General features: G+C 50.2%; 1 protein-coding gene across 1 annotated transcript; it reads left to right on the top strand.

The window, feature by feature from the left end:
• Nucleotides 1-32,753: 32,753 nt before the first annotated feature.
• On the top strand, nt 32,754-100,144 carry LOC138350611 (uncharacterized). Its single transcript, XM_069301641.1, has 4 exons — nt 32,754-32,802; nt 84,492-87,676; nt 89,763-90,068; nt 97,081-100,144. Exons 2-4 carry the CDS (start codon nt 84,985-84,987, stop codon nt 97,242-97,244), a joined length of 3,162 nt encoding a protein of 1,053 aa, XP_069157742.1. The 5' UTR covers nt 32,754-32,802; nt 84,492-84,984; the 3' UTR covers nt 97,245-100,144.
• Nucleotides 100,145-143,595: the final 43,451 nt, after the last annotated feature.

Here is a 143,595-nt window from a genome sequence, read left to right as displayed (position 1 = left end):
GAGGTGGTGATGGTTGGGATGAGAGTGGTACTGGAGGTGGTGATGGTTGGGATGAGAGTGGTACTGGAGGTGGTGTTAGCTGGGATGAGAGTGGTACTGGAGGTGGTGTTAGCTGGGATGAGAGTGGTACTGGAGGTGGTGATGGTTGGGATGAGAGTGGTACTGGAGGTGGTGTTAGCTGGGATGAGAGTGGTACTGGAGGTGGTGATGGTTGGGATGAGAGTGGTACTGGAGGTGGTGTTAGCTGGGGTGAGAGTGGTACTGGAGGTGGTGTTAGCTGGGATGAGAGTGGTACTGGAGGTGGTGATGGTTGGGATGAGAGTGGTACTGGAGGTGGTGTTAGCTGGGATGAGAGTGGTACTGGAGGTGGTGATGGTTGGGATGAGAGTGGTACTGGAGGTGGTGATGGTTGGGATGAGAGTGGTACTGGAGGTGGTGATGGTTGGGATCAGAGTGGTCCTGGAGGTGGTGATGGTTGGGATGAGAGTGGTACTTTAGGTGGTGATGGTTGGGGTGAGAGTGGTACTGGAGGTGGTGATGGTTGGGATGAGAGTGGTACTGGAGGTGGTGATAGTTGGGATGAGAGTGGTACTGGAGGTGGTGTTAGCTGGGATGAGAGTGGTACTGGAGGTGGTGATGGTTGGGATGAGAGTGGTACTGGAGGTGGTGTTAGCTGGGATGAGAGTGGTACTGGAGGTAGTGTTAGCTGGGATGAGAGTGGTACTGGAGGTGGTGATGGTTGGGATGAGAGTGGTACTGGAGGTGGTGTTAGCTGGGATGAGAGTGGTACTGGAGGTGGTGATGGTTGGGATGAGAGTGGTACTGGAGGTGGTGTTAGCTGGGGTGAGAGTGGTACTGGAGGTGGTGTTAGCTGGGATGAGAGTGGTACTGGAGGTGGTGATGGTTGGGATGAGAGTGGTACTGGAGGTGGTGATGGTTAGGATGATAATGGTACTGGAGGTGGTGTTAGCTGGGGTGAGAGTGGTACTGGAGGTGGTGTTAGCTGGGATGAGAGTGGTACTGGAGGTGGTGATGGTTGGGATGAGAGTGGTACTGGAGGTGGTGATGGTTGGGATGAGAGTGGTACTGGAGGTGGTGATGGCTAGGATGATAATGGTACTGGAGGTGGTGTTAGCTGGGGTGAGAGTGGTACTGGAGGTGGTGTTAGCTGGGATGAGAGTGGTACTGGAGGTGGTGATGGTTGGGATGAGAGTGGTACTGGAGGTGGTGATGGTTGGGATGAGAGTGGTACTGGAGGTGGTATTAGCTGGGGTGAGAGTGGTACTGGAGGTGGTGATGGTTGGGATGATAATGGTACTGGAGGTGGTGTTAGCTGGGATGATAATGGTACTGGAGGTGGTGATGGTTGGGTTGATAATGGTACTGGAGATGGTGTTATCTGGGGTGAGAGTGGTACTGGAGGTGGTGTTAGCTGGGATGAGAGTGGTACTGGAGGTGGTGTTAGCTGGGATGATAATGGTACTAGAGTTGGTGTTAGCTGGGATGAGAGTGGTACTGGAGGTGGTGTTAGCTGGGGTGAGAGTGGTACTGGAGGTGGTGTTAGCTGGGATGTGAGTGGTACTGGAGGTGGTGATGGGTGGGATGAGAGTGGTACTGGAGGTGGTGATGGTTGGGATGAGAGTGGTACTGGAGGTGGTGTTAGCTGGGGTGAGAGTGGTACTGGAGGTGGTGTTAGCTGGGATGTGAGTGGTACTGGAGGTGGTGATGGGTGGGATGAGAGTGGTACTGGAGGTGGTGATGGTTGGGATGAGAGTGGTACTGGAGGTGGTGTTAGCTGGGGTGAGAGTGGTACTGGAGGTGGTGGTAGCTGGGATGAGAGTGGTACTGGACGTGGCGATGAGTGGGATGAGAGTGGTACTGGAGGTGGAGATGGTTGAGATGATAATGGTACTGGAGGTGGTGTTAGCTGGGGGGAGAGTGGTACTGGAGGTGGTGTTAGCTGGGATGAGAGTGGTACTGGAGGTGGTGATGGTTGGGATGAGAGTGGTACTGGAGGTGGTGATGGTTGGGATGAGAGTGGTACTGGAGGTGGTGATGGTTGGGATCAGAGTGGTACTGGAGGTGGTGATGGTTGGGATGAGAGTGGTACTGGAGGTGGTGTTAGCTGGGATGAGAGTGGTACTGGAGGTGGTGATGGTTGGGATGAGAGTGGTACTGGAGGTGGTGATGGTTGGGATGAGAGTGGTACTGGAGGTGGTGATGGTTGGGATGAGAGTGGTACTGGAGGTGGTGATGGTTGGGATGAGAGTGGTACTGGAGGTGGTGATAGTTGGGATGAGACTGGTACTGGAGGTGGTGATGGTTGGCATGAGAGTGGTACTGGAAGTGGTGTTAGCTGGGATGATAATGGTACTGGAGGTGGTGATGGTTCGGATGAGAGTGGTACTGGAGGTGGTGTTAGCTGGGGTGAGAGTGGTACTGGAGGTGGTGTTAGCTGGGATGAGAGTGGTACTGGAGGTGGTGTTAGCTGGGATGATAATGGTACTGGAGGTGGTGATGGTTGGGATGATAATGGTACTGGAGGTGGTGTTAGCTGGGATGATAATGGTACTGGAGGTGGTGATGGTTGGGTTGATAATGGTACTGGAGATGGTGTTATCTGGGGTGAGAGTGGTACTGGAGGTGGTGTTAGCTGGGATGAGAGTGGTACTGGAGGTGGTGTTAGCTGGGGTGAGAGTGGTACTGGAGGTGGTGATGGTTGGGATGATAATGGTACTGGAGGTGGTGTTAGCTGGGGTGAGAGTGGTACTGGAGGTGGTGTTAGCTGGGATGTGAGTGGTACTGGAGGTGGTGATGGGTGGGATGAGAGTGGTACTGGAGGTGGTGATGGTTGGGATGAGAGTGGTACTGGAGGTGGTGTTAGCTGGGGTGAGAGTGGTACTGGAGGTGGTGGTAGCTGGGATGAGAGTGGTACTGGACGTGGTGATGGGTGGGATGAGAGTGGTACTGGAGGTGGAGATGGTTGAGATGATAATGGTACTGGAGGTGGTGTTAGCTGGGGGGAGAGTGGTACTGGAGGTGGTGTTAGCTGGGATGAGAGTGGTACTGGAGGTGGTGATGGTTGGGATGAGAGTGGTACTGGAGGTGGTGATGGTTGGGATGAGAGTGGTACTGGAGGTGGTGATGGTTGGGATCAGAGTGGTACTGGAGGTGGTGATGGTTGGGATGAGAGTGGTACTGGAGGTGGTGTTAGCTGGGATGAGAGTGGTACTGGAGGTGGTGATGGTTGGGATGAGAGTGGTACTGGAGGTGGTGATGGTTGGGATGAGAGTGGTACTGGAGGTGGTGATGGTTGGGATGAGAGTGGTACTGGAGGTGGTGATGGTTGGGATGAGAGTGGTACTGGAGGTGGTGATAGTTGGGATGAGACTGGTACTGGAGGTGGTGATGGTTGGCATGAGAGTGGTACTGGAAGTGGTGTTAGCTGGGATGATAATGGTACTGGAGGTGGTGATGGTTGGGATGAGAGTGGTACTGGAGGTGGTGTTAGCTGGGGTGAGAGTGGTACTGGAGGTGGTGTTAGCTGGGATGAGAGTGGTACTGGAGGTGGTATTAGCTGGGGTGAGAGTGGTACTGGAGGTGGTGATGGTTGGGATGAGAGTGGTACTGGAGGTGGTGATGGTTGGGATGAGAGTGGTACTGGAGGTGGTGATGGTTGGGATGAGAGTGGTACTGGAGGTGGTGATGGTTGGGATGAGAGTGGTACTGGAGGTGGTGATGGTTGGGATGAGAGTGGTACTGGAGGTGGTGATGGTTGGGATGAGAGTGGTACTGGAGGTGGTGTTAGCTGGGATGAGAGTGGTACTGGAGGTGGTGATGGTTGGGATGAGAGTGGTACTGGAGGTGGTGATGGTTGGGATGAGAGTGGTACTGGAGGTGGTGATGGTTGGGATGAGAGTGGTACTGGAGGTGGTGATGGTTGGGATGAGAGTGGTACTGGAGGTGGTGATGGTTGGGATGAGAGTGGTACTGGAGGTGGTGTTAGCTGGGATGAGAGTGGTACTGGAGGTGGTGATGGTTGGGATGAGAGTGGTACTGGAGGTGGTGATGGTTGGGATGAGAGTGGTACTGGAGGTGGTGATGGTTGGGATGAGAGTGGTACTGGAGGTGGTGATGGTTGGGATGAGAGTCGTACTGGAGGTGGAGATGGTTGGGAAGATAATGGTACTGGAGGTGGTGTTAGCTGGGGGGAGAGTGGTACTGGAGGTGGTGTTAGCTGGGATGAGAGTGGTACTGGAGGTGGTGATGGTTGGGATGAGAGTGGTACTGGAGGTGGTGATGGTTAGGATGAGAGTGGTACTGGAGGTGGTGATGGTTGGGATCAGAGTGGTACTGGAGGTGGTGATGGTTGGGATGAGAGTGGTACTGGAGGTGGTGTTAGCTGGGATGAGAGTGGTACTGGAGGTGGTGATGGTTGGGATGAGAGTGGTACTGGAGGTGGTGATAGCTGGGGTGAGAGTGGTACTGGAGGTGGTGATGGTTGGGATGAGAGTGGTACTGGAGGTGGTGATGGTTGGGATGAGAGTGGTACTGGAGGTGGTGATGGTTGGGATGAGAGTGGTACTGGAGGTGGTGTTAGCTGGGATGAGAGTGGTACTGGAGGTGGTGATGGTTGGGATGAGAGTGGTACTGGAGGTGGTGATGGTTGGGATGAGAGTGGTACTGGAGGTGGTGATGGTTGGGATGAGAGTGGTACTGGAGGTGGTGATGGTTGGGATGAGAGTCGTACTGGAGGTGGAGATGGTTGGGAAGATAATGGTACTGGAGGTGGTGTTAGCTGGGGGGAGAGTGGTACTGGAGGTGGTGTTAGCTGGGATGAGAGTGGTACTGGAGGTGGTGATGGTTGGGATGAGAGTGGTACTGGAGGTGGTGATGGTTAGGATGAGAGTGGTACTGGAGGTGGTGATGGTTGGGATCAGAGTGGTACTGGAGGTGGTGATGGTTGGGATGAGAGTGGTACTGGAGGTGGTGTTAGCTGGGATGAGAGTGGTACTGGAGGTGGTGATGGTTGGGATGAGAGTGGTACTGGAGGTGGTGATAGCTGGGGTGAGAGTGGTACTGGAGGTGGTGTTAGCTGGGATGAGAGTGGTACTGGAGGTGGTGATGGTTGGGATGAGAGTGGTACTGGAGGTGGTGATGGTTGGGATGAGAGTGGTACTGGAGGTGGTGTTAGCTGGGATGAGAGTGGTACTGGAGGTGGTGTTAGCTGGGATGAGAGTGGTACTGGAGGTGGTGATGGTTGGGATGAGAGTGGTACTGGAGGTGGTGTTAGCTGGGATGAGAGTGGTACTGGAGGTGGTGATGGTTGGGATGAGAGTGGTACTGGAGGTGGTGTTAGCTGGGGTGAGAGTGGTACTGGAGGTGGTGTTAGCTGGGATGAGAGTGGTACTGGAGGTGGTGATGGTTGGGATGAGAGTGGTACTGGAGGTGGTGTTAGCTGGGATGAGAGTGGTACTGGAGGTGGTGATGGTTGGGATGAGAGTGGTACTGGAGGTGGTGATGGTTGGGATGAGAGTGGTACTGGAGGTGGTGATGGTTGGGATCAGAGTGGTCCTGGAGGTGGTGATGGTTGGGATGAGAGTGGTACTTTAGGTGGTGATGGTTGGGGTGAGAGTGGTACTGGAGGTGGTGATGGTTGGGATGAGAGTGGTACTGGAGGTGGTGTTAGCTGGGATGAGAGTGGTACTGGAGGTAGTGTTAGCTGGGATGAGAGTGGTACTGGAGGTGGTGATGGTTGGGATGAGAGTGGTACTGGAGGTGGTGTTAGCTGGGATGAGAGTGGTACTGGAGGTGGTGATGGTTGGGATGAGAGTGGTACTGGAGGTGGTGTTAGCTGGGGTGAGAGTGGTACTGGAGGTGGTGTTAGCTGGGATGAGAGTGGTACTGGAGGTGGTGATGGTTGGGATGAGAGTGGTACTGGAGGTGGTGATGGTTAGGATGATAATGGTACTGGAGGTGGTGTTAGCTGGGGTGAGAGTGGTACTGGAGGTGGTGTTAGCTGGGATGAGAGTGGTACTGGAGGTGGTGATGGTTGGGATGAGAGTGGTACTGGAGGTGGTGATGGTTGGGATGAGAGTGGTACTGGAGGTGGTGATGGCTAGGATGATAATGGTACTGGAGGTGGTGTTAGCTGGGGTGAGAGTGGTACTGGAGGTGGTGTTAGCTGGGATGAGAGTGGTACTGGAGGTGGTGATGGTTGGGATGAGAGTGGTACTGGAGGTGGTGATGGTTGGGATGAGAGTGGTACTGGAGGTGGTATTAGCTGGGGTGAGAGTGGTACTGGAGGTGGTGATGGTTGGGATGATAATGGTACTGGAGGTGGTGTTAGCTGGGATGATAATGGTACTGGAGGTGGTGATGGTTGGGTTGATAATGGTACTGGAGATGGTGTTATCTGGGGTGAGAGTGGTACTGGAGGTGGTGTTAGCTGGGATGAGAGTGGTACTGGAGGTGGTGTTAGCTGGGATGATAATGGTACTAGAGTTGGTGTTAGCTGGGATGAGAGTGGTACTGGAGGTGGTGTTAGCTGGGGTGAGAGTGGTACTGGAGGTGGTGATGGTTGGGATGATAATGGTACTGGAGGTGGTGTTAGCTGGGGTGAGAGTGGTACTGGAGGTGGTGTTAGCTGGGATGTGAGTGGTACTGGAGGTGGTGATGGGTGGGATGAGAGTGGTACTGGAGGTGGTGATGGTTGGGATGAGAGTGGTACTGGAGGTGGTGTTAGCTGGGGTGAGAGTGGTACTGGAGGTGGTGGTAGCTGGGATGAGAGTGGTACTGGACGTGGTGATGGGTGGGATGAGAGTGGTACTGGAGGTGGAGATGGTTGAGATGATAATGGTACTGGAGGTGGTGTTAGCTGGGGGGAGAGTGGTACTGGAGGTGGTGTTAGCTGGGATGAGAGTGGTACTGGAGGTGGTGATGGTTGGGATGAGAGTGGTACTGGAGGTGGTGATGGTTGGGATGAGAGTGGTACTGGAGGTGGTGATGGTTGGGATCAGAGTGGTACTGGAGGTGGTGATGGTTGGGATGAGAGTGGTACTGGAGGTGGTGTTAGCTGGGATGAGAGTGGTACTGGAGGTGGTGATGGTTGGGATGAGAGTGGTACTGGAGGTGGTGATGGTTGGGATGAGAGTGGTACTGGAGGTGGTGATGGCTGGGATGAGAATGGTACTGGAGGTGGTGATGGTTGGGATGAGAGTGGTACTGGAGGTGGTGATGGTTGGGATCAGAGTGGTACTGGAGGTGGTGATGGTTGGGATGAGAGTGATACTGGAGGTGGTGATGGTTGGGGTGAGAGTGGTACTGGAGGTGGTGATGGTTGGGATGAGAGTGGTACTGGAGGTGGTGATGGTTGGGATGAGAGTGGTACTGGAGGTGGTGTTAGCTGGGATGAGAGTGGTACTGGAGGTGGTGATGGTTGGGATGAGAGTGGTACTGGAGGTGGTGATGGTTGGGATGAGAGTGATACTGGAGGTGGTGATGGTTGGGATGAGAGTGGTACTGGAGGTGGTGATAGTTGGGATGAGAGTGGTACTGGAGGTGGTGATGGTTGGGATGAGACTGGTACTGGAGGTGGTGATGGTTGGCATGAGAGTGGTACTGGAAGTGGTGTTAGCTGGGATGATAATGGTACTGGAGGTGGTGATGGTTGGGATGAGAGTGGTACTGGAGGTGGTGATAGCTGGGGTGAGAGTGGTACTGGAGGTGGTGTTAGCTGGGATGAGAGTGGTACTGGAGGTGGTGATGGTTGGGATGAGAGTGGTACTGGAGGTGGTGATGGTTGGGATGAGAGTGGTACTGGAGGTGGTGTTAGCTGGGATGAGAGTGGTACTGGAGGTGGTGTTAGCTGGGATGAGAGTGGTACTGGAGGTGGTGATGGTTGGGATGAGAGTGGTACTGGAGGTGGTGTTAGCTGGGATGAGAGTGGTACTGGAGGTGGTGATGGTTGGGATGAGAGTGGTACTGGAGGTGGTGTTAGCTGGGGTGAGAGTGGTACTGGAGGTGGTGTTAGCTGGGATGAGAGTGGTACTGGAGGTGGTGATGGTTGGGATGAGAGTGGTACTGGAGGTGGTGTTAGCTGGGATGAGAGTGGTACTGGAGGTGGTGATGGTTGGGATGAGAGTGGTACTGGAGGTGGTGATGGTTGGGATGAGAGTGGTACTGGAGGTGGTGATGGTTGGGATCAGAGTGGTACTGGAGGTGGTGATGGTTGGGATGAGAGTGGTACTTTAGGTGGTGATGGTTGGGGTGAGAGTGGTACTGGAGGTGGTGATGGTTGGGATGAGAGTGGTACTGGAGGTGGTGATAGTTGGGATGAGAGTGGTACTGGAGGTGGTGTTAGCTGGGATGAGAGTGGTACTGGAGGTGGTGATGGTTGGGATGAGAGTGGTACTGGAGGTGGTGTTAGCTGGGATGAGAGTGGTACTGGAGGTAGTGTTAGCTGGGATGAGAGTGGTACTGGAGGTGGTGATGGTTGGGATGAGAGTGGTACTGGAGGTGGTGTTAGCTGGGATGAGAGTGGTACTGGAGGTGGTGATGGTTGGGATGAGAGTGGTACTGGAGGTGGTGTTAGCTGGGGTGAGAGTGGTACTGGAGGTGGTGTTAGCTGGGATGAGAGTGGTACTGGAGGTGGTGATGGTTGGGATGAGAGTGGTACTGGAGGTGGTGATGGTTAGGATGATAATGGTACTGGAGGTGGTGTTAGCTGGGGTGAGAGTGGTACTGGAGGTGGTGTTAGCTGGGATGAGAGTGGTACTGGAGGTGGTGATGGTTGGGATGAGAGTGGTACTGGAGGTGGTGATGGTTGGGATGAGAGTGGTACTGGAGGTGGTGATGGCTAGGATGATAATGGTACTGGAGGTGGTGTTAGCTGGGGTGAGAGTGGTACTGGAGGTGGTGTTAGCTGGGATGAGAGTGGTACTGGAGGTGGTGATGGTTGGGATGAGAGTGGTACTGGAGGTGGTGATGGTTGGGATGAGAGTGGTACTGGAGGTGGTATTAGCTGGGGTGAGAGTGGTACTGGAGGTGGTGATGGTTGGGATGATAATGGTACTGGAGGTGGTGTTAGCTGGGATGATAATGGTACTGGAGGTGGTGATGGTTGGGTTGATAATGGTACTGGAGATGGTGTTATCTGGGGTGAGAGTGGTACTGGAGGTGGTGTTAGCTGGGATGAGAGTGGTACTGGAGGTGGTGTTAGCTGGGGTGAGAGTGGTACTGGAGGTGGTGATGGTTGGGATGATAATGGTACTGGAGGTGGTGTTAGCTGGGGTGAGAGTGGTACTGGAGGTGGTGTTAGCTGGGATGTGAGTGGTACTGGAGGTGGTGATGGGTGGGATGAGAGTGGTACTGGAGGTGGTGATGGTTGGGATGAGAGTGGTACTGGAGGTGGTGTTAGCTGGGGTGAGAGTGGTACTGGAGGTGGTGGTAGCTGGGATGAGAGTGGTACTGGACGTGGTGATGGGTGGGATGAGAGTGGTACTGGAGGTGGAGATGGTTGAGATGATAATGGTACTGGAGGTGGTGTTAGCTGGGGGGAGAGTGGTACTGGAGGTGGTGTTAGCTGGGATGAGAGTGGTACTGGAGGTGGTGATGGTTGGGATGAGAGTGGTACTGGAGGTGGTGATGGTTGGGATGAGAGTGGTACTGGAGGTGGTGATGGTTGGGATCAGAGTGGTACTGGAGGTGGTGATGGTTGGGATGAGAGTGGTACTGGAGGTGGTGTTAGCTGGGATGAGAGTGGTACTGGAGGTGGTGATGGTTGGGATGAGAGTGGTACTGGAGGTGGTGATGGTTGGGATGAGAGTGGTACTGGAGGTGGTGATGGTTGGGATGAGAGTGGTACTGGAGGTGGTGATGGTTGGGATGAGAGTGGTACTGGAGGTGGTGATAGTTGGGATGAGACTGGTACTGGAGGTGGTGATGGTTGGCATGAGAGTGGTACTGGAAGTGGTGTTAGCTGGGATGATAATGGTACTGGAGGTGGTGATGGTTGGGATGAGAGTGGTACTGGAGGTGGTGTTAGCTGGGGTGAGAGTGGTACTGGAGGTGGTGTTAGCTGGGATGAGAGTGGTACTGGAGGTGGTATTAGCTGGGGTGAGAGTGGTACTGGAGGTGGTGATGGTTGGGATGAGAGTGGTACTGGAGGTGGTGATGGTTGGGATGAGAGTGGTACTGGAGGTGGTGATGGTTGGGATGAGAGTGGTACTGGAGGTGGTGTTAGCTGGGATGAGAGTGGTACTGGAGGTGGTGATGGTTGGGATGAGAGTGGTACTGGAGGTGGTGATGGTTGGGATGAGAGTGGTACTGGAGGTGGTGATGGTTGGGATGAGAGTGGTACTGGAGGTGGTGATGGTTGGGATGAGAGTGGTACTGGAGGTGGTGATGGTTGGGATGAGAGTGGTACTGGAGGTGGTGTTAGCTGGGATGAGAGTGGTACTGGAGGTGGTGATGGTTGGGATGAGAGTGGTACTGGAGGTGGTGATGGTTGGGATGAGAGTGGTACTGGAGGTGGTGATGGTTGGGATGAGAGTGGTACTGGAGGTGGTGATGGTTGGGATGAGAGTCGTACTGGAGGTGGAGATGGTTGGGAAGATAATGGTACTGGAGGTGGTGTTAGCTGGGGGGAGAGTGGTACTGGAGGTGGTGTTAGCTGGGATGAGAGTGGTACTGGAGGTGGTGATGGTTGGGATGAGAGTGGTACTGGAGGTGGTGATGGTTAGGATGAGAGTGGTACTGGAGGTGGTGATGGTTGGGATCAGAGTGGTACTGGAGGTGGTGATGGTTGGGATGAGAGTGGTACTGGAGGTGGTGTTAGCTGGGATGAGAGTGGTACTGGAGGTGGTGATGGTTGGGATGAGAGTGGTACTGGAGGTGGTGATAGCTGGGGTGAGAGTGGTACTGGAGGTGGTGTTAGCTGGGATGAGAGTGGTACTGGAGGTGGTGATGGTTGGGATGAGAGTGGTACTGGAGGTGGTGATGGTTGGGATGAGAGTGGTACTGGAGGTGGTGTTAGCTGGGATGAGAGTGGTACTGGAGGTGGTGTTAGCTGGGATGAGAGTGGTACTGGAGGTGGTGATGGTTGGGATGAGAGTGGTACTGGAGGTGGTGTTAGCTGGGATGAGAGTGGTACTGGAGGTGGTGATGGTTGGGATGAGAGTGGTACTGGAGGTGGTGTTAGCTGGGGTGAGAGTGGTACTGGAGGTGGTGTTAGCTGGGATGAGAGTGGTACTGGAGGTGGTGATGGTTGGGATGAGAGTGGTACTGGAGGTGGTGTTAGCTGGGATGAGAGTGGTACTGGAGGTGGTGATGGTTGGGATGAGAGTGGTACTGGAGGTGGTGATGGTTGGGATGAGAGTGGTACTGGAGGTGGTGATGGTTGGGATCAGAGTGGTCCTGGAGGTGGTGATGGTTGGGATGAGAGTGGTACTTTAGGTGGTGATGGTTGGGGTGAGAGTGGTACTGGAGGTGGTGATGGTTGGGATGAGAGTGGTACTGGAGGTGGTGTTAGCTGGGGTGAGAGTGGTACTGGAGGTGGTGGTAGCTGGGATGAGAGTGGTACTGGACGTGGTGATGGGTGGGATGAGAGTGGTACTGGAGGTGGAGATGGTTGAGATGATAATGGTACTGGAGGTGGTGTTAGCTGGGGGGAGAGTGGTACTGGAGGTGGTGTTAGCTGGGATGAGAGTGGTACTGGAGGTGGTGATGGTTGGGATGAGAGTGGTACTGGAGGTGGTGATGGTTGGGATGAGAGTGGTACTGGAGGTGGTGATGGTTGGGATCAGAGTGGTACTGGAGGTGGTGATGGTTGGGATGAGAGTGGTACTGGAGGTGGTGTTAGCTGGGATGAGAGTGGTACTGGAGGTGGTGATGGTTGGGATGAGAGTGGTACTGGAGGTGGTGATGGTTGGGATGAGAGTGGTACTGGAGGTGGTGATGGTTGGGATGAGAGTGGTACTGGAGGTGGTGATGGTTGGGATGAGAGTGGTACTGGAGGTGGTGATAGTTGGGATGAGACTGGTACTGGAGGTGGTGATGGTTGGCATGAGAGTGGTACTGGAAGTGGTGTTAGCTGGGATGATAATGGTACTGGAGGTGGTGATGGTTGGGATGAGAGTGGTACTGGAGGTGGTGTTAGCTGGGGTGAGAGTGGTACTGGAGGTGGTGTTAGCTGGGATGAGAGTGGTACTGGAGGTGGTATTAGCTGGGGTGAGAGTGGTACTGGAGGTGGTGATGGTTGGGATGAGAGTGGTACTGGAGGTGGTGATGGTTGGGATGAGAGTGGTACTGGAGGTGGTGATGGTTGGGATGAGAGTGGTACTGGAGGTGGTGTTAGCTGGGATGAGAGTGGTACTGGAGGTGGTGATGGTTGGGATGAGAGTGGTACTGGAGGTGGTGATGGTTGGGATGAGAGTGGTACTGGAGGTGGTGATGGTTGGGATGAGAGTGGTACTGGAGGTGGTGATGGTTGGGATGAGAGTGGTACTGGAGGTGGTGATGGTTGGGATGAGAGTGGTACTGGAGGTGGTGTTAGCTGGGATGAGAGTGGTACTGGAGGTGGTGATGGTTGGGATGAGAGTGGTACTGGAGGTGGTGATGGTTGGGATGAGAGTGGTACTGGAGGTGGTGATGGTTGGGATGAGAGTGGTACTGGAGGTGGTGATGGTTGGGATGAGAGTCGTACTGGAGGTGGAGATGGTTGGGAAGATAATGGTACTGGAGGTGGTGTTAGCTGGGGGGAGAGTGGTACTGGAGGTGGTGTTAGCTGGGATGAGAGTGGTACTGGAGGTGGTGATGGTTGGGATGAGAGTGGTACTGGAGGTGGTGATGGTTAGGATGAGAGTGGTACTGGAGGTGGTGATGGTTGGGATCAGAGTGGTACTGGAGGTGGTGATGGTTGGGATGAGAGTGGTACTGGAGGTGGTGTTAGCTGGGATGAGAGTGGTACTGGAGGTGGTGATGGTTGGGATGAGAGTGGTACTGGAGGTGGTGATAGCTGGGGTGAGAGTGGTACTGGAGGTGGTGTTAGCTGGGATGAGAGTGGTACTGGAGGTGGTGATGGTTGGGATGAGAGTGGTACTGGAGGTGGTGATGGTTGGGATGAGAGTGGTACTGGAGGTGGTGTTAGCTGGGATGAGAGTGGTACTGGAGGTGGTGTTAGCTGGGATGAGAGTGGTACTGGAGGTGGTGATGGTTGGGATGAGAGTGGTACTGGAGGTGGTGTTAGCTGGGATGAGAGTGGTACTGGAGGTGGTGATGGTTGGGATGAGAGTGGTACTGGAGGTGGTGTTAGCTGGGGTGAGAGTGGTACTGGAGGTGGTGTTAGCTGGGATGAGAGTGGTACTGGAGGTGGTGATGGTTGGGATGAGAGTGGTACTGGAGGTGGTGTTAGCTGGGATGAGAGTGGTACTGGAGGTGGTGATGGTTGGGATGAGAGTGGTACTGGAGGTGGTGATGGTTGGGATGAGAGTGGTACTGGAGGTGGTGATGGTTGGGATCAGAGTGGTCCTGGAGGTGGTGATGGTTGGGATGAGAGTGGTACTTTAGGTGGTGATGGTTGGGGTGAGAGTGGTACTGGAGGTGGTGATGGTTGGGATGAGAGTGGTACTGGAGGTGGTGATAGTTGGGATGAGAGTGGTACTGGAGGTGGTGTTAGCTGGGATGAGAGTGGTACTGGAGGTGGTGATGGTTGGGATGAGAGTGGTACTGGAGGTGGTGTTAGCTGGGATGAGAGTGGTACTGGAGGTAGTGTTAGCTGGGATGAGAGTGGTACTGGAGGTGGTGATGGTTGGGATGAGAGTGGTACTGGAGGTGGTGTTAGCTGGGATGAGAGTGGTACTGGAGGTGGTGATGGTTGGGATGAGAGTGGTACTGGAGGTGGTGTTAGCTGGGGTGAGAGTGGTACTGGAGGTGGTGTTAGCTGGGATGAGAGTGGTACTGGAGGTGGTGATGGTTGGGATGAGAGTGGTACTGGAGGTGGTGATGGTTAGGATGATAATGGTACTGGAGGTGGTGTTAGCTGGGGTGAGAGTGGTACTGGAGGTGGTGTTAGCTGGGATGAGAGTGGTACTGGAGGTGGTGATGGTTGGGATGAGAGTGGTACTGGAGGTGGTGATGGTTGGGATGAGAGTGGTACTGGAGGTGGTGATGGCTAGGATGATAATGGTACTGGAGGTGGTGTTAGCTGGGGTGAGAGTGGTACTGGAGGTGGTGTTAGCTGGGATGAGAGTGGTACTGGAGGTGGTGATGGTTGGGATGAGAGTGGTACTGGAGGTGGTGATGGTTGGGATGAGAGTGGTACTGGAGGTGGTATTAGCTGGGGTGAGAGTGGTACTGGAGGTGGTGATGGTTGGGATGATAATGGTACTGGAGGTGGTGTTAGCTGGGATGATAATGGTACTGGAGGTGGTGATGGTTGGGTTGATAATGGTACTGGAGATGGTGTTATCTGGGGTGAGAGTGGTACTGGAGGTGGTGTTAGCTGGGATGAGAGTGGTACTGGAGGTGGTGTTAGCTGGGATGATAATGGTACTAGAGTTGGTGTTAGCTGGGATGAGAGTGGTACTGGAGGTGGTGTTAGCTGGGGTGAGAGTGGTACTGGAGGTGGTGATGGTTGGGATGATAATGGTACTGGAGGTGGTGTTAGCTGGGGTGAGAGTGGTACTGGAGGTGGTGTTAGCTGGGATGTGAGTGGTACTGGAGGTGGTGATGGGTGGGATGAGAGTGGTACTGGAGGTGGTGATGGTTGGGATGAGAGTGGTACTGGAGGTGGTGTTAGCTGGGGTGAGAGTGGTACTGGAGGTGGTGGTAGCTGGGATGAGAGTGGTACTGGACGTGGCGATGGGTGGGATGAGAGTGGTACTGGAGGTGGAGATGGTTGAGATGATAATGGTACTGGAGGTGGTGTTAGCTGGGGGTAGAGTGGTACTGGAGGTGGTGTTAGCTGGGATGAGAGTGGTACTGGAGGTGGTGATGGTTGGGATGAGAGTGGTACTGGAGGTGGTGATGGTTGGGATGAGAGTGGTACTGGAGGTGGTGATGGTTGGGATCAGAGTGGTACTGGAGGTGGTGATGGTTGGGATGAGAGTGGTACTGGAGGTGGTGTTAGCTGGGATGAGAGTGGTACTGGAGGTGGTGATGGTTGGGATGAGAGTGGTACTGGAGGTGGTGATGGTTGGGATGAGAGTGGTACTGGAGGTGGTGATGGTTGGGATGAGAGTGGTACTGGAGGTGGTGATGGTTGGGATGAGAGTGGTACTGGAGGTGGTGATAGTTGGGATGAGACTGGTACTGGAGGTGGTGATGGTTGGCATGAGAGTGGTACTGGAAGTGGTGTTAGCTGGGATGATAATGGTACTGGAGGTGGTGATGGTTCGGATGAGAGTGGTACTGGAGGTGGTGTTAGCTGGGGTGAGAGTGGTACTGGAGGTGGTGTTAGCTGGGATGAGAGTGGTACTGGAGGTGGTGTTAGCTGGGATGATAATGGTACTGGAGGTGGTGATGGTTGGGATGATAATGGTACTGGAGGTGGTGTTAGCTGGGATGATAATGGTACTGGAGGTGGTGATGGTTGGGTTGATAATGGTACTGGAGATGGTGTTATCTGGGGTGAGAGTGGTACTGGAGGTGGTGTTAGCTGGGATGAGAGTGGTACTGGAGGTGGTGTTAGCTGGGGTGAGAGTGGTACTGGAGGTGGTGGTGGTTGGGATGATAATGGTACTGGAGGTGGTGTTAGCTGGGGTGAGAGTGGTACTGGAGGTGGTGTTAGCTGGGATGTGAGTGGTACTGGAGGTGGTGATGGGTGGGATGAGAGTGGTACTGGAGGTGGTGATGGTTGGGATGAGAGTGGTACTGGAGGTGGTGTTAGCTGGGGTGAGAGTGGTACTGGAGGTGGTGGTAGCTGGGATGAGAGTGGTACTGGACGTGGTGATGGGTGGGATGAGAGTGGTACTGGAGGTGGAGATGGTTGAGATGATAATGGTACTGGAGGTGGTGTTAGCTGGGGGGAGAGTGGTACTGGAGGTGGTGTTAGCTGGGATGAGAGTGGTACTGGAGGTGGTGATGGTTGGGATGAGAGTGGTACTGGAGGTGGTGATGGTTGGGATGAGAGTGGTACTGGAGGTGGTGATGGTTGGGATCAGAGTGGTACTGGAGGTGGTGATGGTTGGGATGAGAGTGGTACTGGAGGTGGTGTTAGCTGGGATGAGAGTGGTACTGGAGGTGGTGATGGTTGGGATGAGAGTGGTACTGGAGGTGGTGATGGTTGGGATGAGAGTGGTACTGGAGGTGGTGATGGTTGGGATGAGAGTGGTACTGGAGGTGGTGATGGTTGGGATGAGAGTGGTACTGGAGGTGGTGATAGTTGGGATGAGACTGGTTCTGGAGGTGGTGATGGTTGGCATGAGAGTGGTACTGGAAGTGGTGTTAGCTGGGATGATAATGGTACTGGAGGTGGTGATGGTTGGGATGAGAGTGGTACTGGAGGTGGTGTTAGCTGGGGTGAGAGTGGTACTGGAGGTGGTGTTAGCTGGGATGAGAGTGGTACTGGAGGTGGTATTAGCTGGGGTGAGAGTGGTACTGGAGGTGGTGATGGTTGGGATGAGAGTGGTACTGGAGGTGGTGATGGTTGGGATGAGAGTGGTACTGGAGGTGGAGATGGTTGGGATGAGAGTGGTACTGGAGGTGGTGTTAGCTGGGATGAGAGTGGTACTGGAGGTGGTGATGGTTGGGATGAGAGTGGTACTGGAGGTGGTGATGGTTGGGATGAGAGTGGTACTGGAGGTGGTGATGGTTGGGATGAGAGTGGTACTGGAGGTGGTGATGGTTGGGATGAGAGTGGTACTGGAGGTGGTGATGGTTGGGATGAGAGTGGTACTGGAGGTGGTGTTAGCTGGGATGAGAGTGGTACTGGAGGTGGTGATGGTTGGGATGATAATGGTACTGGAGGTGGTGTTAGCTGGGATGATAATGGTACTGGAGGTGGTGATGGTTGGGTTGATAATGGTACTGGAGATGGTGTTATCTGGGGTGAGAGTGGTACTGGAGGTGGTGTTAGCTGGGATGAGAGTGGTACTGGAGGTGGTGTTAGCTGGGGTGAGAGTGGTACTGGAGGTGGTGGTGGTTGGGATGATAATGGTACTGGAGGTGGTGTTAGCTGGGGTGAGAGTGGTACTGGAGGTGGTGTTAGCTGGGATGTGAGTGGTACTGGAGGTGGTGATGGGTGGGATGAGAGTGGTACTGGAGGTGGTGATGGTTGGGATGAGAGTGGTACTGGAGGTGGTGTTAGCTGGGGTGAGAGTGGTACTGGAGGTGGTGGTAGCTGGGATGAGAGTGGTACTGGACGTGGTGATGGGTGGGATGAGAGTGGTACTGGAGGTGGAGATGGTTGAGATGATAATGGTACTGGAGGTGGTGTTAGCTGGGGGGAGAGTGGTACTGGAGGTGGTGTTAGCTGGGATGAGAGTGGTACTGGAGGTGGTGATGGTTGGGATGAGAGTGGTACTGGAGGTGGTGATGGTTGGGATGAGAGTGGTACTGGAGGTGGTGATGGTTGGGATCAGAGTGGTACTGGAGGTGGTGATGGTTGGGATGAGAGTGGTACTGGAGGTGGTGTTAGCTGGGATGAGAGTGGTACTGGAGGTGGTGATGGTTGGGATGAGAGTGGTACTGGAGGTGGTGATGGTTGGGATGAGAGTGGTACTGGAGGTGGTGATGGTTGGGATGAGAGTGGTACTGGAGGTGGTGATGGTTGGGATGAGAGTGGTACTGGAGGTGGTGATAGTTGGGATGAGACTGGTTCTGGAGGTGGTGATGGTTGGCATGAGAGTGGTACTGGAAGTGGTGTTAGCTGGGATGATAATGGTACTGGAGGTGGTGATGGTTGGGATGAGAGTGGTACTGGAGGTGGTGTTAGCTGGGGTGAGAGTGGTACTGGAGGTGGTGTTAGCTGGGATGAGAGTGGTACTGGAGGTGGTATTAGCTGGGGTGAGAGTGGTACTGGAGGTGGTGATGGTTGGGATGAGAGTGGTACTGGAGGTGGTGATGGTTGGGATGAGAGTGGTACTGGAGGTGGTGATGGTTGGGATGAGAGTGGTACTGGAGGTGGTGTTAGCTGGGATGAGAGTGGTACTGGAGGTGGTGATGGTTGGGATGAGAGTGGTACTGGAGGTGGTGATGGTTGGGATGAGAGTGGTACTGGAGGTGGTGATGGTTGGGATGAGAGTGGTACTGGAGGTGGTGATGGTTGGGATGAGAGTGGTACTGGAGGTGGTGATGGTTGGGATGAGAGTGGTACTGGAGGTGGTGTTAGCTGGGATGAGAGTGGTACTGGAGGTGGTGATGGTTGGGATGAGAGTGGTACTGGAGGTGGTGATGGTTGGGATGAGAGTGGTACTGGAGGTGGTGATGGTTGGGATGAGAGTGGTACTGGAGGTGGTGATGGTTGGGATGAGAGTCGTACTGGAGGTGGAGATGGTTGGGAAGATAATGGTACTGGAGGTGGTGTTAGCTGGGGGGAGAGTGGTACTGGAGGTGGTGTTAGCTGGGATGAGAGTGGTACTGGAGGTGGTGATGGTTGGGATGAGAGTGGTACTGGAGGTGGTGATGGTTAGGATGAGAGTGGTACTGGAGGTGGTGATGGTTGGGATCAGAGTGGTACTGGAGGTGGTGATGGTTGGGATGAGAGTGGTACTGGAGGTGGTGTTAGCTGGGATGAGAGTGGTACTGGAGGTGGTGATGGTTGGGATGAGAGTGGTACTGGAGGTGGTGATAGCTGGGGTGAGAGTGGTACTGGAGGTGGTGTTAGCTGGGATGAGAGTGGTACTGGAGGTGGTGATGGTTGGGATGAGAGTGGTACTGGAGGTGGTGATGGTTGGGATGAGAGTGGTACTGGAGGTGGTGTTAGCTGGGATGAGAGTGGTACTGGAGGTGGTGTTAGCTGGGATGAGAGTGGTACTGGAGGTGGTGATGGTTGGGATGAGAGTGGTACTGGAGGTGGTGTTAGCTGGGATGAGCGTGGTACTGGAGGTGGTGATGGTTGGGATGAGAGTGGTACTGGAGGTGGTGTTAGCTGGGGTGAGAGTGGTACTGGAGGTGGTGTTAGCTGGGATGAGAGTGGTACTGGAGGTGGTGATGGTTGGGATGAGAGTGGTACTGGAGGTGGTGTTAGCTGGGATGAGAGTGGTACTGGAGGTGGTGATGGTTGGGATGAGAGTGGTACTGGAGGTGGTGATGGTTGGGATGAGAGTGGTACTGGAGGTGGTGATGGTTGGGATCAGAGTGGTCCTGGAGGTGGTGATGGTTGGGATGAGAGTGGTACTTTAGGTGGTGATGGTTGGGGTGAGAGTGGTACTGGAGGTGGTGATGGTTGGGATGAGAGTGGTACTGGAGGTGGTGATAGTTGGGATGAGAGTGGTACTGGAGGTGGTGTTAGCTGGGATGAGAGTGGTACTGGAGGTGGTGATGGTTGGGATGAGAGTGGTACTGGAGGTGGTGTTAGCTGGGATGAGAGTGGTACTGGAGGTAGTGTTAGCTGGGATGAGAGTGGTACTGGAGGTGGTGATGGTTGGGATGAGAGTGGTACTGGAGGTGGTGTTATCTGGGATGAGAGTGGTACTGGAGGTGGTGATGGTTGGGATGAGAGTGGTACTGGAGGTGGTGTTAGCTGGGGTGAGAGTGGTACTGGAGGTGGTGTTAGCTGGGATGAGAGTGGTACTGGAGGTGGTGATGGTTGGGATGAGAGTGGTACTGGAGGTGGTGATGGTTAGGATGATAATGGTACTGGAGGTGGTGTTAGCTGGGGTGAGAGTGGTACTGGAGGTGGTGTTAGCTGGGATGAGAGTGGTACTGGAGGTGGTGATGGTTGGGATGAGAGTGGTACTGGAGGTGGTGATGGTTGGGATGAGAGTGGTACTGGAGGTGGTGATGGCTAGGATGATAATGGTACTGGAGGTGGTGTTAGCTGGGGTGAGAGTGGTACTGGAGGTGGTGATGGTTGGGATGAGAGTGGTACTGGAGGTGGTGTTAGCTGGGATGAGAGTGGTACTGGAGGTGGTGATGGTTGGGATGAGAGTGGTACTGGAGGTGGTGTTAGCTGGGATGAGAGTGGTACTGGAGGTGGTGATGGTTGGGATGAGAGTGGTACTGGAGGTGGTGTTAGCTGGGGTGAGAGTGGTACTGGAGGTGGTGTTAGCTGGGATGAGAGTGGTACTGGAGGTGGTGATGGTTGGGATGAGAGTGGTACTGGAGGTGGTGATGGTTAGGATGATAATGGTACTGGAGGTGGTGTTAGCTGGGGTGAGAGTGGTACTGGAGGTGGTGTTAGCTGGGATGAGAGTGGTACTGGAGGTGGTGATGGTTGGGATGAGAGTGGTACTGGAGGTGGTGATGGTTGGGATGAGAGTGGTACTGGAGGTGGTGATGGCTAGGATGATAATGGTACTGGAGGTAGTGTTAGCTGGGATGAGAGTGGTACTGGAGGTGGTGATGGTTGGGATGAGAGTGGTACTGGAGGTGGTGTTAGCTGGGATGAGAGTGGTACTGGAGGTGGTGATGGTTGGGATGAGAGTGGTACTGGAGGTGGTGTTAGCTGGGGTGAGAGTGGTACTGGAGGTGGTGTTAGCTGGGATGAGAGTGGTACTGGAGGTGGTGATGGTTGGGATGAGAGTGGTACTGGAGGTGGTGATGGTTAGGATGATAATGGTACTGGAGGTGGTGTTAGCTGGGGTGAGAGTGGTACTGGAGGTGGTGTTAGCTGGGATGAGAGTGGTACTGGAGGTGGTGATGGTTGGGATGAGAGTGGTACTGGAGGTGGTGATGGTTGGGATGAGAGTGGTACTGGAGGTGGTATTAGCTGGGGTGAGAGTGGTACTGGAGGTGGTGATGGTTGGGATGATAATGGTACTGGAGGTGGTGTTAGCTGGGATGATAATGGTACTGGAGGTGGTGATGGTTGGGTTGATAATGGTACTGGAGATGGTGTTATCTGGGGTGAGAGTGGTACTGGAGGTGGTGTTAGCTGGGATGAGAGTGGTACTGGAGGTGGTGTTAGCTGGGATGATAATGGTACTAGAGTTGGTGTTAGCTGTGATGAGAGTGGTACTGGAGGTGGTGTTAGCTGGGGTGAGAGTGGTACTGGAGGTGGTGATGGTTGGGATGATAATGGTACTGGAGTTGGTGTTAGCTGGGGTGAGAGTGGTACTGGAGGTGGTGTTAGCTGGGATGTGAGTGGTACTGGAGGTGGTGATGGGTGGGATGAGAGTGGTACTGGAGGTGGTGATGGTTGGGATGAGAGTGGTACTGGAGGTGGTGTTAGCTGGGGTGAGAGTGGTACTGGAGGTGGTGGTAGCTGGGATGAGAGTGGTACTGGACGTGGCGATGGGTGGGATGAGAGTGGTACTGGAGGTGGAGATGGTTGAGATGATAATGGTACTGGAGGTGGTGTTAGCTGGGGGGAGAGTGGTACTGGAGGTGGTGTTAGCTGGGATGAGAGTGGTACTGGAGGTGGTGATGGTTGGGATGAGAGTGGTACTGGAGGTGGTGATGGTTGGGATGAGAGTGGTACTGGAGGTGGTGATGGTTGGGATCAGAGTGGTACTGGAGGTGGTGATGGTTGGGATGAGAGTGGTACTGGAGGTGGTGTTAGCTGGGATGAGAGTGGTACTGGAGGTGGTGATGGTTGGGATGAGAGTGGTACTGGAGGTGGTGATGGTTGGGATGAGAGTGGTACTGGAGGTGGTGATGGTTGGGATGAGAGTGGTACTGGAGGTGGTGATGGTTGGGATGAGAGTGGTACTGGAGGTGGTGATAGTTGGGATGAGACTGGTACTGGAGGTGGTGATGGTTGGCATGAGAGTGGTACTGGAAGTGGTGTTAGCTGGGATGATAATGGTACTGGAGGTGGTGATGGTTCGGATGAGAGTGGTACTGGAGGTGGTGTTAGCTGGGGTGAGAGTGGTACTGGAGGTGGTGTTAGCTGGGATGAAAGTGGTACTGGAGGTGGTATTAGCTGGGGTGAGAGTGGTACTGGAGGTGGTGATGGTTGGGATGAGAGTGGTACTGGAGGTGGTGATGGTTGGGATGAGAGTGGTACTGGAGGTGGTGATGGTTGGGATGAGAGTGGTACTGGAGGTGGTGTTAGCTGGGATGAGAGTGGTACTGGAGGTGGTGATGGTTGGGATGAGAGTGGTACTGGAGGTGGTGATGGTTGGGATGAGAGTGGTACTGGAGGTGGTGATGGTTGGGATGAGAGTGGTACTGGAGGTGGTGATGGTTGGGATGAGAGTGGTACTGGAGGTGGTGATGGTTGGGATGAGAGTGGTACTGGAGGTGGTGTTAGCTGGGATGAGAGTGGTACTGGAGGTGGTGATGGTTGGGATGAGAGTGGTACTGGAGGTGGTGATGGTTGGGATGAGAGTGGTACTGGAGGTGGTGATGGTTGGGATGAGAGTGGTACTGGAGGTGGTGATGGTTGGGATGAGAGTCGTACTGGAGGTGGAGATGGTTGGGAAGATAATGGTACTGGAGGTGGTGTTAGCTGGGGGGAGAGTGGTACTGGAGGTGGTGTTAGCTGGGATGAGAGTGGTACTGGAGGTGGTGATGGTTGGGATGAGAGTGGTACTGGAGGTGGTGATGGTTAGGATGAGAGTGGTACTGGAGGTGGTGATGGTTGGGATCAGAGTGGTACTGGAGGTGGTGATGGTTGGGATGAGAGTGGTACTGGAGGTGGTGTTAGCTGGGATGAGAGTGGTACTGGAGGTGGTGATGGTTGGGATGAGAGTGGTACTGGAGGTGGTGATGGTTGGGATGAGAGTGGTACTGGAGGTGGTGATGGTTGGGATGAGAGTGGTACTGGAGGTGGTGTTAGCTGGGATGAGAGTGGTACTGGAGGTGGTGATGGTTGGGATGAGAGTGGTTATGGAGGTGGTGTTAGCTGGGATGAGAGTGGTACTGGAGGTGGTGATGGTTGGGATGAGAGTGGTACTGGAGGTGGTGATGGTTGGGATGAGAGTGGTACTGGAGGTGGTGATGGTTGGGATGAGAGTGGTACTGGAGGTGGTGATAGTTGGGATGAGACTGGTACTGGAGGTGGTGATGGTTGGCATGAGAGTGGTACTGGAAGTGGTGTTAGCTGGGATGATAATGGTACTGGAGGTGGTGATGGTTGGGATGAGAGTGGTACTGGAGGTGATGTTAGCTGGGGTGAGAGTGGTACTGGAGGTGGTGTTAGCTGGGATGAGAGTGGTACTGGAGGTGGTATTAGCTGGGGTGAGAGTGGTACTGGAGGTGGTGATGGTTGGGATGAGAGTGGTACTGGAGGTGGTGATGGTTGGGATGAGAGTGGTACTGGAGGTGGTGATGGTTGGGATGAGAGTGGTACTGGAGGTGGTGTTAGCTGGGATGAGAGTGGTACTGGAGGTGGTGATGGTTGGGATGAGAGTGGTACTGCAGGTGGTGATGGTTGGGATGAGAGTGGTACTGGAGGTGGTGATGGTTGGGGTGAGAGTAGTACTGGAGGTGGTGATGGTTGGGATGAGAGTGGTACTAGAGGTGGTGATGGTTGGGATGAGAGTGGTACTGGAGGTGGTGATGGTTGGGATGAGAGTGGTACTGGAGGTGGTGTTAGCTGGGGTGAGAGTGGTACTGGAGGTGGTGTTAGCTGGGATGAGAGTGGTACTGGAGGTGGTGATGGTTGGGATGAGAGTGGTACTGGAGGTGGTGAGGGTTGGGATGAGAGTGGTACTGGAGGTGGTGAGGGTTGGGATAAGAGTGGTACTGGAGGTGGTGAGGGTTGGGATGAGAGTGGTACTGGAGGTGGTGTTAGCTGGGGTGAGAGTGGTACTGGAGGTGGTGAAGGTTGGGGTGAGAGTGGTACTGGAGGTGGTGATGGTTGGGTTGAGAGTGGTACTGGAGGTGGTGAGGGTTGGGATGAGAGTGGTACTGGAGGTGGTGTTAGCTGGGATGAGAGTGGTACTGGAGGTGGTGTTAGCTGGGATGAGAGTGGTACTGGAGGTGGTGATGGTTGGGATGAGAGTGGTACTGGAGGTGGTGTTAGCTGGGGTGAGAGTGGTACTGGAGGTGGTGTTAGCTGGGATGAGAGTGGTACTGGAGGTGGTGATGGTTGGGATGAGAGTGGTACTGGAGGTGGTGAGGGTTGGGATGAGAGTGGTACTGGAGGTGGTGTTAGCTGGGGTGAGAGTGGTACTGGAGGTGGTGAGGGTTGGGGTGAGAGTGGTACTGGAGGTGGTGTTAGCTGGGGTGAGAGTGGTACTGGAGGTGGAGATGGTTGGGATGATAATGGTACTGGAGGTGGTGTTAGCTGGGGTGAGAGTGGTACTGGAGGTGGTGAGGGTTGGGGTGAGAGTGGTACTGGAGGTGGTGTTAGCTGGGATGAGAGTGGTACTGGAGGTGGTGTTAGCTGGGATGAGAGTTGTACTGGAGGTGGAGATGGTTGGCATGAGAGTGGTGTGAGGGGATGGTTCACCAGCTCACTTACAATAGTGCTCTTATGCCTGTGGAGGCCAGTTCACTTGCTAAGTGCACTTGTTAAGTGCGCGGACCTAAGTTTGGTAACCATTACCCGAAACATCTTGTGTTTGGGCTCATGGGAGAGCCCCAGTCATCAGCATTCCAGAAATGTTTCCCCTGGCCGGGGTAGCACGTCTGTGGACAGAGATATAACAATAGCATCTTTTCATTGTAAGCTTGGAGGGACTCAAAATTTGCGCGGGAATCTTGGGAGGCCTGGGACAGCGTGGGCGAGCGTGGGCCTCCCGCTAGCTCCAGCATTGTCGTCATGGCAACGGCAGGCGTCCATCTTGAGCCGCCATGTTGGTCGGCCATTTTGGAGTGCCCTAGGGCCATGGTACACCGTCTCTGATTGGTTGACAGGGGTAGGCCGCTGTGTGCCTCCCTCTGATTGGTTCTTTTGAGGCAGAGCCCGGGAAGCCGGTGTTCCTGCCCCAAGACATCATTCTGCTCCAGTCACCACCCCAGCCTGACGTCTCTCTCTTGCCCATTCGGCCAAATTGGGTAAGACGACGTCGTGGTGACAGTCGCCTCAGCTCCTCCACTCCCGCCCCCACCAAGACCGCCAGCTGCACAGACAGAATCCAGCTGGAATCCTCGTTGAGGGGTAGATAGATAGGGAACGAGTGAGAGAAATCTTGGATCGTGGGTAATTTGCATACGAGGAGCAACAGACTCGTGGGTCCCCACTCCAGTGATTATAGACGTTCTAATTCCTGCTAGTGCTTTGTAGCAGTCGAGGGGAACGGGGAAATTCGTGCCAAGTGTTCAGGGGGCAGTTTTCTCATAGAAATTCGTGGAAATCTCAAGTCAGTGTTTTGGCGCCAAAGTGATGGGAGTACTACGCTTGCTCGGGAGGGGGTAGGCTGCCACAGTCTACCATCCGCCACCTAGCGCGCCGCCACCTACACCACCTACTGCCACCTAGCGCGCCGCCACCTACACCACCTACTGCCACCTAGCGTGCCGCCACCTACACCACCTACCGCCACGTAGCGCGCCGCCACCTACACCACCTACCGCCACCTAGCGCGCCGCCACCTACACCACCTACCGCCACCTAGCGCGCCGCCACCTACACCACCTACCGCCACCTAGCGCGCCGCCACCTACACCACCTACCGCCACCTAGCGCGCCGCCACCTACACCACCTACCGCGCCGCCACCTACACCACCTAGCGCGCCGCCACCTACACCACCTACCGCCACCTAGCGCGCCGCCACCTACACCACCTACCGCGCCGCCACCTACACCACCTACCGCACCGCCACCTACACCACCTACCGCCACCTAGCGCGCCGCCACCTACACCACCTACCGCCACCTAGCGCGCCGCCACCTACACCACCTACCGCGCCGCCACCTACACCACCTACCGCACCGCCACCTACACCACCTACCGCCACCTAGCGCGCCGCCACCTACACCACCTACCGCCACCTAGCGCGCCGCCAACTACACCACCTACCGCCACCTACCGCGCCGCCACCTACACCACCTACCGCCACCTAGCGCGCCGCCACCTACACCACCTACCGCCACCTACCGCGCCGCCACCTACACCACCTACTGCCACCTAGCGCGCCGCCACCTACACCACCTACCGCCACCTAGCGCGCCGCCACCTACCACCACCTAGCGCGCCGCCACCTACACCACCTACCGCCACCTAGCGCGCCGCCACCTACACCACCTACTGCCACCTAGCGCGCCGCCACCTACACCACCTACCGCCACCTAGCGCGCCGCCACCAACACCACCTACCGCCACCTAGCGCGCCGCCACCTACACCACCTACTGCCACCTACCGCGCCGCCACCTACACCACCTACTGCCACCTACCGCGCCGCCACCAACACCACCTACCGCCACCTAGCGCGCCGCTACTTACACCACCTACCGCCACCTAGCTCGCCGCCACCTACACCACCTACCGCCACCTAGCGCGCCGCCACCTACCACCACCTAGCGCGCCGCCACCTACACTACCTACCGCGCCGCCACCTACACCACCTACCGCCACCTAGCGCGCCGCCTCCTACACCACCTACCGCCACCTAGCGCGCCGCCACCTACACCACCTAGCGCGCCGCCACCTACCGCCACCTAGCGCGCCGCCACCTACACCACCTACCGCCACCTAGCGCGCCGCCACCTACACCACCTAGCGCGCCGCCACCTACACCACCTACCGCCACCTAGCGCGCCGCCACCTACACCACCTACCGCCACCTAGCGCGCCGCCACCTACACCACCTACACCACCTAGCGCGCCGCCACCTACACCACCTACCGTGCCGTGAGCCAGCCACCCGCCAGCAGGGGGCGTGAAGTACCGGCACTTGATAGACTGTGGGAAGAGAACCGTCATTTTAGAATAACGTAAACGTGGTGATTAACGTTCTTAATCACCTGAATTGGTCTGAGTATGGAAGCCTCGGACGGAATTCAGACCTTAATGTAAATTGGTGAACCAGTGCGAAAGGTTGCGTATTTAATTGATTAATTATTGATCTTGAGGATAGTAATTAATGACTCTAAGGGTAATCACGAGTGATTACCGTTCTCTTATCACTTTGGACATTGTAAATCAAAATTTACCATCGTTGAGAGATAGTAACCGATAACGTAAAGTAACGTAAATTAACGTAGCTAGTAAAGAGATTAATCAGCTGTCTGGAAGTACAGGGATTAATGGGATTTACTCACTGATTGCTCGACGGGTAGAGTATTTATGTAATTTCCGCGTTACTAGGGACAGTTGTAAGAGTTAATAAATTAACGTAAATGTTACCTTGTTATTAACGTAAATGTTACTTTGTCATTAACGTAAATCAATTGTTATTGATTGTTGATCGTCCGTGGGACGGAGTGTTAACGTAATATAAAGATTAATTGGAGGAAGGGTTGATGGAGTTGCCAGTGAACCCATTAGTCATTGTTGTCATTGACAGGCTACTGATATGAGAGCATTACAACCGCTAGTGCAGGTGTGGACTGCACAGAGGTGTAGAACAGTTAGGAGGTTACTGGAGACGTGTCTCAGAACCAACTGTGTTATAGTTACAGGTGTGATTATAGATCTGTTATTGCCTGCTTGTTTGATTCCTCTGTGTTCACGCTCATGTTCGAGTTAGTTCATTATGCAGTCCTAGGGGCAGGGGCCAGATTCACGAAAGCACTTACGCCAGCACATACGAACCCGTACATCTTTTGTCAATCTTTCGGGGCTTTGTTTACAATTATTAAACAGTTAATGAGCTCCGAAGCACCAGGAGGCTGTTTATAACAATAACAACAGTTGATTGTGAAGTTTTCATGCTTGTAAACTGTTTAATAAATGTAACCAAAGCCGTCAAAGATTGAGGAAAGATGTACACGTTCGTAAGTACTTGCGTAACTGTTTCGTGAAATCTGGCCCTGGTGTCTAGCTGTCATTGATAGTGTCACAGGAAGGATCTCCAGTAACGTCATTGACATTTCCTTTGTTTTTGTTGTAGTAGTTAGTACTTTATTGAATAAACTAAGTTGTTATGTTGAACATTGTCTGCGTTACACCCACACATTTATATGGTTCTGTAAGTGTACTCTCACACTCCACTATTAAACTGAAACTGATTCTTGAGTTTTGGACCAAATATACGGCACCACACAATAATAAATTATTGTTGTGAGAGCCCAGGACCTACTAGTTAGATTCGCTTCGGGGAATGGCGAAGGTCGACGGCCGATAGTGGAGGGGATTTAAACTTTTTGGGGTCTCTGCGTTTGCCTAGTCAATTGTTCATAAATGGTCCCAGAGTGAGGAATGAGCTGCTTACTACACTGGTGTGTTAGCTAAGCAAGTCCTTCCTCAGGCGACCTAATTGAATATTACGACAGGAATAAAGGTTAAAAGAATTAAAGAATTTTTTTAGAAATTTTCAGAGCTCAATTCCTTACAATTCCATATTCCATATCCTCAAACTCTCACAATTGGTACTGGAGGTGGTGTTAGCTGGGATGAGAGTGGTACTGGAGGTGGTATTAGCTGGGATGAGAGTGGTACTGGAGGTGGTGTTAGCTGGGATGAGAGTGGTACTGGAGGTGGTGTTAGCTGGGATGAGAGTGGTACTGGAGGTGGTGTTAGCTGGGATGAGAGTGGTACTGGAGGTGGTGTTAGCTGGGATGAGAGTGGTACTGGAGGTGGTGTTAGCTGGGATGAGAGTGGTACTGGAGGTGGTGTTAGCTGGGGTGAGAATGGTGCTGGAGGTGGTGTTAACTGGGATGAGAGTGGTACTGGAGATGGTGTTAGCTGGGATGAGAGTGGTACTGGAGGTGGTGTTAGCTGGGATGAGAGTGGTACTGGAGGTGGTGTTAGCTGGGGTGAGAATGGTGCTGGAGGTGGTGTTAACTGGGATGAGAGTGGTACTGGAGGTGGTGATGGTTGGGATGAGAGTGGTACTGGAGGTAGTGATGGTTGGGATAGGAGTGGTACTGGAGGTGGTGTTAGCTGGGATGATAGTGGTACTGGAGGTGGTGATGTTTGGGAAGAGAGTGGTACTGGATGTGGTGGTAGCTGGGATGAGAGTGGTACTGGAGGTGGTGTTAGCTGGGATGAGAGTGGTACTGGAGGTGGTGATGGTTGGGATGAGAGTGGTACTGGAGGTGGTGATGGTTGGGATGAGAGTGGTACTGGAGGTGGTGATGGTTGGGATGAGAGTGGTACTGGAGGTGGTGATGGTTGGGATAGGAATGGTACTGGAGGTGGTGTTAGCTGGGGTGAGAGTGGTACTGGAGGTGGTGTTAGCTGGGATGAGAGTGGTACTGGAGGTGGTGATGGTTGGGATGAGAGTGGTACTGGAGGTGGTGATGGTTGGGATGAGAGTGGTACTGGAGGTGGTGATGGTTGGGATGAGAGTGGTATTGGAGGTGGTGATGGTTGGGATGAGAGTGGTACTGGAGGTGGTGATGGTTGGGATGAGAGTGGTACTGGAGGTGGTGTTAGCTGGGATGAGAGTGGTACTGGAGGTGGTGTTAGCTGGGGTGAGAGTGGTACTGGAGGTGGTGTTAGCTGGGGTGAGAGTGGTACTGGAGGTGGTGTTAGCTGGGATGAGAGTGGTACTGGAGGTAGTGATGGTTGGGGTGAGAGTTGTACTGGAGGTGGTGTTAGCTGGGATGAGAGTGGTACTGGAGGTGGTGTTAGCTGGGGTGAGAGTGGTACTGGAGGTGGTGATGGTTGCGATGAGAGTGGTACTGGAGGTGGTGATGGTTGGGATGAGAGTGGTACTTGAGGTGGTGATGGTTGGGATGAGAGTGGTACTGGAGGTGGTGTTAGCTGGGATGAGAGTGGTACTGGAGGTGGTGTTAGCTGGGGTGAGAGTGGTACTGGAGGTGGTGTTAGCTGGGGTGAGAATGGTACTGGAGGTGGTGTTAGCTGGGATGAGAGTGGTACTGGAGGTGGTGTTAGCTGGGATGAGAGTGGTACTGGAGGTGGTGTTAGCTGGGATGAGAGTGGTACTGGAGGTGGTGTTAGCTGGGGTGAGAGTGGTACTGGAGGTGTTGTTAGCTGGGATGAGAGTGGTACTGGAGGTGGTGATGGTTGGGATGAGAGTGGTACTGGAGGTAGTGATGGTTGGGATAGGAGTGGTACTGGAGGTGGTGTTAGCTGGGATGATAGTGGTACTGGAGGTGGTGATGTTTGGGAAGAGAGTGGTACTGGATGTGGTGGTAGCTGGGATGAGAGTGGTACTGGAGGTGGTGTTAGCTGGGATGAGAGTGGTACTGGAGGTGGTGATGGTTGGGATGAGAGTGGTACTGGAGGTGGTGATGGTTGGGATGAGAGTGGTACTGGAGGTGGTGATGGTTGGGATGAGAGTGGTACTGGAGGTGGTGATGGTTGGGATAGGAATGGTACTGGAGGTGGTGTTAGCTGGGGTGAGAGTGGTACTGGAGGTGGTGTTAGCTGGGATGAGAGTGGTACTGGAGGTGGTGATGGTTGGGATGAGAGTGGTACTGGAGGTGGTGATGGTTGGGATGAGAGTGGTACTGGAGGTGGTGATGGTTGGGATGAGAGTGGTATTGGAGGTGGTGATGGTTGGGATGAGAGTGGTACTGGAGGTGGTGATGGTTGGGATGAGAGTGGTACTGGAGGTGGTGTTAGCTGGGATGAGAGTGGTACTGGAGGTGGTGTTAGCTGGGGTGAGAGTGGTACTGGAGGTGGTGTTAGCTGGGGTGAGAGTGGTACTGGAGGTGGTGTTAGCTGGGATGAGAGTGGTACTGGAGGTAGTGATGGTTGGGGTGAGAGTTGTACTGGAGGTGGTGTTAGCTGGGATGAGAGTGGTACTGGAGGTGGTGTTAGCTGGGGTGAGAGTGGTACTGGAGGTGGTGATGGTTGCGATGAGAGTGGTACTGGAGGTGGTGATGGTTGGGATGAGAGTGGTACTTGAGGTGGTGATGGTTGGGATGAGAGTGGTACTGGAGGTGGTGTTAGCTGGGATGAGAGTGGTACTGGAGGTGGTGTTAGCTGGGGTGAGAGTGGTACTGGAGGTGGTGTTAGCTGGGGTGAGAATGGTACTGGAGGTGGTGTTAGCTGGGATGAGAGTGGTACTGGAGGTGGTGTTAGCTGGGATGAGAGTGGTACTGGAGGTGGTGTTAGCTGGGATGAGAGTGGTACTGGAGGTGGTGTTAGCTGGGGTGAGAGTGGTACTGGAGGTGTTGTTAGCTGGGATGAGAGTGGTACTGGAGGTGGTGTTAGCTGGGATGAGAGTGGTACTGGAGGTGGAGATGGTTGGGATGAGAGTGGTACTGGAGGTGGTGATGGTTGGGATGAGAGTGGTACTGGAGGTGGTGTTAGCTGGGGTGAGAGTGGTACTGGAGGTGGTGTTAGCTGGGATGAGAGTGGTACTGGAGGTAGTGATGGTTGGGATGAGAGTTGTACTGGAGGTGGTGATGGTTGGGATGAGAGTGGTACTGGAGGTAGTGATGGTTGGGATGAGAGTGGTACTGGAGGTGGTGTTAGCTGGGATGAGAGTGGTACTGGAGGTGGTGTTAGCTGGGGTGAGAGTGGTACTGGAGGTGGTGATAGCTGGGGTGAGAGTGGTACTGGAGGTGGTGTTAGCTGGGATGAGAGTGGTACTGGAGGTGGTGGTGGTTGGGATGAGAGTGGTACTGGAGGTAGTGATGGTTGGGATGAGAGTGGTACTGGAGGTAGTGATGGTTGGGATGAGAGTGGTACTGGAGGTGGTGTTAGCTGGGATGAGAGTGGTACTGGAGGTGGTGTTAGCTGGGATGAGAGTGGTACTGGAGGTGGTGATGGTTGGGATGAGAGTGGTACTGGAGGTGGTGTTAGCTGGGATGAGAGTGGTACTGGAGGTGGTGTTAGCTGGGATGAGAGTGGTACTGGAGGTGGTGTTAGCTGGGATAAGAGTGGTACTGGAGGTGGTGTTAGCTGGGATGAGAGTGGTACTGGAGGTGGTGGTGGTTGGGATGAGAGTGGTACTGAAGGTGGTGATGGTTGGGGTGAGAGTGGTACTGGAGGTGGTGTTAGCTGGGATGAGATTGGTACTGGAGGTGGTGTTAGCTGGGGTGAGAGTGGTACTGGAGGTGGTGTTAGCTGGGGTGAGAGTGGTACTGGAGGTGGTGTTAGCTGGGATGAGAGTGGTACTGGAGGTGGTGGTGGTTGGGATGAGAGTGGTACTGGAGGTGGTGTTAGCTGGGATGAGAGTGGTACTGGAGGTGGTGTTAGCTGGGGTGAGAGTGGTACTGGAGGTGGTGTTAGCTGGGATGAGAGTGGTACTGGAGGTGGTGTTAGCTGGGATAAGAGTGGTACTGGAGGTGGTGTTAGCTGGGATAAGAGTGGTACTGGAGGTGGTGTTAGCTGGGATAAGAGTGGTACTGGAGGTGGTGGTGGTTGGGATGAGAGTGGTACTGGAGGTGGTGTTAGCTGGGATGAGAGTGGTACTGGAGGTGGTGTTAGCTGGGGTGAGAGTGGTACTGGAGGTGGTGTTAGCTGGGATGAGAGTGGTACTGGAGGTGGTGTTAGCTGGGATAAGAGTGGTACTGGAGGTGGTGTTAGCTGGGATAAGAGTGGTACTGGAGGTGGTGTTAGCTGGGATAAGAGTGGTACTGGAGGTGCGGCGTTAACACTGTTATCAGTCTCTGGCGGATGTGTCCATATCTGTGTGTGTGGTGAGCTTCCACTCCTCTCAGTTGTCTTTTATGGCTCCACAGTGTGTTGAGGAACCTGAAGCTGGCCACTGTGTAGTGAACTACCAGGTTGTTGTGTTGAGGAACCTGAAGCTGGCCACTGTGTAGTGAACTACCAGGTTGTTGTGTTGAGGAACCTGAAGCTGGTCACTGTGTAGTGAACTACCAGGTTGTTGTGTTGAGGAACCTGAAGCTGGCCACTGTGTAGTGAACTACCAGGTTGTTGTGTTGAGGAACCTGAAGCTGGCCACTGTGTTGTGAACTACCAGGTTGTTGTGTTGAGGAACCTGAAGCTGGTCACTGTGTAGTGAACTACCAGGTTGTTGTGTTGAGGAACCTGAAGCTGGTCACTGTGTAGTGAACTACCAGGTTGTTGTGTTGAGGAACCTGAAGCTGGCCACTGTAGTGAACTACCAGGTTGTTGTGTTGTGTTGAGGAACCTGAAGCTGGCCACTGTGTAGTGAACTACCAGGTTGTTGTGTTGAGGAACCTGAAGCTGGCCACTGTGTAGTGAACTACCAGGTTGTTGTGTTGTGGAACCTGAAGCTGGCCACTGTGTAGTGAACTACCAGGTTGTTGTGTTGTGTTGAGGAACCTGAAGCTGGCCACTGTGTAGTGAACTACCAGGTTGTTGTGTTGAGGAACCTGAAGCTGGCCACTGTGTAGTGAACTACCAGGTTGTTGTGTTGAGGAACCTGAAGCTGGCCACTGTGTAGTGAACTACCAGGTTGTTGTGTTGAGGAACCTGAAGCTGGCCACTGTGTAGTGAACTACCAGGTTGTTGTGTTGTGTTGTGGAACCTGAAGCTGGCCACTGTGTAGTGAACTACCAGGTTGTTGTGTTGAGGAACCTGAAGCTGGCCACTGTGTAGTGAACTACCAGGTTGTTGTGTTGTGTTGAGGAACCTGAAGCTGGTCACTGTGTAGTGAACTACCAGGTTGTTGTGTTGAGGAACCTGAAGCTGGTCACTGTGTAGTGAACTACCAGGTTGTTGTGTTGAGGAACCTGAAGCTGGCCACTGTGTAGTGAACTACCAGGTTGTTGTGTTGAGGAACCTGAAGCTGGCCACTGTGTAGTGAACTACCAGGTTGTTGTGTTGAGGAACCTGAAGCTGGCCACTGTGTAGTGAACTACCAGGTTGTTGTGTTGTGTTGAGGAACCTGAAGCTGGCCACTGTGTAGTGAACTACCAGGTTGTTGTGTTGAGGAACCTGAAGCTGGCCACTGTGTAGTGAACTACCAGGTTGTTGTGTTGTGTTGAGGAACCTGAAGCTGGCCACTGTGTAGTGAACTACCAGGTTGTTGTGTTGTGTTGAGGAACCTGAAGCTGGCCACTGTGTAGTGAACTACCAGGTTGTTGTGTTGAGGAACCTGAAGCTGGCCACTGTGTAGTGAACTACCAGGTTGTTGTGTTGTGGAACCTGAAGCTGGCCACTGTGTAGTGAACTACCAGGTTGTTGTGTTGAGGAACCTGAAGCTGGCCACTGTGTAGTGAACTACCAGGTTGTTGTGTTGAGGAACCTGAAGCTGGCCACTGTGTAGTGAACTACCAGGTTGTTGTGTTGAGGAACCTGAAGCTGGCCACTGTGTAGTGAACTACCAGGTTGTTGTGTTGTGTTGAGGAACCTGAAGCTGGCCACTGTGTAGTGAACTACCAGGTTGTTGTGTTGAGGAACCTGAAGCTGGCCACTGTGTAGTGAACTACCAGGTTTTTGTGTTGAGGAACCTGAAGCTGGCCACTGTGTAGTGAACTACCAGGTTGTTGTGTTGAGGAACCTGAAGCTGGCCACTGTGTAGTGAACTACCAGGTTGTTGTGTTGTGTTGTGGAACCTGAAGCTGGCCACTGTGTAGTGAACTACCAGGTTGTTGTGTTGTGTTGTGGAACCTGAAGCTGGCCACTGTGTAGTGAACTACCAGGTTGTTGTGTTGTGTTGAGGAACCTGAAGCTGGCCACTGTGTAGTGAACTACCAGGTTGTTGTGTTGTGTTGAGGAACCTGAAGCTGGCCACTGTGTAGTGAACTACCAGGTTGTTGTGTTGAGGAACCTGAAGCTGGCTACTGTGTAGTGAACTACCAGGTTGTTGTGTTGAGGAACCTGAAGCTGGCCACTGTGTAGTGAACTACCAGGTTGTTGTGTTGAGGAACCTGAAGCTGTCCACTGTGTAGTGAACTACCAGGTTGTTGTGTTGAGGAACTTGAAGCTGTCCACTGTGTAGTGAACTACCAGGTTGTTGTGTTGAGGAACCTGAAGCTGGCCACTGTGTAGTGAACTACCAGGTTGTTGTGTTGAGGAACCTGAAGCTGGCCACTGTGTAGTGAACTACCAGGTTGTTGTGTTGTGGAACCTGAAGCTGGCCACTGTGTAGTGAACTACCAGGTTGTTGTGTTGAGGAACCTGAAGTTGGCCACTGTGTAGTGAACTACCAGGTTGTTGTGTTGAGGAACCTGAAGCTGGCCACTGTGTAGTGAACTACCAGGTTGTTGTGTTGAGGAACCTGAAGCTGGTCACTGTGTAGTGAACTACCAGGTTGTTGTGTTGAGGAACCTGAAGCTGGCCACTGTGTAGTGAACTACCAGGTTGTTGTGTTGAGGAACCTGAAGCTGGCTACTGTGTAGTGAACTACCAGGTTGTTGTGTTGAGGAACCTGAAGCTGGCTACTGTGTAGTGAACTACCAGGTTGTTGTGTTGAGGAACCTGAAGCTGGCCACTGTGTAGTGAACTACCAGGTTGTTGTGTTGTGTTGAGGAACCTGAAGCTGGTCACTGTGTAGTGAACTACCAGGTTGTTGTGTTGAGGAACCTGAAGCTGGCTACTGTGTAGTGAACTACCAGGTTGTTGTGTTGAGGAACCTGAAGCTGGCCACTGTGTAGTGAACTACCAGGTTGTTGTGTTGTGGAACCTGAAGCTGGTCACTGTGTAGTGAACTACCAGGTTGTTGTGTTGAGGAACCTGAAGCTGGCCACTGTGTAGTGAACTACCAGGTTGTTGTGTTGAGGAACCTGAAGCTGGCCACTGTGTAGTGAACTACCAGGTTGTTGTGTTGAGGAACCTGAAGCTGGCCACTGTGTAGTGAACTACCAGGTTGTTGTGTTGAGGAACCTGAAGCTGGCCACTGTGTAGTGAACTACCAGGTTGTTGTGTTGTGTTGAGGAACCTGAAGCTGGCCACTGTGTAGTGAACTACCAGGTTGTTGTGTTGTGGAACCTGAAGCTGGCCACTGTGTAGTGAACTACCAGGTTGTTGTGTTGTGTTGAGGAACCTGAAGCTGGCCACTGTGTAGTGAACTACCAGGTTGTTGTGTTGAGGAACCTGAAGCTGGCCACTGTGTAGTGAACTACCAGGTTGTTGTGTTGAGGAACCTGAAGCTGGCCACTGTGTAGTGAACTACCAGGTTGTTGTGTTGAGGAACCTGAAGCTGGCCACTGTGTAGTGAACTACCAGGTTGTTGTGTTGAGGAACCTGAAGCTGGTCACTGTGTAGTGAACTACCAGGTTGTTGTGTTGTGTTGTGGAACCTGAAGCTGGCCACTGTGTAGTGAACTACCAGGTTGTTGTGTTGAGGAACCTGAAGCTGGCTACTGTGTAGTGAACTACCAGGTTGTTGTGTTAAGGAACCTGAAGCTGGCCACTGTGTAGTGAACTACCAGGTTGTTGTGTTGAGGAACCTGAAGCTGGCCACTGTGTAGTGAACTACCAGGTTGTTGTGTTGAGGAACCTGAAGCTGGCTACTGTGTAGTGAACTACCAGGTTGTTGTGTTGAGGAACCTGAAGCTGGCCACTGTGTAGTGAACTACCAGGTTGTTGTGTTGTGGAACCTGAAGCTGGCCACTGTGTAGTGAACTACCAGGTTGTTGTGTTGTGGAACCTGAAGCTGGCCACTGTGTAGTGAACTACCAGGTTGTTGTGTTGTGTTGTGGAACCTGAAGCTGGCCACTGTGTAGTGAACTACCAGGTTGTTGTGTTGTGTTGTGGAACCTGAAGCTGGCCACTGTGTAGTGAACTACCAGGTTGTTGTGTTGAGGAACCTGAAGCTGGCCACTGTGTAGTGAACTACCTGGTTGTTGTGTTGAGGAACCTGAAGCTGGCCACTGTGTAGTGAACTACCAGGTTGTTGTGTTGAGGAACCTGAAGCTGGCCACTGTGTAGTGAACTACCAGGTTGTTGTGTTGAGGAACCTGAAGCTGGTCACTGTGTAGTGAACTACCAGGTTGTTGTGTTGAGGAACCTGAAGCTGGCCACTGTGTAGTGAACTACCAGGTTGTTGTGTTGTGGAACCTGAAGCTGGCCACTGTGTAGTGAACTACCAGGTTGTTGTGTTGAGGAACCTGAAGCTGGCCACTGTGTAGTGAACTACCAGGTTGTTGTGTTAAGGAACCTGAAGCTGGTCACTGTGTAGTGAACTACCAGGTTGTTGTGTTGTGTTGAGGAACCTGAAGCTGGCCACTGTGTAGTGAACTACCAGGTTGTTGTGTTGTGTTGAGGAACCTGAAGCTGGCCACTGTGTAGTGAACTACCAGGTTGTTGTGTTGTGTTGTGGAACCTGAAGCTGGCCACTGTGTAGTGAACTACCAGGTTGTTGTGTTGAGGAACCTGAAGCTGGCCACTGTGTAGTGAACTACCAGGTTGTTGTGTTGTGGAACCTGAAGCTGGCCACTGTGTAGTGAACTACCAGGTTGTTGTGTTGTGGAACCTGAAGCTGGCCACTGTGTAGTGAACTACCAGGTTGTTGTGTTGTGTTGAGGAACCTGAAGCTGGCCACTGTGTAGTGAACTACCAGGTTGTTGTGTTGTGTTGAGGAACCTGAAGCTGGCCACTGTGTAGTGAACTACCAGGTTGTTGTGTTGAGGAACCTGAAGCTGGCCACTGTGTAGTGAACTACCAGGTTGTTGTGTTGTGTTGAGGAACCTGAAGCTGGCCACTGTGTAGTGAACTACCAGGTTGTTGTGTTGTGGAACCTGAAGCTGGCCACTGTGTAGTGAACTACCAGGTTGTTGTGTTGAGGAACCTGAAGCTGGCCACTGTGTAGTGAACTACCAGGTTGTTGTGTTGAGGAACCTGAAGCTGGTCACTGTGTAGTGAACTACCAGGTTGTTGTGTTGTGGAACCTGAAGCTGGCCACTGTGTAGTGAACTACCAGGTTGTTGTGTTGAGGAACCTGAAGCTGGCCACTGTGTAGTGAACTACCAGGTTGTTGTGTTGTGTTGAGGAACCTGAAGCTGGCCACTGTGTAGTGAACTACCAGGTTGTTGTGTTGAGGAACCTGAAGCTGGTCACTGTGTAGTGAACTACCAGGTTGTTGTGTTACGTTAACCTTTCCCTGCTGTATGGTGGACTGGCAGGTGTGTGGACAGTGTTGCAGTGAAGTTATCAGTGAAGATAGTGTTAAGTGTAACTTTCCCTGCTGTATGGTGGACTGGCAGGTGTGTGGACAGTGTTGTAGTGAAGTTATCAGTGAAGATAGTGTTAAGTGTAACTTTCCCTGCTGTATGGTGGACTGGCAGGTGTGTGGACAGTGTTGTAGTGAAGTTATCAGTGAAGATAGTGTTAAGTGTAACTTTCCCTGCTGTATGGTGGACTGGCAGGTGTGTGGACAGTGTTGTAGTGAAGTTATCAGTGAAGATAGTGTTAAGTGTAACTTTCCCTGCTGTATGGTGGACTGACAGGTGTGTGGACAGTGTTGTAGTGAAGTTATCAGTGAAGACAGTGTTAAGTGTAACTTTCCCTGCTATATGGTGGACTGGCAGGTGTGTGGACAGTGTTGTAGTGAAGTTATCAGTGAAGATAGTGTTAAGTGTAACTTTCCCTGCTATATGGTGGACTGGCAGGTGTGTGGACAGTGTTGTAGTGAAGTTATGGAGGAAAATATTGTTAAGTGACTCACATATTTATATTTATCGTCATTGTTTAAGTTACTGGCAGTAAATTTATTCGAAATGTTTTTATAATTTACTAGTAGGGACACCCGGTGGAGCCCGGGTCTCTCTGTCTATCTCTCTCACAATTAACTGTCTCTCCCTTCTCCCCGTTTCTCTCTCTTTCTCTCCCCCTCTCTCCCTCTACCTACACCTCTCTCTTTCTCTCTCTCTCTCTCTCTCTCTCTCTCTCTCTCTCTCTCTCTCTCTCTCTCTCTCTCTCTCTCTCTCTCTCTCTCTCTCTCTCTTTCTCTCTCTCTCTTTCTCCCTCCCTCTCTCTCTCTCTCTCTCTCTCTCTCTCTCTCTCTCTCTCTCTCTCTCTCTCTCTCTCTCTCTCTCTCTCTCTCTCTCTCTCTCTCTCTCTCTCTCTCTCTCTCTTTCTCCCTCTCCCTCTCTCTCTCTCTCTCTCTCTCTCTCTCTCTCTCTCTCTCTCTCTCTCTCTCTCTCTCTCTCTCTCTCTCTCTCTCTCTCTCTCTCTCTCTTCTCTCTCTCTCTCTCTCTCTCTCTCTCTCTCTCTCTCTCTCTCTCTCTCTCTCTCTCTCTCTCTCTCTCTCTCTCTCTCTCTCTCTCTCTCTCTCTCTCTCTCTCTCTCTCTCTCTCTCTCTCTCTCTCTCTCTCTCTCTCTTTCTCTCTCTCTCTTTCTCCCTCCCTCTCTCTCTCTCTCTCTCTCTCTCTCTCTCTCTCTCTCTCTCTCTCTCTCTCTCTCTCTCTCTCTCTCTCTCTCTCTCTCTCTCTCTCTCTCTCTCTCTCTCCCCTCTATCTCTCTCCCTCTCTCTCCCTCCCTCTCCTTCCCTCTCTCTCTCTCTCTCTCTCTCTCTCTCTCTCTCTCTCTCTCTCTCTCTCTCTCTCTCTCTCTCTCTCTCTCTCTCTCTCTCTCCCCTCTATCTCTCTCCCTCTCTCTCCCTCCCTCTCCTTCCCTCTCTCTCTCTCTCTCTCTCTCTCTCTCTCTCTCTCTCTCTCTCTCTCTCTCTCTCTCTCTCTCTCTCTCTCTCTCTCCTTCACTCTTCACATTTCTCCCTACCTGCCTCTGTCTCCATCTTCCTCTGTCTTTTGACAACTGTAAAAGTCACATGTTCTCGCAGCTGCGGGCTCGGGATGATGGGAAGAAAATATATGTTAATATTCCTGTGATCAGTCCGTAATAACTGCTTTCAAATTGTTGTTTACCAAGTATTTGTCCGGAGGCCGGAACCCTAATGTTGTGGGGCTGACTGTGTGACTGTGGCGGGCTGTTCTCTCCTGAACTGTGTTGCTGGTTCACAAGGAACACTGTTGCTGGTTCACAAGGAACACTGTTGCTGGTTCACAAGGAACACTGTTGCTGGTTCACAAGGAACACTGTTGCTGGTTCACAAGGAACACTGTTACTGGTTCACAAGGAACACTGTTGCTGGTTCACAAGGAACACTGTTGCTGGTTCACAAGGAACACTGTTGCTGGTTCACAAGGAACTCTGTTGCTGGTTCACAAGGAACACTGTTGCTGGTTCACAAGGAACACTGTTGCTGGTTCACAAGGAACACTGTTGCTGGTTCACAAGGAACACTCTTGCTGGTTCACAAGGAACACTGTTGCTGGTTCACAAGGAACACTGTTGCTGGTTCACAAGGAACACTGTTACTGGTTCACAAGGAACACTGTTGCTGGTTCACAAGGAACACTGTTGCTGGTTCACAAGGAACACTGTTGCTGGTTCACAAGGAACACTGTTGCTGGTTCACAAGGAACACTGTTGCTGGTTCACAAGGAACACTGTTGCTGGTTCACAAGGAACACTGTTGCTGGTTCACAAGGAACATTGTTGCTGGTTCACAAGGAACACTGTTGCTGGTTCACAAGGAAGACTGTTGCTAGTTCAGAAGGAAGACTGTTGTTAGTTCAGAAGGAAGACTGTTGCTAGTTCAGAAGGAAGACTGTTGTTAGTTCAGAAGGAAGACTGTTGCTAGTTCAGAAGGAAGACTGTTGTTAGTTCAGAAGGAAGACTGTTGCTAGTTCAGAAGGAAGACTGTTGTTAGTTCAGAAGGAAGACTGTTGCTAGTTCAGAAGGAAGACTGTTGCTAGTTCAGAAGGAAGACTGTTGTTAGTTCAGAAGGAAGACTGTTGCTAGTTCAGAAGGAAGACTGTTGTTAGTTCAGAAGGAAGACTGTTGCTAGTTCAGAAGGAAGACTGTTGCTAGTTCAGAAGGAAGACTGTTGCTAGTTCAGAAGGAAGACTGTTGCTAGTTCAGAAGGAAGACTGTTGCTAGTTCAGAAGGAAGACTGTTGCTAGTTCAGAAGGAAGACTGGTGCTAGTTCAGAAGGAAGACTGTTGCTAGTTCAGAAGGAAGACTGTTGCTAGTTCAGAAGGAAGACTGTTGCTAGTTCAGAAGGAAGACTGTTGCTAGTTCAGAAGGAAGACTGTTGCTAGTTCAGAAGGAAGACAGGTTATTCAAGTTACTTGAAAGACTGGAAGTTTCAGTTTAGTACATAAATATATTGAATAAAGGTAAGAGTATTCTGGGATATATTTCTAGATGTTGTAGCACCAATATATCTAATAGAATTGTTCACCTTGCTCCTGCCCTTGTTGAGCCCCAGTTGGATTATACTGTTCATTGTTGGTCTCTGTATTACAGAATGAACATAAGTTCACTTGGTCTTGTTCAGAGAATAATAACAATCAATAACAGGAATTAGAAACCTCCTTTATGAAGAGAGATTAAGAAAAACTAAATTCACATTCTCTTATTCGTCCTTTATGTGCCTCTAGGCGTCCCTTTATGTGCCTGTAGGCGCCCCTTTATGTGCCTCTAGGCGGCCCCTTTATGTGCCTCTAGGCGGCCCTTTATGTGCCTCTAGGCGACCCTTTATGTGCCTCCAGGCGGCCCTTTATGTGCCTCTAGGCGGCCCTTTATGTGCCTCTAGGCGACCCATTATGTGCCTCTAGGTGGCCCTTTATGTGCCTCTAGGCGGCCCTTTATGTGCCTCTAGGCGGCCCTTTATGTGCCTCTAGGTGGCCCTTTATGTGCCTCTAGGCGGCCCTTTATGTGCCTCTAGGCGGCCCTTTATGTGCCTCTAGGCGGCCCTTTATGTGCCTCTAGGTGCCCCTTTATGTGCCTCTAGGTGGCCCTTTATGTGCCTCTAGGCGGCCCTTTATGTGCCTCTAGGCGGCCCTTTATGTGCCTCTAGGCGGCCCTTTATGTGCCTCTAGGCGGCCCCTATATGTACCTCTAGGCGGCCCTTTATGTGCCTCTAGGTGGCCCTTTATGTGCCTCTAGGCGGCCCTTTATGTACCTCTAGGCGGCCCTTTATGTGCCTCTAGGCGGCCCTTTATGTGCCTCTAGGCGGCCCTTTATGTACCTCTAGGCTGCCCTTTATGTGCCTCTAGGCGGCCCTTTATGTTCTTCTAGGCGGCCCTTTATGTGCCTCTAGGCGGCCCTTTATGTACCTCTAGGCGGCCCTTCATGTGCCTCTAGGTGGCTCCTTTATGTACCTCTAGGCGGCCCATTATGTGCCTCTAGGCGACCTTTTATGTGCCTCCGGGAGACATCTCCCGTCACGCAGGGTGCAGTCGCACCTCCACAGATCTCCAGTATCATCTATTGATACTGGATATGGCTCAAAAGGGCCACCACTTATGGGCTATTCATGCCCAAGCCACCTATTGGGTGGCTTAATCTTCTCTCTCTCTATGTGCCTCTAGGCGGCCCCTTTATGTGCCTCTAGGCGGCCCTTTATGTACCTCTAGGCGGCCCTTTATGTGCCTCTAGGCGGCCCTTTATGTTCCTCTAGGCGGCCCTTTATGTGCTTCTAGGCTGCCCTTTATGTGCCTCTAGGCGGCCCTTTATGTACCTCTAGGCGGCCCTTTATGTGCCTCTAGGCGGCCCTTTATGTACCTCTAGGCGGCCCTTCATGTGCCTCTAGGTGGCTCCTTTATGTACCTCTAGGCGGCCCTTTATGTGCCTCTAGGCGACCTTTTATGTGCCTCTAGGCGGCCCTTTATGTGCCTCTAGGCGGCCCTTTATGTGCCTCTAGGCGGCCCTTTATGTGCCTCTAGGCGGCCCTTTATGTGCCTCTAGGCGGCACTTTATGTGCTTCTAGGCGGCCCTTTATGTACCTCTAGGCGGCCCTTTATGTACCTCTAGGCGGCCCTTTACGTGCCTCTAGGCGGCCCTTTATGTACCTCTTGGCGGCCCTTTATGTACCTCTAGGCGGCCCCTCTATGTACCTCTAGGCGGCCCTTTATGTGCCTCTAGGCGACCTTTTATGTGCCTCTAGGCGGCACTTTATGTGCTTCTAGGCGGCCCTTTATGTACCTCTAGGCGGCCCCTTTATGTGCCTCTAGGCGGCCCTTTATGTACCTCTAGGCGGCCCTTTATGTGCCTCTAGGCGGCCCTTTATGTACTTCTAGGCGGCCCTTTATGTGCCTCTAGGCGGCCATTTATGTACCTCTAGGCGGCCCATTTATGTGCCTCTAGGCGGCCCTTTATGTACCTTCTAGGCGACCTTTTATGTGTCTCTAGGCGAACCATTTTTGTACCTCTAGGCAGCCACTTTATGCACCTCTTGGTGGCCCTTTTTGTACCTCTAGGTTGTTCTCTATGTACTTCTAGGCGGTCCTTTATGTACCTGTAGGTGGCCCCATTATGTACCACTAGGCGCCTCTTTATATTCCTCTAGGCGGCTCTTTATGTACCTCTAGGCGGCCATATATGTACCTCTAGGCGGCCCATTATGTACCTCTAGGCAGTCTCTTTATGTACCTCTAGGCTGCGCTCTATTTACCTCTAGGCGGCCCCTTTATGTGCCTTTAGGCGAACCCTTTACGTGCCTCTAGGCGGCCCTTTATGTACCTCTTGGCGGCCCTTTATGTACCTCTAGGCGGCCCCTCTATGTACCTCTACGCGGCCCTTTATGTACCTCAAGGTGGCCCTTTATGTACCTATAGGCGGCCTTTTATGTCCCTCCATGCACCTCTAGGCGGCCCCTTATGTTCCACTAGGCGGCTCTTTATGTGCCTTTAGACGGCCCATTTCTGTGACTCAAGGTGGCCCTTTAAGTACCTCCAGGCGGCCCCTTTAAGTGCCTCTAGGCGTCCCCTTTATGTGTCTCCATACGGCCCTTTATGCACCTCTAGGCGGCCATTTATGTTCCTCTAGGCGAACCCTTTATGTACTTCTAGGCGGCCCTTCAACCGTGAAATCCAGCCCATCAACCGTGAAGAGCTCAGTCCCCCAGGGTACTGTGCCTGCTCCAGTACTTTTTCTCATCCTCATATCGGACACAGACAGGAACACAACCTATAGCACTGTATCATTCTTTGCAGATGACACTAGGATCTTCATGAGAGTAGGCAACATAGAGGACACGGCAAACCTCCAGTCAGATGTAGATCAGGTCTTTCTATGGGCTACGGAAAATAATATGGTGTTTAACGAAGATAAGTTCCAGCTCATGCGCTATGGAAAAAATGAAAATATGAAAACGGAAACCACGTACAAAACTCAGGCAAATCATAACATAGAACGAAAAGGCATTGTAAAGGATCTGGGTGTACTCATGTCGGAAGACCTTACCTCTAAAGAACACAATAAAGTAGCCGTCACAACTGCAAGAAAAATGACAGGTTGGATAACAAGAACTTTTCACACTAGAGATGCTATACCGATGATGATACTTTTCAAAACGCTTGTGCTCTCTAGAGTGGAGTACTGCTGCACAATGACAGCACCTTTCAAAGCTGGAGAAATTGCTGACCTGGAGAGCGTGCAGAGATCCTTTACTGCTAGAATTCACTCAGTAAAACATCTAAACTATTGGGACCGACTAAAGAGCCTAAAACTGTACTCCCTTGAGCGCAGGCGGGAGAGGTACATAATAATTTACACGTGGAAAATATTAGAGGGGCTGGTCCCAAACCTGCACACAGAAATAACATCACATGAGACCAGAAGACATGGCAGGATGTGCAGAATACCCCCGTTGAAAAGCAGAGGTGCAACAGGTACTCTGAGAGAGAACTCTATCAACATCAGAGGCCCGAGACTGTTCAACACGCTTCCACTACACATAAGGGGCATAACTGGCCGACCCCTCACAGTGTTCAGGAGAGAACTGAATAAGCACCTCCAAAGGATACCTGATCAACCAGGCTGTGACTCATACGTCAGGCTGCGAGCAGCCGCGTCCAACAGCCTGGTTGATCAGTCCGGCAACCAGGAGGCCTGGTCGACGACCGGGCAGCGGGGACGCTAAGCCCCGGAAGCACCTCAAGGTAACCTCAAGGTAAGGTAGGCCCTTTATGCACCTCTAAGCGGCCCTTTATGTACCTCTAGGCGGCCCTCTATGTACCTTTAGGCTACGCTCTATTTACATCTAGGCGGCACTTTATGTACCTCTAGACGGCCCTTTATGTGCCTTTAGGCGGCCCTTTATGTACCTCTAGGCAACTCTGTATGTGCCTCTAGGTGGCCTTTTATGTGCTTCTAGGCGGCCCTTTATGTACCTCTAGGCGGCCCCTTTATGTCCCTCTTGGCGGCCCTTTATGTACCTCTAGGCGGCCCCTTTATGTGCCTCTAGGCGGCCCCCTGTATGTGCCTCTAGGCGGCCCATTTATGTGCCTCTAGACAACCCTTTATGGGCCTCTAGGTGGCCCCCTTTATGTGCCTCTAGGCGTTCCCTTTATGTACCTCTAGGTGGCCCCTTTATGTGTCTCTAGGTGGCCCCCTGTATGTGCCTCTAGGCGGCCCATTTATGTGCCTCTAGACGGCCCTTTATGGGCCTCTAGGTGGCCCCTTTATGTGTCTCTAGGTGGCCCCTTTATGTGCCTCTAGGCGGCACTTTATGTGCCTCTAGGCGGCCCCTTTATATGCCTCTAAACGGCCCCCTTATGTGCTTCTAGGCGGCCCTTTATGTACCTCTAGGCGGCCCTTAATGTGCCTCTAGGCGACCCTTTATGTACCTCTAGGCGGCCCTTTATGTACCTCTAGGCGGCCCTTTTATGTACCTCTAGGCGGCCCTTTATGTACCTCTAGGCGGCCCTTTATGTATCTCCAGGCGGCCCTTTATGTACCTCTAGGCGGCACTTTATGTACCTCTAGGCGGCCCTTTATGTGCCTCTAGGCGGCCCTTTATGTACCTCGAGGTGACCCTTTATGTACCTCTTGGCGGCCCTTTATGTACCTCGAGGCGACCCTTTATGTGCCTCTAGGCGGCCCTTTATGTGCCTCTAGGCGGGCCTTTATGTACCTCGAGGTGACCCTTTATGTACCTCTAGGCGGCCCTTTATGTACCTCGAGGCGACCCTTTATGTGCCTTTAGGCGGCCCCTTTATGTGCCTCTTGGCGGCTCTTTATATACCTCTAGGCGGCTCTTTATTTGCCTCTAGGCGGCCCATTATATGCCTCTTGGCGGCTCTTTATATACCTCTAGGCGGCCCTTTATGTGCCTTTAGGCGGCCCTTTATGTGCCTCTAGGCGGCTCTTTATGTGCCTCTAGGCGGCCCTTTATGTGCCTTTAGGCGGCCCTTTATGTGCCTTTAGGCGGCCCTTTATGTGCCTCTAGGCGGCCCTTTATGTGCCTCTAGGCGGCTCTTTATGTACCTCTAGGCGGCCCTTTATGTATCTCTAGGCGGCCCATTATGCACCTCTAGGGGGCCCTTTATGTGCCTCTAGGCGGCCCTTTATGTGCCTCTAGGCGGCCCTTTATGTGCCTCCAGGCGGCCCTTTTATGTACCTCTAGGCGGCCCTTTATGTGCCTCCAGGCGGCCCTTTATATATCTCGAGGCGGCCGTTTATGCACCTCTAGGCGGCCCTTTTATGTGCCTCTAGGCGGCCTTTTTTGCACCTCTAGGCGTCCCTTTATGTGCCTCTAGGCGGCCCTTTATGTGCCTTTAGGCGGCCCCCTTTATGTGCCTCTAGGCGGCCTTTATGTGCCTCTAGGCGGCCTATTTGCACCTCTAGGCGGCCTTTTTTGCACCTCTAGGTGGCCCTTTATGTGCCTCTAGGCGGCCCCTTTATGTGCCTCTAGGCGGCCCCTTTATGTGCCTCTAGGCGGCCTCTTTATGTGCCTCTAGGCGGCCCCTTTATGTGCCTCTTGGTGGCCCCTATATGCGCCTGTAGGTGGCCCTTTATGTGCCTCTAGGCGGCCCCTTTATGCGCCTCTAGGCGGCCCCTTTATGCACCTCTAGGCGGCCCTTTTATGTGCCTCTAGGCGGCCTTTTTTGCACCTCTAAGCGTCCCTTTATGTGCCTCTAGGCGGCTCTTTATGTGCCTTTAGGCGGCCCCCTTTATGTGCCTCTAGGCGGCCTTTATGTGCCTCTAGGCGGCCTATTTGCACCTCTAGGCGGCCTTTTTTGCACCTCTAGGTGGCCCTTTATGTGCCTCTAGGCGGCCCCTTTATGTGCCTCTAGGCGGCCCCTTTATGTGCCTCTAGGCGGCCTCTTTATGTGCCTCTAGGCGGCCCCTTTATGTGCCTCTTGGTGGCCCCTATATGCACCTCTAGGTAGCCCTTTATATACCTCTAGGCGGCCCCTTTATGTGCCTCTAGGCGGCCCCTTTATGTGCCTCCTGGCGGCCCTTTATGTGCCTCCTGGCGGCCCTTTATGTGCCTCTAGGCGGCCCCTTTATGCGCCTCTAGGTGGACCTTTATATACCTCAAGGCGGCCCCTTTATGTGTCTCTAGGCGGCCCCTTTATGAGCCTCCTGGCGGCCCTTTATGTGCCTCTAGGCGGCCCCTTTATGCGCCTCTAGGTGGATCTTTATATACCTCTAGGCGGCTCCTTTATGTGCCTCTAGGCTGCCCCTTTATGCGGCTCTAGACGGCTCCTTTATGTGCCTCTAGGCGGCTCCTTTATGTGCCTCTAGGCGGCTCCTTTATGTGCCTCTAGGCGGCCCCTTTATGTACCTCTGGGCGGCTCCTTTATGTGCCTCTAGGCGGACCCTTTATGTGCCTCTAGGCGGCCCTTTATGTGCCTCTAGGCGGCCCTTTATGTGCCTCTAGGCGGCTCCTTTATGCGCCTCTAGGCGGCTCCTTTATGTGCCTCTAGGCGGCCCCTTTATGTACCTCTAGGCGGCCCCTTTATGTACCACTAGGCGGCCCCTTTATGTACCTCTAGGCGGCCCCTTTATGAACCTCTAGGCGGCCCCTTTATGTACCACTAGGCGGCCCCTTTATGTACCTCCAGGCGGCCCCTTTATGTGCCTCTAGGCGGCCCCTTTATGTGCCTCTAGGCGAACCCTTTATGTACCTCTAGGCGGCCCCTTTATGTGCCTCTAGGCGGCTCCTTTATGAACCTCTAGGCGGCCCCTTTATGTACCTCGAGGCGGCCCCTTTATGTGCCTCTAGGCGGCCCTTTATGTACCTCTAGGCGGCCCCTTTATGTACCTCTAGGCGGCCCCTTTATGTACCTCTGGGCGGCCCCTTTATGTACCTCTAGGCGGCACCTTTATGTGCCTCTAGGCGGCTCCTTTATGTGCCTCTAGCTGGGTCCTTTATGTGCCTCTAGGTGGCTCCTTTATATGCCTCTGGGCGGCCCCTTTATGTACCTCAAGGCGGCTCCTTTATGTGCATCTAGGCGGCTCTTTATGTACCTCTAGGCGGCTCCTTTATGTGCCTCTAGGCGGCTCCTTTATGTGCCTCTAGGCGGCTCTTTTATGTGCCTCTAGGCGGCTTCTTTATGCGCCTCTAGGCGGCTCTTTTATGCGCCTCTAGGCGGCTTCTTTATGTGCCTCTAGGCAACAATTTATGTGCCTCTAGGCGGCCCTTTATGTGCCTCTAGGCGGCTCTATTATGTACCTCTAAGCGGCCCTTTATGTACCTCTAGGCGGCTCCTTTATGTGCTTCTGGGCGGCCCTTTATTTACCTCTAGGTGACCTCTTTATGTGCCTCTAAGCGGCCCTTTATGTACCTCTAGGTGACCTCTTTATGTGCCTCTAGGCGGCCCTTTATGTATCTCTAGGCGGCACTTTATGTACCTCTAGGCGGCTTCTTTATGCGCCTCTTGTCGGAAAATCCGACACCATTTAATATATCATACAGACAGATAATAATTGCTGCTGTATTACCAACAAGTTACCCATAGAAAACGTAACTTGTAGTGGAATTACCGTCTAAAGAAAACGGGATATCATCACCACATACTATCATAATTCTTCACCTATTATGGTGGGAATTATTCTTAAATACATTAGTCTTTGGACTTTACCATCATAAAAACATCTCATATAAATTATCTTAATTATCAATATTAAAATAGAGTAAATGTGACCCTTCTATCACTTTCTGTCATGTGGACAATGTAGGCCAGGCGTCAGGGTGAGGAAGCGGCAGCCATTGTTGTGTCACCTCCGAGACGTGTGGAGCAAATTCGGCTCCTATTATATCTGGACAATGTCGGCCTGTAGCGTCAATAGTATGGAGTGTTAGACATTGCCATTGTTGATACTAGACCAGAGGCTCACAGGGAGCAAATTCGGCTCCTGTTAATTTTACTTGGACGTAGTGTTATGGAAACCAAAGGTGTACCATTTTCAACACGCTGTCAACAAATCAAGTTAAGTGTTCTTTCCGAAACCCGTATATCTATCATTAGTGGCCATTAATGTCATTGGGTAGGGTGTTTCGGTTAGATCACGAAATCGCCTCAAACTAAAGGTAATTAAGCCAGGTCTTCATGTTCCATGTATAGTGTTTTCTCTGATATAGCTTGTCATATATAGAATCTGGCTTTACAGTTAGCGCCCTTTTGACAGGTCAAGACGAGGAAGCATATGCTTTCTGCATCAGTTACTGGGTGATGGTAGCTACCTCAAAGAGGATAATTTGGTGTCTACACCCTAGTTATACCTGGTGGACTAAAGCTTGCTGTACAAATAAGATAAGGAACCTTTTCAATGTATGTAGTTAATACTGTAGTTTGATTGGCTGCATATATATTCAATTAATATAAACCCCCCCCCCTAATGTGTAGAGGATCGATTTGTGAGATTAAGAGATTATTGCAGAAATACAGTCCACTTATCATTATACAAATTGCTATCGAAGTATATAAATTAACGTAAATATAAATTCATATAAATTAAATAAATATAAATCTCACAGGTCGGTTCCCACACCTCTAGGCGGCCCCTTTATGTACCTCTAGGCGGCTCCTTTATGTACCTCTAGGCGGCTCCTTTATGTACCTCTAGGCGGCTCCTTTATGTGCCTCTAAGCGGCCCTTTATGTATCTCTAGGCGACCCCTTTATGTGCCTCTAGGCGGCCCCTTTATGTGCCTCTAGGCGGCCCATTTATGTGCCTCTTGGCCGCCCCTTGATGCACCTCTAGGCAGCCCTTTATGTACCTCTAGGTGGCCCCTTCATGCACCTCTAGGCGGCCCTTTATGTGCCTCTAGGTAGCCCCTTATGTAACTCTAGGCGGCCCCTTTATGTACCACTAGGTGGCCCCTTTATGTACCTCTAGGCGGCCCCTTTATGAACCTCTAGGCGGCCCCATTATGTACCACTAGGCGGCCTCTTTATGTACCTCCAGGCGGCCTCTTTATGTGCCTTTAGGCGGCCCCTTTATGTGCCTCTAGGCGAACCCTTTATGTACCTCTAGGCGGCCCCTTTATGTGCCTCTAGGCGGCTCCTTTATGAACCTCTAGGCGGCCCCTTTATGTACCTCTAGGCGGCCCCTTTATATGCCTCTAGGCGGCCCTTTATGTACCTCTAGGCGGCCCCTTTATGTACCTCTAGGCGGCCCCTTTCTGTACCTCAGGCCGCCCCTTTATGTACCTCTAGGCGGCACCTTTATGTGCCTCAAGGCGGCTCCTTTATGTGCCTCTAGCTGGCTCCTTTATGTGCCTCTAGGTGGCTCCTTTATATGCCTCTGGGCGGCCCCTTTATGTACTTCTAGGCGGCTCCTTTATGTGCCTCTAGGCGGCTCTTTATGTACCTCTAGGCGCTCCTTTATGTGCCTCTAGGCGGCTCCTTTACGTGCCTCTATTCGGCTCCTTTATGTGCCTCTAGGCGGCTCCTTTATGTGCCTCTAAGCGGCCCTTTATGTATCTCTAGGCGACCCCTTTATGTGCCTCTAGGCGGCCCCTTTATGTGCCTCTAGGCGGCCCATTTATGTACTCTTGGCCGCCCCTTGGTGCACCTCTAGGCAGCCCTTTATGTACCTCTAGGTGGCCCCTTCATGCACCTCTAGGCGGCCCTTTATGTGCCTCTAGGTGGCCCCTTTATGTACCTCTAGGCGGCCCCTTTATGTACCACTAGGCGGCCCCTTTATGTACCTCTAGGCGGCCCCTTCCTGAACCTCTAGGCGGCCCCTTTATGTACCACTAGGCGGCCCCTTTATGTACCTCCAGGCGGCCCCTTTATGTGCCTCTAGGCGGCCCCTTTATGTGCCTCAAGGCGAACCCTTTATGTACCTCTAGGCGGCTCCTTTATGTGCCTCTAGGCGGCTCTTTATGTACCTCTAGGCGGCCCTTTATGTACCTCTAGGCGGCCCTTTATGTACCTCTAGGCGGCCCTTTTTGTACCTCTAGGCGGCCCTTTATGTAACTCTAGGCGGCCCTTTATGTACCTCTAGGCGGCCCTTTATGTACCTCTAGGTGACCCTTTATGTACCTCTAGGCGGCCCTTTATGTGCCTCTAGGCGGCTCTTTCTGTACCTCTAGGCGGCCCTTTATGTACCTCTAGGCGGCCCTTTATGCACCTCTAGGCGACCCTTTATGTGCCTCTAGGCGGCCCTTTATGTGCCTCTAGGCGGCCCTTTCTGTACCTCTAGGCGGCCCTTTATGTACCTCTAGGCGGAGCTTTATGCACCTCTAGGCGGCCTTTTTTGCACCTCTAGGCGGCACTTTATGTGCCTCTAGGCGGCCCTTTATGTGCCTCTTGGCGGCCCTTTCTGTACCTCTAGACGGCCCTTTATGTACCTCTAGGCGGCCCTTTATGCACCTCTAGGCGGCCTTTTTTGCACCTCTAGGCGGCATTTTTTGCACCTCTAGGCGGCCCTTTATATACCTCTAGGCGGCCCTTTATGTACCTCTAGGCGGCCCCTTTATGTACCTCTAGGCGGCCCCTTTTACGTGCCTCTAGGCGGCCCTTTATGTGCCTCTAGGCGGCCCTTTATGTGCCTTTAGGCGGCCCCTTTATGTGCCTCTTGGCGGCCCTTTATGTGCCTCTTGGCGGCTCTTTATGTGCCTCTTGGCGGCTCTTTATATACCTCTAGGCGGCTCTTTATTTGCCTCTAGGCGGCCCTTTATGTGCCTCTTGGCGGCTCTTTATATACCTCTAGGCGGCTCTTTATTTGCCTCTAGGCGGCCCTTTCTGTACCTCTAGGCGGCCCTTTATGTGCCTTTAGGCGGCCCTTTTATGTACCTCTAGGCGACCTTTATGTGCCTCTAGGCGGCCCTTTATGTGCCTCTTGGCGGCTCTTTATATACCTCTAGGCGGCTCTTTATTTGCCTCTAGGCGGCCCTTTCTGTACCTCTAGGCGGCCCTTTATGTGCCTTTAGGCGGCCCTTTTATGTACCTCTAGGCGACCTTTATGTGCCTCTAGGCGGCTCCTTTATGTGCCTCTAGGCGGCTCTTTATGTACCTCTAGGCGGCCCTTTATGTGCCTTAAGGCGGCCCTTTATGTGCCTCTAGGCGGCCCTTTATATATCTCGAGGCGGCCCTTTATGCTCCTCTAGGCGGCCCTTTTATGTGCCTCTAGGCGGCCCTTTTTGTACCACTAGGCGGCCCATTATGCACCTCTAGGGGGCCCTTTATGTGCCTCTAGGCGGCCCTTTATGTGCCTCTAGGCGGCCCTTTATATATCTCGAGGCGGCCCTTTATGCTCCTCTAGGCGGCCCTTTTATGTGCCTCTAGGCGGCCTTTTTTGCACCTCTAGGCGGCCCTTTATATGCCTCTAGGCGGCCCTTTATGTGCCTTTAGGCGGCCCCTTTTATGTGCCTCTAGGCGGCCTTTATGTGCCTCTAGGCGGCCTATTTGCACCTCTAGGTGGCCCTTTATGTGCTTCTAGGCGGCCCCTTTATGTGCTTCTAGGCGGCCCCTTTATGTGCCTCTAGGCGGCCTATTTGCACCTCTAGGCGGCATTTTTTGCACCTCTAGGTGGCCCTTTATGAGCTTCTAGGCGGCCCCTTTATGTGCCTCTAGGCGGCACCTTTATGTGCCTCTAGGCGGCCCCTTTATGTGCCTCTTGGTGGCCCTTTTATGTGCCTGTAGGTGGCCCTTTATGTGCCTCTAGGCAGCCCCTTTATGCGCCTCTAGGCGGCCCCTTTATGTGCCTCTAGGTGGACTTTTATATACCTCTAGGCGGCCCCTTTATGTGCCTCTAGGCGGCCCCTTTATGTGCCTCCTGGCGGCCCTTTATGTGCCTCCTGGCGGCCCTTTATGTGCCTCTAGGCGGCCCCTTTATGCGCCTCTAAGTGGACCTTTATATACCTCTAGGCGGCCCCTTTATGTGCCTCTAGGCGGCCCCTTTATGAGCCTCCTGGCGGCCCTTTATGTGCCTCTAGGCGGCCCCTTTATGTGCCTCTAGGTGGCCTCTTTATGTGCCTCCTGGCGGCCCTTTATGTGCCTCTAGGCGGCCCCTTTATGCGCCTCTAGGTGGACCTTTATATACCTCTAGGCGGCTCCTTTATGTGCCTCTAGGCTGCCCCGTTATGCGCCTCTAGACGGCTCCTTTATGTGCCTCTAGGCGGCTCCTTTATGTGCCTCTAGGCGGCTCCTTTATGTGCCTCTAGGCGGTCCCTTTATATACCTCTGGGCGGCTCCTTTATGTGCCTCTAGGCGGCCCCTTTATGTACCTCTAGGCGGCCCCTTTATGTACCACTAGGCGGCCCCTTTATGTACCTCTAGGCGGCCCCTTTAATAACCTTTAGGCGGCCCCTTTATGTACCACTAGGCGGCCCCTTTATGTACCTCCAGGCGGCCCCTTTATGTGCCTCTAGGCGGCCCCTTTATGTGCCTCTAGGCGAACCCTTTATGTACCTCTAGGCGGCCCCTTTATGTGCCTCTAGGCGGCTCCTTTATGAACCTCTAGGCGGCCCCTTTATGTACCTCTAGGCGGCCCCTTTATGTGCCTCTAGGCGGCACTTTATGTACCTCTAGGCTGCCCTTTTATGTACCTCTAGGCGGCCCCTTTATGTACCTTTGGGCGGCCCCTTTATGTACCTCTAGGCGGCACCTTTATGTGCCTCTAGGCGGCTCCTTTATGTGCCTCTAGCTGGCTCCTTTATGTGCCTCTAGGTGGCTCCTTTATATGCCTCTGGGCGGCCCCTTTATGTACCTCTAGGCGGCTCCTTTATGTGCCTCTAGGCGGGTCTTTATGTACCTCTAAGCGGCCCTTTATGTACATCTAGGCGGCTCCTTTATGTGCCTCTAGGCGGCTCCTTTATGTGCCTCTAAGCGGCCCTTTATGTACCTCTAGGTGACCTCTTTATGTGCCTCTAAGCGGCCCTTTATGTACCTCTAGGTGACCTATTTATGTGCCTCTAGGCGGCATTTTATGTACCTCTAGGCGGCATCTTTATGCGCCTCTAGGCGGCCCCTTTATGTACCTCTAGGCGGCTCCTTTATGTGCCTCTAAGCGGCCCTTTATGTATCTCTAGGCGACCCCTTTATGTGCCTCTATTCGGCCCCTTTATGTGCCTCTAGGAAGCCCATTTATGTGCCTCTTGGCCGCCCCTTGATGCACCTCTAGGCAGCCCTTTATGTACCTCTAGGTGGCCCCTTAATGCACCTCTAGGCGGCCCTTTATGTGCCTCTAGGTGGCCCCTTTTTATAACTCTAGGCGGCCCCTTTATGTACCACTAGGCGGCCCCTTTATGTACCTCTAGGCGGCCCCTTTATGAACCTCTAGGCGGCCCTTTTATGTACCACTAGGCGGCCCCTTTATGAACCTCTAAGCGGCCCCTTTATGTACCTCTAGGCGGCCTCTTTATGTGCCTCTAGGCGGCCCTTTATGTACCTCTAGGCGGCCCCTTTATGTACCTCTAGGCGGCCCCTTTATGTACCTCTGGGCGGCCCTTTTATGTACCTCTAGACGGCACCTTTATGTGCCTCTAGGCGGCTCCTTTATGTGCCTTTAGCTGGCTCCTTTATGTGCCTCTAGGTGGGTCCTTTATATGCCTCTGGGCGGCCCCTTTATGTACCTCTAGGCGGCTCCTTTATGTGCCTCTAGGCGGCTCTTTATGTACCTCTAGGCGGCTCCTTTATGTCCCTCTAGGCGGCTCCTTTATGTGCCTCTAGGCGGCTCCTTTATGTGCCTCTAGGCGGCTCCTTTATGTGCCTCTAAGCGGCCCTTTATGTATCTCTAGGCGACCCCTTTATGTGCCTCTAGGCGGCCCCTTTATGTGCCTCTAGGCGGCCCATTTATGTGCCTCTTGGCCGCCCCTTGATGCACCTCTAGGCGGCCCCTTTATGTACCACTAGGCGGCCCCTTTATGTACCTCTAGGCGGCCCCTTTATGTGCCTCTAGGCGGCCCCTTTATGTGCCTCTAGGCGAACCCTTTATGTACCATTAGGCGGCCCCTTTATGTGCCTCTAGGCGGCTCCTCTATGAACCTCTAGGCGGCCCCTTTATGTACCTCTAGGCGGCCCCTTTATGTGCCTCTAGGCGGCCCTTTATGTACCTCTAGGCGGCCCCTTTATGTACCTTTAGGCGGCCCCTTTATGTACCTCTGGGCGGCCCCATTATGTACCTCTAGGCGGCACCTTTATGTGCCTCTAGGCGGCTCCTTTATGTGCCTCTAGCTGGCTCCTTTATGTGCATCTAGGTGGCTCCTTTATATGCCTCTGGGCGGCCCCTTTATGTACCTCTAGGCGGCCCTTTATGTACCTCTAGGCGGCTCTTTATGTGCCTCTAGTCGGCTCTTTATGTACCTCTAGGCGGCTCCTTTATGTGCCGCTAGGCGGCTCCTTTATGTGCCTCTAAGCGGCCCTTTATGTACCTCTAGGTGACCTCTTTATGTGCCTCTAAGCGGCCCTTTATGTACCTCTAGGTGACCTCTTTATGTGCCTCTAGGCGGCCCTTTATGTATCTCTAGGCGGCACTTTATGTACCTCTAGGCGGCTTCTTTATGCGCCTCTAGGCGGCCCCTTTATGTACCTCTAGGCGGCTCCTTTATGTGCCTCTAAGAGGCCCTTTATGTATCTCTAGGCGACCCCTTTATGTGCCTCTATTCGGCCCCTTTATGTGCCTCTAGGCGGCCCATTTATGTGCCTCTTGGCCGCCCCTTGATGCACCTATAGGCAGCCCTTTATGTACCTCTAGGTGGCCCCTTAATGCACCTCTAGGCGGCCCTTTATGTGCCTCTAGGTGGCCCCTTTATGTAACTCTAGGCGGCCCCTTTATGTACCACTAGGCGGCCCCTTTATGTACCTCTTGGCGGCCCCTTTATGAACCTCTAGGCGGCCCCTTTATGTACCACTAGGCGGCCGCTTTATGAACCTCTAGGCGGCCCCTTTATGTACCTCTAGGCGGCCCCTTTATGTGCCTCTAGGCGGCCCTTTATGTACCACTAGGCGGCCCCTTTATGTACCTCTAGGCGGCCCCTTTATGTACCTGTGGGCGGCCCCTTTATGTACCTCTTGGCGGCACCTTTATGTACCTCTAGGCGGCTTCTTTATGCGCCTCTAGGCGGCCCCTTTATGTACCTCTAGGCGGCTCCTTTATGTGCCTCTAAGCGGCCCTTTATGTATCTCTAGGCGACCCCTTTATGTGCCTCTATTCGGCCCCTTTATGTGCCTCTAGGCGGCCCATTTATGTGCCTCTTGGCCGCCCCTTGATGCACCTATAGGCAGCCCTTTATGTACCTCTAGGTGGCCCCTTAATGCACCTCTAGGCGGCCCTTTACGTGCCTCTAGGTGGCCCCTTTATGTAACTCTAGGCGGCCCCTTTATGTACCACTAGGCGGCCCCTTTATGTACCTCTTGGCGGCCCCTTTATGAACCTCTAGGCGGCCCCTTTATGTACCACTAGGCGGCCCCTTTATGAACCTCTAGGCGGCCCCTTTATGTACCTCTAGGCGGCCCCTTTATGTGCCTCTAGGCGGCCCTTTATGTACCACTAGGCGGCCCCTTTATGTACCTCTAGGCGGCCCCTTTATGTACCTGTGGGCGGCCCCTTTATGTACCTCTTGGCGGCACCTTTATGTGCCTCTAGGCGGCTCCTTTATGTGCCTCTAGCTGGATCCTTTATGTGCCTCTAGGTGGCTCCTTTATATGCCTCTGGGCGGCCCCTTTATGTACCTCTAGGCGGCTCCTTTATGTGCCTCTAGGCGGCTCTTTATGTACCTCTAGGCGGCTCCTTTATGTGCCTCTAGGCGGCTTCTTTATGTGCCTCTAGGCGGCTCCTTTATGTGCCTCTAGGCGGCTCCTTTATGTGCCTCTAAGCGGCCCTTTATGTATCTCTAGGCGACCCCTTTATGTGCCTCTAGGCGGCCCCTTTATGTGCCTCTAGGCGGCCCATTTATGTGCCTCTTGGCCGCCCCTTGATGCACCTCTAGGCAGCCCTTTATGTACCTCTAGGTGGCCCCTTCATGTACCTCTAGGCGGCCCTTTATGTGCCTCTAGGTGGCCCCTTTATGTACCTCTAGGCGGCCCCTTTATGTACCACTAGGCGGCCCCTTTATGTACCTCTAGGCGGCCCCTTTATGAACCTCTAGGCGGCCCCTTTATGTACCACTAGGCGGCACCTTTATGTACCTCCAGGCGGCCCCTTTATGTGCCTCTAGGCGGCCCCTTTTTATGCCTCTAGGCGAACCCTTTATGTACCTCTAGGCGGCCCCTTTATGTGCCTCTAGGCGGCTCCTTTATGAACCTCTAGGCGGCTCCTTTATGTACCTCTAGGCGGCCCCTTTATGTGCCTCTAGGCGGCCCTTTATGTACCTCTAGGCGGCTCTTTTATGTGCCTCTAGTCGGCTCTTTATGTACCTCTAGGCGGCTCCTTTATGTGCCGCTAGGCGGCTCCCTTATGTGTCTCTAGGCGGCTTTTTTATGCGCCTCTAGGCGGCTTCTTTATGTACCTCTAGGCGGCTCCTTTATGTGCCTCTAGGCGGCTTCTTTATGCGCCTCTAGGCGGCTTCTTTATGTGCCTCTAGGCGGCTTCTTTATGTGCCTCTAGGCGGCAATTTATGTGCCTCTAGGCGGCCCTTTATGTGCCTCTAGTCGGCTCTATTTTGTACCTCTAAGCGGCCCTTTATGTACCTCTATGCGGCTCCTTTATGTGCCTCTAGGCGGCTCCTTTATGTGCCTCTAAGCGGCCCTTTATGTACCTCTAGGTGACCTCTTTATGTGCCTCTAAGCGGCCCTTTATGTACCTCTAGGTGACCTCTTTATGTGCCTCTAGGCGGCCCTTTATGTATCTCTAGGCGGCACTTTATGTACCTCTAGGCGGCTTCTTTATGCGCCTCTAGGCGGCCCCTTTATGTACCTCTAGGCGGCTCCTTTATGTGCCTCTAAGAGGCCCTTTATGTATATCTAGGCGACCCCTTTATGTGCCTCTATTCGGCCCCTTTATGTGCCTCTAGGCGGCCCATTTATGTGCCTCTTGGCCGCCCCTTGATGCACCTATAGGCAGCCCTTTATGTACCTCTAGGTGGCCCCTTAATGCACCTCTAGGCGGCCCTTTATGTGCCTCTAGGTGGCCCCTTTATGTAAGTCTAGGCGGCCCCTTTATGTACCACTAGGCGGCCCCTTTATGTACCTCTTGGCGGCCCCTTTATGAACCTCTAGGCGGCCCCTTTATGTACCACTAGGCGGCCGCTTTATGAACCTCTAGGCGGCCCCTTTATGTACCTCTAGGCGGCCCCTTTATGTGCCTCTAGGCGGCCCTTTATGTACCACTAGGCGGCCCCTTTATGTACCTCTAGGCGGCCCCTTTATGTACCTGTGGGCGGCCCCTTTATGTACCTCTTGGCGGCACCTTTATGTACCTCTAGGCGGCTTCTTTATGCGCCTCTAGGCGGCCCCTTTATGTACCTCTAGGCGGCTCCTTTATGTGCCTCTAAGCGGCCCTTTATGTATCTCTAGGCGACCCCTTTATGTGCCTCTATTCGGCCCCTTTATGTGCCTCTAGGCGGCCCATTTATGTCCCTCTTGGCCGCCCCTTGATGCACCTATAGGCAGCCCTTTATGTACCTCTAGGTGGCCCCTTAATGCACCTCTAGGCGGCCCCTTTATGTACCACTAGGCGGCACCTTTATGTACCTCCAGGCGGCCCCTTTATGTGCCTCTAGGCGGCCCCTTTATATGCCTCTAGGCGAACCCTTTATGTACCTCTAGGCGGCCCCTTTATGTGCCTCTAGGCGGCTCCTTTATGAACCTCTAGGCGGCTCCTTTATGTACCTCTAGGCGGCCCCTTTATGTGCCTCTAGGCGGCCCTTTATGTACCTCTAGGCGGCCCCTTTATGTACCTCTAGGCGGCCCCTTTATGTACCTCTGGGCGGCCCCATTATGTACCTCTAGGCGGCACCTTTATGTGCCTCTAGGCGGCTCCTTTATGTGCCTCTAGCTGGCTCCTTTATGTGCCTCTAGGTGGCTCCTTTATATGCCTCTGGGCGGCCCCTTTATGTACCTCTAGGCGGCACTTTTATGTGCCTCTAGGCGGCTCTTTATGTACCTCTAAACGGCTCCTTTATGTGCCTCTAGGCGGCTCTTTTATGTGCCTCTAGGCGGCTCTTTTATATGCCTCTAGGCGGCTTCTTTATGCGCCTCTAGGCGGCTCTTTTATGTGCCTCTAGGCGGCTTCTTTATGCGCCTCTAGGCGGCTATTTATGTGCCTCTAGGCGGCTTCTTTATGTGCCTCTAGGCGGCTCTTTTATGTGCCTCTAGGCGGCCCATTTATGTGCCTCTTGGCCGCCCTTTGATGCACCTCTTGGCAGCCCTTTATGTACCTCTAGGTGGCCCCTTCATGCACCTCTAGGCGGCCTTTTATGTGCCTCTAGGCGGCATCTTATGTGCCTCTAGGCGGCCCTTTATGTGCCTCTAGTCGGCTCTATTATGTATCTCTAAGCGGCCCTTTATGTACCTCTAGGCGGCTCCTTTATGTGCCTCTAGGCGGCTCCTTTATGTGCCTCTAAGCGTCCCTTTATGTACCTCTAGGTGACCTCTTTATGTGCCTCTAAGCGGCCCTTTATGTACCTCTAGGTGACCTCTTTATGTGCCTCTAGGCGGCCCTTTATGTATCTCTAGGCGGCACTTTATGTACCTCTAGGCGGCTTCTTTATGCGCCTCTAGGCGGCCCCTTTATGTACCTCTAGGTGACCTCTTTATTTGCCTCTAGGCGGCCCTTTATGTATCTCTAGGCGGCACTTTATGTACCTCTAGGCGGCTCCTTTATGTGCCTCTAGGCGGCTCCTTTATGTGCCTCTATGCGGCCCATTTATGTGCCTCTTGGCCGCCCTTTGATGCACCTCTTGGCAGCCCTTTATGTACCTCTAGGTGGCCCCTTCATGCACCTCTAGGCGGCCCTTTATGTACCTCTAGGCGGCCCCTTTATGTAACTCTAGGCGCCCCCTTTATGTGCTTCTAGGCGGCCCCTTTATGTACCTCTAGGCGTCCCACTTTCTGTGCCTCTAGGGGGCCCTTTATATGCCTCTATGCGGCCCCTTTATGTGCTTCTAGGCGGCCCCGTTAAGTACCTCTAGGCGTCCCCTTTTTGTACCTCTAGGCTGCCACCTTTATGTGCCTCTAGCCGGCCCCTTTATGTACCTCTAGGCGGCTCCTTTATGTGCCTCTAGGCGGCAACCTTATGTACCTCTAGGCGGCCCCTTTATGTACCTCTAGGCGGCTCCTATATGTGCCTCTAGGCGGCCACCTTATGTACCTCTAGGCGGCCCCTTTATGTACCTCTAGGCGGCTCCTTTATGTGCCTCTAGGCGGCCCTTTATGTGCCTCTAGGCGGCCCTTTATGTGCCTCAAGGCGGCCCCTTTATGTGCCTCTAGGCGGCTCCTTTATGTGCCTCTAGGCGGCACCTTTATGTACCTCTAGGCGGCTCCTTTATGTGCCTCTAGACGGCCCTTTATGTGCCTCAAGGCGGACCCTTTATGTGCCTCTAGGCGGCCCTTTATGTGCCTCTAGGATGCCCTTTATGTGCCCCTAGGCGGCCCTTAATGTGCCTCTAGGCGGCCCCTTTATGTGCCTATAGGCGGCCCCTTAATGTGCCTCTAGGCGGCCCTTTATGTTCCTCTAGGCGGCCCTTTATGCACCTCTAAGCGGCCCATTTATGTACCTCTAGGCGGCCCTTTATGTGCCTCTAGGCGGCCCTTTATGTGCCTCTAGGCGGTCCCTTTATGTACCTCTAGGCGGCTCTTTATGTACCTCTAGGCGGCTTTTTATGTATCTCTAGGCGGCCCTTTATGTACCTCTAGGCGGCCCCTCAATGTGCCTCTAGGCGGCCCCTCAATGTGCCTCTAGGCGGCCCTTTATGTGCCTCTAGGCGGCCCTTTATGCACCTCTAGGCGGCCCTCTATGTGCCTCTAGGCGGCCCCTCAATGTGCCTCTAGGCGGCCCTTTATGTGCCTCTAGGCGGCCCTTTATGCACCTCTAGGCGGCCCTTTATGTGCCTCTAGGCGGCCCTTTATGTGCCTCTAGGCGGCCCTTTATGTGCCTCTAGGCGGCCCATCAATGTGCCTCTAGGCGGCCCTTTATGTGCCTCTAGGCAGCCCTTTATGTGCCTCTAGGCGGCCCTTTATGTGCCTCTAGGCGGCCCTTTATGTGCCTCTAGGCGGCCCCTCAATGTGCCTCTAGGCGGCCCTTTATGTGCCTCTAGGCAGCCCTTTATGTGCATCTAGGCGGCCCTTTATGCACCTCTAGGCGGCCCTTTATGTGCCTCTAGGCGGCCCTTTATGTGCCTCTAGGCGGCCCTTTATGTGCCTCTAGGCGGCCCCTCAATGTGCCTCTAGGCGGCCCTTTATGTTCCTCTAGGCGGCCCTTTATGCACCTCTAGGCGGCCCTTTATGTGCCTCTAGGCAGTCCCTTTATGTACCTCTAGGCGGCTCCTTTATGTACCTCTAGGCGGCCCTTTATGTGCCTCTAGGTGGCCCCTTTATGTACCTCTTGGCGGCCCCTTTATGTACCACTAGGCGGCCCCTTTATGTACCTCTAGGCGGCCCCTTTATGAACCTCTAGGCGGCCCCTTTATGTACCACTAGGCGGCACCTTTATGTACCTCCAGGCGGCCCCTTTATGTGCCTCTAGGCGGCCCCTTTATATGCCTCTAGGCGAACCCTTTATGTACCTCTAGGCGGCCCCTTTATGTGCCTCTAGGCGGCTCCTTTATGAACCTCTAGGCGGCTCCTTTATGTACCTCTAGGCGGCCCCTTTATGTGCCTCTAGGCGGCCCTTTATGTACCTCTAGGCGGCCCCTTTATGTACCCCTAGGCGGCCCCTTTATGTACCTCTGGGCGGCCCCATTATGTACCTCTAGGCGGCACCTTTATGTGCCTCTAGGCGGCTCCTTTATGTGCCTCTAGCTGGCTCCTTTATGTGCCTCTAGGTGGCTTCTTTATATGCCTCAGGGCGGCCCCTTTATGTACCTCTAGGCGGCTCTTTTATGTGCCTCTAGGCGGCTCTTTATGTACCTCTAGGCGGCTCCTTTATGTGCCTCTAGGCGGCTCTTTTATGTGCCTCTAGGCGGCTCTTTTATATGCCTCTAGGCGGCTTCTTTATGCGCCTCTAGGCGGCTCTTTTATGTGCCTCTAGGCGGCTTCTTTATGTGCCTCTAGGCGGCTCTTTTATGTGTCTCTAGGCGGCCCATTTATGTGCCTCTTGGCTGCCCTTTGATGCACCTCTTGGCAGCCCTTTATGTACCTCTAGGTGGCCCCTTCATGCACCTCTAGGCGGCCTTTTATGTGCCTCTAGGCGGCATCTTATGTGCATCTAGGCGGCCCTTTATGTGCCTCTAGTCGGCTCTATTATGTACCTCTAAGCGGCCCTTTATGTACCTCTAGGCGGCTCCTTTATGTGCCTCTAGGCGGCTCCTTTATGTGCCTCTAAGCGGCCCTTTATGTACCTCTAGGTGACCTCTTTATGTGCCTCTAAGCGGCCCTTTATGTACCTCTAGGTGACCTCTTTATGTGCCTCTAGGCGGCCCTTTATGTATCTCTAGGCGGCACTTTATGTACCTCTAGGCGGCTTCTTTATGCGCCTCTAGGCGGCCCCTTTATGTACCTCTAGGTGACCTCTTTATTTGCCTCTAGGCGGCCCTTTATGTATCTCTAGGCGGCACTTTATGTACCTCTAGGCGGCTCCTTTATGTGCCTCTAGGCGGCTCCTTTATGTGCCTCTAGGCGGCCCATTTATGTGCCTCTTGGTCGCCCTTTGATGCACCTCTTGGCAGCCCTTTATGTACCTCTAGGTGGCCCCTTCATGCACCTCTAGGCGGCCTTTTATGTGCCTCTAGGTGGCCCCTTTATGTAACTCTAGGCGGCCCCTTTATGTGCTTCTAGGTGGCCCCTTTATGTACCTCTAAGCGTCCCACTTTCTGTGCCTCTAGGGGGCCCTTTATATGCCTTTATGCGGCCCCGTTATATACCTCTAGGCGTCCCCTTTTTGTACCTCTAGGCTGCCACCTTTATGTGCCTCTAGGCGGCCCCTTTATGTACCTCTAGGCGGCTCCTTTATGTGCCTCTAGGCGGCCACCTTATGTACCTCTAGGCGGCCCCTTTATGTACCTCTAGGCGGCTCCTTTATGTGCCTCTAGGCGGCCACCTTATGTACCTCTTGGCGGCCCCTTTATGTACCTCTAGGCGGCTCCTTTATGTGCCTCTAGGCGGCCCTTTATGTGCCTCTAGGCGGCCCTTTATGTGCCTCAAGGCGGCCCCTTTATGTGCCTCTAGGCGGCTCCTTTATGTGCCTCTAGGCGGCCACATTATGTACCTCTAGGCGGCTCCTTTATGTGCCTCAAGGCGGACCCTTTATGTGCCTCTAGGCGGCCCTTTATGTGCCTCTAGGATGCCCTTTATGTGCCCCTAGGCGGCCCTTAATGTGCCTCTAGGCGGCCCCTTTATGTGCCTATAGGCGGCCCCTTAATGTGCGTCTAGGCGGCCCTTTATGTTCCTCTAGGCGGCCCTTTATGCACCTCTAAGCGGCCCATTTATGTACCTCTAGGCGGCCCTTTATGTGCCTCTCGGCGGCCCTTTATGTGCCTCTAGGCGGTCCCTTTATGTACCTCTAGGCGGCTCTTTATGCACCTCTAGGCGGCTCCTTTATATGCCTCTAGGCGGCCCTTTATGTGCCTCTAGGCTGCCCTTTATGTGCCTCTAGGCGGTCCCTTTATGTGCCTCTAGGCGGGCCTTTATGTACCTATAGGAGGCCCTTTATGTGCCTCTAGGCGGCCCCTTTATGTGCCTCTAGGCGGCCCTTTATGTGCCTCTAGGCGGCCCCTTTATGCACCTCTAGGCGGCCCTTTATGTGCCTCTTGGCGGCCCCTTTATGCACCTCAAGGCGACCCCTATATGTGCCTCTAAGCGGCCCCTTTATGCACCTCGATGCGACCCCTTTATGTGCCTCTAGGCGGCCCCTTTATGTGTCTCTAGGCGGCCCTTTATGTACCTCTAGGCGGCCCCTTTATGTGTCTCTAGGCGGCCCTTTATGTATCTCTAGGCGGCCCCTTTATGTATCTCTAGGCGGCCCTTTATGTATCTCTAGGCGGCCGCATTATGTACCTCTAGGTCTCCCCTTTATGCACCTTTTACTCGGCCCCTTTATGTGCATCTAGGCGGCCCTTTATGCACCTCTAGGCGGCCCTTTATGTGCCTCTAGGCGGCCCTTTATGTGCCTCTAGGCGGCCCTTTATGTGCCTCTAGGCGGCCCCTCAATGTGCCTCTAGGCGGCCCTTTATGTTCCTCTAGGCGGCCCTTTATGCACCTCTAGGCGGCCCTTTATGTGCCTCTAGGCAGTCCCTTTATGTACCTCTAGGCGGCTCCTTTATGTGCCTCTAGGCGGCCCTTTATGTGCCTCTAGGCGGCCCAATTATGTACCTCTAGGCGGCCCTTTATGTGCCTCTAGGTGGTCCCTTTATGTACCTCTAGGCGGCTCCTTTATGTGCCTCAAGGCGGCACCTTTATGTGCCTCTAGGCGTCCCTTTCTGTACCTCTAGGCGGCTCCTTTATGGGCCTCTTGGCGGCTCCTTTATGTGCCTCTAGGCGGCTCCTTTATGTGCCTCTAGGCGGCTCCTTTATGTGTCTCTAGGCGGCTCCTTTATGTGCCTCTAGGCGGCTCCTTTATGTGCCTCTTGGCGGCTTCTTTATGCGCCTCTAGGCGGCCCCTTTATGTACCTCTAGGTGGCCCCTTTATGCACCTCTAGGCGGCCCTTTATGTACCTCTAGGCGGCTCATTTATGTGGCTAGAGGCGGCCCCTTTATGTGCCTCTTGGCGGGCCTTTATGTGCCTCTAGGCGGCCCTTTATGTGCCCCTAGGCGGCCCCTTTATGTGCCTCTAGGCGGCCCCTTTATGTGCCTCTAGGCGGCCCTTTATGCGCCTCTAGGCGGCTCTTTATGTGCCTCTTGGCGGCCCTTTATGTGCCTCTAGGCGGCTCCTTTATGTGCCTCTAGGCGGCTCCTTTATGTGCCTCTAGGCGGCTCCTTTATGTGCCTCTAGGCGGCCCCTTTATGTACCTCTAGGTGGAGCCTTTATGTGCCTCTTGGCGGCCCTTTATGTGCCTCTAGGCGGCTTCTTTATGCGCCTCAAGGCGGCTCCTTTATGTGCCTCTAGGCGGCCCTTTATGTGCCTCTAGGCGGCCCCTTTATGTACCTCTAGGTGGCCCCTTTATGTGCCTCTAGGCGGCCCCTTTATGTACCTCTAGGCGGCCCTTTATGTGCCTCTAGGCTGCCCCTTTATGTACCTCTAGGCGGCTCATTTATGTGCCTCTAGGCGGCCCTTTATGTGCCTCTTGGCGGCCCTTTATGTGCCTCAAGGCGGCCCCTTTATGTGCCTCTAGACGGCCTTTTATGTGCCTCTAGGCGGCCCTTTATGTGCCTCTAGGCGGCCCTTTATTTGCCTCTAGGCGGCTCCTTAATGTGCCTCTAGGCGGCCCTTTATGTGCCTCTAGGCTGATCCTTTATGTGCCTCTAGGCGGCCCTTTATGTGCCTCAAGGCGGCCCCTTTATGTGCCTCTAGGCGGCCTTTTATGTGCCTCTAGGCGGCCCTTTATTTGCCTCTAGGCGGCCCTTTATGTGCCTCTAGGCGGACCCTTTATGTGCCTATAGGCGGCCCCTTAATGTGCCTCTAGGCGGCCCTTTATGTGCCTCTAGGCTGACCCATTATGTGCCTATAGGCGGCCCCTTAATGTGCCTCTAGGCGGCCCTTTATGTGCCTATAGGCGGCCCCTTTATGTACCTCTAGGCGGCCCTTTTTGTGCCTCAAGGCGGCCCTTTATGTGCCTCTAGGCAGCCCCTTTATGCGCCTCTAGGCGGCCCTTTATGTACCTCTAGGCTGACCCTTTATGTGCCTATAGGCGGCCCCTTTATGTGCCTATAGGCGGCCCCTTTATGTGCCTCTTGGCGGGCCTTTATTTGCCTCTAGGCGGCCCTTTTTGTGCCTCTAGGCTGACCCTTTATGTGCCTATAGGCGGCCCCTTAATGTGCCTCTAGGCGGCCCTTTATGTGCCTCTAAGCTGACCCTTTATGTGCCTCTAGGCGGCTCTTTATGTGCCTCTTATCGGGCCTTTATGTACCTCTAGGCGGCCCTTTTTGTGCCTCTAGGCGGCCCTTTATATGCCTCTAGGCGGTCCGTTTATGTACCTCTAGGCGGCTCCTTTATGTGCCTCTAGGCTGGCCTCTATGTACCACTAGGTGACCTCTTTATGTGCCTCTAGCCGGCCCTTTATGTACCTCTAGGCGGCACTTTATGTGCCTCTAGGCGGCCCCTTTATGTACCTCTAGGCTGCCCTTTATGTACCTCTAGGTTACCCCTTTATGCACCTCTAGGCGGCCCTTTATGTACCTCTAAGCGGCCCTTTATGTACCTTTAGGCGGCCCTTTTATGTGCCTCTAGGCGGCCTCTTTATGTACCTCTAGGCGGCCCTTTATGTACCTCTAGGCTGCCCTTTATGTACCTCTAGGTTACCCCTTTATGCACCTCTAGGCGGCCCTTTATGTACCTCTAAGCGGCACTTTATGTACCTTTAGGCGGCCCTTTTATGTGCCTCTAGGCGGCCCCTTAATGTACCTCTAGGCGGCCCTTTATGTACCTCTAAGCGGCCCTTTATGTGCCTCTTGGCTGCCCCTTTATGCGCCTCTAGACGGCTCCTTTATGTGCCTCTCCGCGGCTCCTTTATGTGCCTCTGGGCGGCTCCTTTATGTGCCTCTAGGCGGCCCCTTTATGTGCCTCTAGGCGGCCCTTTATGTGCCTCTTGGCGGCCCTTTATGTGCCTCTAGGCGGCTCCTTTATGCGCCTCTAGGCGGCTCCTTTATGTGCCTCCAGGCGGCCCCTTTATGTACCTCTAGGCGGCCCCTTTATGTACCACTAGGCGGCCCCTTTATGTACCTCTAGGCGGCCCCTTTATGAACCTCTAGGCGGCCCCTTTATGTACCACTAGGCTGCCCCTTTATGTACCTCCAGGCGGCGCCTTTATGTGCCTCTAGGCGGCCCCTTTATGTGCCTCTAGGCGAACCCTTTATGTACCTCTAGGCGGCCCCTTTATATGCCTCTAGGCGGCTCCTTTATGAACCTCTAGGCGGCCCCTTTATGTACCTCTAGGCGGCCCCTTTATGGGCCTCTAGGTGCCCTTTATGTACCTCTAGGCGGCCCCTTTATGTACCTCTAGGCGGCCCCTTTATGTACCTCTGGGCGGCCCCTTTATGTACCTCTAGGCGGCACCTTTATGTGCCTCTAGGCGGCTCCTTTATGTGCCTCTAGCTGGCTCCTTTATGTGCCTCTAGGTGGTTCATTTATATGCCTCTGGGCGGCCCCTTTATGTACCTCTAGGCGGCTCCTTTATGTGCCTCTAGGCGGGTCTTTATGTACCTCTAGGCGGCTCTTTTATGTGCCTCTAGGCGGCTCCTTTATGTGCCTCTAGGCGGCTCTTTTATGTGCCTCTAGGCGGCTTCTTTATGCGCCTCTAGGCGGCTCTTTTATGCGCCTCTAGGCGGCTTCTTTATGTGCCTCTAGGCGGCAATTTATGTGCCTCTAGGCGGCCCTTTATGTGCCTCTAGGCGGCTATAATATGTACCTCTAAGCGGCCCTTTATGTACCTCTAGGCGGCTCCTTTATGTGCCTCTAGGCGGCTCCTTTATGTGCCTCTAAGCGGCCCTTTATGTACCTCTAGGTGACCTCTTTATGTGCCTCTAGGCGGCCCTTTATGTATCTCTAGGCGGCACTTTATGTACCTCTAGGCGGCTTCTTTATGCGCCTCTAGGCGGCCCCTTTATGTACCTCTAGGCGGCTCCTTTATGTGCCTCTAAGCGGCCCTCTATGTATCTCTAGGCGACCCCTTTATGTACCTCTAGGCGGCCCCTTTATGTGCCTCTAGGCGGCCCATTTATGTGCCTCTTGGCCGCCCCTTGATGCACCTCTAGGCAGCCCTTTATGTACCTCTAGGTGGCCCCTTCATGCACCTCTAGGCGGCCCTTTATGTGCCTCTAGGTGGCCCCTTTATGTAACTCTAGGCGGCCCCTTTATGTACCACTAGGCGGCCCCTTTATGTACCTCTAGGCGGCCCCTTTTTGAACCTCTCGGCGGCCCCTTTATGTACCACTAGGCGGCCCCTTTATGAACCTCTAGGCGGCCTCTTTATGTACCTCTAGGCGGCCACTTTATGTGCCTCTAGGCGGCCCTTTATGTACCTCTAGGCGGCCCCTTTATGTACCTCTAGGCGGCCCCTTTATGTACCTCTAGGCGGCCCCTTTATGTACCTCTAGGCGGCACCTTTATGTGCCTCTAGGCGGCTCCTTTATGTGCCTCTAGCTGGCTCCTTTATGTGCCTCTAGGTGGCTCCTTTATATGCCTCAGGGCGGCCCCTTTATGTACCTCTAGGCGGCTCCTTTATGTGCCTCTAGGCGGCTCTTTATGTACCTCTAGGCGGCTCCTTTATGTGCCTCTAGGCGGCTCCTTTATGTGCCTCTAGGCGGCTCCTTTATGGGCCTCTAGGCGGCTCCTTTATGTGCCTCTAAGCGGCCCTTTATGTATCTCAAGGCGACCCCATTATGTGCCTCTAGGAGGCCCCTTTATGTGCCTTTAGGCGGCCCATTTATGTGCCTCTTGGCCGCCCCTTGATGCACCTCTAGGCAGCCCTTTATGTACCTCTAGGTGGCCCCTTCATGCACCTCTAGGCGGCCCTTTATGTGCCTCTAGGTGGCCCCTTTTTTTACCTCAAGGCGGCCCCTTTATGTACCACTAGGCGGCCTCTTTATGTACCTCTAGGTGGCCCCTTTATGAACCTCTAGGCGGCCCCTTTATGTACCACTAGGCGGCTTCTTTATGTACCTCCAGGCGTCCCCTTTATTTGCCTCTAGGCGGCCCCTAAATGTGCCTCTAGGCGAACGATTTATGTACCTCTAGGCGGCACCTTTATGTGCCTCTAGGCGGCTCCTTTATGAACCTCTAGGCGGCCCTTTATGTATCTCTAGGCGGCCCCTTTATGTGCCTTTAGGCGGCCCTTTATGTACCTCTAGGCGGCCCCTTTATGTACCTCTAGGCGGCCCCTTTATGTATCTCTGGGCGGCCCCTTTATGTACCTCTAGGCGGCACCTTTATGTGCCTCTAGGCGGCTCCTTTATGTGCCTCTAGCTGGCTCCTTTATGTGCCTCTAGGTGGCTCCTTTATATGCCTCTGGGCGGCCCCTTTATGTACCTCTAGGCGGCTCCTTTATGTGCCTCTAGGCGGCTCTTTATGTACCTCTAGGCGGCTCCTTTATGTGCCTCTAGGCGGCTCCTTTATGTGCCTCTAGGTGGTTCATTTATATGCCTCTGGGCGGCCCCTTTATGTACCTCTAGGCGGCTCCTTTATGTGCCTCTAGGCGGGTCTTTATGTACCTCTAGGCGGCTCTTTTATGTGCCTCTAGGCGGCTCCTTTATGTGCCTCTAGGCGGCTCTTTTATGTGCCTCTAGGCGGCTTCTTTATGCGCCTCTAGGCGGCTCCTTTATGTGCCTCTAGGCGGCTCCTTTATGTGCCTCTAAGCGACCCTTTATGTACCTCTAGGTGACCTCTTTATGTGCCTCTAAGCGGCCCTTTATGTACCTCTAGGTGACCTCTTTATGTGCCTCTAGGCGGCCCTTTATGTATCTCTAGGCGGCACTTTATGTACCTCTAGGCGGCTTCTTTATGCGCCTCTAGGCGGCCCCTTTATGTACCTCTAGGCGGCTCCGTTATGTGGCTCTAAGCGGCCCTTTATGTACCTCTAGGCGGCTCCTTTATGTGCCTCTAGGCGGCTCCTTTATGTGCCTCTAAGCGGCCCTTTATGTATCTCTAGGCGACCCCTTTATGTGCCTCTAGGCGGCCCCTTTATGTGCCTCTAGGCGGCTCCTTTATGTGCCTCTAGGCGGCTCCTTTATGTGCCTCTAAGCGGCCCTTTATGTATCTCTAGGCGACCCCTTTATGTGCCTCTAGGCGGCCCATTTATGTGCCTCTTGGCCGCCCCTTGATGCACCTCTAGGCAGACCTTTATGTACCTCTAGGTGGCCCCTTCATGCACCTCTAGGCGACCCTTTATGTGCCTCTAGGTGGCCCCTTTATGTAACTCTAGGCGGCCCCTTTATGTGCTTCTAGGCGGCCCCATTATGTACCTCTTGGCGTCCCCCTTTCTGTGCCTCTAGGCGGCCCCTTATATGCCTCTATGCGGCCCCTTTATGTGCTTCTAGGCGGCCCCTTTATGTACCTCTAGGCGGCCCCTTTTTGTACCTCTTGGCGGCTCCTTTATGTGCCTCTAGGCGGCCCCTTTATGTACCTCTAGGCGGCTCCTTTATGTGCCTCTAGGCGGCCCTTTATGTGCCTCTAGGTGGCCCCTTTATGTGCCTCTAGGCGGCCCTAATGTGCCTCTAGGCGGCCCCTTTATGTGCCTCTAGGCTTCCCTAATGTGCCTCTAGGCGGCCCCTTTATGTGCCTCTAGGCGGCCCTTTATGTGCCTCTAGGTGGCCTTTTATGTGCTTCTAGGCGGCCACCTTATGTACCTCTAGGCGGCTCCATTATGTGCCTCTAGGCGGCTCCTTTATGTGCCTCAAGGCGGCCCCTTTATGTGCCTCTAGGCGGCTCCTTTATGTGCCTCTAGGCGGCCCCTTTATGTACCTCTAGGCGGCTCCTTTATGTGCCTCTAGGCGGCCCTTTATGTGCCTCTAGGTGGCCCCTTTATGTGCCTCTAGGCGGCCCTAATGTGCCTCTAGGCGGCCCCTTTATGTGCCTCTAGGCGGCCCCTTAATGTGCCTCTAGGCGGCCCTAATGTGCCTCTCGGCGGCCCTTTATATTCCTCTAGGCGACCCTTTATGTGCCTCTAGGCGGTCCCTTTATGTACCTCTAGGCGGCTCTTTATGTGCCTCTAGGCTGCCCTTTATGTTCCTCTAGGCGGCCCCTTTATGTGCCTCTAGCCGGCCCTTTATGTGCCTCTAGGCTGCCCTTTATGTGCCTCTAGGCGGTCACTTTATGTGCCTCTAGGCGGGCCTTTATGTACCTCTAGGCGGCCCTTTATGTGCCTCTAGGCGGCCCCTTTATGTGCCTCTAGGCGGCCCTTTATGTGCCTCTAGGCGGCCCCTTTATGCACCTCTAGGCGGCCCTTTATGTGCCTCTAGGCGGCCCCTTTATGCACCACAAGGCGACCCCTTTATGTGCCTCTAGGCGGCCCCTTTATGTGCCTCTAGGCGGCCCCTTTATGCACGTCGAGGCGACCCCTTTATGTGCCTCTAGGCGGCCCCTTTATGTGTCTCTAGGCGGCCCTTTATGTACCTCTAGGCGGCCCTTTATGTGCCTCTAGACGGCCCTTTATGTATCTCTAGGCGACCCCTTTATGTGCCTCTAGGCAGCCCCTTTATGTATCTCTAGGCGGCCCTTTATGTACCTCTAGGTGGCCCCTTTATGCACCTTTTACTCGGCCCCTTTATGTGCATCTAGGCGGCCCTTTATGCGACTCTAGGCGGCCCTTTATGCGCCTCTAGGCGGCCCTTTATGTGCCTCAAGGCGGCCCTTTATGTGCCTCTAGGCGGCCCCTTAATGTGCCTCTAGGAGGCCCATTATGTTCCTCTAGGCGGCCCTTTATGCACCTCTAGACGGCCCTTTATGTGCCTCTAGGCAGTCCCTTTATGTACCTCTAGGCGGCTCCTTTATGTGCCTCTAGGCGGCCCTTTATGTGCCTCCAGGCGGCCCATTTATGTACCTCTAGGCGGCCCTTTATGTGCCTCTAGGCAGTCCCTTTATGTACCTCTAGGCGGCTCCTTTATGTGCCTCTAGGCGGCCCTTTATGTGCCTCTAGGCGGCCCATTTATGTACCTGTAGACGGCCCTTTATGTGCCTCTAGGCGTCCCTTTATGTACCTCTAGGCGGCCCTTTATGTGCCTCTAGGCGGCTCCTTTATGTGCCTCTAGGCAGTCCCTTTATGTACCTCTAGGCGGCTCCTTTATGTGCCTCTAGGCGTCCCTTTATGTACCTCTAGGCGGCTCCTTTATGTGCCTCTAGGCGGCCCTTTATGTGCCTCTAGGCGGCTCCTTTATGTACCTCTAGGCGGCTCCTTTATGTGAATCTAGGCGGCCCTTTATGTACCTCTAGGCGGCTCCTTTATGTGCCTCTAGGCGGCCCTTTATGTGCCTGTAGGCGGTCCATTTATGTACCTCTAGGCGGCCCTTTATGTGCCTCTAGGCGTCCCTTTATGTACCTCTAGGCGGCCCTATATGTGCCTCTAGGCGGCCCTTTATGTGCCTCTAGGCGGCTCCTTTATGGGCCTCTTGGCGGCCTTTTATGCACCTTCAGGAGGCTTCTTTATGTGCCTCTAGGCGTCCCTTTATATCACTCTAGGCAACCATTTATGCACCTCTAGGTGGCTCCTTTATGTGCCTCTAGTCGGCATTTTTATGCACCTCTAGGCAGCATTTTATGTACCTCTAGACAGCTCATTTATGTTCCTCTATGCTCACCCTTTATGTACCTCGGGCTGCCCTTTATGTACCTCTAGGCGGCCCTTTATGTACCTCTAGGCGGCCCTTTATGTCCATCTAGGTTACCCCTTTTTACGCCTGTAGGCGGCCATTTACGTACCTGTAGGCGGCCTTTTTTGCGCCTCTAGGCGGCCCTTTATGCACCTCTAGGCGGCCTTTTTATGTACCTCTAGGCGGCCTTTTTATGTACCTCTAGGCGACCCTTTATGTACCTCTAGGCGGCCTTTTTATGCACCTTTAGGCGGCCCTTTATGTACCTCTAGGCGGCCATTTTATGTACCTCTAGGCGGCCTTTTTATGTACCTCTAGGCGGCCCTTTATGTGCCTCTAGGCGGCCCTTTATGTGCCTCTAGGCGGCCCTTTATATAGCTCCAGGCGGCCATTTATGTACCCCGAGGCGGCTCCTTTATGTGCCTATAGGCGGCCCTTTATGTGCCTCTAGGCGGCCCTTTATGTACCTCTAGGCGGCCCCTTTATGTAGCTTTAGGCGGCCCCTTTATGTTCCTCTAGGCGGCCCCTTTATGTACCTCTAGGCGGCCTCTTTATGTACCTCTAGGCGGCCCCTTTATGTTCCTCTAGGCGGCCCCTTTATGAACCTCTAGGTGGCCCCTTTATGTAGCTCTAGGCGGCCCCTTTATGTTCCTCTAGGCGGCCCCTTTATGTACCTCTAGGCGGCCCCTTTATGTACCTCTAGGCGGCCCCTTTATGTTCCTCTAGGCGGCCCCTTTATGTGCCTCTAGGCGGCCCCTTTATGTGCCTCTAGGCGGCCCGTTTATGTGCCTCTAGGCGGCCCCTTTATGTACCTCTAGGTGGCCCCTTTATGTAGCTCTAGGCGGCCCCTTTATGTTCCTCTAGGCGGCCCCTTTATGTACCTCTAGGCGGCCCTTTATGTTCCTCTAGGCGGCCCCTTTATGTACCCCTAGGCGGCCCATTTATGTGCCTCTAGGCGGCCCTTTATGTTCCTCTAGGCGGCCCCTTTATGTGCCTCTAGGCGGCCCCTTTATGTGCCTCTAGGCGGCCCTTTATGTACCTCTAGGCGGCCCCTTTATGTGCCTCTAGGCGGCCCTTTATGTTCCTCTAGGCGGCCCCTTTATGTGCCTCTAGGAGGCCCCTTTATGTACCTCTAGGCGGCCCCTTTATGTACCTCTAGACGGCCCTTTATGTACCTCTAGGCGGCCCCTTTATATGCCTCTAGGCGGCCCTTTATGTTCCTCTAGGCGGCCCTTTATGTTCCTCTAGGCGGCCCCTTTATGTGCCTCTAGGCGGCCCTTTATGTTCCTCTAGGTGGCCCCTTTATGTACCTCTAGGCGGCCCCTTCATGTGCCTTTAGGCGGCCCCTTTATGTACCTCTAGGCTGCCCTTTATGTACCTCTAGGTTGCCCTTTATGTACCTCTAGGCGGCCCCTTTATTCACCTCTAGGTTGCCCTTTATGTACATCTAGGCGGCCCCTTTATGTACCTATAGGTGGCCCCTTTATGTACCTCTAGGCGGCCCCTTTATGTACCTCTAGGCGGACCCTTTATGTAGCTCTAGGCGGCCCCTTTATTCACCTCTAGGCGGCCCTTTATGTTCCTCTAGGCGGCCCCTTTATGTGCCTCTAGGCGGCCCTTTATGTTCCTCTAGGTGGCCCCTTTATGTACCTCTAGGCGGCCCCTTTATGTACCTCTAGTCGGCCTCTTTATGTACCTCTAGGCGGCCCCTTTATGTAGCTCTAGGCGGCCCCTTTATGTACCTCTAGGCGGCCCTTTATGTTCCGCTAGGCGGCCCCTTTATGTCCCTCTAGGCGGCCCCTTTATGTGCCTCTAGGCGGCCCTTTATGTTCCTCTAGGCGGCCCCTTTATGTGCCTCTAGGCGGCCCCTTTATGTGCCTCTAGGCGGCCCTTTATGTGCCACTAGGCGGCCCTTTATGTTCCTCTAGGCGGCCCCTTTATGTGCCTCTAGGCGGCCCTTTATGTTCCTCTAGGCGGCCCCTTTATGTGCCTCTAGGCGGCCCCTTTATGTGCCTCCAGGCGGCCCTTTATGTTCCTCCAGGCGGCCCCTTTATGTACCTCTAGGCGGCCCCTTTATGTGCCTTTAGGTGGCCTCTTTATGTACTTCTAGGCTGCCCTTTATGTACCCCTAGGCGGCCCATTTATGTACCTCTAGGCTGCCCTTTATGTACGTCTAAGCGGCCCCTTTATGTACCTCTAGGCGGCCCTTTATGTAGCTTTAGGCGGCCCATTTATGTGCCTCTAGGCGGCCCCTTTATGCACCTCTAGGTGGCCCTTTATGTACCTCTAGGTGGCCTCATTATGTACCTCTAGGCGGCCCCTTATGTACCTCTAGGCGGCCCATTTATGTACCTCTAGGCTGCCCTTTATGTACGTCTAAGCAGCCCCTTTATGTACCTCTAGGCGGCCCTTTATGTAGCTTTAGGCGGCCCATTTATGTGCCTCTAGGCGGCCCCTTTATGCACCTCTAGGTGGCCCTTTATGTACCTCTAGGTGGCCTCATTATGTGCCTCTAGGCGGCCCTTTATGTACCTCTAGGCGGCCCCTTTATGTGCCTCTAGGCGGCCCCTTTATTCACCTCTAGGTTGCCCTTTATGTACCTCTAGGTGGCCTCATTATGTACCTCTGGGCGGCCCCTTTATGTACCTCTAGGCGGCCCTTTATGTAGCTCTAGACGGCCCCTTTATGTGCCTCTAGGCTGCCCTTTATGTACCTTCCGGTGGCCCATTTATGTACCTCTAGGCGGCCCCTTTATGTGCCTCTAGGCGGGCCCCTTATGTACCTCTAGGCGGCCCATTTATGTAGCTCTAGGCGGCCCCTTTATGTGCCTCTAGGCGGCCCCTTTATGTACCTCTAGGCGACCCCTTTATGTGCCTCTAGGCGGCCCTTTATGTACCTCTAGGTGGCCCTTTATGTACCTCTAGGCGACCCTTTATGTAGCTCTAGGCGGCCCATTTATGTGCCTCTAGGCGGCCCCTTTATGTACCTCTAGGCGGCCCCTTTATGCACCTCTAGGCGGCCCTTTATGTACCTCTAGGCGGCCCTTTATGTACCTCTAGGCGGCCCTTTATGTAGCTCTAGGCGGCCCCTTTATGTGCCTCTAGTCGGCCCTTAATGTGCCTCTAGGCGACCCCTTTATGTGCCTCTAGGCGGCCCATTTGTGTGCCTCTAGTCGGCCCCTTTATGTGCCTCCTGTCGGCCCTTAATGTGCCTCTAGGCGGCCCTTTATGTACCTCTAGGCGGCCACTTTATGTGCCTCTAGGCGGCCCCTTTATGTGCCTCTAGGCTGCCCTTTATGTACCTCTAGGCGGCCCTTTATGCACCTCTTTATGTGCCTCTAGGCGGCCCTGTATGTACCTCTAGGCGGCCTCTTTATGCAGCTCTAGGCGGCCTCTTTATGTGCCTCTAGGCGGCCCTTTATGCACCTCTAGGCGGCCTCTTTATGTGCCTCTAGGCGGCCCCTTTATGTACCTCTAGGCGGCCCTTTATGCACCTCTAGGCGGCCCCTTTATGTACCTCTAGGCGGCCCCTTTATGTACCTCTAGGTGGCCTTTTATGCACCTCTAGGCGGCCTATTTATGTGCCTCTAGGCGGCCCTTTATGCACCTCTAGGCGGCCTCTTTATGTGCCTCTAGGCGGCCCTTTATGTACCTCTAGGCGGCCCCTTTATGCACCTCTAGGCGGCCCCTTTATGTACCACTAGGCGGCCCCTTTGTGTACCTCTAGGCGGCCCCTTTATGTACCTCTAGGCGGCCCCTTTATGCACCTCTAGGCGGACCCTTTATGTACCTCTAGGCGGCCCCTTTATGCACCTCTAGGCGGCCCCTTGATGTACCTCTAGGCGGCCCCTTTATGTACCTCTAGGTGGCCTTTTATGCACCTCTAAGCGGCCCCTTTACGTACCTCTAGGCGGCCCCTTTATGTACCTCTAGGCGGCCCCTTTATGTACCTCTAGGCGGCCCCTTTATGCACCTCTAGGCGGCCCCTTTATGCACCTCTACGCGGCCCCTTTATGCACCTCTAGGGGCCCCTTTATGTACCTCTAGGCGGCCCCTTTATGCACCTCTAGGCGGCCCCTTTATGTACCTATAGGCGGCCCCTTTATGTACCTCTAGGTGGCCTTTTATGCACCTCTAGGCGGCCTCTTTATGTGCCTCTAGGCGGCCCTTTATGTACCTCTAGGCGGCCCCTTTATTCACCTCTAGGCGGCCCCTTTATGTACCTCTAGGCGGCCCTTTATGTACCTCTAGGCGGCCCCTTTATGTACCTTTAGGCGGCCCCTTTTTGCACCTCTAGGCGGCCCCTTTATGTACCTCTAGGAGCCCCTTTATGTACCTCTAGGCGGCCCTTTATGTAGCTCTAGGCGGCCCCTTTATGCACCTCTAGGCTGCCCCTTTATGCACCTATAGGCGGCCCTTTATGTACCTCTAGGCGGCCCCTTTATGTACCTCTAGGCGGCCCTTTATGTAGCTCTAGGCGGCCCCTTTATGTGCCTCTAGTCAGCCCTTAATGTCCCTCCAGGCGACCCCCTTATGTGCCTCTAGGCGGCCCATTTGTGTGCCTCTAGTCGGCCCCTTTATGTGCCTCTTGTCGGCCCTTAATGTGCCTCTAGGCGGCCCTTTATGTACCTCTAGGCGGCCACTTTATGTGCCTCTAGGCGGCCCCTTTATGTGCCTCTAGGCTGCCCTTTATGTACCTCTAGGCGGCCCTTTATGCACCTCTTTATGTGCCTCTAGGCGGCCCTTTATGTATCTCTAGGCGGCCTCTTTATGCACCTCTAGGCGGCCTCTTTATGTGCCTCTAGGCGGCCCTTTATGCACCTCTAGGCGGCCTCTTTATGTGCCTCTAGGCGGCCCCTTTATGTACCTCTAGACGGCCCTTTATGTACCTCTAGGCGGCCCCTTTATATGCCTCTAGGCGGCCCTTTATGTTCCTCTAGGCGGCCCTTTATGTTCCTCTAGGCGGCCCCTTTATGTGCCTCTAGGCGGCCCTTTATGTTCCTCTAGGTGGCCCCTTTATGTACCTCTAGGCGGCCCCTTCATGTGCCTTTAGGCGGCCCCTTTATGTACCTCTAGGCTGCCCTTTATGTACCTCTAGGTTGCCCTTTATGTACCTCTAGGCGGCCCCTTTATTCACCTCTAGGTTGCCCTTTATGTACATCTAGGCGGCCCCTTTATGTACCTATAGGTGGCCCCTTTATGTACCTCTAGGCGGCCCCTTTATGTACCTCTAGGCGGACCCTTTATGTAGCTCTAGGCGGCCCCTTTATTCACCTCTAGGCGGCCCTTTATGTTCCTCTAGGCGGCCCCTTTATGTGCCTCTAGGCGGCCCTTTATGTTCCTCTAGGTGGCCCCTTTATGTACCTCTAGGCGGCCCCTTTATGTACCTCTAGTCGGCCTCTTTATGTACCTCTAGGCGGCCCCTTTATGTAGCTCTAGGCGGCCCCTTTATGTACCTCTAGGCGGCCCTTTATGTTCCGCTAGGCGGCCCCTTTATGTCCCTCTAGGCGGCCCCTTTATGTGCCTCTAGGCGGCCCTTTATGTTCCTCTAGGCGGCCCCTTTATGTGCCTCTAGGCGGCCCCTTTATGTGCCTCTAGGCGGCCCTTTATGTGCCACTAGGCGGCCCTTTATGTTCCTCTAGGCGGCCCCTTTATGTGCCTCTAGGCGGCCCTTTATGTTCCTCTAGGCGGCCCCTTTATGTGCCTCTAGGCGGCCCCTTTATGTGCCTCCAGGCGGCCCTTTATGTTCCTCCAGGCGGCCCCTTTATGTACCTCTAGGCGGCCCCTTTATGTGCCTTTAGGTGGCCTCTTTATGTACTTCTAGGCTGCCCTTTATGTACCCCTAGGCGGCCCATTTATGTACCTCTAGGCTGCCCTTTATGTACGTCTAAGCGGCCCCTTTATGTACCTCTAGGCGGCCCTTTATGTAGCTTTAGGCGGCCCATTTATGTGCCTCTAGGCGGCCCCTTTATGCACCTCTAGGTGGCCCTTTATGTACCTCTAGGTGGCCTCATTATGTACCTCTAGGCGGCCCCTTATGTACCTCTAGGCGGCCCATTTATGTACCTCTAGGCTGCCCTTTATGTACGTCTAAGCAGCCCCTTTATGTACCTCTAGGCGGCCCTTTATGTAGCTTTAGGCGGCCCATTTATGTGCCTCTAGGCGGCCCCTTTATGCACCTCTAGGTGGCCCTTTATGTACCTCTAGGTGGCCTCATTATGTGCCTCTAGGCGGCCCTTTATGTACCTCTAGGCGGCCCCTTTATGTGCCTCTAGGCGGCCCCTTTATTCACCTCTAGGTTGCCCTTTATGTACCTCTAGGTGGCCTCATTATGTACCTCTGGGCGGCCCCTTTATGTACCTCTAGGCGGCCCTTTATGTAGCTCTAGACGGCCCCTTTATGTGCCTCTAGGCTGCCCTTTATGTACCTTCCGGTGGCCCATTTATGTACCTCTAGGCGGCCCCTTTATGTGCCTCTAGGCGGGCCCCTTATGTACCTCTAGGCGGCCCATTTATGTAGCTCTAGGCGGCCCCTTTATGTGCCTCTAGGCGGCCCCTTTATGTACCTCTAGGCGACCCCTTTATGTGCCTCTAGGGGGCCCTTTATGTACCTCTAGGTGGCCCTTTATGTACCTCTAGGCGACCCTTTATGTAGCTCTAGGCGGCCCATTTATGTGCCTCTAGGCGGCCCCTTTATGTACCTCTAGGCGGCCCCTTTATGCACCTCTAGGCGGCCCTTTATGTACCTCTAGGCGGCCCTTTATGTACCTCTAGGCGGCCCTTTATGTAGCTCTAGGCGGCCCCTTTATGTGCCTCTAGTCGGCCCTTAATGTGCCTCTAGGCGACCCCTTTATGTGCCTCTAGGCGGCCCATTTGTGTGCCTCTAGTCGGCCCCTTTATGTGCCTCCTGTCGGCCCTTAATGTGCCTCTAGGCGGCCCTTTATGTACCTCTAGGCGGCCACTTTATGTGCCTCTAGGCGGCCCCTTTATGTGCCTCTAGGCTGCCCTTTATGTACCTCTAGGCGGCCCTTTATGCACCTCTGTATGTGCCTCTAGGCGGCCCTGTATGTACCTCTAGGCGGCCTCTTTATGCAGCTCTAGGCGGCCTCTTTATGTGCCTCTAGGCGGCCCTTTATGCACCTCTAGGCGGCCTCTTTATGTGCCTCTAGGCGGCCCCTTTATGTACCTCTAGGCGGCCCTTTATGCACCTCTAGGCGGCCCCTTTATGTACCTCTAGGCGGCCCCTTTATGTACCTCTAGGTGGCCTTTTATGCACCTCTAGGCGGCCTATTTATGTGCCTCTAGGCGGCCCTTTATGCACCTCTAGGCGGCCTCTTTATGTGCCTCTAGGCGGCCCTTTATGTACCTCTAGGCGGCCCCTTTATGCACCTCTAGGCGGCCCCTTTATGTACCACTAGGCGGCCCCTTTGTGTACCTCTAGGCGGCCCCTTTATGTACCTCTAGGCGGCCCCTTTATGCACCTCTAGGCGGACCCTTTATGTACCTCTAGGCGGCCCCTTTATGCACCTCTAGGCGGCCCCTTGATGTACCTCTAGGCGGCCCCTTTATGTACCTCTAGGTGGCCTTTTATGCACCTCTAAGCGGCCCCTTTACGTACCTCTAGGCGGCCCCTTTATGTACCTCTAGGCGGCCCCTTTATGTACCTCTAGGCGGCCCCTTTATGCACCTCTAGGCGGCCCCTTTATGCACCTCTACGCGGCCCCTTTATGCACCTCTAGGGGCCCCTTTATGTACCTCTAGGCGGCCCCTTTATGCACCTCTAGGCGGCCCCTTTATGTACCTATAGGCGGCCCCTTTATGTACCTCTAGGTGGCCTTTTATGCACCTCTAGGCGGCCTCTTTATGTGCCTCTAGGCGGCCCTTTATGTACCTCTAGGCGGCCCCTTTATTCACCTCTAGGCGGCCCCTTTATGTACCTCTAGGCGGCCCTTTATGTACCTCTAGGCGGCCCCTTTATGTACCTTTAGGCGGCCCCTTTTTGCACCTCTAGGCGGCCCCTTTATGTACCTCTAGGAGCCCCTTTATGTACCTCTAGGCGGCCCTTTATGTAGCTCTAGGCGGCCCCTTTATGCACCTCTAGGCTGCCCCTTTATGCACCTATAGGCGGCCCTTTATGTACCTCTAGGCGGCCCCTTTATGTACCTCTAGGCGGCCCTTTATGTAGCTCTAGGCGGCCCCTTTATGTGCCTCTAGTCAGCCCTTAATGTCCCTCCAGGCGACCCCCTTATGTGCCTCTAGGCGGCCCATTTGTGTGCCTCTAGTCGGCCCCTTTATGTGCCTCTTGTCGGCCCTTAATGTGCCTCTAGGCGGCCCTTTATGTACCTCTAGGCGGCCACTTTATGTGCCTCTAGGCGGCCCCTTTATGTGCCTCTAGGCTGCCCTTTATGTACCTCTAGGCGGCCCTTTATGCACCTCTTTATGTGCCTCTAGGCGGCCCTTTATGTATCTCTAGGCGGCCTCTTTATGCACCTCTAGGCGGCCTCTTTATGTGCCTCTAGGCGGCCCTTTATGCACCTCTAGGCGGCCTCTTTATGTGCCTCTAGGCGGCCCCTTTATGTACCTCTAGGCGGCCCTTTATTCACCTCTAGGCGGCCCCTTTATGTACCTCTAGGCGGCCCCTTTATGTACCTCTAGGTGGCCTTTTATGCACCTCTAGGCGGCCTATTTATGTGCCTCTAGGCGGCCCTTTATGCACCTCTAGGCGGCCTCTTTATGTGCCTCTAGGCGGCCCTTTATGTACCTCTAGGCGGCCCCTTTATGCACCTCTAGGCGGCCCCTTTATGTACCTCTAGGCGGCCCCTTTGTGTACCTCTAGGCGGCCCCTTTATGTACCTCTAGGCGGCCCCTTTATGCACCTCTAGGCGGCCCCTTTATGTACCTCTAGGCGGCACCTTTATGCACCTCTAGGCGGCCCCTTGATGTACCTCTAGGCGGCCCCTTTATGTACCTCTAGGCGGCCCCTTTATGCACCTCTAGGCGGCCCCTTTATGTACCTATAGGCGGCCCCTTTATGTACCTCTAGGTGGCCTTTTATGCACCTCTGGGCGGCCTCTTTATGTGCCTCTAGGCTGCCCTTTATGTACCTCTAGGCGGCCCCTTTATTCACCTCTAGGCGGCCCCTTTATGTACCTCTAGGCGGCCCTTTATGTACCTCTAGGCGGCCCCTTTATGTACCTCTAGGCGGCCCCTTTTTGCACCTCTAGGCGGCCCCTTTATGTACCTCTAGGCGGCCCCTTTATGTACCTCTAGGCGGCCCTTTATGTAGCTCTAGGCGGCCCATTTATGTGCCTCTAGGCGGCCCCTTTATGTACCTCTAGGCGGCCCCTTTATGCACCTCTAGGCGGCCCTTTATGTAGCTCTAGGCGGCCCCTTTATGTACCTCTAGGGGGCCCTTTATGTAGCTCTAGGCGGCCCCTTTATGTGCCTCTTGTCGGCCCTTAATGTGCCTCTAGGCGACCCCTTTATATGCCTCTAGGCGGCCCATTTGTGTGCCTCTAGTCGGCCCCTTTATGTACCTCTAGGTGGCCTTTTATGCACCTCTAGGCGGCCTATTTATGTGCCTCTAGGCGGCCCTTTATGCACCTCTAGGCGGCCTCTTTATGTGCCTCTAGGCGGCCCTTTATGTACCTCTAGGCGGCCCCTTTATGCACCTCTAGGCGGCCCCTTTATGTACCTCAAGGCGGCCCTTTTGTGACCTCTAGGCGGCCCCTTTATGTACCTCTAGGCGGCCCCTTTATGCACCTCTACGCGGCCCCTTTATGTACCTCTAGGCGGCCCCTTTATGCACCTCTAGGCGGCCCCTTGATGTACCTCTAGGTGGCCTTTTATGCACCTCTAAGCGGCCCCTTTATGTACCTCTAGGCGGCCCCTTTATGTACCTCTAGGCGGCCCCTTTATGTACCTCTAGGCGGCCCCTTTATGCACCTCTAGGCGGCCCCTTTATGCACCTCTACGCGGCCCCTTTATGCACCTCTAGGGGCCCCTTTATGTACCTCTAGGCGGCCCCTTTATGCACCTCTAGGCGGCCCCTTTATGTACCTATAGGCGGCCCCTTTATGTACCTCTAGGTGGCCTTTTATGCACCTCTTGGCGGCCTCTTTATGTGCCTCTAGGCGGCCCTTTATGTACCTCTAGGCGGCCCCTTTATTCACCTCTAGGCGGCCCCTTTATGTACCTCTAGGCGGCCCTTTATGTACCTCTAGGCGGCCCCTTTATGTACCTCTAGGCGGCCCCTTTATGCACCTCTAGGCGGCCCCTTTATATACCTCTAGGCGGCCCCTTTATGCACCTCTAGCCGGCCCTTTTATGCACCTCTAGGCGGCCCCTTTATGTGCATCTAGGCGGCCCCTTTATGTGCCTCTAGGCGGCCCTTTATATACCTGAAGGCGGCCCTTTTTTGTGTCTCTAGGCGGCCTTTTTTTGGGCCTCTAGGCGGCCAGTTTATGTGCCTCTTGGCTGCCATTTTATGGGCCTCAAGGCGGCCATTTTATGTGCCTCAAGGCGGCCCTTTTTGTGCCTCGAGGCGGCCATTTTATGGGCCTCCAGGTGGCCATTTTTTGGCCTCATGGCGTCCATTTTATGTGCCTCTAGGAGGCCCTTTTTGTGCCTCTAGGCGGCCATTTTATTTGCCTCTAGGCGACCCATTATGTTCCTCTAGGCGGCCCTTTGTGTGCCTCTAGGCGGCCCCTTTATGTACCTACAAGCGACCCATTATGTACCTACAAGCGACCCATTATGTGCCTCCTGGCGGCCATTTTATGTGCCTCTAGGCGGCCATTTTATGTGCCTCTAGGCGGCCATTTTATGTGCCTCTAGGCTGCCATTTTATATGATGAGCCTCTACGCGGCCCGCCATCATTGCTCCTATAAGAGACTCTCAGGGGACGGAAGTTTACTTGTAGTAAACTCCATGTAAGTTGTTAACATTATACTGTGAATATTGTCCACAAGAGAGCGGAGGGGGAGAGGGCGATCTACACAGAAGCTCAGATGGGAACCCTTGCAAGAAAATAAATAAATAATTCAGAGCCCAATTAATATGATATAGCAAAGTTTGTGGTAGGGGGGGTAGCTTTGGTTACTCTTTAAAATTGTACTCCCTACATATATGCCATTCCCTGTTGGGCACATACCCAGCAGGAATTACTGTTAGAAATTAGGTGAGGCTAGCTCCCTGAGTAGGGTCTTCTAGCTCGCATAGACAGAGAAGCAGACATTATTTCTTATTGATACAGATTTATCATTTCTTGTTCTATTTTGTGTTGATGCAGTTAACAACTTATTATTACTACCTTCGATATAACTTTTCATCCTTTTGACAACATCAATCATATCAACTATACTTTCCGAAGAATGTGTAAACATAGCTTCCTTAATCTCTCTTAATAAGGGAGATTTCTAATTCCTGAGATCAACTTTGTCATTCTTCTCTTTACGGGTTCAAGATAAATTATGTCCAGTATATTTTATGTTGACCAAACTGAACTGCATAATCTAAATAGGTCCTTACAAGAGCAAGATAAAGGCAGAGAATAACATTACTAAATGCTACACCGTATATTTCTGTGTGAGAAAATGAGCACCATTACTCTACCTAAACCAGAAGCCAACACCACAATGATCACAGGAGTTAGGTCAAAATATTGACAAGTTTTAAGTTATAAAATATAACAAAATGCAGGAGGCAGACTTTGGAATTTTATTTGTTTTAGTGATCTCAAAAATGTATTTCTGACCCAATGTTTAACACTAACATCTTGTTTTAATAACGTTAAATTGTTCTTCCAGATGACAGAAATCTGAAGAGTATAAAGACAGAAGAAATTAACTAGTTAAAGAACAAACTGAAAATAACAAATAAAGCTGGAACCGAATATTGCATTAACATGTGAACACATTTTGTAAAATTTGGTTTATTTGGAAATCACTTATATTTTTGGTCAATTAAGTGACTGTATTGTGGTTAATGCAGTCGGATCATCACCGATTAGATCCGAGTTTGATTCCCTGGCAATGTGAGATGCTCAGCCTCCTGATACCTCTGTTCACCTAGCAGTAAACATTAACCTGGAAATTAGTCAACTGTTGAGGGATGCATCCTGAGGAAGGTCTGTCGTTGGCTTAGGAAGGCCTACACAAGCCTAACAAGCTGCCCGTCTCCGACAGTGAGAAACAATGTTATGTTTTTAAACATAATATAATAACAAAACCAGCGTGGGACATTTACTGCTCCTGAGAAACTTGACAACAGTTGTGTGAGGTGAGAATCATACGGCCCAATATGGCGGCCTCGAGTCCTGTTATCCAACCGGAAGATGTGAACAGACTGCGGTATGGACTGGCTGTGACTAAGGCAGGACGAGACGCGCTAGCAAGTGTGTTTATGTGGTCGTACCGGGGCACCTTCCCAGTAGTGACTTACCTCACTCAGGACTTGGGGTACACCAATGCTCAGTACAGGCGTGTCTTCGATGCTCACCAGAGGGATAAACTCGAAGCTTCCTCTGACGCGGCTACTTTTGACCTCACCCTGTTGTATAAACTCCTGCAACGTGTGTGTGGTCTGGCTGAGGTGAATGACCCCACGTGGACCACTCCAGGGCCTCAGGGATCATCACTTGAACACCTCATTTACAGCCTGAAGCAACACCGAAACACGTTGGCCCATGATAATGTGAGAATGTCAGAGCAAGATCTTACGTCAACACTGACGGAGCTCAGTGACTTATTGGCTAAGATGCTGGCTGAGGCCGGCGTCCGGTGGGGGACAAACAGCCAGGATGTGGACCACGTGACCAGAGATGTCACCAAGTATATTGGTGGTCTGCTAGCGAAGGTCAGAGAGCCGCTGGATCCCTCAGATGTGGCGTACTTGCCTCAGCTCCGCCAGGAGATTAAGATGTTCAAAAGCCACATCACAGAAGAGGTTAAGCAGATGAGCAAGCAGGAGCTAACTGGCGGGTATAAACTGCTGTACCAGATTGTTCCCGCACCCTGGCTCCTCCTCAACATTAACTACAACCCAAGTCTTGCTTTTACACAACTGCGACTCCTTCAAGATCCCGTCATAGGGGCAAGACCCTCCCACGCTGCCAAGGGTCAGGATGGCACAAGACCCTCCCACGCTGCCAAGGGTCAGGATATAAACTATGAAGACATCTTGAGTATGAGACGAGAGGACGGAAGAGTCTCTCAGTGTGTCCTCCTGACGGGGGAAGGTGGTATGGGCAAGACAACTTTACTCAAGCTCATCCTCGAGAAGTGGGTAGAGGACCCTGCTGCCATACGTCACCTGGGCACTGTGGACCTCGTTTTCTATGTACAGTGCAGGGACTCACATCTTAATACCTTCGATGATCTCCTGCACCAGTTGCTGCCTCAAACACTTCGTGATTCTGACGCTGACTTCCAGCTGTTTAAGGAGATAATCTTCAGCTTAAATATATTAGTCCTGATTGACGGCTACGACGAGGTCAACGACCATTCAGGAAGGCTGGTGAAGGAGCTGTTGCACCTGCCTGGCAAGGATGTGAGGTTGGTGATAACCACACGGCCGGGGTGGGACCAACACCTGTCACAGCTCGTCCCACACACCAGACCTCGCTGCAACATCCTCGTCTTGGGCATCACTCCAGAACGTCGCGTGGAGTTCGCCGAGAGAACCATCAAGGTGCTGGTGGAGGAAGAGTGCCCACGGAGTGTCATCACAGGGAGGTTTACCCAGCGGCTGGAGCAGATGAGTCAGTTCCTGGGTGAGTACCTCAACACTCCACTCACCTTGACCTTGTTGGCGCTGCTGTGTGTCGAGGCTCCAGAAGAATTTAACAACCTCACCACAAACACCCAAGTCTACGAGAAGATTCATGACTTCATAACCAACAAACTGGTGTCCAGACTCACAGCCAAACACGTGACCGAACCCAAAGGAAAATGTGACAAAAATGTGAAAAAGTTTTTGAGGTTCCTAGAAAAGATTAGTTTAAGAGGGATCCAGAGGCAGGAGTACGACCTTTGGCCGGAGACGGAAGCGGAGATTAGGGAGAAGTGTGACACTCTGGGACTGCCGCAGGAGGAGGTCTTGTCCAACTATTTCACAAGAACCAGCTACCGTCGGGGCCTCAATGTGGTGTGGGTGTTTGGCTATTTTCACGCCAGGTACCAGGAGTATTGTGCCAGCAGGGGGCTGGTCGATCTCTTGTTGAAGGCTGAGCAAGACCGAGGTGATCCAGTATCACACCGTGTGTCAGGGGAAAGCTCTATAATCATTGACCTCTTAGTGGATGTTGTACGTAAGGAAAAACGCTCCTTGGGAGATCACGTGAGAGGGTCAACGTTTGATATTAGTGCCGTGAACCAAGAGTTTAAGGAGCGCCCCAGATGGTGGAACATTTTAGTCAGCACTACCGGGGTGCTGTGTGCCCGGGGAGTAGAGCACAAGTTCATTACTCACATAATTGACCTGTGCGAGATGGTTACACATGAGACTGACGAGCTGTTGAAGCATGTAGCAGAGTCCCGCGGGAGTGAGCACGTCATCCAAGCCGTGTGTGAGAAGCTGCGTACAGAACAAGAGTGGGAAATAGAGAGTGTTGACTCGTGGGTTGTCCTGCCGCTTGTTCTTAAGAGGGTGACACATAAGATCATTTTCCTAGTCATAAAAGATAGATCCCAACTAGAGCAGTGTCTGTCTACACTGTCAGTGCTGGCAAAAATGAAGGTAACCATATCCTTAGATCTTCATTATTTTAAAAATGGATTATTCAGCAAAGATTTTGAGATAAGAAAACAATGTTTGGAGAGGCTGACAGCCCCCGGCAGTAAGTGTACCTTAGAGCGGTTTAGTGGTCGCTTGTCTGAGGAAGCCATACCCCTCCTGCCTCACACCCTCGAGTGCCTCACCCTGGACCTCACACTACAGCAACTGCCCGTCCTCATCCGTCACCTGCCTCACCTTCCTCACCTGCAGTTTCTTGGTAAATATTCATATTTTCCACCATAATTTTTAGGGTTATTTATTAATACCAAAATTACGCAAAGGGCTTCATTCATCATGTTTAATATAGTAATTCAGATTTACATTGTTTACATATATGTTTACAACCTTATAGACGAAAGACTCCTTATATTGTTTACAAACATAATCACCTTAAGGGAGACAAACACCTTATATTGTTTACAAATATAGTCACCTTAAGGGTGACAAACCTTCTACTTTGATTACAAATATAGACTTATTAAGGGCGACTACTCCATGAATAATAAATTTTCGAAACATTCCGCTGCTGTATATATTCTTGTGCATAAATAATTTCATGAAGTATTTAGCGACGCCAAACTTTTGGTTCAGATGACTTACCACTTTGACTTTGACTCGTGGTACAGATCTCCTTTCACTGTGACCTAATTCCTGTTCAAGATGACCTTTCACTGTGACCTAATTCCTGTTCAGGATGACCTTTCACTGTGACCTAATTCCTGTTCAAGATGACCTTTCACTGTGACCTAATTCTTGTTCAAGATGACCTTTAACTGTGACCTAATTCTTGTTCAAGATGACCTTTCACTGTGACATAATTCCTGTTCAAGATGACCTTTTACTGTGACCTAATTCCTGTTCAAGATGACCTTTTACTGTGACCTAATTCCTGTTCAAGATGACCTTTTACTGTGACCTAATTCCTGTTCAAGATGACCTTTCACACTGACCTAATTCCTGTTCAAGATGACCTTTCACTGTGACCTAAATCCTGTTCAAGATGACCTTTCACTGTGACCTAATTCCTGTTCAAGATGACCTTTTACTGTGACCTAATTCCTGTTCAAGATGACATTTCACTGTGACCTAATTCCTGTTCAAGATAACTTTTTACTGTGACCTAATTCCTGTTCAAGATGACCTTTCACTGTGACCTAAATCCTGTTCAAGATGACCTTTCACTGTGACCTAATTCCTGTTTAAGATGACATTTCAGTGTAACCTAATTCCTGTCCAGGATGACCTTTCACTGTGACCTAATTCCTGTTTAAGATGACCTTTCACTGTGACCTAATTCCTGTTCAAGATGACCTTTCACACTGACCTAATTCCTGTTTAAGATGACCTTTCACTGTGACCTAATTCCTGTTCAAGATGACCTTTCACACTGACCTAATTCCTGTTTAAGATGACCTTTCACTGTGACCTAATTCCTGTTTAAGATGACCTTTCACTGTGACCTAATTCCTGTTCAAGATGACCTTTCACACTGACCTAATTCCTGTTTAAGATGACCTTTCACTGTGACCTAATTCCTGTTCAAGATGACCTTTCACACTGACCTAATTCCTGTTTAAGATGACCTTTCACTGTGACCTAATTCCTGTTTAAGATGACCTTTCACTGTGACCTTGATCCCTTGGTTAATTAGACCTTCCGTAACTTTGATCTTTAATTCAGGTGACCCATCTATCCCTGTGACCTTGATACTTGGTCCAGATGACCTTTCACTCTGACCTTGACTTAGTTTATATGACCTTCTAATGAGACCTTGACCATTGATACAGATGACCATGACTGTGACCTTGACCATGATACAGATGACCTTGACCATTGATACAGATGACCTTGACCATTGATACAGATGACCTTGACAAAGATGACCTTGACCATTGATGCAGATGACCTTGACAATTGATACAGGTAACCTTGACTGTGACCTTGACAATTGATACAGATGACCTTGACAATTGCTACAGATGACCTTGACCATTGATATAGATAACCTTGACTGTGACCTAGACCATTGATACAGATGACCTTGACCATTGACACAGATGACCTTGACCATTGATACAGATGACCTTGACTGTGACCTTGACCATTGTTACCGATGACCTTGACCGTGGCTTTTAAAAGCTATTAATACATAGTTTAGATGCTATTAATACTGTCCAAAATACGGACTTGTCATCAGGTAATAAACCCAGCAGTAAGGTGAGTGGATGGCTCAGTATGTCTTCTTGTTATATCTTAGAACATACCAGTAACGACCGTGACTGTATCTCAGTGTATGTCTTCAGACATTGACCTGGACGTCAGGAGCTACGTGGACCCGGCCACCCTGGACGCCACGGGCTACGTGGACCCGGACATCCTGGACGCCACGGGCTACGTGGACCCGGACACCCTGGACGTCAGGGGCTACGTGGACCCGGACACCCTGGACACTCTGCCGTACCAGGGAAGGACGCTCGGCCTGACCATCAGGCGGGACCTCACTGATGACGACCGCGCCATAGACTGGTGCTGCCACCTGGCGGCTCAGCTGTGTCCTCCCTCAAGAGGAGGGTATAGTTACCTGGACTTCTTTAACACGCCATTCACCAGTACGTATTGACGACATTTTAACACGTGAATATCTGTAACTCAGTTGTTTAATTCACAGTGCTTCCGGTGGTTTCAAAAATATTTTTACATTAAAAGTCATGAATGGTGGTTAATTATTGTGGGGGTTGATTGTTGTTGTGGTTAATGGTTGTGGGGGTTAATTATTGTGGTGGTTGATGGTTGTGGTGATTGATTGTTGTGGTGGTTGATTGTTGTGGTGGTTGATGGTTGTGGTGGTGTATTGTTGTGGTGGTTAATGGTTGTGGTGGTTGATGGTTGTGGTGGTTGATTGTTGTGGTGGTTAATGGTTGTGGTGGTTGATTGTTGTGGTGGTTAATTATTGTGGTGGTTGATGGTTGTGGGGGTTAATTATTGTGGTGGTTGATGGTTGTGGTGGTTGATTGTTGTGGTGGTTAATGGTTGTGGTGGTTGATGGTTGTGGTGGTTGATGGTTGTGGGGGTTGATTGTTGTGGTGGTTGATGGTTGTGGTGGTTAATTATTGTGGTGGTTGATGGTTGTGGTGGTTGATTGTTGTGGTGGTTGATGGTTGTGGTGGTTGATTGTTGTGGTGGTTAATGGTTGTGGTGGTTGATGGTTGTGGTGGTTGATTGTTGTGGTGGTTGATGGTTGTGGGGGTTGATTGTTGTGGTGGTTGATTGTTGTGGTGGTTAATGGTTGTGGGGGTTGATTGTTGTGGTGGTTGATGGTTGTGGTGGTTGATTGTTGTGGTGGTTAATGGTTGTGGGGGTTGATTGTTGTGGTGGTTGATGGTTGTGGTGGTTAATTATTGTGGTGGTTGATGGTTGTGGTGGTTGATTGTTGTGGTGGTTGATTGTTGTGGTGGTTGATGGGTGTGGTTGGGGGGTTAATTGCAGTGGTGGTTGTTGTGGTTCGTGATGGTAGTGGTTGATTGTTGTACTTTATGTAGTGGCGATTGTTGGTTATAGTTCGCGTGGGTGGTGGTTTATTGTGTTGTTTGGTGGTAGTGGTGGTTGATTGTTGGTGGTAGTGGTGGTTGATTGTTGAGGTTGTTGGTGGTGGTTTATGGTTGTTGGTGGTTGATAGTTGTGGTTAATGGTAGTGGTTGTTGATAGTAGTGGTTGAGGGCAGTGGTAGATGGTGGTTGTGGTCGTTTGTGGTTGACTGTACTGGTAGTTGTTGAAGTTCGTGATATTGGTGGTTGATTGTTGTATTTTGTGGTAGTGGTGGTTGATTATATTTGGCAGTAGTGGTGGTTGATTGTTGTTGGTGGTAGGGGTGGTTGATTGTTGTGGTTGGTGTTGGTTTATGGTTGTTGTTGATAGTAGTGGTGGTTGATTGTTGTGATTGTTGATGATTGAGGTGGTTGATGATTGTTTAGGTTGATGGTTATTGATGGTTATGGTTATTGATAGTAGTTGAAATTGAAATTGAAATAAGTTTATTGAGGTAAAATACTCACAAAGGGATGAGGTAGCTCAAGCTATTCTCACCCCGTTCAGTACAACGTGTTCATACATATATAGACACACATCACAAACAATAAACATATTACCGAACATTCTGAGAGATAAACATATACATTTCCTCCTTTACACAAGTAGTATGGTATCAGACGTATACACAAATACTTTTATGACTTAGGTATACTGTATAGACAATTTGCAAGAGACATGCAGATAATTCAACAAAAGATTACAGTCTTGGTGCAAAATTCTTATATCTCTCCAGAATATTATCAACCTTTCCGTTGTGACACATCCAGGCTATTTGTTCAGGAACAGTCCTTATCTCAATGTTTCTATAAACATTAATCAACGGACAATCAAGAACATAATGGGCAAGGGTGTGAGACCTTTACATACTACATAGTTGACACTTCGTGTCATTATCATGAACACCTATCCCATATTCCCAGTAATATTTGTACCCAAGCCTGAGCCGCATGTGCACAGTCACTCCAAGCATTTCTCCTTTTGCCATAAGTGAAATGGGTGTTTTGACTCACACATATGTAGTGTTGCATGGTTTGTCTTCCCTCATACATTATACCTCTCCTCGCCACTTCTGCCTGTGCCTGAATATTTCTGATTTTGCTTCTTATTTGTCTCATTGTGAATTCGCATTCGATGTCAACTTGTGGTTTTAATGTAGCGCGTTTGGCCAAGTCATCTGCCACCTCGTTGAGCACTATTCCAACATGAGATGGAATCCACATGAATTTTACATTGCGACCTTTCAGCTGTATCTCAGTTATCCTTTTCTTACAATCCTCAACTATGGACATGAAGACTGGATTTCGACTGTTTAAGGACTCAAGTGCTCCTCGGCTATCGACAAATACAAAAACATCTTTGTCGTCATCACGTACTTCCTCCAAACACGCCAGAATGGCCTGCAGTTGAGCACTGATAGTAATGGTGGTTGGTTGTTGTAGTTAGAGGAGGAGGTCGAGGAGGAAGGAGGAGAAAGAGGAGGAAGGAGAAGGTCGAGGAGGAAGGAAAAGGTCGAGGAGGAAGGAGAAGGTCAAGGAAGAAAGAGGAGAAGGTCGAGGAGGAAGGAGAAGGTCGAGGAGGAAGAATGAGAAGGTCGAGGAGGAGAAGGTGTTGGTGGTGGCTGTTGGTTGTTGTTAGTGGATATTGATGGTTGAAGAACATAGAAGGATTAGGAAAAATAAGGAAGGCAGGAACGAGAAGGAAGTTTAAGGTAGGAGTAGGAAGATTACGGAAGGTGGAGTGGTGTGTGGCAGTGGTGGAGAGTGGTGAGTGGCAGTGGTGGAGAGTGGTGTGTGACAGTAGTGGAGAGTGGTGTGTGGCAGTGGTGGAGAGTGGTGTGTGACAGTGGTGGAGAGTGGTGTGTGACAGTGGTGGAGAGTGGTGTGTGACAGTGGTGGAGAGTGGTGTGTGACAGTTAGGAGAGTGGTGTGTGACAGTGGTGGAGAGTGGTGTGTGACAGTAGTGGAGAGTGGTGTGTGGCAGTGGTGGAGAGTAGTGAGGGGCAGTGGTGGAGAGTGGTGTGTGGCAGTGGTGGAGAGTGGTGTGTGACAGTGGTGGAGAGTGGTGTGTGACAGTGGTGGAGAGTGGTGTGTGACAGTGGTGGAGAGTGGAGTGTGACAGTGGTGGAGAGTGGTGTGTGACAGTGGTGGAGAGTGGTGTGTGACAGTGGTGGAGAGTGGTGTGTGACAGTTAGGAGAGTGGTGTGTGACAGTGGTGGAGAGTGGTGTGTGACAGTGGTGGAGAGTGGTGTGTGACAGTGGTGGAGAGTGGTGTGTGACAGTGGTGGAGAGTGGTGTGTGACAGTGGTGGAGAGTGGTGTGTGACAGTGGTGGAGAGTGGTGTGTGACAGTGGTGGAGAGTGGTGTATGACAGTAGTGGAGAGTGATGTGTGACAGTAGTGGAGAGTGGTGTGTGACAGTAGTGGAGAGTGGTGTGTGACAGTAGTGGAGAGTGGTGTGTGACAGTGGTGGAGAGTGGTGTGTGACAGTAGTGGAGAGTGGTGTGTGACAGTAGTGGAGAGTGGTGTGTGACAGTAGTGGAGAGTGGTGTATGACAGTGGTGGAGAGTGGTGTGTGACAGTGGTGGAGAGTGGTGTGTGACAGTAGTGGAGAGTGGTGTGTGACAGTAGTGGAGAGTGGTGTGTGACAGTGGTGGAGAGTGGTGTGTGACAGTAGTGGAGAGTGGTGTGTGACAGTGGTGGAGAGTGGTGTGTGACAGTAGTGGAGAGTGGTGTGTGACAGTAGTGGAGAGTGGTGTGTGACAGTAGTGGAGAGTGGTGTGTGACAGTGGTGGAGAGTGGTGTGTGACAGTAGTGGAGAGTGGTGTGTGACAGTAGTGGAGAGTGGTGTGTGGCAGTGGTGGAGAGTGGTGTATGACAGTGGTGGAGAGTGGTGTGTGACAGTTTGGAGAGTGGTGTGTGACAGTGGTGGAGAGTGGTGTGTGACAGTGGTGGAGAGTGGTGTGTGACAGTGGTGGAGAGTGGTGTGTGACAGTAGTGGAGAGTGGTGTGTGACAGTGGTGGAGAGTGGTGTGTGACAGTGGTGGAGAGTGGTGTGTGACAGTGGTGGAGAGTGGTGTGTGACAGTAGTGGAGAGTGGTGTGTGACAGTGGTGGAGAGTGGTGTGTGACAGTGGTGGAGAGTGGTGTGTGACAGTGGTGGAGAGTGGTGTGTGACAGTGGTGGAGAGTGGTGTGTGACAGTGGTGGAGAGTGGTGTGTGACAGTGGTGGAGAGTGGTGTGTGACAGTGGTGGAGAGTGGTGTGTGACAGTGGTGGAGAGTGGTGTGTGACAGTAGTGGAGACTAGTGAAGGGAAGTGGTGGAGCGTGATGACACTACCCTCCTCCTCCTCTGCACCACTACCCTCCTCTTCCTCTGCACCACTATCCTCCTCCTCCTCTGCAGCACTACCCTCATCCTCCTCTGCACAACTACCCTACTCTTCAGCAACACTACCCTCCTCCTCCTCTGCACCACTACCCTCCTCCTCCTCTGCACCACTACCCTCCTCCTTCTCTGCACCACTACCCTCCTCCTCCTCTGCACCACTACCCTCCTCCTCTACACCACTACCGTCCTTCTCTGCACCACTACCCTCCTCCTCTGCACCACTACCCTCCTCCTCCTCCTCCTCCTCTGCAACACTACCCCCCTCCTCTGCACCACTACCCTCCTCCTCCTCTGCACCACTACCCTCCTCCTCTGCATCACTACCCTCCTCCTCTGCACCACTACCCTCCTCCTCCTCTGCACCACTACCCTCCTCCTCCTCCTCTGCAACACTACCCTCCTTCTCTGCACCACTACCCTTCTCCTCCTCTGCACCACTACCCTCCAACTCCTCTGCACCACTACCCTCCTCCTCCTCTGCATCACTACCCTCCTCCTCTGCACCACTACCCTCCTCCTCCTCTGCACCACTACGCTCCTCCTCCTCCTCTGCAACACTACCCTCCTCCTCTGCACCACTACCCTCCTCCTCATCTGCACCACTCTTCTCTTCCTCCTCTACACCACTACCCTCCTCCTCCTCTGCACCACTACCCTCCTCCTCCTCTGCACCCCTACCCTCCTCCTCTGCACCACTACCCTCCTCCTCTGCACCACTACCCTCCTCCTCTGCACCACTACCCTCCTCCTCTGCACCACTACCCTCTTCCTCTGCATCACTACCCTCCCCCTCCTCTGCACCACTACCCTCCTCCTCTGCATCACTACCCTCCTCCTCATCTGCACCACTACCCTCTTCCTCTGCACCACTACCCTCCTCCTCCTTCTCTGCACTACTACCCTCCTCCTCCTCCTCTGCACCATTACCCTCCTCCTCCTCCTTTGCACCACTACCCTCCTCCTCCTCCTCTGCACCCCTACCCTCCTCCTCTGCACCACTTCCCTCCTCCTCCTTCTCTGCACTACAACCCACCTCCCCCTCCTCTGCACCACTACCCTCCTCCTCCTCCTCTGCACCACTACCCTCCTCCTCTGCACCACTACCCTCCTCCTCCTTCTCTGCATTACTACCCTCCTCCTCCTCTGCACCACTATCTTCCTCCTCTGCACCACTACCCTCCTCCTCCTCTGCACCACTACCCTCCTCCTCCTCCTCTGCACCACTACCCTCCTCCTCTGCACCACTACGCTCCTCCTCCTCTGCACCACTACCCTCCTCCTCTGCACCACTACCCTCCTCCTCCTTCTCTGCACTACTACCCTCTTCCTCCTCTGCACCACTACCCTCCTCTGTACCACTACCCTCCTCTGTACCACTACCCTCTTCCTTTGCACCACTACCCTCCCTCCTCTGCACCACTACCCTCCTCCTCCCCTGCTCCACTACCCTCCTACTCCTCTGCACCACTACCCTCCTCCTCCTCTGCAAAACTACCCTCCTCCTCCTCTGCACCACTTCCCCTCCTCCTCGTCTGCACCACTACCCTCCTCCTCCTCTGCACCACTACCCTCCTCCTCCTCTGCACCACTACCCTCCTCCTCCTCTGCATCACTACCCTCCTCCTTTGCACCACTACCCTCCTCCTTCCCTGCACCACTACCCTCCTCTTCTGCACATCTACCTTCCTCCTCCTCCTCTGCAGCACTACCCTACTCCTCCTCCTCCTCTGCACCACTACCCTCCTCCTCCTCTGCACCACTACCCTCCTCCTCCTCTGCACCACTACCCTCCTCCTCCTCTGCATCACTACCCTCCTCCTCCTCTGCACCACTACCCTCCTCCTCTGCACCACTACCCTCCTCCTCCTCAGCATCACTACCCTCCTCCTCCTCTGCACCACTACCCTCCTCCTCCTCTGCACCACTACCCTCCTCCTCCTCTGCACCACTACCCTCCTCCTCCTCTGCACCACTACCCTCCTCCTCCTCCTCTGCACCACTACCCTCCTCCTCCTCTGCACCACTACCCTCCTCCTCTTTAAGAGATGGGTGTGGAGAGTTGCCAGGTGTGAGCTGCAATGTTCCCTCTCATCTACAGGTGTGGGTGTGGAGAGTTGCCAGGTGTGAGCTTCAGTGTTCCCTCTCATCTACAGGTGTGGGTGTGGAGAGTTGCCTGGTGTGAGCTGCAATGTTCCCTCTCATCTACAGGTGTGGGTTGGGAGAGTAGCCAGGTGTGGGCTTCAGTGTTCCCTCTCATCTACATGTGTGGGTTGGGAGAGTAGCCAGGTGTGGGCTTCAGTGTTCCCTCTCATCTACAGGTGTGGGTGTGGAGAGTTGCCAGGTGTGAGCTGCAATATTCCCTCTCATCTACAGGTGTGGGTGTGGAGAGTTGCCAGGTGTGAGCTGCAATGTTCCCTCTCATCTACAGGTGTGGATGTGGAGAGTTGCCAGGTGTGAGCTGCAATGTTCCCTCTCATCTACAGGTGTGGGTGGGGAGAGTTGCCAGGTGTGAGCTGCAATGTTCCCTCTCATCTACAGGTGTGGGTGGGGAGAGTTGCCAGGTGTGAGCTGCAATGTTCCCTCTCATCTACAGGTGTGGGTGGGGAGAGTTGCCAGGTGTGAGCTGCAATGTTCCCTCTCATCTACAGGTGTGGGTGGGGAGAGACTCCTGCGAGAACTTCACCGGAGGGGCGTCACTGGTGATGACCTTGAGATTGAGATCCGGTACAGTGAGGACCGTGAGGAGAACAAGAGGTACCTCGAAGAGCTCGGTGCGTCGCTTAACAATTTTAATAATGTTTATATATATTAGATTGTTGAGACCAGCCTCACGAGACCAATAATGTACAAGGACACATCTACGAGGAGCTGGTTGTTGAGACCTGCCTCACAAGAGACCAATAATGTACAAGGACACATCTACGAGGAGCTGGTTGTTGAGACCTGCCTCACGAGACCAATAATGTACAAGGACACATCTACGAGGAGCTGGTTGTTGAGACCAGCCTCACGAGACCAATAATGTACAAGGACACATCTACGAGGAGCTGGTTGTTGAGACCTGCCTCACGAGACCAATAATGTACAAGGACACATCTACGAGGAGCTGGTTGTTGAGACCTGCCTCACGAGACCAATAATGTACAAGGACACATCTACGAGGAGCTGGTTGTTGAGACCAGCCTCACGAGACCAATAATGTACAAGGACACATCTACGAGGAGCTGGTTGTTGAGACCAGCCTCACGAGACCAATAATGTACAAGAACACATCTACGAGGAGCTGGTTGTTGAGACCTGCCTCACGAGACCAATAATGTACAAGGACACATCTACGAGGAGCTGGTTGTTGAGACCTGCCTCACGAGACCAATAATGTACAAGGACACATCTACGAGGAGCTGGTTGTTGAGACCTGCCTCACGAGACCAATAATGTACAAGGACACATCTACGAGGAGCTGGTTGTTGAGACCTGCCTCACGAGACCAAAAATGTACAAGGACACATCTACGAGGAGCTGGTTGTTGAGACCAGCCTCACGAGACCAATGTAGATGTACAGTAATCTACAGATGTACATGAGTAGATGTACAGTAATCTACAGATGTACATGTGTAGATGTACAGTAATCTACAGATGTATATGTGTAGATGTACAGTAATCTACTGATGTACATGTGTAGATGTACAGTAATCTACTGATGTACATGTGTAGATGTACAGTAATCTACTGATGTACATGTGCAGATGCACAGTAATCTACAGATGTACATGTGTAGATGTACAGTAATCTACAGATGTACATGTGTAGATGTACAGTAAGATGTACATGATGTACTCCAGATGTACTCCTTTCATCAAAATATGTGGTTCGTATTTGGTGTAATTCTTGTGCCAACCCGCAGATCTTGATGTTGCAACTGCTGTGTACTGGTCACTATATATCTTCTGCATTGCTCTATTGCTAATTACTTTCTTAATCTGTGATAGACTCTGTGGTATGTAAATGTCTACATTTCTTCTCTTAGTTGCAAGTTTTGCAGCATCGTCTGCAATGTCATTTCCAGTTATTCCCATGTGACTTGGCACCCAGTTGACAGTACCCAACGGCCTTCATGTTCCAGTGTTTGCATTTTAGTATGCTGGTGGAATGAATGAGTTTTTGTATGCTGGTGGAATGAATGAGTTTTTGTATGCTGGTGGAATGAATGAGTTTTTGTATGCTGGTGGAATGAATGAGTTTTTGCATGCTGGTGGAATGAATGAGTTTTTGTATGCTGGTGGAATGAATGAGTTTTTGTATGCTGGTGGAATGAATGAGTTTTTGTTTGCTGGTGGAATGAATGAGTTTTTGTATGCTGGTGGAATGAATGAGTTTTTGTATGCTGGTGGAATGAATGAGTTTTTGTTTTGATGATAGTGAGAATGAGTTTTGGTATACGTTGTTTGTATGAGTTTTGGCATGTTGGAGGTATGAATGTATTTTATTGTGCTGGTGATACCTTTCTTGAGGTTACCTTGAGGCCGTTTAGGGCCTTACCGTCCCCGCGGCCCGGTCCTCGACCAGGCCTCCTCGTTGCTAGACAGGTTAACCAGGTTGTTGGACGCGGCTGCTAGCAGACTGTCGTATGAATCACAGCCTGGTGGATCAGAGCTTATCAAGTTCTCTCTTGAACACTGTGAGAGATCGGGTAGTTATACCCCTTATGTGTAGACGGTATAGATAAGCAGCCTTCCAGTCTGTAGTGGTAGATATAGATAAGCAGCCTTCCAGTCTGTAGTGGAAGGTATAGATAAGCAGCCTTCCAGTCTGTAGTGGAAGGTATAGATAAGCAGCCTTCCAGTCTGTAGTGGAAGGTATAGATAAGCAGCCTTCCAGTCTGTAGTGGAAGATATAGATAAGCAGCCTTCCAGTCTGTAGTGGAAGGTATAGATAAGCAGCCTTCCAGTCTGTAGTGGAAGATATAGATAAGCAGCCTTCCAGTCTGTAGTGGAAGATATAGATAAGCAGCCTTCCAGTCTGTAGTGGAAGATATAGATAAGCATTTGTCTCCTGATTTTATGAATAAGTTTTGGTATGTAATTGATATATCAGCATTTCCTACACTTTATTATCAATATGACTTTCTTTACTATTGTTTATTGGATCACTATTATTAGTTTTGGGTCTTTATTTGTTACGAGATCTTAGTTATTGTAACATTTTAGGGATTTTAGAAATTAGGGAATTTTTGTCTGACTTTAGTCTGTCTTAACCTTATTATCCTCAAGATCAAGCAGGAGCATATATACACCTGTGTTATTGTAAGTTGCTTAATGTACAACTAAATACAGTAAGTTGCCGACTGTAACTTATAATTATACATTAAGCAGCTTACCGTATATGTACTTTCATATTATCAGTATCCTATTGTAAACTTGCTCTAATACAGTAGGAAGCCTTTTGGGCACTTACTTTATTACAGTAAGTAACGTACTGTACAAGATCTTTTGTACAGTTAGCAGCTTACTGTTCAAGTAGTTTAATACAGTAAGTGTCCTTCTGCACACTTAAATGAACAATTTCTTTAGTAAAGAAACTACCATATGTACGCCTGCTTTGATACTGTAAGTAGTACTGTACTATATTTTATATAGTAAAGTACTACAACTATTAAAGTAAATACATGCATTATTTGAAATACAGTAACATATAACTTTAAACAATATAAACACTTTTATTTGCCCTCATTTTCTGAGGCCTGTTGTTTGGAGGTATTAACTTGCTAGTGGTATATGATATGACTTTTTCAACAGAAACAGAGTAAGACAAATCCGAGTGGTAAACGTTGCCAATGGTCCTCAGGACTCTGGCCTGAGACCTGTCTTGTTTACCGTATATTTAAACCATGTTGATACAACACTCAAGTGCAACATTACCATAGTTGTCAATGGTCCTCAGGACTCTGGCCTGAGACCTGTCTTGTTTACCGTATATATAAACCATGTTGATACAACACTCAAGTGCAACATTACCATAGTTGTCAATGGTCCTCAGGACTCTGGCCTGAGACCTGTCTTGTTTACCGTATATATAAACCATGTTGATACAACACTCAAGTGCAACATTACCATAGTTGTCAATGGTCCTCAGGACTTTGGCCTGAGACCTGTCTTGTTTACCGTATATATATAACACGTAGATAAAAAAAATTAAGTAATTTTCTTAATAAATTAAGAAAAACTTAATACTATACAAGAAGACTTAGGCTTTTAAAATTCAACAAAACTTTTGCATGTGCTGGTCAAAACTGTTTATGCTCAGTTTAATACTACGTTGACTTTCCTTTAAATGACTGGAGAGGAAAGTCTCATTTTGATAATTTTCTCAAATTCTTCACCTTCATTATACCTCACTATCAAACTGTTGCTGCTGACAGTGAGAACAGTAACCAACCTTAAAACATTTAAACTGGGAGAAAGCCACTATTGCTGACCTGAAAAAGCTTAGTGTCTGTTTAACAGAAAACTTGATAATATTCACATATCAATTATTGCAACTGTCAACACAAATCTTCAGTGTAATATCTATCAAAACAGTTTCAATTACTCTCTTTTTCATCTGTTATGTCAGTGCTGGTTAAGGAAGGGGGGAGAGAATCCTTCTAAAAAACTAATAGAAGTTATGCCTGGTTGGAAATGTCACGTTAAAGTATTCCAAATTACATCTATTATTGGGATACCCTGTGGAAAGATGCTGGGTGTTCCAGAGATGGCTGGGATACCCTGTGGAAAGATGCTGGGTGTCCCAGAGATGGCTGGGATACTCTGTGGCAAGATGCTGGGTGCCCCAGAGATGGCTGGGATACCCTGTGGCAAGATGCTGGGTGCCCCAGAGATGGCTGGGATACTCTGTGGCAAGATGCTGGGTGTCGCAGAGATGGCTGGGATACTCTGTGGCAAGATGCTGGTGCCCCAGAGATGGCTGGGATACTCTGTGGCAAGATGTTGGGTGCCCCAGAGATGGCTGGGATACTCTGTGGCAAGATGCTGGGTGTCCCAGAGATGGCTGGGATACCCTGTGGCAAGATGCTGGGTGTCCCAGAGATGGCTGGGGTACTCTGTGGCAAGATGCTGGGTGCCCCAGAGATGGCTGGGATACTCTGTGGCAAGATGCTCCAGAGATGGCTGGGATACCCTGTGGCAAGATGCTGGGTGTCCCAGAGATGGCTGGGATACTCTGTCGCAAGATGCTGGGTGCCCCAGAGATGGCTGGGATACTCTGTGGCAAGATGCTCCAGAGATGGCTGGGATACCCTGTGGCAAGATGATGGGTGCCCCAGAGATGGCTGGGATACTCTGTGGCAAGATGCTGGGTGTCCCAGAGATGGCTGGGATACTCTGTGGCAAGATGCTGGGTGCCCCAGAGATGGCTGGGATACTCTGTGGCAAGATGCTGGGTGCCCCAGAGATGGCTGGGATACCCTGTGGCAAGATGCTGGGTGTCCCAGAGATGGCTGGGATACCTGGTTGATACCTGGTTGATACCTGGTTGATGGGGTTCTGGGAGTTCTTCTACTCCCCAAGCCCGGCCCGAGGCCAGGCTCGACGATACTCTGTGGCAAGATGCTCCAGAGATGGCTGGGATACCCTGTGGCAAGATGATGGGTGCCCCAGAGATGGCTGGGATACTCTGTGGCAAGTTGCTGGGTGTCCCAGAGATGGCTGGGATACTCTGTGGCAAGATGCTGGGTGTCCCAGAGATGGCTGGGATACCCTGTGGCAAGATGCTGGGTGTCCCAGAAATGGCTGGGATACTCTGAGGCAAGATGCTGGTGCCCCAGAAATGGCTGGGATACTCTGTGGCAAGATGCTGGGTGTCCCATAGGTGGCTGGGATACTCTGTGGCAAGATGCTGGTGCCCCAGAGATGGCTGGGATACTCTGTGGCAAGATGCTGGGTGCCCCAGAGATGGCTGGGATACTCTGTCGCAAGATGCTGGTGCCCCAGAAATGGCTGGGATACTCTGTGGCAAGATGCTGGGTGCCCCAGAGATGGCTGGGATACTCTGTCGCAAGATGCTGGGTGCCCTAGAAATGGCTGGGGTACTCTGTGGCAAGATGCTGGGTGCCCCAGAGATGGCTGGGATACCCTGTGGCAAGATGCTGGGTGTCCCAGAGATGGCTGGGGTACTCTGTGGCAAGATGCTGGGTGCCCCAGAGATGGCTGGGATACTCTGTCGTAAGATGCTGGGTGCCCCAGAGATGGCTGGGATACTCTGTGGCAAGATGCTGGTGCCCCAGAGATGGCTGGGATACTCTGTGGCAAGATGCTGGGTGTCCCAGAGATGGCTGGGATACTCTGTGGCAAGATGCCGGGTGTCCCAGAGATGGCTGGGATACTCTGTGGCAAGATGCTGGACACGAGACTGAACCTGACCTTACAGCAAAATGATGTCCAAATAAACCCATCCTCATCCTTCCCCCCTCCACCTCTTCCTCATTCTCTCCCTGCCTGTGCAACAACACTCCACACACACACTCACACAATACACTATGCACAACCTACTAATCATAGAATTAAGATGTGAATAAGGCTGTCTTTCTAAACTGTTTCTACCTCTTGTTTTTCGCCATTCCAAACTATCATTCCCGAGCGGTAGCCAAAACTGGGTTCTTGAAATTCTCGCGAAGGTTTGATCGGGCAACTAACAGCCTTGTAGGAGGCTTAGGCTATCGATAGGTTCAATTACCAACTGTTCAATTAGCTCTAGTTGCCTAACAACCAGAAGTTAGCGGCCTCGGCCGAACTAACACCCATCAGCCACTTAGTCTACCAAGACACACAAACATCTACCTTAGTACAGATTAGACTAGGCTTCCTGGCCCAACAAGGTCATGTCGACCAAAGTCAGCTTCACTGACGAATCTGGCCAGATTCGTTCTCCAGCCCAACTACTTGAAGTAATTCATGAGATCACCCAGATTACCTACAAAAAATATGGTCAAAATAACAACTGGAGCCATCTTGTTGATACACAATGCAGACCTTCCAGAACTCCTTTCGACCGACAGTCTGAACAAACTATTAGAGAAGGGGATCACAGTCTACCCCCCGGCCAACTTCCAAGCCAAACGCACTATCTTTGTACATAGGATCCATGACATCATCATGGATCACTCAGTTGACGAGATATCTGCAGAAATCTGGAGAAAAAACAGGGATATTAAAATAATTCAGGCCCACAGGTTCACAACACAGTCCCACAACAACCAAGTACTGAAGCTAACTCTGGCTTCACCGGAGCAAGCAGCACAAGTCTGCTACCTTGGCTTTTCTGCATTTGGCATCAAGTCTGGCCCTGACAAAATCACCCTACAGAGGTTTCACAAGCTCAAACACTGCTTCAAATACTTCCAGTATGACCACTATTCCAGTGCATGCAACATTGAAATCCCCAAGTGCAGCAGGTGTGCAGGGGAACACAACTACAGAGAATGCACAAGCCCAACACCCAAGTGTGCACAGTGCAATGGTGCACACTTTGCAATCTCTCATTTGTGTCCCCAGTAAACAGGATAAACAATCAAGCAAGCACAAGAAACGGATGACAACAGCCCGTCAACAAGCAGCAATCACCATTCCTGCCCCTCCTCCACCAGTAAACGCCTGGGGTAACCCCAACCAACAAGAGGCACAATGGCCTGTCCCCTGTCCACATGTCCATGGACTCGTTGGCCTACCTGTCTCCTAACAACACAGCCGCCGGCCAGGACCAAGCACAACCCAACAACCCCAACCCAAGTACTCTCCACCCCCAGGCCTCATCCAACGCTCAAGAGACACCAAACTCCCGGCCACTCCACCCCGACAAACTAGCAAACACCCAGGTCCACCCTTCCTACAGTTGTCCCAGACAGGATTATGCTTAAAGCCCTCACAAGCACCCTTGCCATAAGAAACCCTAGACGCAATCAGCGCCTCACACACCGCAGTTGCACACACCACTGTTCTAAGAGGCTCAGGGCCAACTCAAGCAGCCGAAGCTCATCCCCTGAGGACAGGATAAGGGCAAGCAACCCCCCTAATACTCCATCTGTGAGTGACTCTAGCACTACAAACGTGGACATCGAGAACAGTAGCGTCAACAAAGACCCCTCAATTGTACAGCAACGTGTGGAAAACCTCATCCATCCCCCCCGGCCGGAACCAGGAACATGATCCCTGGTCCAAAAGACCTATCCTCCACCTACACACACATCAGAAGCCAAACCGAAGTTAACAACACTGACACTCGAGCCGAACAAACACATACGACTCACAACCAATAATGAGGATCACCATTCTTCAAGTGAATATCAGACTCTACTTCAACAACAGATACCTCCTCACCCTGGAGGTAGCCAGACTTAACCCAGATATTATCTTACTCAATGAAGCAGCGGTTAGACAGGACCAGCACATCTCTCTTTGGGGATATTCTACTATGGAGGTCAACAGGGGGATGCACAGCGGGGTGGCAATCCTAATAAAGAGAAGGCTTTTCTACCGCCCCCTCCTCATAGAAGATGACCACTTCCTTGCAATGGAATTCACCACCTCACACGGCCCCCCCTAATCGTCTGCACCGCATACCTACCCCCAAGACTCGCTTACCTCCCCTCTATCCCACTCAACAGGCTGCTCGACAGGACACTCCCAACTATATTTGCCGGAGTCCTGAATGCCCACCACCACCAGGCCCTATTTATCTCTCCTACCAGAGCAGACCTAAGGGCAGACAGCTCTTCAGTTTAATGCAAAACAGAGACCTCTCCTTCGAAGGCCCCCACTTCAAGACATTCTTTACTGGCACTGTGAGGGGCTCCCCTGACATAGTACTGACCAACAGAGACTGTGACCTGTTCCACAGCAGAGTGACCCCCAGGCAAGAACGTGGGGTCGGATCACATACATGTGGTCACCACCCTCTAAGCTACCCCCCTTCCAGTTTGTGACACCTCCCAGGTGACTATGACACCTTCCTCACTGACGACCCCATCATCGAGTTTGACAACCTACCCACCCAAACAATAGACCAAGCAGTAAATACCATCCACAAAAGCATCCAGCTTGCAACTAAGGCCATCTGTGAAAGATCCACCACCAATATAAACCGACCTAAGAAATCAGAGGTAAAATGAAGGAGTACCAACGAGCCTGTCAAAGCCACTACCAAACTGGCCAGCCACCAGTGTTGTCCCTACAAACACTCAGAAGGGAAACCATAGACCTAATGTTAACTCATAAGAGCCACATATGGGAAACCCTTGTGAGACAGGCCAACCAGTACAAAAAGGAGCCGGGAGCCTTCTGGTGTAAGATCAGACAGCTCTTGGGATCGGCTAACCCCAGCCTCACCCGCCTCATACACACATTCCTGGATGAAGATGACGAGGAACAACAGGAAAAATTAGAAGACGCACAAGAACAGGCTGACCTCATCAGTGCAGTATGGAAAAAAAGACACTCACGGCTTCAAACAGCAGAGCCTTCAACAACATTCACTTCATCAGTGTCAACCAATGGACAACAGAAAACGCCGCCTCCCTTCTCAGCACCCCCTTGATAGACCTGACAACCCTCCAAGACGACCACTCACTAACAAGACCCATAACTATGGGAGAGATGAGAGGAGTCATTAAAAACATCCGAGATAAGGCCCCAGGACCATCGGGGATCAAAGCAAAGCAGATCAAATTCCTACCAGGCAATTTTCTGCAATCCCTACTCAACCTATTTAATGCCATGCTGGCTTCTGGTCACATTCCCTTAGCTTTCAAATCGGCCAAGATGATATTCATTCCCAAACCCAAGAAAGACCCCCACCAGCCTGGCAGCTACCGTCCAATCTCCCTCTTAGACACAATAGGCAAGTGCTTTGAAAAAATCATGTCTAACCGTCTCAACTTCTACATGGAGTGCAACAACCTCTTCACAGAAAAACAGTTTGGCTTTCGAGCACAAAGGTCAATCCAGCACGCAATAAACATCATCTACGATGCTGTGAGATCAATTCACCAGCAAAAACAGGTAGCCCTGATTGGGACGAGGGACGTCCACAAGGCCTTCGACAGCCTATGGCACGATGGTCTGGTGTACAAATTAGCAGAATTACCAGCCCAAAACTGGACCCTCCTCAGGCTGATCAGAAACTTCCTAAAAAACAGACAAGTTACTCCCAGCTTCAAGGCGAAAGCTGCAGCAGTTTTCACCCCAACAGCTGGAGTCCCCCATGGGTCGTGCCTGAGCCCTGTCCTCTTCAACATTTTTGTAAATGACCTGCCCCAACCGGAGAACAGGGACACCATTATCGTCCAATTTGCGGACGACGAAACACGTAATAACATCTAACCCAAGTAGCCAAGCAGCCAAACATGCAACTGTAACCCGTAAGGCGAACGTAGAACTAGCCAGGACTGCTAACTGGGAAAGAAAATCGAGTATCACTACTAACCCAGAAAAGATCCAAATAAGCACTAATGGATGTATGGCTTTCTCAATTGAAAACGAGGGGGGGGGGAATAAGGATCAGGGGTGAACCCATAGCCATCTCAAACTCCAACACAGTGCTCGGATACAACTTTAACAGTCTACTCAACTCCTCCCAGTACGTCTCCCAGAAGACAGCGATGGCTAGGGGTTCCCTGTTGAGGCTCTTCCGCTTTAGGCAAGCCCCATCCCACATCAAGCTCCACCTGTACTGAATGATAATAAGGCCTAGCCTGGAGTACCCTTACGTCCACCTGAACCTTACCAACAAAACCAACTTGCTGAAGATCCAACGGGTACAAAATAAAGCACTTCGGTTTGCAGAGGGCCTGTCACTGATGAATATGGTAAGAACAGACCAACTCCATGAGACACTCAACATGATGCCAATGAACATCAGACTCAGCTACCTGGCCAGAAGGCAGCTGTACCGCATGAAGCACATGTACGTCCCAGACCCCGAAGATCCCTACGAAGCAATAAACACCACCAGTGACTACGAGATCCATGAACCACCACACAGGACCAGAGGAATAACTTTCTAACAAAAAGCGATCAGGACACATCCATGATCAGGCCTTCCCAAGACCTCAAATACTAAGTGGCCTTCCAGACGACCCAGATGAGTGGCCCATCCCGGACCCGATCTATACCTAATAAAGAATTAAAAAAAAATTAAAAAAATTAAAATTAAAAAAATAAAAACAACCAAAACCTTTTTTGTGCTACCAGAAGAGTAACCTCCCTGATGTTGCTAAGATTAAACTCTTGCAGCCGACTCCACCTAGGGCTTCCAGACACCAGCTAGGACACAAACACTAGCCACTCAGCCAAAGTACTGGCAACCCAACACACCACAAACCCAAACAAACGACACTCGCATGTCAACCCATGGTGGACAGGCCACCGAACTTTCTAACCTCTCTCTCAACACCCGCATCCTCTTCCAGAACTTCACCTCCCCATACCCTCTACCTTCCCCAACCTTTCCAAACCCTTTGGACATCAAAGAAAAGAAAGAAAAGAGCCCACTTAGTTAAGGAATGATTTTTCTTGCCCGGTGTTAAACTTTTCCTTAAGCAGATGTACCTTTCTGAAGCTGAGGTCTTCATGCTTCGATACAATAATACAAGGACAAGAGATTTATACTGTTGAAAAAAATAGTTACTCTATTTTCAATTAAATCAAAGTTACGTCTGACTATTCCTAGGATATGGTTGGCTTCTTTTACTGCAGCTTCCACTTGTTGAGCAACTTTTGATTTGATTTGTGGATCCTGACTCCAAGGTCCTTCTTCATCAACCTCCTGCAAGGTAATATTTTTTATTTGATAGTTGTGTTGTGCAATGTTATGCCCCACACGCAAGGTCTTTGTATTTTTCGTAGTTAAAGAGCATCTGCAAGTCGTCAGACACTTGTGGAGTTCATGTAGATCGCTTTGTTAGGCCTCAATATTATGTTCACTCCATACTTTACCATAAATCTAAGCGTCATCTTCAATTTTGATGATATGGTTTGTGATATTCTATTCTATGTCATTGATGTATATGACAAAAAGGGTTAGCCCCAAAATGGAACCTTGCTGTACTCCACTCACCACATTTCTCCAGTCAGAGATATTTCCATTTAGGACGACACTTTGCTTTCTTTGTTTTAATAATTGTTTGATCCATTCTAGTATTCATATATTCCATATGCTTGTACTTTCCATGTCAGTCTTTCATGTGGTACCTTATCAAAAGGTTTAGCAAAGTTTATGTATACTACATGTATTGGAAGTCCTTGTCTGAATAGCTGGTTGAAATTTCCAAAACCTGGAGCAGTTTGTATGGCATGATTTATTTTTAAGACGGTCATTGTTGTGACCCAAGGTGTAGACGTGTGTAACACGGGGGAGGGGGGGGGGGGGGGTTTGGCTCTACTCTGTCCTTTACCCCTTACCTCTACCTGTATTCTGAATTATTTCTCTTCAATCCAAGGGACCCCAGAGCTACTACTCTAAGCTGAATCCCACGCCACGTGGTCATAAGCAGTTTGACCGGCCAAGATTTTACAGCCTCACGACGTGGTACCTGACTCCTAGCAAACACTAGAATCTCCTTTACGCCGCCACCACCAGACCATTAACACAAAACACACTAACCGGGGTCTGGACCGATTATGCCATCAATACCTTGGAGCTTGACCCCCAGTTATTTAGGGAAGGAGGGAAGAATCTACGTTAAGTGTGGGAAATTATAACAAACAAAGGGATAACTGAACTCTTAATCTTTGTGGGGCTGGCGGCCCAACTAAACTCAGGCTCATGCAGACCACGAGCCAAGGACAATGAGAAATACAAAAACATGAAATGGAAATAATAAAAATGCAAATTACTAACTAAATAATTTATTCAAAATCTAAAACAAAATCTAAATCAAAGCACTCCCTATAGTTAACACTCCGTGACTTAGGCATGAGATGAACTAATTTCCTATACAAAACTATAGCAGACTCTACCTTTAACTGCAACCAGCTAGATGTTAGGCTGATCTCTTTAGGGAGAGGGTGAGAGTGGATCACCTTCCCGAGTCGTTGACCTGTCCACACTGATCCTCATCGCTCTGCTCAACACAGAAGCCCGAGGGGTATTCCTACGCCAGGTTTACCAAGATTACTAAGCAGGGTTTAAGTTGAACAACTAATCTCTGTTGCACTGAACAACCCAGATGGTTGAACTCTTTTAAACTGAAGGTAATTGCACAGGCATCTTAGAGAAAGGCTATTTCCAATTACAAAATGGCTATTTGACCTTTGAGAATTACTAAATGTGGAAGGCTTTGGTGACCTGTGACCCTCGGTCGCACAAATCGCTCCGCGACCGAGGCTAGTCCCGGCTAGTGACGTCACTGATGGTGACTTACTCATTATTCAGACAATTGAGGATACTCTTGATACTTTAACCAGGAATACTATTGAATACAATTTTAATGAAGACTTGAATTTCTCTAAATTACGGAATTCTGTAAAATAATTCATTATACGTTGCTTAAGACAAAGGCGCCAGCCATTTTGTGACCTAAACCGCTAATCCCAGGAGAGATGACCCTGTGCTTGGGTCAGGTCAAACTACCTCCTGACTCCAAACTTTCCAAGCCCCCCCCCCCACCTTAGTCTATGAGAAACCATACTGAATAATTCCTACAACAAACCTAGTTTGTTACACATGAATAAATTCGAAAATCTCTTTCAGAGTATGGGGCAAGGGAAGTGTGTATGAATGTGTGTGTGTGTGTGTGTGTGTGTGTGTGTGTGTGTGTGTGTGTGTGTGTGTGTGTGTGTGTGTGTGTGTGTGTGTGTGTGTGTGCAAGCAAGCTAGTGGAGACATCTGGGACGCCAGAATGTCGGTACCGTCTAAGAATCATCCGCCAGTTATGGCTGCTATAAGGAAGGCGGTACTTCAAGGACACAGGGTGGCCGGAAACGCACAAGGGCTGGTTGTGTGGAGGACCAGAGGACATATGTGACAGATGTGGATTTGGGAGTTGACATTTGGCTCGAGTAAGTCACCTTGTGTGAGACATACACCAACGGTCACCTTGTGTGAGACATACACCAACGGTCACCTTGTGTGAGACATACACCAACGGTGGCCTTGTGTGAGACATACACCAACGGTCACCTTGTGTGAGACATACACCAACGGTCACCTTGTGTGAGACATACACCAACGGTCACCTTGTGGGAGACATACACCAACGGTCACCTTGTGTGAGACATACACCATCGGTCACCTTGTGTGAGACATACACCAACCGTCACCTTGTGTGAGACATACACCAACGGTCACCTTGTGTGAGACATACACCAACGGTCACCTTGTGTGAGACATACACCAACGGTCACCTTGTGTGAGACATACACCAACGGTGGCCTTGTGTGAGACATACACCAACGGTCACCTTGTGTGAGACATACACCAACGGTCACCTTGTGTGAGACATACACCAACGGTCACCTTGTGGGAGACATACACCAACGGTCACCTTGTGTGAGACATACACCAACGGTGGCCTTGTGTGAGACATACACCAACGGTGGCCTTGTGTGAGACATACACCAACGGTCACCTTGTGTGAGACATACACCAACGGTCACCTTGTGTGAGACATACACCAAAGAGGACACCGAGGGAAAGTGCCTCCTTCACTTTTACTGCAACACTGACAATGATAAACTCCCGATACTTAGAAGTAACTTCCATAATAATGCTGAAGCGATTGATAAGAGAGATAATGAAACAGCTGATGAAAATAATGAGGAGGCAAGTTCTGTGAATAAAGAAGAATCTATTGAAGAGATTGTTGAGGAAATACTCAGTGTGAATAGTGACGCAATAATTAAGGTACAGACTGACGGCCACAAGGCATAGGAAGAGTTGCAGGAGGAACAGAAGGTTTTGATATAGCAATTTGTAAATCTTAAACAAACATTATAAAATACACGTAAAGGCTCCCCGCAGGTGCTCATGCAGGTGCTCATGCAGGGAGGGATGCAGGTGCTCATGGGACGGATGCAGGTGCTCATGGGACGGATGCAGGTGCTCATGGGACGGATGCAGGTGCTCATGAGATGGATGCAGGTGCTCATGGGAGGGATGCAGGTGCTCATGGGAGTGATGCAGGTGCTCATGGGAGGGATGCAGGTGCTCATGGGAGTGATGCAGGTGCTCATGAGAGGGATGCAGGTGCTCATAGGACGGATGCAGGTGCTAATGGGAGGAATGCAGGTGCTCATAGGAGGGATGCAGGTGCTCATGAAAGGGATGCCTGAGCTCATGAGAGGGATGCACGTGCTCATGTGAGGGATGCATGTGCTCATGTGAGGGATGCAGGTGCTCATGTGAGGGATGCAGGTGCTCATGTGAGGGATGCAGGTGCTCATGTGAGGGATGCATGTGCTCATGAGAGTGATGCAGGAGCTCATGAGAGGGATGCAGGTGCTCATGAGAGGGATGCAGGTGTTCATGAGAGGGATGCAGGTGCTCATGAGAGGGATGCAGGTGCTCATGAGAGTGATGCAGGTGCTCATGGGAGGGATGCAGGTGCTCATGGGAGTGATGCAGGTGCTCATGAGAGGGATGCAGGTGCTCATGGGACGGATGCAGGTGCTCATAGGAGGGATGCAGGTGCTCATGAAAGGGATGCCTGAGCTCATGAGAGGGATGCACGTGCTCATGTGAGGGATGCATGTGCTCATGTGAGGGATGCAGGTGCTCATGTGAGGGATGCAGGTGCTCATGTGAGGGATGCAGGTGCTCATGTGAGGGATGCATGTGCTCATGAGAGTGATGCAGGAGCTCATGAGAGGGATGCAGGTGCTCATGAGAGGGATGCAGGTGCTCATGAGAGGGAAGCAGGTGCTCATGAGAGGGATGCAGGTGCTCATGAGAGGGATGCATGCAGATGCTCATGGGAGGGATGCTGGTGCTAATGAGAGGGATGCAGGTGCTCATGGGAGTGATACAGGTGCTCATGAGAGTGATGCAGGAGCTCATGAGAGGGATGCAGGTGCTCATGAGAGTGGTGGAGATGCTCATGGGAGGGAGGCTGGTGCTCATGAGAGAGATGCAGGAGCTCATGAGAGGGATGCAGGTGCTCATGAGAGTGATGCAGGTGCTCATGGGAGGGATGCAGGTGCTCATGAGAGGGATGCAGGTGCTCATGGGAGGGATGCAGTTGCTTATGAGAGGGATGCAGGTGCTCATGGGAGGGATGCTGGTGCTCATGAGAGGGATGCAGGTGCTAATGAGAGGGAAGCTGGTGCTCATGGGAGTGATACAGGTGCTCATGGGAGGGATGCAGGTGCTCATGAGAGGGATGCTGGTGCTCATGAGAGGGATGCAGGTGCTCATGAGAGGGATGCAGGTGCTCATGAGAGGGATGCAGGTGCTCATGAGAGGGATGCAGGTGCTAATGAGAGGGAAGCTGGTGCTCATGAGAGGGATGCAGGTGCTCATGGGTGATGCAGGTGCTCATGAGAGGGATGCAGGTGCTTATGAGAGTGATGCAGGTGCTCATGGGAGAGATGCAGGTGCTCATGAGAGGGATGCAGGTGCTCATGGGAGTGATACAGGTGCTCATGGGAGGGATGCAGGTGCTCATGAGAGGGATGCTGGTGCTCATGAGAGGGATGCAGGTGCTCATGAGAGGGATGCAGGTGCTCATGAGAGGGATGCAGGTGCTCATGAGAGGGATGCAGGTGCTAATGAGAGGGAAGCTGGTGCTCATGAGAGGGATGCAGGTGCTCATGGGTGATGCAGGTGCTCATGAGAGGGATGCAGGTGCTTATGAGAGTGATGCAGGTGCTCATGGGAGAGATGCAGGTGCTCATGAGAGGGATGCAGGTGCTCATGGGAGGGATGCTGGTGCTCATGAGAGGGATGCAGGTGCTAATGAGAGGGAAGCTGGTGCTCATGGGAGTGATACAGGTGCTCATGGGAGGGATGCAGGTGCTCATGGGAGGGAAGCTGGTGCTCATGAGAGGGATGCAGGTGCTCATGGGATGGATGCAGGTGATCATGGGAGGGATGCAGTTGCTTATGAGAGGGATGCAGGTGCTCATGGGAGGGATGCTGGTGCTCATGAGAGGGATGCAGGTGCTAATGAGAGGGAAGCTGGTGCTCATGGGAGTGATACAGGTGCTCATGGGAGGGATGCAGGTGCTCATGAGAGGGATGCTGGTGCTCATGAGAGGGATGCAGGTGCTCATGAGAGGGATGCAGGTGCTCATGAGAGGGATGCAGGTGCTCATGAGAGGGATGCAGGTGCTAATGAGAGGGAAGCTGGTGCTCATGAGAGGGATGCAGGTGCTCATGGGTGATGCAGGTGTTCATGAGAGGGATGCAGGTGCTTATGAGAGTGATGCAGGTGCTCATGGGAGAGATGCAGGTGCTCATGAGAAAGATGCAGGTGCTCATGGGAGGGATGCTGGTGCTCATGAGAGGGATGCAGGTGCTAATGAGAGGGAAGCTGGTGCTCATGGGAGTGATACAGGTGCTCATGGGAGGGATGCAGGTGCTCATGGGAGGGAAGCTGGTGCTCATGAGAGGGATGCAGGTGCTCATGGGATGGATGCAGGTGATCATTGGAGGGAAGCTGGTGCTCATGAGAGGGATGTAGGTGCTCATGGGATGGATGCAGGTGATCATGGGAGGGATGCAGGTGCTCATGGGAGGGATGCAGGTGCTCATGGGAGGGATGCTGGTGCTCATGTGAGGGATGCAGGTGCTCATGGGAGGGATGCAGGTGCTCATGAGAGTGATGCAGGTGCTCATGGGAGGGATGCTGGTGCTCATGTGAGGGATGCAGGTGCTCATGGGAGGGATGCAGGTGCTCATGAGAGTGATGCAGGTGCTCATGGGAGGGATGCTGGTGCTCATGAGAGGGATGCAGGTGCTCATGGGAGGGATGCAGGTGCTCATGGGAGGGATGCAGGTGCTCATGGGAGGGATGCTGGTGCTCATGAGAGGGATGCAGGTGCTCATGAGAGTGATGCAGGTGCTCATGGGAGGGATGCTGGTGCTCATGAGAGGGATGCAGGTGCTCATGGGAGGGATGCAGGTGCTCATGAGAGTGATGCAGGTGCTCATGAGAGTGATGCAGGTGCTCATGGGAGTGATACAGGTGCTCATGAGAGGGATGCAGGTGATCATGGGAGGGATGCAGGTGCTCATGAGAGTGATGCAGGTGCTCATGAGAGTGATGCAGGTGCTCATGGGAGTGATACAGGTGCTCATGAGAGGGATGCAGGTGCTCATGGGAGGGATGCAGGTGCTCATGAGAGTGATGCAGGTGCTCATGGGAGGGATGCTGGTGCTCATGAGAGGGATGCAGGTGCTCATGGGAGGGATGCAGGTGCTCATGAGAGTGATGCAGGTGCTCATGAGAGGGATGCAGGTGCTCATGGGAGGGAAGCTGGTGCTCATGAGAGGGATGCAGGTGCTCATGGGAGGGATGCAGGTGCTCATGGGAGGGATGCAGGTGCTCATGGGAGGGATGCAGGTGCTCATGGGAGGGATGCTGGTGCTCATGAGAGGGATGCAGGTGCTCATGAGAGGGATGCAGGTGCTCATGAGAGTGATGCAGGTGCTCATGGGAGGGATGCTGGTGCTCATGAGAGGGATGCAGGTGCTCATGGGAGGGATGCAGGTGCTCATGAGAGTGATGCAGGTGCTCATGGGAGGGATGCTGGTGCTCATGAGAGGGATGCAGGTGCTCATGGGAGGGATGCTGGTGGTCATGAGAGGGATGCAGGTGCTCATGGGAGGGCTGTTGGTGCTCATGAGAGGGATGCAGGTGCTCATGGGAGGGATGCAGGTGCTCATGGGAGGGATGCAGGTGCTCATGGGAGGGCTGTTGGTGCTCATGAGAGGGTTGCAGGTGCTCATGGGAGGGATGCAGGTGCTCATGGGAGGGATGCAGGTGCTCATGGGAGGGATGCAGGTGCTCATAGCAGGGATGCAGGTGCTCATGGGAGGGATGCAGGTGCTCATGAGAGGGATGCAGGTGCTCATGAGAGGGATGGTGGTGCTCATGAGAGGGATGCAGGTGCTCATGAGAGGGATGCTGGTGCTCATGAGAGGGATGCAGGTGCTCATGGGAGGGATGCAGGTGCTCATGAGAGGGACGCAGGTGCTCATGAGAGGGATGCTGGTGCTCATGAGAGGGATGCAGGTTCTCATGAGAGGGATGCTGGTGCTCATGAGAGGGATGCAGGTGCTCATGGGACGGATGCAGGTGCTCATGAGAGGGATGCAGGTGCTCATGAGAGGGATGCAGGTGCTCATGAGAGGGATGCAGGTGCTCATGAGAGGGATGCTGGTGCTCATGTGAGGGATGCAGGTGCTCATGAGAGGGATGCAGGTGCTCATGAGAGGGATGCAGGTGCTCATGAGAAGGATGCAGGTGGTCATGAGAGGGATGCAGGTGCTCATGAGAGGGATGCAGGTGCTCATGAGAGGGATGCAGGTGCTCATGAGAGGGATGCAGGTGCTCATGAGAGGGATGCTGGTGCACATGAGAGGGATGCAGGTGCTCATGAGAGGGATGAGGTGAAGGACCACTCAGAATGGGGTAAAGAGGTTGATGATGATTGTGACCTCTGGGATCTTTTAAGGAAAAGGGCTGGCTCAGGTGTAGGGGTGATTGTGGTGGAAATGTATCTAGGTTGAATGGCATGAGAGGCGTGTTTCTGTCGATGTCATTATATGATGAGGTGGTAAAGGGTGGGTGGACAGGAGCAGCAGGTGTAGATAGAACTGGTGATCTCGAGTAGTATAGTCCTGGGTGAGAATTGCCTGTTGTCAAAACGTTTCCGGTGGTGTGCAGAGAACCTCCGCGTAGGCAGGGGAACTATGGAAGATGTACCTGCTGAATGATATGGGAAAAGTGAGGAGTGTTCCATGGTACAAATACTGGGGGAGCCCCTATGAGTGAAGGTGGAACATGGATGACAGAGAGCTTCTAGAGTTCAAGATACATTGGAACATTTTCAACAAATACACGGATGTTTCCTTGGCAATGGAACATGGCAGAGTTCTCAGAAACACTGTGCTTATTATGGCTTTACATCTTACATGTATAGAGTTCTTACCACTTTAGGCATATTATATAGTAGCTCTATCTAGATATCAAACATTCTGCTTGTAGCTCATTTTGTATGTATGGACTTTTCCTAAAATAAACTATTATTATTATTATTATTATTAATATTATTATTATTATTATTATTATTATTATTATTATTATTATTATTATTATTATTATTATTATTATTATTAATTATTATTAATTATTATTATTATTATTATAATTATTATTATTATTATAATTGTTATAACTAGCTGTACCCGGCCACGCGTTGCTGTGGCTCTGCAACACATGTGCATTGTTGAGCACAGCAACCTTCCCCTGTCTCCCAGTCCTCCCCACCATCCCCTCTCCCCCGTCCTCTCGTCCTCCCAATCATTCCCCGTCCCTTCATCCTCCCAACCATTCCCCATTCCCCATCCCCTCGTCCTCTCCACCCTTCCCCCTTTTCCCTGTCCCTTTATCATCCCCACCATCCCTCACTCCCCTTTCCTCCTGTCCTCCGCACCATTCTTCATTCCCCAGTCTCCTCGTCCCCACCATTCCCAACTCACCCCGTCCCCTCGTATTCCCCACCATTACCCCCTCCCCTGTCCCCTCGTCCTCCCCATCATCCCCCACTCCCGTCCCCTCATCCTCCCCACCATTCCCCACTCTCTCGTCCGATACAGCTCAATTCCAACGCAATGTCACACAAAATAATTAAATCAAAATTAAAATAAATGGAATTCTATGAAATTTCAATTTGTCAATGCACTTGGAAACATTGAAATGGAATAGTAATATATATAGTATAGCGGGTGTTGCTCCTACGTGCAACAGATGGCGCTGTTTCTTAAAAAAAGAATGGTTTTACCTGTGACAGGTGTGGCATTTATACTTATACTTACAGAATGAATGGTATAGAAACAACAAAGCTGAATTCCAACGCAATGTCGCAGAAAATAATTAAATCAAAATGAAAATAAATAGAAATCTATGAAAATTCTATTTATCATTGCAGTCGGAAACATTGAAATGGAATCGTAACCTATTTAGTATAGCCTCTGTTGCTATTACGAGCAACACGTGGCGCTCTTAACAAAAAAAAAAAATGCTTTTACCTGTCACAAGTGTGGTATCTATATAGTAGGTATATAAAAACACTCATGTATTCGAATGGAACGTTGTGTCAAAATTTCAAAGCCATCTGGGAAGAACTTTTGGATATTACAGCGTGTGTTGCTCTTATATGCAACAGATGCGCTGTTTTTAAAGAAAAATGTTTTTTCCTGTCATAGGTGAAGCATGAATATAGTAGGTATATAAAAACGCGCACCTGTTCGAATGCAACATTGTGTCAAAATTTCAAAGGAATCGGTAAAGAAGTTTCGATGATTTCCCTCACATGAAAAACGCAGTTTTATTAAAAAGTATGTTTTTGTCCCATCACAGACGTGACATCTATATAGTATGTATATATAAACCCGCTCGGATGCGAAAAGAACGTTGTGTGATAATTTCAGAGCAATCAGTGAAGATGTTGATGTATGGGGGGGTGGAGGGTGAGGGTAAGCAGTGATGGGATGTTGGTGTATGGGGTGGTGGAGAGTGAGGGTTAGCAGTGATGGGATGTTGGTGTATGGGGGGTGGAGGGAGAGGGTAAGCAGTGATGGGATGTTGGTGTATAGGGTGGTTGAGGATGAGGGTAAACAGTGATGGGATGTTGGTGTATGGGGTGGTGGAGGGAGAGGGTAAGCAGTGATGGGATGTCAGTGTATGGGGTGGTGGAGGGTGAGGGTAAGCAGTGATGGGATGTTAGTGTATGGGGTGGAGGAGGGTGAGGGTAAGCAGTGATGGGATGTTGGTGTATGGGGTGGAGGAGAGTGAGGGTAAGCAGTGATGGGATGTTGGTGTATGGGGTGGTGAAGAGAGGGGAAAAGTAGTCATGGGATGTAGGTAAGGAATATTAGGATGATTTTGAGCTGCACTGGAGTAGGACACAGAGGTATGATGGGTGTGCTGATTGAAAGGAAGTTGATGAGCAGCGTTTGTGTTGTTAGTGGGAGATGGATGTTGATGCTGGTTAGATCCAAGTGCTTTCAGGGCTTGTTTCCTACGTGGGCGTTGTTTGTCTACAGCACTGTGAGGGCCTTGACAATTGGCGCAGTTGAGGGATCTGCAGGGGGACATTTTCACCACAAGTGTCTAGGAGCAGAGCATTTTGAGCAGATTTATTGTAGTGCTTTACATTACGTACTTACCTATTTGTACTTACCTAATTGTGCTTGCTGGGGTTGAGCTCTGGCTCTTTGGTTCCGCCTTTCAACTGTCAATCAACTAATGTACAGGTTCCCGAACCTACTTGGCTCTGTCATATCTACACTTGAAACTGTGTACGGAGTCAGCCTCCACCACATCACTGTTTAATGCATTCCATTTGTCTATTACTTTGACACTGAAAATATTCTTTCTAACGTCTCTATAACTCATTTGGGCACTCAATTTCCACGTGTGTCCCCTAGTGCGTGTGCCCCTTGTGGTGAATAGTCTGTCTTTATCTACCCTATCAATTCCTCTGAGAATCGTATATATGGTGATCATGTCCCCTCTATCTCTTCTGTCTCCAAGTGACGTGAAGTTTAATTCCCGTAGTCTCTCCTCTTAGCTCATGCCCCTCAGTTCGGGTACTAGTCTGGTGGCAAACCTTTGAACATTTTCCAGTTTAGTCTTATGCTTTACTAGATATGGACTCCATGCTGGAGCCGCATACTCCAGGATTGGTCTGACATATGTGGTAAGTGGTGGTCCATATGTAGTACACAACGCACGTCTTTCATGTGCGTTGTGATAGCACTTAAAGCACTGAATGAGGGTGAGTTATTTAGTTGGCTAGAGGGAAGAGGAACAGATGCTGGTGTTCAGAACTTTGATTCCTGTCTGTAACTCGCGCCTGTCTGTTAAGTACCTGCCGGAGGCTGCATGTGCACAACTTGCCAGATTTCACTTTCAATCTTGAAATTTCGTGTCTTCTGTAAGGCCATGATTGGTATATGTTTGTTTGTTTGTTTATTTGTGTAATTACCCATATGTAGTTAGAGGATAAGAGCTTCAATACTGGTGTCCTGTCTCACCTACTATCTTTCTCATATGATTTTCAAACTGCTGATGATTTAGCAACAGCGCGCGTCTCTAATTTTTTCCGTTTACATTCTACAACTGTGTTCGTAAAAGAGAATTTCGGAAATTTTCCGGCAACAATGCTGTCTAAGCTGGAGTTTGTAGCTTCTTGATCAAGACTTTACAAGTTTTTACAATTTCTCCTCGTGAACGTGTTCATTCCTATCGAGATTTTGTACATGGTGATCATATCTCCTCTTTTCTTTGTATTAGCGTTTGCACTTTAACGCCTCAAGTTTTTCCCCACCGCTCATATTTGTTTGTTTAGGTTTGAAAGTCATTTAGTAGCGTGTTTTGGCATCTTTTCTGCTGTTGTGCTTTTATATGGTCACCATACAACTGTTATATACTCCACTTTTATATGGACACCATACAACTGTTATATACTCCACTTTTATATGGTCACCATACAACTGTTATATACTCCACTTTTATATGGTCACCATACAACTGTTATATACTCCACTTTTATATGGACACCATACAACTGTTATATACTCCACTTTTATATGGTCACCATACAACTGTTATATACTCCACTTTTATATGGACACCATACAACTGTTATATACTCCACTTTTATATGGACACCATACAACTGTTATATACTCCACTTTTATATGGTCACCATACAACTGTTATATACTCCACTTTTATATGGTCACCATACAACTGTTATATACTCCACTTTTATATGGACACCATACAACTGTTATATACTCCACTTTTATATGGTCACCATACAACTGTTATATACTCCACTTTTATATGGACACCATACAACTGTTATATACTCCACTTTTATATGGTCACCATACAACTGTTATATACTCCACTTTTATATGGTCACCATACAACTGTTATATACTCCACTTTTATATGGTCACCATACAACTGTTATATACTCCACTTTTATATGGTCACCATACAACTGTTATATACTCCACTTTTATATGGTCACCATACAACTGTTATATTCTCCACTTTTATATGGTCACCATACAACTGTTATATACTCCACTTTTATATGGACACCATACAACTGTTATATACTCCACTTTTATATGGACACCATACAACTGTTATATACTCCACTTTTATATGGTCACCATACAACTGTTATATACTCCACTTTTATATGGTCACCATACAACTGTTATATACTCCACTTTTATATGGTCACCATACAACTGTTATATACTCCACTTTTATATGGACACCATACAACTGTTATATACTCCACTTTTATATGGTCACCATACAACTGTTATATACTCCACTTTTATATGGTCACCATACAACTGTTATATACTCCACTTTTATATGGTCACCATACAACTGTTATATACTCCACTTTTATATGGTCACCATACAACTGTTATATACTCCACTTTTATATGGTCACCATACAACTGTTATATACTCCACTTTTATATGGACACCATACAACTGTTATATACTCCACTTTTATATGGTCACCATACAACTGTTATATACTCCACTGTATATGGACACCATACAACTGTTATATACTCCACTTTTATATGGACACCATACAACTGTTATATACTCCACTTTTATATGGACACCATACAACTGTTATATACTCCACTGTATATGGACACCATACAACTGTTATATACTCCACTTTCACTCACAAGAATGTCGCGAATCATTTATTATTTCCTCATCCATGAATATGAAAACAATTTTGAACATTGTAAAAAGTGTAGTGTAGGCTCCTCTCACAATGCTTTTGATGTAATCCTCTGTTGACAGTTACTATCCAGAACCACCCTTAGATCTCTTTGTCCAGTTCTTTAACTTTTTCACATAACATATAGATTGTTTGTTGCTTATTTTCTCTTATTCTACATTTCATTACGTGGCGTTTGTCCTCATTAAATTCCACCAGCCATGTGTTACTCCATTAATTTATTTTGCCTAGGTCATTTTCAAGAGCTTGACAGCCATCTTAGAGCCTTAGACCCTCTAGCTAGTAAGTTAGTATCATCTACAAACATGTTCATGTAACCTGAATTCCTTCCCATAGATGGTTTATATAGACAAAGAACATTACTGGCTCTTGAACTGAACCTTATGGTACTCCACTGGTAACATTTCTCCTGTCTGTTACACTGCATCTGATTAATGCCTTCATTTTTCTGACAGTTTTTTCATCCAAGTCAATAGTCTACTTTTCGGGGTCCTCCTCATTGTTCCAGCTTCGTGTGTGTCTGTACTCTCCTAATTATGATTGCAGGAGTTGAGTTTCGGCTCTTTGGTTCCGTCTCTCACCCGTTAATCAACTGAAGTTAATCTACCTATTGGGCTCTATCATGTCTACTTTTGAAAATATGTATGGACTCTGCCTTTGGCATCACAGCCTAATTCCTTCTGTGTGTGTGTACTCACCTAGTTGTGAGTACAAACACACACAGAACCTATCGGGCCTCACGACTTAGTGGACAGCACTCTGGGGTCGTAGTTCTAATAGTCCAGGTTCGATCCCCGGCAGAGGCAGAAACAGGTGTGTGTGTGTGTTTGTCTTTAGAAACGTAAACAATGGAGGCACGTGAGCTAAAATAGCATGGCGAGGCAGAAGAAATACTTGCTTCCCGTATCTGATGATATTACATTCAATCAATTCTATTCAATCATTGTATTCAGTTAAGTTCATATAATGTTACCTCCGGTCCATCCATTTATGTTAGGCCTTACTGTTAGATTCAGTTCATTCATATATCATAATGCGTAATATTACTTTAGACGAGGTATCTGCCTTAGTCTATAGCTTTACATACAAATCTACATTATTGAAGTCATTATATATATATAACCCGTCATAACTTTAGTATATCATCAAGCGTGACACAGTTCGTGCCACACTTGAGACAATGGATGTGGTAACTTTTGCAATTAAATTAACTTTATATAGAACATCAGATGTTTTACGTACTTGAAAACGTATAATATTGTACGTATTAGTGATTTATAATTTTGACAATGTGTAAAATACTATTATGCATAACTATATACAATCAACAACCATAGGAGCTAACTAGGCCTAACCAAGGCGAAACTATGTGCTTAAAACATGTTTTAATGAATAAAGAATAAGCCTACCATGTACGTCCAAACGTCAATGTTCCTCAATGCATTGCTTGGTCAAGTTTAGTACATACTATACCTTGCGTTATATTTATATGTAATGGGTTAGAATGTGACCTCGACTATACTGATGCAAGAAGTATTTTTAATACTTACTGACAAGCAGGCAACCCGTGTTGCAGCCAAGACAACCACCTGCAAAAGTGCTCTCATAAAGATGTAAGTCTCCACATTGGTCGAAGACACCATGAGGAAGTTTACTATTAAGGAGAGGACAGCGCTCATCAGTACACATTTCCTTCGACCGATCCTACACCTTTGTAAAACAGATAATAGGCTTTTGAATTGATGATTTACTTGTATTAAGATAGTTTGTACATGACTTACTTCTATTAGGCTATTAAATTTATTATTAACTTGTACTAAGCTGCTGTATTTACGAATAATTTTAAATTCTAAAATAATAATGGGAACAACATTAATGAGATAAAGGGAACAACACTTACAATCTCTTTGCTGCGACACTACAAATATATTTTGTTAATTATATATGTGCTGACAGACATGTTTTAACAAAAGTTTTAAAATACAAATAATCTCTCAAAATAATTAATGATCCTGAATCTCGCATAATTGTTCAGAATGCTTTGTGGTTTAAAATTTCCAGTCAATCCAACAAAACTGTCTTAAATATTTTAATGCACAGTATTAAAGCAAGAAAACTTACATCAGTAGAACAAAATGTGAACATTGTTGACTGAAACAGTTCATTTGTGTAAGTCTGATCAAACATACTTGCTATAAGTACTATCATTATTGGAGAATGGACTGTGAAATTATGAATTAGGAAAATTGATAATTAAGTTATTGTGTGTTTATTGAGATTAAGCATTTGCCTGCAGGTTGCATGAAAAAAAATTACTGAACTAAATAAACCGATTTAAACAATGAAAACAGTATTGTTGACTTGCGGTAACAATTAATGTCTTTTGGATGTTGTGTGTCTTGTAAGAGACGAATCCTGTTTATGAATGTTCACAAAGTTACGTAACCCGTAAATTATGTTCCTGTAGGTAATGTTCCCTGAGTTATGTTTCCTATAAGGTATGTTACCTGTATCTTATATTCCTGTAACTTATGTTCCCTGTAAATTATGTTACCTGTAACTTACATTACCTGTAAGTTTTGTTATCTGTAACTTATGTTAACTGTATGTTATATTCAATACAAGTTAGGGTCCTTGTAAGTTATGTTACCTGTACGTTATATTCCATGTAAATTATGTTCCCTGTATATTATGTTACCTGTAAGTTATGTTACCTGTAAGTTATGTTACCTGTAAGTTATGTTACCTGTAAGTTATGTTACCTGTATATTATGTTACCTGTAAGTTATGTTCCTGAAAGTTATGTTTCTTGTAAGGTATGTATCCTGTAGGTAATAATCCTTGTAAGTTATGTTCCTGTAAGTTATGTTCCTGAAGGTTGTGTATCTTTTAAGTTACGTTCATGTAAGTTATGTTCCAGTAAGTTACGTTCCTGTAAGTTATGTTCCTGTAAGTTAGGCATCCTTTAACTAACGTTTCGGTAAGTTATGTTCCTGTAAGTTACGTTCCTGTAAGTTGGGCATCCTTTAACTTACGTTCCTTTAAGTTACGTTCCAGTAAGTTATGTTCCTGTAAGTTACGTTCCAGTAAGTTATGTTCTTGTAAGTTATATATACTGTAGGTAATTCTCCTTGTAAGTTATGTTCCATGTAAGTTATCTTCCTGTAAGATATGTATCCTGTAAGTTAAAGTAGCTGTGATAGATGATCTATCGCTATCCAGCAAAAACATGCAGCCGTGAATGGACCTTGATCTGCTGCTATTTGATCTTCACTGAATTCTTGTTTTGAATAATTTGCCTCACTGTATAGCTCCCTGACAACCTGTCATCCAAATATGATAGAGTCTATAGCCGCTATAGATAGAGTGTACAAAATATTAACTGTTACACACACACAAAATCCACGTTTTGTAACATTTATTTTGTAGAGGGCACGAGAAATTTGGCCACAACCAAACCTAACTTTTTCTAGTAAAGTACATATGTGTACTAAACTAGGCCTAAGATTGTGTTCAACCTAGTATTGCTTATCAAGGCCTAGGACAGTCTAGGCTGTTTCAGTTTTTGTTATGTCATTTAGGATTCCAATTTTACATAATGTGAACTTTTTCTGAGTACAACAGTTTATATTTTGTATATTCCATCCGCAGTAGCTATAGATACTATAATTTCTGGAGGATGGCGTTGTGAAACAGTAACCTAATGGACAGTGTAAAATTATTTTCCTCCTTCTATTAAGTTTGTTTGTTTACTATTATTAATACTAATTAAACTAATAGACGAATAAACTATTAGTTTATTCGTCTTTTGCTCACAATCTCAGGAATTTATTTAATGAAAGCAGAAAATCGGCCATTAGCCAATGTATCAACAAGCGCTGAGCCATATGGCTGGAGCACCACCAGTTACTGGCTGAAGCATCACGAGCACTGAGCCATATGGCTGGAGCACCACCAGTTACTGGCTGAAGTATCACGAGCACTGAGCCATATGGCTGGAGCACCACCAGTTACTGGCTGAAGTATCACGAGCGCTGAGCCATATGGCTGGAGCACCACCAGTTACTGGCTAAAGTATCACGAGCGCTGAGCCATATGGCTGGAGCACCACCAGTTACTGGCTGAAGTATCACGAGCGCTGAGCCATATGGCTGGAGCACCACCAGTTACTGGCTGAAGCATCACGAGCACTGAGCCACATGGCTGGAGCACCACCAGTTACTGGCTGAAGCATCACGAGCACTGAGCCATATGGCTGGAGCACCACCAGTTACTGGCTGAAGTATCACGATGCGTCGCGTATACGTCAGCAGAAACTTGATGGACGCGACGCAGCCGAATATCAGCAGTAGCAATTACAGATATATTTAAATAAATGTGTCTGGATCTTAACTATGATTTGAGAAATTCCTTTTCAAAGAGATGAGTTACCTACGTTGGTCTCACAGTAAAAGTATTTTGCTGAATTTATAAAAAAATGAAGTAATTTTAGCATCAATGTTGGGCAAACAGTACATTGTTCAAGCTATTTAGCAACAAAAAGATAAAAATGCCAAAGATGCAATGAGAGAACCATTGAAAGCTTTTCTCATACAAATTTAACAAATTACCATTAATTAGTCCTACTATCCAAAATCCTACACTTAAAAGATGTGTTATAGATCATAGTCAAATTAATTTCCTCCAACAAAAAACTTAGTTCAGATGTACAGCATACACAAAGTTTAGTTTAGTCCAAGACTACAAGACTAACTATATTTGGTGGTGGGTCAGTAAGCTAGCTTGTGGCACGGTTTAAGAACAATTCAAAGGTTGATAGGTGTAAAGCCCAACACCAAAAACTTGGTTAACTTACATATCAAACATATGACCATAGATGATACTGCCAAGAAGGGTGGCGAGTTGGCTTGCTGCTTGAGTGGTAGAGTACAGAGGTCTCCGATCACAAACCTGGTCCCACTGATATACAACTCGTTTAGTCTCGGTTATAATCCTTGTAATTAATGTATTCCTAATATCCTTGACATTCTTATGTTGTCTCATTCTGACGCATGGGTCATCTTAGCCTCTAAATTAACAACAGTACTCTATTCAACAACTTCAGTGATATATGTAAATAATATTTCAAGCTAACACCAAGTCAGCCAGCTAATGGGTTTACTACTATCAACCCGCTATTTCGAATGGAACACTGGATTTGGACGTCAAAATCCCAAACGGACAAATACAAGAGTGCTAAAAATCATAGCGACTCACAAACATTATCCAGAGACATTTCAGTAGCCATACACAGACTCAGACTTGGTTACAAGTGCTGCTGGGAGGTATAATAAACCCAATTGTTAAAGAGTGTCATATCTGTGGAACAAATGCAGAGGCGCCTCTATTGCATTACTTACTGGAATGTAAAGCAACTCATCTACTCAGACCCCAACCCACACACATTAAATTATGAAATTAAAAAATCCAATTTTGGATGTCAACCGACCAACTCACACTAAACATAGAAAAGACCTACTACATCATATTTGGAAGCAAATCAACAAATGCAATTCAGCTTCAGTGTGAGAGTTTTTGTAACTTGTGAGTACAATGGAATTGGTATAAGGAATTGAGCTCGGAAAATTTCTAAGAATTTTCTTTATTCTTTAACCTTTATTCCTGTCGTGATATTCAATTAGGTCGCCTGAGGAAGGACTTGCTTAGTTAGCACACCAGTGTAGTAAGCAGCTCATTCCTCACTTTTGGACCATGTATGAACAATTGAATAGGCGCGAGCAAACGCCGAGACCCCAATAAAAATTGAAATCCCCTCCACTTGGGTGACCACCTTCGCCATTCGCCGAAGCGAATCTAACGATTAGGTCAAGGGCTCTCACAACAATAATGTATTGTTGTGTGGTGCCGTATATTTGGTCCAAAACTCAGAATCAGTCTCAATTTTATTAGTCGAGTGTGAAGAACACTTGCATAACAATAATAATGTGTGGGGTGTAACGAAAAGACAGTGTTAACCATAACAACTTAGTTTATTCAATAAAGTACTAACTACTACAATAAAAAAAAAAAATGTCAATGACGTTACTCGAAATCCTTCCTGTGACACTATCAATGACAGCTAGACACCAGCCCCTCGGACTGCATAATGAACTAACTCGAGCATAAGCGTGACCACAGAGGAATCAACAAGAAACAAGAACTAACAGATCTATAATCACAATTACAACAAATGACACAGTAGGTTCTGAAACACGTCTCCAGTAACCTCCTAACTGTTCTACGCCTCAGTGCAGTCTACACCTGCAATGGTGGTTGCAATGCAATCAAATCAGTAGTCTTTCAATGACAACAATAACTAATGGGTTCACTGGCAACTCCAGCACCCTTCCTCAAATTAATCCTTATATTAACACTCCGTCCTACGGACGATCAACAATCAATAACAATTGATTTACGTTAATAACAAAATAGCATTTACGTAAATAACAAGGTAACATTTACGTTAAATTGATAACTCTTACAACTGTCACTAGTAACGCGGAAATTGCACAACACTCTACCCGTCGAGCATTCAGTGAGAAAATCCCATTAATCCCTGTACTACCAGACAGCTGATTAATCTCTTTACTAGTTACGTTAATTTACATTAATCGGTTACTAATCACTCAGCGATGGTAAACTCTGATTTACAATGTCCAAAGTGCTAAGAGAACGGTAATCACTCGTGATTACCTTTAGAGTAATTAATTACTATCCTCAAGATCAATAATTAAACAATTAAAATACGCAACCTTTCACACTGGCTCAGCAATTTACATTAAGGTATGAATTCCGTCTAAGCCTTCAATACTCAGACCAATTCAGGTAGCTAATAACAGTAATTAGCACCACGTTTACGTTATTCTAAAATGACGTTACTCCTCCCACGAGTCAATCAAGTGCCGGTACTTCCGGGCAGATAAATAACGACGTTACGTTAATGGAACAATGGAGCCTTCGTGTGAGTCGATCAAACAAGGATCGAGGTTAATTACTTTGACTTCCTGAAACACGTCAATTACCCGGCCCACTGACCGTTAATTTCGAAAGACAATACTCTAATTCTTATCTGGCTGATGGCTAGGCTCCTCGAGACTACCGTAGCTGCTTGCAGGAAAGTAAATTAACTCAAACGTATTCTACGTTACTCAAATTGTCAAAGAACAAATTCTCTTAAAGCAATGGGCGTTTCCTTGGTTACGTTATATTAATTGCCTCACAATCACCTCACTGAATACTGGACTTCGATGTCCTACCAGATAACCAGAATATATGTGTACCCAAATACTCGTCTACAGCCGAGTTCACCCACGACAATGACAAATCACCCTAACAAATCAGTGATTTACGTTACAATCCGGTTGCAATGACAATACTGCAGAATCTAGGAAAATAACATACAGGACATGAACCCTCTAGAACACTGCCCCACAATGGCTTTACTGAACTGCAATCACATACGGTGATTGCTCAACTCTAGCAACAATCACCATCAAATAACAACCCCTTTGCAATAACACACATGGCAAGTACTCTAATTTCCAAATATTAGGATACTGCACACACTTACTTACTTACTGTTGCAAATGACCCCAGTGCTCTCAATAACCCTAGAACATAGGTCAAAATATTGCAATCACCACACAGTAAATAACACAATGAGATTGGGCATCGTGACACTACGATAATATATATATATATATATATATATATATATATATATATATATATATATATATATATATATATATATATATATATATATATATATATATATATATATATTAGTATATTTTGGTAGCATTCTTTCCTGTAGACATATATTGTTAAATATGACCGAAAAAGTAAGATTAATAATTCTAACACGAATTTTCTCAATCTTTCGTACATTTCTTTTCACTGTTGGAGGTAAATCAAAAATCAATTCTCCAAAATTCATTTTTATTTCTTGTCTGACGCGACACGAGCGCGTTTCGTAAAACTTATTACATTTTCAAAGACTTTAGTTCACAAATACACAACTGAATAGAACTTACGCATCTCCGATTTTATATCTACATTTGAGTGAGGTGGAAGGGGTGATGTGGCATTAACACAAGACAGAACAAGAGGTGGCATTAATAGGGTATTAATTTCATCAACACAAGACAGAACAAGAGGTGGCATTAATAGGGTATTAATTTCATCAAAACAAGACAGAACACGAAACAATGGGTATTGAATAGAAGTCTTTGTAGAAAGCCTATTGGTCCATATTTCTTGATGCTTCTATATTGGAGCGGAGTCTTGAGGTGGGTAGGATATAGTTGTGCAGTAATTGGCTGTTGATTGCTGGTGTTGACTTCTTGATGTGTAGTGCCTCGCAAACGTCAAGCCGCCTGCTATCGCTGTATCTATCGATGATTTCTGTGTTGTTTACTAGGATTTCTCTGGCGATGGTTTGGTTGTGGGAAGAGATTATATGTTCCTTAATGGAGCCCTGTTGCTTATGCATCGTTAAACGCCTAGAAAGAGATGTTGTTGTCTTGCCTATATACTGGGTTTTTTGGAGCTTACAGTCCCCAAGAGGGCATTTGAAGGCATAGACGACGTTAGTCTCTTTTAAAGCGTTCTGTTTTGTGTCTGGAGAGTTTCTCATGAGTAGGCTGGCCGTTTTTCTGGTTTTATAGTAAATCATCAGTTGTATCCTCTGATTTTTGTCTGTAGGGATAACGTTTCTATTAACAATATCTTTCAGGACCCTTTCCTCCGTTTTATGAGCTGTGGAAAAGAAGTTCCTGTAAAATAGTCTAATAGGGGGTATAGGTGTTGTGTTAGTTGTCTCTTCAGAGGTTGCATGGCTTTTCACTTTCCTTCTTATAATGTCTTCGACGAAACCATTGGAGAAGCCGTTATTGACTAGGACCTGCCTTACCCTACAGAGTTCTTCGTCGACTTGCTTCCATTCTGAGCTGTGGCTGAGAGCACGGTCGACATATGCGTTAACAACACTCCTCTTGTACCTGTCTGGGCAGTCGATGTTGGCATTTAGGCACATTCCTATGTTCGTTTCCTTAGTGTAGATTGCAGTGTGGAAACCTCCGCCCTTTTCCATGACTGTTACATCTAGAAAGGGCAGCTTCCCATCCTTTTCCATCTCGTAAGTGAAACGCAGCATGGAACTCTGCTCAAATGCCTCCTTCAGCTCCTGCAGATGTCTGACATCAGGTACCTGTGTAAAAATGTCGTCAACATACCTGCAGTATATGGCCGGTTTCAAGTTCATGTCGACTAAGACCTTTTGCTCGATGGTACCCATGTAGAAGTTTGCAAACAGGACACCTAGGGGAGAACCCATGGCGACCCCATCTACTTGCTTATACATGTGCCCATCCGGGCTCAAGAAGGGTGCCTCTTTAGTACAAGCTTGGAGTAGTTTCCTCAGAATATTTTCTGGTATGTCAAGAGGAGTACAGGCTGGATCACGATACACTCTGTCGGCTATCATTCCGATTGTCTCGTCCACAGGTACGTTGGTAAACAGCGATTCTACGTCCAACGAGGCTCTTATCCCTGTGGCCCGTGTGCCCCGCAGTAAGTCAACAAATTCCTTTGAAGACTTCAGGCTGAAGGCGCAAGGAACATAAGGAGTCAGCAGGCCGTTGAGTCGCTTCGCCAGTCTGTACGTGGGTGTGGGTATCTGGCTAATGATTGGCCGAAGTGGGTTTCCAGGCTTGTGTGTCTTGACATTTCCATACGCATATCCAGGTTTATATTCCCCAATGATCTTTGGCAGGTGGAGTCCGGATTTCTTGACGTTCACAGTTTCGATCAGTTTGTTGACCTTTGCTTTTAATTCGGCTGTAGTGTCCTTCGTTACCCTTTGGAACTTACCAGGGTCACTGGGCTTCGGTATGGGAACAATTATTGTGTGTTTCCATTGTGTGGGCATCACACCACTTAGGAATGACTTGTTAAATAGGTTGAGTAGTGGATTCCCAGTCACTTCACACAGTGCATTGAGTATGTCGTAGGTGACGCCGTCTTCACCAGGTGCAATACTTTTACTCTTTTTCATAGCGCCCTTACTTCCTGGGCAGTGATTGGTTGCCCATACTCATCATCGCTAGCCTGTGCTCTTGTTATCCTAAATCTTCTGTCGCAGGAGCTGTTCCCTGCTGATTTCTGCAGTGAGGGAGGAGAAGGATGCTGTATCACTCCACTTGTGAATTACTTCCTCAGCCTTACCCTTGGGGTCTTTGTGAGTCGCAAGCCGGGTTCTGCCCCCCTTACCTATCTGAATTTTTGCCCACACTCGTCTTGCAGATGTTTCTCGTTCAATGGAGCTAGTAAAGTCAAGCCACTGTCTTTCCCGCTCTTTAATCTTCTCTTCCATGGCTACTTGACACACAGTTTTAAACAGCTCTTGGTTGCTTTCAGTGGGATGTCTCCGTAACTCTCTACTCATTGTAACACACATGACCTCCCCCTCCCCTTAGAGTTCACACTCAGGGAAGCATTCTCCAAGAGGTCAGCCCAGATGACCTCCGGATTATCTATGTTGATTAAAAAATTCCTGGGTTAGTCTTAGTCAGCATTGTTTCAAGTATGTAATATTTCATGATACTCTTGTCAAACATTGCAATGGAATTAGACTCCAGATTCTTATGTGTAAACATCCATGGATCTCCCCCTTTTGGCCAGGTCAGAGGTCAGTCACACACGTAATTAATAACTCCTCTCTTGAAGAATGTACGGTAAATGTCAAACAAGTTTAATGAAAATTCTTGAGTGTTTGTAGACGTGTGGCCGATCTTTTACATTCTTGGGGTAGGTAGCAACAGAAAGTCTCCCCCTCCCCCCTGCTGTGTTAGAGTAGGATTTATAAGTGGTGATTGACATAATTTTGGTCTCAATAAACTCATGTTAAATTTCCCGTCTGTGTCAATTGTTGAATCCTCTTAGCCTTTTGGATATAGTGACTGACAACCGTTTTCATAATTAATGACAGTCATAGAAAGTACTCTCCAAGTCAAGCAATGTTTCTTGCCTCGCTGCTTGATATAGTCTCAATGGTCAAAGGCAGATGGTGGCAGCGTATTTAATCCTGTGTAGCATTTCCTTGTTTCGCAGTGTACCTTTGGGTTCCGGTGTAACCATCATATGTCAGCTCATAACAGTGTTACCAAGTGCAACCGATGGGGAAGTGTTACTCAGGATAAGTAGTGTTTACATTATTAGTGGTGTTCCATTATAGTGGGTGTTACATATTAGAGTGGTGTTACATCATGCTCTTACATTTGCATTGAGCATCTTTATGTAATTGTTCTCATACCATTGTATTTTCTTCCTCTGAAGGGTACTTCGCCCAGTCGTACGACACGGAACTCTGAGACAGCTCTCAATTAGGTTATAAAGGTTATCAACAATTGTATCAATATCTTCTGGGATTTGGTATTCCGTGAACCAGTCACTCATCCTGTTTATGAAGTGCGGCCTCATATCCGGTCCTAGTGATAACCTTTTTCTTTTATTTATCTCTTTCCTTCTCTTAATCATGTCGACGGTGGTAATCAGTGCCCAGTGGTCACTACATAGTGTGTGTACTAGCATCCGTGTCCTGTGTATTCAGCAGAAGAGCATAGTCTAATCTTCCTCATCTGAAGTGGGTTGGCTGTTAATCTCTCAGGACCCTAAGATTTTCTTTTCCTCTAACAGAGTAACAGTTTCCGTCCATTGACATTGGGCTGATTACAGTTGGCACCAAAGTGTGGATGCCTGGCATTAAGGTCACCGACCAGCAAGGTAGGTTCCTTGCTGGTCGGTTCAAGGTAGGTTCCTTCATTAACAAGTTCAGGTGTGTGTCAAGGTCAAGTTTATTCTTTGGCACATATAGGTTCATTATATGTAGGGCATTATTGTTTAAGTGTAGGGGTTACCCCCAGTGATTCATATTCATTCCTTATGTGGAGGTCATCAATAATCTGTGCGGGAATGTTGTTATTTACTAAAGTGATGAGGCCCCGTTTCCTTTCCCTTAAGGGCAGGGAGTACTTGCGTACTTGCGCCCCTTTCCCTTGTTCGCCTTCCCCTTCCTTGTTCATTCTCCCCCTCCCCCGTTGCCTCATCTCCCCTTCTTCCCCATGGAGCCTTAGGCGAGTCAAGTGTCCCTTCCCGTATCTTGGATAAGACAGGCTGGAACTTATTTCATCCAATTCTGTGAACACAGCTCGCTGTGGGCCAGGTCTGGTGTTTGTCGCCAACTACAAAGAGGCCTTGTTCCTTCGGGTTGCTGGGTAGAGCTGACACGACTCTATGGGCATTTCATGTATCTTTCAAGCAGACCTGGAAGGTGATTGGCTGTAGATAGGTGCCAAGCCCTTACTGGCCCTTGAGAGCCAGACCTCAGGCCTAGTTTTTAAATGATTGGCAGTAGCCAAAAATAATGGGAGAAGCCCAGGCGCTGTATTAGTTGTGGGAGGAGCTATCCTTCCAATGGTAACCTTGTGAACAAATTTTAAGTTAGTGTGTCTTGGGGACAGGTCCAAGGGGCCTGAGGGAGAGATCCATTCAACATCTGTGGCCGGTAATTGCAGGATAAGGTAAGGTGCTCTTGAGAACTCATGTTCCATCAGTGATATACCATTGCCTCGTAAGACTTAATTACAGCATGGATATAAATACGTGTCTTTTGTTAAATATAGTGCTGAGTAATGTATTTTGGTGTTTAGATATTTTCACTCCCTTTTTTGTTTCTTATCCGAGTCGTTATATTTCTGGTTTACATGCTGTACTGGAAGTCCCCTATGTTCTCCTCCATTTAATGGCAATTAAAGTTGCTCTTGAATCTAAACAAGTAAAGTAAAGAATGTTCTATAAATTAATTCCCAAGCAGTATTGCCAAGATTCCTACGCTCTTCGAGTTCATAATTATTGATTTCTGTCCATCCTAGGAGATCAGTAATGCAGGCACATTCAGGTTTCAGGTTCAGGAAGGTGGTAGCAGCCGAAAGTTAAGTTTTTATTTAATTGAAATAAATAATATCTCTTTATTGTAGCTTCCACCATTTAATGTTTCAGTTTAACAGTTAGCTGGGAGTTCAGTGAGGATCACAGTGATCCTGACAGGATACTTCAACCAAAATGCTGGAGTACCCCAGGGCTCAGTTCTCTCAGTACAACGACCCTATATATACGCTACATAAATGACATTCCGAACCCAAGATACTGGACCTCTATGACCCTCTGTTATGATGACGACGTAATCCAACTGATCTCCTGATACTCGATTGACACCCTCACCCGCAAAGCACAGGAAGAAATACACAAAGTAACCTTCTGGGAAAATGACTGGCGGATGAAAACAAACCCTAACAAATCCAAAATCATCCACTTCTTCTATAACAAACGACAAGAGCCAGCCCCACTAAACCTTTACTCACAATCAGCTGACCCAGCCAACATCATGAGAGCAAACAACATCAGTCTTGGGCCTAACATTAGACCACAACCGCCGCTTACACACACACACATAACATCTAAAAAAGTCATATCCTCAAAAGCTCTAAAAACTCTTCCCCCTCAGACACGCCTCCCAAGCCACCCAACTCTACCTTTACAAGACACTCATTCTCCCACTCCTTACATACACACCCAGCCCACTATCACTCGCAAAACCAACAAATAAAAGAAACTCCAAGGCACCCAGAACAGGGCCCCGAGATGGGTGTTCGACACTCACTGACTGGACTTCACCACTAGTGAAGCTCTGCACGGATGGGCGAACACCCCGTCACTGAACATGGTCTGGGACACCATGGGGAAAAACAGATCACAAGAAGTCACACGTTTCACAACAACTACGACACTTTCCTCAGAAACACCCCTCAGTAGATCTAGAAATATGCACAACCTGTTTAACCTGATCTGCGACCCACCCCCTGCTCCTATATTCCAATGACACTCGCCTCCTCCAAAACCACTCCTCAAAATATCTAGCTCCTAACTACCCCAGACTCCTTAACTCTTCTTCCCCTCTTTAGTGGAGGGGGGGGGGAAGGTGCTAGCTCCCGTTTAGCAGTGACTCTGAGGGTGGGGGGGGGGGGGGGGGGCATACACGATGTTGACTAGTGGATCAAACCTCTGCTGGTGTGAGCCTCCAGGATTCCTCAGCTGAGGGCTGCTATCTCCGTGGGTGCGCTGAAAAGACGGAATGTTGTCACAAAATACCGACTCCTTGCTTCCATTGCTTAATACGGTCATAAAAACACGTAAACTCCATGCAGCTGGGTCTAGTCCTGGCACTTTATCTCAACCTAAAAACCCTTCCTCTACCTCTCCCCCCCCCCAACTAATTCTTCCCCCCCCGTCCCCATTTACCCGCTCACCCCATAGGGTACCTTGTCCTATATTTAATTCGTATCGATTAAGGTAGAAATTGAGGTGTGGGTGGGTTCCCGGGAAGGGGGAAGTGGTTGGAAGCCCTCAGGGATGGGGAAGTGGTGGTGGCTGGCTACACTGCTCGTGACCATGGCCCATGCCTGATTGCCCTCCTGACCCTGGGTTCTCCTATTCACTGATTGATCACTACACCAGACGGTTGCCGGTGTATTGTCCTGGTCTGGACCCTGGCTTGCTGCGGTACTGTCCACGGAGCCATTACCGTCTCTGTTCACTGGTCCACCTGCGGCTTGATTCGGTGTTCCTCTCGAGCCCCGTCAATCAGGCCTCAAGGTGCAATAACTGTTCCAGGTATGGTGGGGGGCTGCTTACAGTTGACACATTTAGGCATTACCCCGCCACCCTCACCCGGTGTAAGCTTAGCCAAACATTGCTTGGTGTCGTGAGAGCCACTGCAACACTCACACCTAGTTGGGCGAACACATTGCCAGGTTCTGTGATCCCACCGTTGACAGTTGCCACATAAAGATGGGCTGCCAATATACCTCTCCACCTTGCACGCCATCATGCCTGATAATTTAATGACTGGGGGCAGGTCTCCCTTCCAAAGAGTTATTGTTTGATTTTTGGGCAGTCCCTCTGGTCCAGTGTTGCGCCTGACCCAGACAGTCTCTTCACAGTCCTCGAGATATTCCACTGCAACATGAATACTGTTGTCTTTGAGTATTATTTTAGTTGGTCTTGTCTGTGGGTTTGCTTCCAACAATTTAACATTCTTTCCTTGATACTCATGGCTGGTCTATATGAAGAGCTTCACTGGTAAAGAGGCGGGATCAAAAAGCTGAAGCCCAACCCCAACAATCACAATTAGGTGTGTATAGGGTCATTACCGTCCCGTGGTTCTTGAGATGAATTGCCTGTCTTCACACTGTACACCTGTCACCCGGCCTGACACACCCACCGCGGTACACCTGTCACCCGGCCTGACACACACACACCCCGGTACACTTGTCACCCGTTTTAACACACACACCAGTACATCTGTCACCCGTGCTGACACCCACACACCGGTACACATGTCTCTCGTCCTGACACACACACACACACACCCCAGTACACTTGTCTCCCGTGCTGACACACACACCCCGGTACACTTGTCTCCCGTGCTGACACACACACCCCGGTACACTTGTCTCCCGTGCTGACACACACACCCCAGTACACTTGTCACCCATGCTGACACACACACACACCCAGGTACACTTGTCTCCCATGCTGACACACACACCCCGGTACAATAGTCACCCGTGGTGACAGACACACCGGTACATCTGTTACCCATGCTGACACACACACCCCGGTACACTTGTCTCCCATGCTGACACACACACACCCAGGTACACTTGTCTCCCATGCTGACACACCACGGTACAATAGTCACCCGTGGTGACAGACACACCGGTACACCTGTTACCCGTGCTGACACACACACCCCGGTACACTTGTCACCCGAGTTGACACACACCAAGGAAGGACTGGAGTTTTGATGAGATGGAAATTCCGGGCTGTGACGGATTCAGAGATTACATAACAGGAACTATAACAATGGGTGGACCTAAGATAATAGTGGCAGTCATTTACAACCCTCCCCTAAATGACAGAAGACCTAGACAGGAGCTTGATAGGTACAACATGGCAACCATTAATATAATAGAGAGAGCAGCTCAGTTGCCTGCAGGAATGGCTCCAGACTCTTAATCATGAGCGATTTCAACCATGGAAAGATAGACTGGGAGAATTGGGACCCACATGATGGTGCAGATACGTGGAGAGCTAAACTCTTGGAAGTGGCAACAAGGAATTTTCTGAGCCAGCATGTCAAGGAACCCACAAGAGTGAGAGGCAATGATGAACCAGCTAGACTCGACTTGATATTCACCCTGAATGAGTCAGAAATAAGGGAAGTCAAAGTTGAAGCTCCCATAGGAATGAGTGACCACAGTGTACTGACCTTTGAGTACTTGGTGAAGGTAGGGATAACCTATCCAAGGATGGGAGTAGAGGGAAAAAGACTGAATTACCGAAGAGGAAAATATGACGAGATGAGGAGCTTCCTCAGGGGAATACCATGGGAAACAGAACTTAGAGACAAGAATGTGCAGGTCATGATGGATTTTATCACCCAGAAGTGCCAGGAAGCTGCAGACAGGTTTATCCCCGTCCAAAAGGAGAAAAACGAAAAACAACAGAAAAAACCCATGGTTCAACCAGGAATGCAAGGTAGCGAAGCAACTGAGTAAAAGAACATGGAGAAACTACAGAAATAACAGAACATCAGAGAGCAGGGAGAGATACCACAGGGCCAGAACTGAGTACCTCAGAGTGAGGAGGGAAGCAGAGAGGCAGTTTGAAAATGACGTCGCGAGTAAAGCCAAGACCCAACCAAAGCTGCTCCACTTCCACATCAGGAGGAAAACAGCAGTGAAGGAACAAGTGATGAAGCTGCGAAAAGCGGAGAACAGATACACAGAGAATGACAAGGAGGTGTGTGAAGAACTCAACAAGAGATTCCAGGAGGTCTTCACAATAGAACAAGGAGAAGCCTCTGCACTAAATGAGGAGGCGGCAAACCAAGCAACCTTGGAGGAATTTGACCTCACCAGTGATGAGGTCAAAAGGTGTCTGCTGGAGCTGAATGTGACAAAGGCTGTTGGGCCTGACAGAATCTCACCATGGATACTAAAGGAAGGTGCAGAAGCACTAAGTGTGCCACTCTCTATGGTATATAACCGGTCACTGGAATCAAGAGACTTACCAGAAAGTTGGAAGACAGCTAACGTTGTCCCAATATACAAAAAGGGTGACAGGCAAGAGGCACTGAATTACAGGCCAGTTTCCTTAACTTGTATACCATGCAAGGTGATGGAGAAGATCGTGAGGAAAAGGCTCGTAGAGCATCTGGAGGGAAATAACTTTGTAACGCACCACCAACATGGGTTCAGGGATGGTAAATCGTGCCTCACAGGTTTAATAGAATTTTATGACCAGGCAACAAAAATTAAGCAGGAAAGAGAAGGGTGGGCTGACTGCATTTTCCTGGATTGCCAAAAAGCCTTTGACACAGTACCCCATAAAAGGCTGTTAAAAAAGTTGGAGCAACAGGCAGGAGTGAAAGGGAAGGTGCTCCAGTGGATAAGGGAGTACTTAAGCAACAGGAAACAGCGAGTAACGGTGAGGGGGAGACATCAGAGTGGCGAGATTTCACCAGCGGAGTCCCACAGGGCTCAGTACTTGGACTCATCCTGTTTCTAATATATGTCAACGATCTTCCAGAGGGTATAGACTCATTCCTCTCAATGTTTGCTGATGATTCAAAAATTATGAGAAGAATCAAGACGGATGAAGATAGACAGAGACTACAGGATGACCTGGATAAACTGGAGGAATGGTCTAGTAAATGGCTGCTAAAGTTCAACTCGGGAAAGTGTAAGGTGATGAAATTAGGCGAAGGGAGCAGGAGGCCGAACACAAGGTATCATCTGGGAGGTGAAATCCTGCATGAGTCAAGGCTCTTAGGATAGTACAGAGCTTAATCACAGCTCTTAGGATAGTACAGAGCTTAATCACGGCTCTTAGGATAGTTCAGAGCTTAATCACGGCTCTTAGGATTAGTACAGAGATTAATCACGGATCTTAGGATAGTACAGAGATTAATCACGGCTCTTAGGATTAGTACAGAGATTAATTAGTGGTCGCTAGAGCACTTCCCCGCTTTAGCGACGACGTCCGGAGTCGGTCATTAAAATATTTGTTAAAAATTTAAATTTTATCCGATCAATCTGGTAATGGTTTCAAAATGAGCGCCTTTAGATTGCACACAATTTAGCACTTTCGCACCCATATGTCGCTTGAGCACGACATATTTTTTTTCTCTTGAATGCACCTCAAGCGGCATTTGAAAAAATATTTCTATAAAATCCAATTCGTATCCGATCGACTTGGGGATAGTATAAAAATGTTTGCCATTAAATTTTCGTATTTTTTTTTTAACAGCCTCATAGCCTATTTGGGAGAACGGCATCTACGTGGTAAGACCATTGTATTGTTGACACGACCAGTGTAATCGACGTAGTTTTTGATTTGGTGCCGGTCTAACGCATCCTTGTGTGACATTTTATACATATGTTCTTCTAGAACATTCTATTGCGAAGACATTGGTACAAAAATTAAGTACATACTACGAAAATTAAGGTCAGGACAGTGAAAAGAATAGGTGTTTCGCCCTCTGCAGTCAGGTATGTGGTAAGAGGTAACACTTCAGCCACTTCCCACACTCTTGCGGGTGGGCCGCTACCATGATTCTACATTTATATGCATATGTCCGTGTAGGGAATTTTATTGCGATCTCAGTGATACCAAATTTAACGCTGTAGGACAAGTGTGGAGTTGACAACCCTGAAGAGAATAGAAACATTTCGTCGCTGTTTGGGGCTCATGGCTAGTGATCGACGTAGTTCTTTATTTGGTGCTGGTCTAATTCATGCTTTGGTCACATTTTATACTTGTGTTCTTCTATAACATTCTATTGCGAACACATTGGCACAAAAATGAAAAACGTACATCGATAATTAAGGTCAGGACAGTGAAAGAGTATACACATTTCAAAAGGTGTTTCCCTGATCTGCCGTCGGGTGTGTGGTAAGAGATAACACTTCAGCCACTTCCCACACTCTTGAGAGTGGGTCGCGATCATGATTCTACATTTATATGCATATGTCCGTGTAGGGAATTTTATTGCGGTCACAGTGATATCAAAATTAACGACATAGAACAATTCCGGGGTTGACAAACATGAAAAGATCATAAACATTTCAGCGCGGTTTGACGCTCCAGGCTAACAATCGCCATAGTTTTTTATTTGGTGCGGGTCTCACGTCGAGTATGGTGAAATTTTACATATATATTCCTCTAGAGCATTCTCCTGTGAACAAATTGATACCAAATTTAAATACATACATGGAATATTAAGGTGAGCAGACCGAAAAGATTATAAACAATTTAGTGTCGCCGCCCGGTCGCCCAAAACGAACAGCCCACACCCAGAAAGTACACAGTTTACTCCAGGGAGCGCGAAGTGTTTAGTCCCACTCTCCTGAATCCTTGGCACTACTTCAAGGCCGCTGGCTTCTCCCGCTCACGTTACAGAAGTCTTTCATTATTAATTATTATTAACATCTTTATTGACAAAATTAATTACAATTTTGCCTAATCTGAGAATTTTGATAGTCTTATTAAATTGAGGTTAATGCTAGTATTCACTGTCACGCAGGACAGAGGGTCATACATAAGACAATAGGTCTAAACTGTAGGCTGAAGCACATATATATCATGGTTACAATCAATGTTTTAATGTGTGAATATGTGACAACAACTTTCTATTGTGCACTGCCACACAAGGGCAGGGATGGGTTCATAAGTGATGCAGCTTAGAGTATAAAATAGAAATTGTTCTTCATTCTTTAAAATGGACAAGCAAATTTTGGGTAAATTGTTAGGATGTCGTCCAGAACACCTGAGTCAATAAAATAGTTACACAGTTGGTGGTACAATAGGCCAGGAGGTCTAAAGTCCTTTACGGTTTCACATTCATCAATATAGTGTTCTAGTGAGTGCATTAAAGGTTTATCACAGAGTTTACAATCTGAATATTCTGGTAGTGGCTCAGCCTCACTAACCTGCCAGATGTGTCTATAGCCAAGGCGAATTCGCGCAATTACTACATCACATTGCCTGGTCCGGTTACTGTGCTGACCATACAAATACCTATTATTACAGAACTTGTCATAACTTTTAATACTGCAGCTTTCAGGTCTCTGTGCATTTCTTAGTTCTTCTAAATCTGAATTAATTTCTTTAATTTGTATGTTTCTAATAACTGCATTAGATAGTCCAAAGTCATAATCAATGTTTTCTTTCCTGCAAGCCTCATTGGCCAATTGATCTACAAAGTCATGTTTTTCAACTCCAACATGGGATGGGATCCACACAAATTTTATACAAGAATTATTATCATTGGCAAAAATTACATTCCATTTAATATTACAAGCTACTTCCGACATACATTGTGATGGGTTATTTAAGGACTGCAGAGCACTTTTAGAGTCACAGAAAATAACTCCACCACCATTGAGCTTAAGGTATTCAGTGGCTAGATAAATACCCAATAGCTCGGTCTGTGTCGTGCTTGCCCAGTTGTTCAATCTCTGTGTACTAGTCATGATCATTTCATTCCCTTTATACACTGCACATGCACAACCTGTTCTACCAGTGCCTAACTGCACAGAGCCATCAGTAAAGGCATAGGATTCAGTCGGTTTGAGAATTTGAAGATGACTGTCAATAGCTTCTAATGTTATACATCTCAAAATGTCAGTGTTATACATTTGTTTTACACTGATGGGAGTATAATGCAGAGAGACCTCCACATCTTTCCAAGGGGGAATATAGAGAACAGTTTTATCAGGGTTAAGAGATACATTCAGTTTCTGAAGATTATAGGCACAACAACTGAGCCACACACTGTAGGGAGCTTTTTGCGGCGGATTGAGGGAACAGTCAGAATTGTTGAAGTCTTTCAGAGTCCAATGTTCGCTATCCTGACACACTCACAGTAACCAGTGACTGTGTCCCGGTACTAGCAGGTGTCCCGGTGATGATATCCTGACACACTCACAGTAACCAGTGACTGTGTCCCAGTACTAGCAGGTGTCCTGGTGATGATATCCTGACACACTCACAGTAACCAGTGATTGTGTCCCGGTACTAGCAGGTGTCCCGGTGATGATATCCTGACACACTCACAGTAACCAGTGACTGTGTCCCAGTACTAGCAGGTGTCCTGGTGATGATATCCTGACACACTCACAGTAACCAGTGATTGTGTCCCGGTACTAGCAGGTGTCCCGGTGATGATATCCTGACACACTCACAGTAACCAGTGATTGTGTCCCAGTACTAGCAGGTGTCCCGGTGATGATATCCTGTCACAGTAACCAGTGATTGTGTCCCGGTACTAGCAGGTGTCCTGGTGATGATATCCTGACACACTCACAGTAACCAGTGATTGTGTCCCAGTACTAGCAGGTGTCCTGGTGATGATATCCTGACACACTCACAGTAACCAGTGATTGTGTCCCGGTGATGATATCCTGACACACTCACGGTAACCAGTGATTGGGTCCTGATACTCGAGGGCCTCTAATCTGCTAACTTTTCTATGATGTTTACTGTCCAGGAAAACGCCTACATCCTCCCCCCCCCCCCCCAGAGGAGGCAATACCACCGTTATACAAATGTGGGCCCCTGTGACAGTGGTGTCTCCTCAGAGGAGACAATGTGGGCCCTGTGACAGTGGTGTCTCCTCAGAGGAGACAATGTGGGCCCTGAGACAGTGGTGTCTCCTCAGAGGAGACAATGTGGGCCCTGTGACAGTGGTGTCTCCTCAGAGGAGACAATGTGGGCCCTGTGACAGTGGTGTCTCCTCAGAGGAGACAATGTGGGCCCTGTGACAGTGGTGTCTCCTCAGAGGAGACAATGTGGCCCCTGTGACAGTGGTGTCTCCTAAGAGGAGACAATGTGGGCCCCTGTGGCAGTGGTGTCTCCTCAGAGGAGACAATGTGGGCCCCTGTGACAGTGGTGTCTCCTCAGAGGAGACAATGTGGGCACTGTGA

The sequence above is a fragment of the Procambarus clarkii genome, chromosome 46 (genome assembly GCF_040958095.1).
Source record: "Procambarus clarkii isolate CNS0578487 chromosome 46, FALCON_Pclarkii_2.0, whole genome shotgun sequence".
NCBI lineage: Eukaryota > Metazoa > Arthropoda > Malacostraca > Decapoda > Cambaridae > Procambarus > Procambarus clarkii.
Note: the sequence above shows the minus strand (reverse complement) of the source record. Positions and strands in the feature narration are given on the sequence as shown.

Coding starts and splice junctions, on each gene's coding strand:
- LOC138350611 (XM_069301641.1), top strand. CDS start 84,985: ATGGCGGCCTCGAGTCCTGTTATCCAACCGGAAGATGTGAACAGACTG. Junction 87,677..89,762: donor TCCTCACCTGCAGTTTCTTG/GTAAATATTCAT, acceptor GTATGTCTTCAG/ACATTGACCTGGACGTCAGG. Junction 90,069..97,080: donor CTTTAACACGCCATTCACCA/GTACGTATTGAC, acceptor TCTCATCTACAG/GTGTGGGTGGGGAGAGACTC.